Below are 141874 nucleotides of genomic sequence, written 5' to 3'. Positions count from 1 at the left end.
AACTCACTGACTGTCACAAGAACAGCATGAGGGGATCGCCTCCATGATCTAATCACTTCCAATGAAGTCCCTCCCCTGACATGTGGGGATTATAATTCAAGATAAGATTTGGGTGGGGAAACAGAGCCAGACCATATCAGGATGCAATGGAGTGGAGGGCTGATTGGGTTTCAAATGGGCAGGAAGCCCATGCTTGGGGAATTTTGAAATTTCTGCATTGCTGAGTGACCACTCCAATGTCCCCTGGCAGCCAGCTGCAGGATGAAAGATGGTTTGTTTAATGCCTCATCTGAGAACCTTAAAAGAAACAAGAACTCAGTTTAAATGACAGTAGCCAGGATCATATCAGATCCTCTCAAATCAGGATTGATAATCCTGGGATGAACACATTCATTCATTCAACAAATATTTATGAACACCTTTGGAGGGCCAGGCAGTGATCCAGGCCCTGCGCCAACCACTTTATTAAAGTGTAGCTGTTTTCAATGATTAAATCTGATCCGGGTCTTGGTAGAAAAGTGAGGACCATTTTATTACAGTGTTATATATATATATATATATATATATATATATATATATATATATATATTTTTTTTTAGGCTTTGTCCACAGAAACGCAACCCCTTCTTCCACCGCTTCACACAGTCATGCACATATATGTCTTCAGCCATCTGAGAATGAGCTCCCTTCTTCCTGTGCAGATATGATCAGCCCTAGCTGACTATGGAAAACAGGGCAGACATTTGGCAAGGAGCTCAAGGTAAAAGCCATCTATTTAGTCCCTGGGGCAGACGAAAGGCAGGGAGGAAGGAGCCAGGGTGGCTCTGAGGCTGTGCCCCTGGGGAGTGATGCTGACCTCAGTTTGGAGGCTGTCCTCCTGCTCCTACATCAGCAAATGTGTTTATTCCGTTTCCTCTCCAGGGCTGGCATCTTCCCTATGTGGAAAGTCCTTCTGACTCTCAGTCCGGAATGTGGGTGCTGGGGGGAGCTCAGGGAGCATAGAGGAAACTGAAAAAGTATTCTGGATGTAATTCATAACATTTTTCGGCCTTTGCAGAAGTGTGGCTTTGTGTCCTCTAAAATACACATGAATGAGGCGTAGAGAAAAATAGAACAATCATAAAAGGAATGTCTGATGCTGAGGGAGGAGAGGGTGGTGCAGGGAGATCGCCCTTCTGATGGCCATTGCTGCCATTTACCTAGGCCTTGCACATCATTAATTCCTTTTTCTGCTCTTCAGCCACAGCAACAATGACCAAGAATAAGTTAGAAAATGGGCCAAGAAAGTCCAGGCACAGAAGCAAGCCAGTGTCAAGGGACTCGCCATTGCCAGTAAGCCAATACCATCCCTCCAGCTCAGGCTGGAGTGGGCCCTCTTGTGTATGAGCCTGCTGTATGCATTGAGTGGGGGCGGGACAAGGTGCTTTCCTCTAAAACAGAGGTTCTGAAAGCATGGTCACTGGGCCAGCAGCCGTAGCTACACCTGAGGACTTGTTAGAAAGGAATGCAGAGGCCAGGTGCAGTGGCTCATGCCTGTAATCCCAGCACTTTGGGAGGCAGAGGTGGGTGGATCGCTTGAGGCAGGAGTTCGAGACCAGCCTGGCCAACATGGGCCAACAAGATGGGCCAACCCCATCTCTACTAAAACAACAACAACAAAAAATACAAAAATTAGCCACTGTTGTGATGCACGCCTGTAGTCCCAGCTACTCAGGAGCCTGAAGCACAAGAATCGCTAGAACCCAGGAGGCAGAGGTTGCAGTGAGCCAAGATCACGCCACTGCACTCCAGCCTGGGCAACAGAGTCAGACCCTGAAGAATGAAAGAATGAAAAGAAAAGAAAAGAAAGGAAAGGAAAGGAAAGGAAAGGGAGAGAGAGAGAAGGAAGAAAGAAAGAAAAAGAAGGAGAAAGAAAGAAAGAAAGAAAGAAAGAAAGAAAGAAAGAAAGAAAGAAAGAAAGAAAGAAAGAAAAGAAAGAAAGAAAGAAAGAGAAAGAAAGAAAAGAAATGGAGAATCTCAGGCCCTACTCCAGTCCTACTGAATCAGAAACCCCAGGGCAGGGCCCCATGCCATGTGTTTGAACAAGCTCCGGGGTTTCTGATGCACACCCAAGTATGAGCACCAACGCTCTCCATGGGCACCCTGCTTTCATCTCTTCACAGCCACCTATGCCAGGCCTCACAAATGTTTCCACACGGACTTTCCAGGGCAGAATACCCAGATCCCCAGGTTCAGCGAGTGGCCTGAGTCTCTGAACTCACCAGGGCCCTGCTGCTGCCCACGGGCTTCTCTCTTCACCAACGTTTACTGAAATTCCATGGAAATGAAGAACACAGAGCAGCGGAGACAATCGGAACCCAAGATGTGCCCCTCTAGAGACCAGATGGGCCCACCTTCCATAGAACCATGATGCTTTCTCTAAGAGACTGGTAGGAGAGCTTTGCAAGCTAAACCGAGGTCAGAGAAAAGACAGATGGCCTGATTGCATGGTAAGATCAAAGTTAGGTGACTTGAGGGTATGAATCTCCTGTAATTTGGAAAGAATTACCTCTGGCACAAGAGCTACCCCTAAAATATTTTAGGTCTTCAGGCACAGCAAAAGGGGGAGAAGCAAATTGCAGCCGGAGTAGATATTCTGACAGCTTTCCACCGTCCTCCATCATGAGGAGTTGATGTCGCCTTCCATCTACACTAATGAAGCTTCTGTACAAAGAGAGACTGGTGAAGACTCAAACCCCACAGCAGAGTCTGTGGAAGTTTATAAGGAGCGGGAAAATGTGAACTTGCTAACTTTTGGGGAAGTGCAGACTTCAATGGAATGAATTTCTTTTTTGGTTGGGTTTTTTTTTTTTTTTTTTTTTTTGAGACAGAGCCTCACTCTGTCACCCAGGCTGGAGTGCAGTGGTGTGATCTCAGCTCACTGCAACCTCTGCCTTCTGGGTTCAAGCAATTCTTGTGCCTCAGCCTCCTGAGTAGCTGGGACTACAAGCACCTGTCACCATGCCCAGCTAATTTTTTTGTATTTCTAGTAGAGACGGAGTTTTAACATGCTGGCTAGGCTGGTCTCAAACTCCTGACCTCAAGTGATCTGCCTGCCTTGGCCTCCCAAAGTGCTGGGATTACAGGTGTGAGCCACCACGCCGGGCCTGGAATGAGTTTCTAAAAGACAGAAGGGAGAGTGATTGGGGGTGTCATGAGGTACAGAGGGGTTCCATGTGGGCCACTCCCCTCCGGGTCATGTAATATCCACCAAGGAGGCATCTTCACAGTCTGGGCAGTGAGACTCACACTTGATATTCTAGCTCAGTTCCAGAGAATGAGTTATCCCAGATTTGGATGAACAATGCCATGGTTGTTACCACTACTGTCTGCTACTGTTACAACTGCTTGGCTGGGAGGCATGGGAGAGAAGTCAAGCAAGACACCAAGATTTCTGCCTCTGAGTTGTTGGTTGGAAACACATGAGCAAGAGGATGAAGAGTTTTGGGGGAGGAAGAGGGATGCACTCAGCTGAGTTTCAGGAATCTGTGGGTTGCCCAGGTGAGAGGTCCAGAGGCCTAGGCATAAGGTTTGGAGGTCAGAGAGGGTCTGGGTTAAAGACTCACAGAGATGGCTGTGAGTCACTAGCAGTAGGTGGCTACTAGCAGAGTCACGGGATGTGGAGTAGAAAAGGAGAGGACCAGAGCCCAGGGACACCAATGGTTAGGTGGTGTGCATGATGAGGATGCTGGGAGGAAGCATGAGAAGCAGCCAGCATGGGGGCGGGAGATGCAGGAGAGGCATGATGGGCACTAAGTGGGGAGAAACCTTCCACAAGGGGATGATCCAGGCTGTGTGAGCTGCAATGGGTTGGGATAGGTGTCCATGATCTATTGATTAGAAGGTCCCTGTTGATTTTGTCAACAGCAACTCCATTGTCATGGGGAATCTCCAAGCCAGTTTGCAGCAGGCTGAGCAGAGAATATTAAGTAAGAAAAGTAGAGACAATTTTAGGAAGGCTGACAATAGAAGGTGGACAAAAAAACAGTACAGTCAGGCCAGGTGCAGTGGCTTATGCCTGTAATCCTAGCACTTTGGGAGGCCGAGGCTGCACTCCAGCCTGGGCAACTGAGCAAGACTCTGTCTCAAAAACAAAAACAGCAACAAACAGGACAGTGCAAGAGGGAGCCAAGGGGTGGAGGGTTGTTTGGTTATTAATATGGAGACATAAACAAATTTGCTTGGGGAGGAAGAAAAAGAAACAGAGAGAGAGGGGGGGAAAGGAGAATGAGGAGAATGGATCCAGATTACAGCTCAAGGGGCTGCCCTTAGTCAAGAAGGGGGACTGTCTTTCCACTGAATTCTCTGTAGGCCAGACAGGAAGTGAAAATAGGAAGGATAAATAGATGGGAGAACTGAAGGTGCCAAAGCCCTGCATGGCTCCATGAAGTGCAAGTCCAGCTTCAGGTGGAATAAGGCCAGAGAGCAAAGTGTGGGCATTTCAGAGGTGGGGTGCCTCCTGGTGGGGGCGGGCCCCTGGGTGTGAGTGCAGGTGACTGATATGGCCTGGAGGTGATGGCCTCCGAAGGGGAAGAAGTCAAGGGACTGACGGTATGGGCAGGAGATGGCGGTCCCTGAGGACGCGGACATTGCCCAGTGTGGCAGTGGTGTGAGTGGAGGCTGAGGGGAAGTGCTCTAGGTTACAACCTCAACCTGGAAGGATGAGGGAGAGGGACCTGGGGAGAAATTCACGGCAAACAGGGGAAGGGTGGGTGTGGAGCCTCACAGAAAGAGTTCAAGAAACAGTCTGGGAAGGGGCCTCAGAGAGCCAGGTAAAAGCCCACACCCCACCCACTTCCTGGCCCTGAGTGTTGGAGAAAGAGCAGCCTCTGCTCAGAAGGACACAGGGAGCAGGGCCCTTGAGGGCAGCTGGGTTCCAGCAGAGACGAAGGTGGCAAGAGCAGAGGGGGCAGAGGCTGAGGAGGTGGGGAATGGACCGTGGACCCAGGGATCAAGGGGCTGGGAAGGGGTTGGAAGGGGCAGGGCAGTGGGAGGTTGGGTCTGGGAGGAATCATAGAGGAGTCTAGGGGTGAAGGAGGCAGAGGATCAGAAACTGAAGGCCTTGTGTTTGGGGCCATGTCCCAGGCCAGTGTTGTGATCACATTCCCTGAGTTATGCCCAGTACATCACCAAAGTCAAGCCTCTGTTGATGACTGTTTCTTGTTGCCTTTGATAACTTCTTCTCTTGAATAAAGCCCACCCACCCTAATTAACTCAGGTCCCACCTTCTCTGAGAGTCTTTCTTGAGCATTGCTGACCCTTGAACTCTTACTATATTCTTTCTCATTTTAATCTCCAAATAACCTTGCATTTTTATTTTACAGTTTTATGTATATGGAGTCATAAATAAAATTGGTGGGTCTCCTAAACTTTTTTTTTTTTTTTTTTTTTTTTGAGACAGAGCCTAGCTCTGTCACCCAGGCTGGAGTGCAGTGGTGTGATCTTGGCTCACTGCAACCTCTGCTCCCCCAGCTCAAGTGATTCTCGTGCCTCAGCCTACCCAGTAGTTGGGATTACAAGTGCCCGCCACTACACCCAGCTAATTTTTATATTTTTAGTAGAAACAGGGTTTTGTCATGTTGGCCAGGCTGGTCTGGAACTCCTGACCTCAGGTGATCCACCTGCCTCGGCCTCCTAAAGTGCTGGGATTACAGGCGTAAGCCGCCGCACCCAGCCTAAACTTTTTTGATTATACACCAATCAAAGATTTGTCACATATGTTTTATGTGGCTATTACTATAGCAATATATTATGTATATTATAAAATGTATAAAAAGTATAAATTTAAAATTATGAGATGGCAGCAAATACCTCTAAATAAACATTATGATCTATTCTGCCCTCTGCCCAAGAAATGGTCCTGTGTTCCCACCAGGGTGCACACGCTCCCCTTTGAGACTGCTGAGCTGTGGTATGAGTTGCCGGAGTGTGCTGGTCTCTCACACATCCTCTGTATCTCCTTTGTGAACAAGAATTGTGTTGTGTGCATAGCAGGTGATCAATAAATATTTGTGAGAGGGACAAGTAAACAAGTTACCCAGGAATGTTTTGGAATAGAGGTATAAACAAAAGGTCTCTGAAAAGGAATTTGGAGGAAAGAGACTTTATTCCAGGGAACAGTTTGCAAACTGGGGAGACACAGACTAAAGTGTAAAATAAAGGTGCACTCCAGAGAACAAATGAAGAGTTTGGTATTTATTTATTTATTTACTTTTGAGATGAGGTCTCACTCTGTCACCCAGTTTGGAGTGCAGTGGCTCACTGCAGGTTTGAACTCCTGGGCTCAAGCAATCCTCCTGCCTCAGCCTCCCAAGTAGCTAGGACTACAAGCACGTGCAACCATGGTCTTTTTTCTTTTTCTTTTTTTTAGTTTTTTTTGAGATGTAGTCTCACTGTGTTGCCCAGACTGGTCTTGAACTCCTGGCCTCAAGTGATCCTCCTAGCTCAGCCTCCCAAAGTACTGGGATTACAGGTGGGAGCCACAATGCCCCTCTGGGTTTGGCTTTTATAGAGAAAGTGCTTGCCCAGGTTCCCAATCAGGTCTAGTTATGCAAGTGAAGGATTCAAACTTACTTAGTTCTGATTGGTCAACATAGCTGAGTTCTGTTTGGTCAATACAACTGAGCCCTGATTGGTTGATACAACTGAGATCCTAAAGTCCCAGAGTTACACAGAGATGTGGGTTTTCAGGAAACTGAGAGTAGTATGACCTCTAGTCAGCAAATGGTCACTTAGCTCTATTTAAAATTTAGGCCCTGTTAGCCACTTGGAATCCATCTTGAAGAACTGGCTCTTCCAGGTTCACATTTGTTCACATTCCCCCATTTTGATCAAAACCTGTTGGCAGACATGCTGATGATTGAATAGGTTGGTTCAATCATCAGTGATGGTTCAACCAATCATTGTGGCACTGGAGTGGTTGGCTACGTGCTCCAGGTTCATCTAGTCTTGTTCAGGAATTCTAATGGCAGGACAGTGACCAACTGAGCAATTAGAGCCACTTATAAGAGGCACTCAGGTACCTGCCAAATTTGACTAAAGCATCTTGGGTTAAGTTTGTTCTGGTCTGGATGGAGCAAGTTTAAAGTCTCATGGTGTCAAGTTAGCACAATCCTAGTGGAGGTTAAAACAGGCTAGAACAATTTTAAAGAGGAGCCAAATGCTTAGCCCAAATATGAAGAAGATCATTAGGGTGGAAAGCAGAAGGGATTCTATACCAGGGCAAAGCCAGTTGAAAAATATCTGGAAATTGGAAATCTAGTCCAGTAAGTCCAGCCAGAAGGCTTTCTGAAGATGTCCCTTTTAGAGATTTAACCAGATTTAGGCTCTTAGATGTTTCCAATTCAACATAACTGGAAGTATTTATCCAGGTACTGCAAGAAGTGTTAGTGACAGCACAAACACCACCCAGTGTGGTGAGGTGATAGTCTAAAGCAATGTGGTTATCTAAGACCACATAAGCAAGGGAATCTGAGGGACCTCTGTTTTGTCCTTATGGTTCAGGCAGCAGGGCAAGCAATTCTGTTAATAGTGTGGGAAAGGATTCTGACCATATATATTCATTCCAAGCAGGGCCTAGTTCAAGCCAAGCCCATCTAGTTTCTTCACTAGGGTTAATCTCCCCATCACTCCCAGGTAAATGAGAGTGTCCTTGAGAGTATCCACACAACTATTATCTTCATGATCTGAAGGGTTATCATTGGTGTTGGATTGTGCCCAAAGACTCTTAGCTAGCTCTTGGAGAGCAGGGTGGCAGGTAGCATTGGTGAGGCTAACTGAAAAGATGGAAATTTGGGTAAAAGCCATTTATGTGGCAAAATCTCCTGATGAGGATAATTTCAGCATTATTTCCCCTTTTGGGAAGAAGGAAATACGAGCCTGGTAACTTTCTTAGAAGTCTTTTCCAGGAAGTGCATGGGGACCAACAGGACAAGCAAAAGGCAATGACTGCCAGTGAGGGGTCTAGTTGGAAGGGGATAGGTAGAGATTTAGGGACCATCATAGCCTGATTGGCCACCTTGACCATCTGGATGAATTCAGAACTCTGGGGAGGAGGGCTCATTGAAAGCATATCAGGGTTAAGGATGGATGGACAAGATAGCTCCAGTGTTGACCATAGCTCTGATTAGTTTGTTTCCAATTTTAATATCCAATTCTCCTGGTTGGTTAATTTTGAGTAGGGAAAAATGTCCCTTGAATGTCCTTGAAGCATCTCTAGTTTTGCATGAGAGAAGAGAGCCAGGGGCTTTATCAACATTTAGTCATAGCCAACTATTGGAGGAAATTAGAAGAATTCAGGATCTAGTCCAGTCTACAACTTAAAAACAATGGACTGGCCTACAATCTAATAAGAGATATGCTTTAGTGTTTTTTTTCCCCAGAAACATAACTTTTTCTCTCCACACTGATCATATAGAAATCTCAGATTTAAAAAAAAATCTTAAGGCTAAGAAGCCAGACCAAGGGAGGCTTTAGATTTTGCTTACAATCTTCAGGTTCTTAAAGTGACAATTTTTACGCATTCACTGTAAGGCCAGACACTCTTGAAGCCAGGCATTTTATGCATATTCTTAAATATGACATTTCCACCAAAACCTTTATAATATAACCAAGGTTTCCAAATTTATCTTGCATATAAAGAAAGAGCAGATTTTTATTGAACTTACATAAATACAAATAAGAATACTCACAAATAATTTCTGAATTTTGGAGGAATCAAGTAGGTATAAAAATCAAATGCTTCCACTTTTGCTCATGAAAAGATATTTCACTAAATTATTGCAAACTATAAATCCTTTATGAAAGAAAATTTCCCTGAATCTGAAAAATAGAGCACATAAATAAAGAACTAACCATTCTTGTCTCCTTATGTAAGCACTAGGGAAAAAAATCAACTTTATCAATTATCAACTACTTAATTTCATGTAATTAATTTTGCTGTTGTTTTGCTCAATTTTGATTAGCAGTTCCAGGAAAAGCAATTTTGGACTATAAATGGTTGCAAATGCTTCCAGAGAAAAATTGAAAACAATAACTGTGGGTAACAAAAACCTAGAACAGCCAAGCTCAAACATCTGACAGAAGTCCACAGTGGACAAGGAAATTTAGTTATATTTGTGTATATAAAAATTTAACATAATAGCCTAATCATGACTGATAGTACATGTCATGACATATCAGAGTTTTAGAACTCTCACACAATTTTGGAACATATTTTAATACCACATGTATACAAATATAACTTAAAGGAAGTTGAACATCATTTCTTAATTGATAATGCTTCCCCTATGATTTCTCAATAAGCCTAATCATTTAATCTTTATGCAAGATGAGAGATACATTCTTTGAGGCTCTCCAGGAGCCCACGTGGAAAATCCCAAAGTTAATTTTAGGCCAAAAAGATTTAATTTTGGATTTTGATGCAGGGGAAATCTACCAAAGATGTCAAAAAGTCTAAGGTACTTGATTGAACAGAATCATAGGTCACTGCTAAATAATAGTTATTCATTTAACTAGAGCGGTAATCAAAAGACTTCAAAAGCACTACAGAAAGTTACATGGATGTAAAAACCTTAATCCTTTTAAAGTTCAATTTTCCTAAATATCAAAAACTCAATAAAGATAACATGAAACACAGGAAATTATCTTGGTAAAGCATAGAATCTTTGTTTCCTAGGCCAGTTACCTAAAAGGCAAAGAAAAAAGAAAACCGCCTGTAGTGTGATTGCTTTTATTTATACAATGTTCCTTTAGATAACTTGTAAGTTAAGCCTAACAAAAAGAGGACTTGAATTTAATCAGGCACAGGATAAGTTCATCCAGGGTTATGAATGTACTTTATGTTATAGAGAAATGTAAGCAAGAAAACTGGCACCTTGCACAGGAGAATGTCTGGCTTTTAGTAATGACATAGGAAATTTCCTGGTTACATGAAACAATTAAGACTTATCAGGAAAAGTCAAAAGTACAGAATCAGGCCGGGCATGGCAGCTCATGCCTATAATCGCAGCACTTTGGAAGGCCAAGGCAGGTGGATCACCTGAGGTCAGGAGTTCAAGACCAGCCTCTCCAACATGGTGAAACTCCATCTCTACTAACAGTACAAAAATTAGCTAGGCATGGTGGCAGGCACCTGTAATACCAGCTACTCAGGAGGCTGAGGCATGAGAATTGCTTGAACCTGGGAGGCAGAGGTTGCAGTGAGCCAAGATCACACCACTGCATTCCAGCCTGGGCAGCAGAGCGAGTCTGCATCTCAAAAAAAAGTACAGAATCAAGTTGTACTGTAGGAAACACTGCTTTCCTAGACCTTCAAGATAAACACTTATACAAAAATTAGCTGGGCATGGTGGCATATGCCTATAATGCCAGCTACTCAGGAGGCTGAGGCAGGAGAATCACTTGAACTCAGGAGGTGAAGGTTGCAGTGAGCCAAGATTGCGCCACTGCACTCCAGCCTGGGTGACAGAGCAAGTCTCTGTCTCAAAAAAAAAAAAAAGATGAACACTTTAGTGACAAATTGTAATGGCTGTGCTAAAACCAGGGAAAAAGTTACAGGACTTGGCAAAAATGTTGAAGGAGAGGGTAATCAACCCAGCCAAGCAAAAAGATAGACCTTTTCAAGGGTAGAAAGGAGAGTTGCATTTCCAACCTGAAACTAGGGAAATTTGATAGAGCTCAGGAAGAAATGTGGCAGAAATAGAAACTGTTTGTAGTTTAGAGGATTACTGCTAAGAAACTGATTTCAGAACCAAAAATCAAAACTTCTTACAATTTTATTAAAAGCAAATCAACATTTTATGAAACACCTCATTGTTCTAACATAGGGGACCAACATTTTAAGTTCTGTATTAGTGTGTTTTTAACATCAAAGTTCGATCTCTAGAAAGGCTCATACACAAGTTCCTTCCAATTGTAACTCACTTGATCACACAGAAAATTCCTTTTATAAATTGTCTTTTCACAACATTATCATGATTCACTTAGATCATTAACAACATGCTTGGACTTTCTGGTTTGTCCCATACTTCCTCTTTCATGAATAATCAGTCATTTAATCTAGAATGGAAATTTACCACCCAAGATTTTTTCTCACATAAATTATTTTCTTTTCTTTTCTTTTCTTTTTCTTTTTCTTTTTTCTTTTCTTGTCTTTTCTCTTTCTTACCAAATATACATCTTACCCTCCTTATACGCTTGCACACAGAATAGTCTTTCTCATCAATAGTGGTTTAATCACATACATTAATTACAATGTTAACTCTTGGTGACCCTAATTTTCGGTAAAAACCTAGAAAGCAAGCAGCTTTTAACTATCAATCATGTACCAACAATCCAAGAATATACATTTTACAATTTCCAGGAACACATGCTTTCTAACAGAACCGACTCTTTAATATGGAACAGGATATTTTTACTAGAAGATCCACTTACGTTTCTCAGAAATAAGAAGCCAAAAGTATATGAACCTAAACCCATAATATTCAGCAGTAAATGTCTCAGCATTACATCTTATCTGAAAATGATCTAGACATTCAATGTATATCCATCATTTAATTTAGCTTAGCAAACCCTAAGGATATCATTACTAAAGACATTTGAGAAATCTTCTTAAGTAAACATATAAAACATAACCATTATCCACAATTCATTTATGAACTTTTATTTCATTTATATCCATCCAATTCATTCGCTTTTAAAAATTATATTTGGAAAACTTCATGACACACTAGACAAATCTAGCTACCATCTTAAGCTAAATTTTTTCATCAGCAAAATTTACATTATTGCATGCCAGGCAAGTATCATAAAAGCAAGAACCCTAAAGTTAAATACATGCATATTTTTCTAATAACTCAGAAGACATAGTGATTCCCACCAAACCAACAATATTAGACTAGTCCCACCCACCAAAAGACTACTAAGTTACATGAACTTGAAAAGCATTTGGGCTTATTTGCTTAATTTACGAGTACCCATTCATTTATAAACCAATTTGGTGGCATAGACAATATACAAACAGATATGTTTACACATATATACACAAAAATACAAAAAGGCGCAAAGATTTTACAGCTTAATTTTAAAACTCACTAGTTTAAAAGGACAGTTGGATTCAAAACTGTGTTTCTGTAAATGTAATAGGCTGAAATTTATCTGTCCCCCGTGGCCAAAGCCTTTACCGAATTTCAGATAAAACAGCGTATAAATTTGTATCTCAAGCACAGAGAGAATTTAAGTTTTCTCAAGAAGGAGTTTGGGTGTGCTAGAGGAGGATTAAAATGCATGCCAAGGTGACATAAATCATAGGAATTTATCACACAATGTTACAAAGAAACATGCAGATGAGCCTAGAGAAAATGTAGGAACCTTTTCAAGATAACCAGCTGAAAGAGTGAAAGAGGAAGGAGGGAGTGAACAATAGACCAGAGACGGTGAAAAAGGTGCAGAAGTCAGGCAGAGGTGGGCAAGGGGGCTAGTGGAATAAGGGTCTTTCAAAGGTGTTTTAACAGTTTTAATTTCAATCTTGCAAGCACTATCTCTTTCTGTTTCATTAAGGCACTCATTCAGTTGGGAATTATTTCTCTAAGGGAGGCAATGGTAGCCTCTTGATTCAATTTAGAACTTTCGAAGGGCCAACTGAGAATTAGGCTTCCTTTCCATTTTCTCTGGGAGGCTCAGTATTTTCTTTGTTCCAATTGTGCACGCAAATAGGCAAGTTTGGAGTTTCAAAGGAGCCCCCATTTTTGCCAACAAAGTTTAAGATTACCCTAAGTAGTTTTTGTCCAAAGACTTAGCCTATTACAATTCCATGGACCATAATTTTTGCTCATAAGGCCAGCAGGAGAAAAGCAGTGCCGGAAGGTGGCTGATCAGCAGGGGAATCTTAAAATGTGGGTTATCCACTGCACTGGCCTGATGAAAATGTCCCTTCCAATGCCCTTAGTGTGACCCTCCCCACGAAACCTTACAGACGAGCCAAGTTCGACTGGGAAGAATCCCCCCAAAGGCAGAGTCAACTGGGATGGCAGATCCACCATCTCCCCAAGGTGCTGGGTAGTCCCACCTCCATCCTGAGTACCTTCTTAGCCACCAGGGCCTGATCCCAGCAGGGACAGTAGCTCCTTGAGACCCAGCAGGAAGACAAGGTCTGTATTCAGAAGTCCCAGGTGCCAGGTCACAATGACCTCTCACAGTGGGGGTGCCAGGTCACACTAACCTTTCACAGGGACCTGGGAGCCCTTAATAACCAAGGCTTAGTTCCTGTTCTTTGAAACATAGATTACAACAACCGGACCCACTTCCCATGGTAGCTGCAGGGGTTAAGTGAGATGCTGGCTCTGAGGCTGCTGTGTGAATTGCCCGGTGTTGTTGAAAACTTGGTTTATTGGATTCAATAGAACTCTTCAGATGCCAGCAACAGGAAATCCAGTTCAACAAAACTTAAACTATAAAAAGAATTTATTGGCTCACAGAACTGCAAAGACCAGATGCAATGCCCATTGAGACTTAGAGCCTGAAGGATGTGGCCATGGGCCCCGATGACCTCTGGCCCACACTCCTGTTCCTTCGGTGGCCACATCCTGGGGCAGATTCTCCCCACTGCTCCCTAGACCTTGACACTGAGGGAGGAGGCCCTCTGCCCTGACCCTGGCCCTAGGAGAGAGCACACTGTCCTGGTCGCTCCAGCAGGGGGCCCAAGTGGTCAGGCCTAGGCCCCATGCCCTCCTGCCCCAGTGAGTGTCAGCTTACCTAGGCCTCAGAACCTGAGAGTAGGGAGGGCTGGGACCCTGAAGGAAGGTCAGGGAACTTTTACGAGAAGAGGGATAGACTTGGAGAGGAGTAAACAGCAGAGGTCTACCTTGCTGACCATCATTCCTACTACTGTCGCTGGAGAGAGGTTCCTAGAGCCGGTGAGGCCAGGAGCCCCTGCGTGCATTTAGTCTCCACACCCTGGTGTGAGAGAGCCATAGGCTTACTGTCCTCAGGTCAGAGTCCTCCCTGGTCACTCTCCTCGGCCTCCTAGCCTGCTGCCTGCACAGGGAAGCAATGAGCATTCTCTTCCTGAGTGCCCTGCAATGGAGCCACACCTCCAGGCACTCCCTCCCTGTGACCATGAACAGGGAGGAGGCCTGACTTCTAGTGACCTCACCAGGTGACTCAGAGCACCATATTGGGCCCAGGGTGTGTTGCAGACCAGGGCCCAGGTAAAGGGTCTCATTGAGCTTTTATTGGCCCTGATGTTTACAGCAGAGAAGGGAGAACTGACGCTGCGTGGGAGAGACAGGCTGGCCTAGGGCAGGGGCTCAAGCACAGGAAGAGGCTGTGGTCCAGGACCCAGGAGCCGCTGCCCACCCCCAGTGCTCTTGGCACTTTCTTTGTTCAATTGGGAAATAAGGTATGCACTACATGCATCTCCCATCAGCCCCTCGCGCAGGAGTGGTGGGGAGAGGCAAGCTCTTCTGACAGATCAGCCCTGCTGTGTCTCCGGTGGTGGCATCCTGCTATCTGCACTTGTGTTTGTACTTGGTCCCTGCCCTGAAGGCTCACAATCTACCTGATATGGGGTCAGTCCAAACAGTGCAGAGAGGGCGTGTGCATGGCAATGCAGGGCACCCGCTCCCTTTCCCAGGTGAGAGAAAAACAGGGCTCAATATGTATTCCTTGGGCTCTGTGGAGGTGCAGGAAGGCAGGAAATCGGGAGCCTGGGGCCTTTCAATAAATGAGGAAGCCACAGACCTGGGCAAATAAAGAGAGGGGAGAGAAAGGGCCCTAGAAGCAAGACTGAGGAAAAAAGAGATCCCTCCCAGAAGTGAGGTCAGGGCAGGTGGGAGCATGGGCCCAGACCAGGGGCTGGACCCAGAGCAGGGTACACGAGCCCCAGAGTGATCATACAAGTGATACAGGCATTGTGGGGAATCCAGAAAACAAATAAGGATGTGCAGGGAACCTCTTCATTAGAGCTTCCACGGGCTGACCCTGCTATGAGCAAGGTGAGGACACAAGGAGAGCACTTCTCACCAGGAAATGCCAAGACAGCATTAAGGAAGCCTGCCTGCCAAGTGTGTGTGTGTGTATGCGTGTGCATGTGCATGCGTATGCCTGTGTGCGTGTGCGCCTGTGTGTGCGCGTGTGCCTGTGTGTATTGCCTGTGTGTATGTGCATGTGTACCTGTGTGTGTGCCTGTGTATGTGCGTGCATGTGCCTGTGTGTGTGTGCTCACGCCTGTGTGTGCATGTGTGTGTGCATGTGCATGTTTGTGCCTGTGTGTATGTGTGCATGTGTGTGCCTATGTGTGCCTGTGTGTGTGCGTGTGTGTGTGTGTGTGTGTGTGTGTGTGTGTGTGTGTGTGTCCTGCTGCAGCCTCTTGACAGCTCCCAGGGTTTAGGCTCCAAAGGCAGAGGGAGGGAGTTCCAGGGCTGGCACTGGGACTCCCAGCTTGTCTCAGATGTGCATAGCAGGAAAGTTTCAGGGAGGAGATGGGAGAGCAGGGTCCTGAGCCTCTTCCCATGAGCTGTATATACTATACTAACTGTAGAGCCACCCAGGCCCCAGAGAAAGCAGGGCCTCCTGTAGAGAAAAGTGAGGAACAACTGGGGAGGGAACAGGGGACCATGAGGGAAGCACTGCTAAATTCAGAAGAAAAATATGATAGTAATAATGGTGGCCATTATTGAGGGCTGTGAGACCAATTCACTCCTCACAAACACCTCTGTGAATTAAGCACTGCACAGAGAAGAAGTTAGGTGACTTGCCTGAGGTCACATAGCTAATAAGCCGACAGTGCTGGGATAGACCAAGAGAACAGCCTGGCTTTGGACCTAAAATCCAACACTTCGGTTATGCCGGTGAGGAATCCAGTTCTTGCTGGGAAGGCACCCACATAAGGTCTCTGGCCTATAACCCTGGGTGCTGAGTTCCTTCTCCAGAACTGGGGGTGGGGGGGGTGCTGGGTCAAGGCAGCCACACTCCACTGCATCCTTGGGTGAGCCCCAGGTTGGCCAGGGTGGTGAAGGCGACGAGGCTCTCAGAGCTCATGAGGTTTGTCTGGACTGCTGGAGACAAGGAAGCCCCGGGGAGTGCCCAAGGTCTGTGGGGAGGGAGTGGGGTGGAGCTCTACAGCTGGTATTGTCATGCCATTCTCCTTGGAGTGCTCCCCTTGCTCTATACAGGCCAGGAGAGGTGTCACTGTAAGGAAGAAGGGGCCTAAGGGATGGAAATGCAGCATGAGGAAATAGTTTCAATGCCATAGAGAAAAATATCTAGAAGTGTTCACACCCATGGGGCTTAGTAATTATACCACTGTCAGTCAGTCCTAAGGCAAAGAACTATTTGCAAAATGTTATCCATCAAGTCACTATTTGTGAAGGATGAAAGTTAGAGGCAGCCTTAACTTTCAACACCAGCAGAGGGTTTAAATCTTTTAATAATTCCTGGTTGCCCATGGCTGCCCATGTAGCCATTCAAGAGATGGTGAAGAGCTCCTCTCAACACAGAACAATGTTTACTGTAAAAGGTAGGATACTAATGGCATACCATGATTTTTCTTGGTAAAAACATGTTTATGGGAAAAACTGGAAAAAGTAGAAAATTCAGTAAAATTTAAGTAGTGGTATGGAATGATAGGTGAATGAAACAAATATTCTATCTCCCCCAGTAGAGTCAAAACACAGTTATTTTTGAAAGAGTATAATATAAAAATTAGCAGGCAGTTTAAAAACAAGCATCAAGGCAGAGAGACAAAGTCTGGTTCTCTATTTGTTCGGCAACATCAAGATGGCAGGATCCTCTGGGTCACCAGCCCGGCACAGGACTGAGGACATTATAGGTGCTCACTGAACATGTGTTGCACTATACATGCAGGTTCCAGAAGCAGAGATGGAATCCCTGCTCCCCAAGAGTGGCTGGTTATCACACAGCAGTGCTGATGAGTAGGCACACGGGCTGTGATAAACACCCCTTGGGGGAGGGTATGACCTGAATCTAGTTGGTTGGTCTGCAGACGGGGCCAGGCTGGGGCTCCCTCCCCCAGGGAGGAGGCTGCTGAGGGACCAGACAGGGAAGGGGTGCACGGTGAGGCCTATTGGGGTTTCTCATGTTCCCCCAAAAGCACAGAATGTCTTCTACTGGGTGAGACCAGGAAGTGGAACAGACAGCCAGACCAGGCTTTGAGCGAGTCATTCATGGAAGACAATGGAAACCCCATCGTCGTGTGCCAGGCGCTGTGCACAGAGGGTAGACCCCAGGGAAAATGCAGAGCAGCTGGGGTCCCAGGAGGACACTCTGGTGCTGTGGTGCCCCTCCCTTGCCACACTGCATTTTCTCAGGTGGGGGCAGGAGGGCAAAGTCTGCCTCATGTCCTGAGCGGGAAGAGGGGGTGGGAGGTAGAATGGCACGCAGTATGTGCCGTGGAAAGCCATGCTGGAGGAATGGAATGTGCAGTCAGCAAGAGCAGAAAAGAGGTTCTCGGGGCTGGATCTAGTGAGGGCCCACCAGTGACCCCAGTCTGTGCTCAGGCCTTCATTTAGGGAGAACTCACCAGGCTGGGTGTGGCCTCGATTCCTGAGATGGCATCCCTGGGAAGAAAAAGGGAGGGCTTTCCAAGGGGGCAGGGATGGGCAAGGCACTAAAGTAGGCTTCTGACCCTGAAGGGTCATGCTGTGGGTGGGCGGTGGACTTGGTCAGCCCACATGTTGTGGCTCAGTCCCTTTGAGCAAGAGTTTCCCAGCAGCTTGGATTCTGTACCTGGGCTGCCTGGGCTTTAATCCTGGCTCTGTCACTTACTACACATGTGGCCTGACCAAGTTATTTTACCTCTCTATGCCTCAGTTTCTAATCTTAATCTTCTCAGTCCTACTAGTTCTTAGGGCCCCGCTTGACAATCTCCTCCTCCAGGAAGTCTTCCTGCTGCCCAAGGTGAATTAGGGCCCCTCTTCCATGCTCCCATAGCAGCTATGCGCAACAGCTTTCTTCCTACATCACAGCCACGTTTTCTCTTTTTGTTTTCCATTCTGAGACCGTAGAGTTTTTGAGGTCAGGAGATGTTCTTGTGGCTAATTGTTTTGTTTTTTAGGTTTTTTTTTTTTTTTTTTGTATTTTCTCAGTGCTAGGAAGTATTTGCTGAAATTCACGTAAAATGGAACTAATGAAAATAACCTTCCTCATTTGGTGGTTTTGAGGATTAAAAGAATCAACCTTGGCAGGGCGCGGTGACTCACGCCCGCAATCCCAGTGCTTTGAGAGGTCGAGGAGGGTGGAACCCTTGAGGTCAGGAGTTTGAGACAAGCCTGGCCAACATGGTGAAACCCCATCTCTACTAAAAATACAAAAAAATTAGCCGGGTGTGGTGGCAGGCGCCTGTAATCCCAGCTACTTGGGAGGCTGAGGCAGGAGAATCTTTTGAACCTAGGAGGTGGAGGTTCCAGGGAGCCGATATGGCACCACTACACTCCAGCCTGGGCAACAGAGCGAGACTCCATCTCAAAAACAAAACAAAACAAAACAAAAAAGAATCAACCTTGTATTAGAACCTGGCACAGACTGTTGGCACTGTTAAAATATAAAATAGTGGTCAGGGTGACTTGCAGAGGAACAGGCTGCCCCACCAGTGACAGTGACAAAGCAGTGGAGCACTTGCTGCAAACATGGCCTCTGACTCAGGAGAGGCAGTCACTGTTGAGAGTTAATCCATGATCACACTTGGGTATCTAAATTGCCAAGGAAGCTTCATCAGCTGCTGCAGGAGTGGGCAGTGTGGCCCACCAAGTTCATGGCCAGCCAGTGGTGAGAAGAGACAAGGCTGAGACCCAGAGACAACCCAGAGGCCTTCAGGGGGCAGAAGGAGCGGGGTTTGGGCAGAGAGAACAATGGCATGGAGGTCTAGGAGCAATGAGGCCTTTTCCAGTCACGAGGGCCCTTTTAGAATTTATTTCTGCTTAATAGCACTTAATAAACATTTTTGAGCAATGGGATATGTTAGGTCAAATGGGGGATATAAAGAGAGTTGACACAGAACCTTTGCCCTTGAAGAGCCCACAGCTGAGTTGAAGGAAGAGACCTAGAGCACAGTTTACTAACATCAAACCACCAACCCCCACAGCAAGAGCAGCTTCCCAGCATTGAGACCTCACTATGCTCCAGGCATTCCATGCATCATCTCATATGCACTTCATAACAGCTCATCACGAAGAGAAGTCACCGCAGATCCAATGGGTTAAGCAAGCTATCGAAGGTAGTCAGCAATTTTGTCTGACTACAAGTTCGTGTAATAATAATGTGAACCACTCCTTGAAGAGTAGAATCCAAGCATTGTGAGGCTGGCAGTGCAGGCAGGGGAATAGCATGAGCAAAAACCAGAGGTGGGAATGAATTTAACTGCCCCAGGAGGAGGCCCAAGACAGCTGGAGACAATTCAGGCAGACAGGAGAGCCCGTAGCTGCTCAGCTGCTCCCTGTCTTTTTCCTTCCCTCCGCAACCTTGAGAAAGTTGTCGATGGGTTCTATTTGCATTTTCTCCTATCCAGTTCCTCCTGCCCACATCACCCACTGCAGACACTCTTGCCAAGTTCCTCAATGCCAGCGTTGCCAGCCTGGTGGCCACTCCTCAGGCCTTCTCTTGCCTCCCCAGCAGCCTGGCCATGTGCCCGCCCTCCTCCATTTTGAAAGAGTACCCTCAGCTCTATCAACACCTCCTCCCCTGGTTTACTTTCCTCCACTCTGGCTCCGTCCCTTGTGCCACCTTGATATTGCTGTGGCCCATCCTGGACCTACTTCTCATCAACACAGTCTCCCTAGGAGACTCATCCCTTCTTGAGGCTTAACCACCACCTCCACGTGGGATTTCCAAGCCCATATCTCTAGCCCAGTGTCCACCCTGAGTGCTGGACCCATATACCCATCTGACTCCTGAAGATCTTTACTTGGGTATAGTCTGGGAAATTTGAATTTCAAATGTGACCAGGATACTCACTGGCTTCCTTCAATAGTGACTGCTCCTTCTGGGCCCCCTCTGTCAGGAGTGGGCATCACCAACGCTAGTTGCCCAAGCCAGATCCTGGGAGTCATCACTAACATCTCTCCTCTCACTGATATGTGGGTGCCACCTCGCTTTGACATTTCTTAAGCTTTTCTCTCCTTCCTACCACCATCCCACTGCTGCCATGCCAGCTTTTATCATAGCTCCTGGGATTCCTTCCACAGACTACCTAATTCCACTCTGGCTGCCAGAGAGGTCCATGTGAAATGCAAATTAGCCCAGGTCACCCTTGGTTAGAAGCCTTTAACGGCTCCCCATTGTGCTGGGGAGAAAACCTAAACTCCCAGCCTCTTTGCTTCACACACACATACCCACTGCGCTTGGTCTTGAGCTCCAGCCAGACTGAAACCATGGAGTAGGTTTACCCTCTTTACCCTAATCCTCTCAATCCTACTAGTTCTTAGGGCTCAGCTTGACAGTCGCCTCCTCCTAGAAGTCTTCCTGCTGTCCAAGGTGCATTAGGGCTCCACTTCTATGCTCCCATAGCAGCTGTGCACAATAGCTTTCTTCCTACATCACAGCCACACTTTCTCTTCTTGTTTCCCACCCTGAGACCATAGAGTCTTTGAGGTCAGGAGATGTTCTTGTGGTTTAGCTTTTTTTAAAATTTATTTATTTATTTATTTATTTATTTATTTATTTATTTATTTATTTGAGACAGAGTCTTGCTCTGTAGCCCAGGCTGGAGTGCACTGGCACGACCTTGGCTCACTGCAGCCTCTGCCTCCCAGGTTCAAGCAATTCTCCTGCTTCAGCCTCCCAAGCAGCTGGGACTACAGACACCTGCCACCATGCCTGGCTAATTTTGTATTTTTAGTAGAGAAGGGGTTTCACCATGTTGGCCGGGATGGTCTCAATCTCCTGACCTCAAGTGATCCGCCCGCCTCAGCCTCCTCAAGTGCTGGGATTAGAGGCATGAGCCACCGTGCCCAGCCTATTTTTTGTATTTTTTCAGTGCTAGGAAATATTTACTGAAATTTAAGGATGGAAAGTCTGGGAGACCGACTCTAGGAGTGCTCTTGAAAGGAAATGGGTTACTCCATGTGTAGGTGTTGAAAATGTAAAACACAATATTATTTCTCCCTTTTTCCCTAATAAAACCCCAATTTTGTTCAGAGGACAGCAATAGTGTTAATTACACTTCTTAGCATCCTTTGCAGGGGGTAGCTATGTGACCCAGGTTTGGCCAAGAAGACTTAAGTAAAAGCAACTGTGCACGCAAGGGAGAGATTTGCTCCCTTGATGTAAGCATGGCCCCTTCCTGTTTCCTGTCTTCCACATCTTTCCTGGAATTAGGAGAGGAGGCTGGAGATGGAGCAGCCATCTTGTGACAATGAGCCAGCCACAGGGATGGGAACCACAGGCTAAGGAATCTTGAAGGGCCTAGGTCATGACCCCTGGACTACCTACTAGCAGACTTCTAATTATTGAGAGACAAATAAATCTCATTTAAGTCATTTTGGTTGGCTCTCCATTACATTTAGCTGAACTCCACCCAGTAAAGGTCAATGAAGGAAGATAAGCATCTGTGAGCATTTCTGAATAGGCTTTTCCTTTGGAGATGATGCTGGCGCTGACGGGAGGCAGAGGGCCAGGTTAATGGAACAGGACTAGGTGAGGGCTGGAGAGGCTGATCCTCCCAGGGGTTCTACCAGAGGATCACAGTGAGGCCTCAGGGTTTGAGAAAGAAGCTCCAGGCATGGTAGCCCTAAGGTGTCTGTGACCTTGGCCTGGGGGTTTTCTGGTCCCTGTTTGGTTCAACTTGCAAAATGGGGCTGTTGGACTAGACAACTTATCAGAAGGCATAGTGCTTCAAGTCTGGGCTTAGGAGTCAGACAAGGCTGAATTCAGGGTCCAGCTCCACCACTTGCTAGCTGTGTGGCTTTCAGACAGCTTTCTTAGCCGACTGCTCTAGCATCCTTGTTTGTGGAGTCCAGACTCCATCAGTACCTATACCTGTAGGGCTAACGTTGGGGCTTCATGAAATCATGCATGTGGGTGCTCAGCAGAGGGCCTGGTATGCCCAGCACACACCAAGTGCTCCATGCTGGTACCTGTCCTTGTGTGCCATGTTCTCCCAGTGGACAGATGGGACCTGGAATTCATGCCTCCTCTGGGGCTGGGGCTGGGGCTGCTACAGTGCTGTGGAAAGCCTGTCAGGATGTACCTCGCTCTGTGGCTGAGTGAAGAGGCCAGAGGCTGCCCACTGTTCAACATCTTTGGAATGCTGCCGTGTCCAGGGAACTTGGGTCGCAGGTGGATAGAAGCCCCCAAGCCCAGGCCAGGCCAGACCAGGCCCAGAAAGGTATCAGGTCTTGGGTAGAATAAGAAGCCTATGTGGTCTATCTATCCTGTGGCCTTTGTCTTAGCCAAAGCCTCCTGGATATTGACGGCATCTTTTCCTGGGTTTGGGGTGGGCTTGGAGAGGTTCCCTCTGCACGGGACTACAGAAGTGAGGGAGCTGGAAAAATGCCTCCAGAGCTGGATTCCTCACTGCAGCTGCTTTTGGAAGAACCTTCTTATCCTTCCCTTGAGAAGCCTCACTGTCTCTTCTCGGCGCTTGGAATCCTGTTAGTAGAAAATCTTGGGGAAAAAATAAACCCACTATTCATTCCAGCACTGAGAAGGAGGTCAGTGGGGTGCGTCCTGTTTGTCCACACCCCCCCCACCCCCTCTACCCCTCCCCCCAGCACCCCAGGCCAGACCCAGCCATGCTGACACTTGACAGCCCCTGCAGTTTACCTTGGCTCAGGTCCAGAGACTTCGGGCCCAGCCCCCACCTTTTCACCTTGTTACCCAGCCCCCTCTCCAGCGCAAAGAGCAGTTTAAATATAAATCAGTCCTCAACACAAACAGAGCTGCAGCGAGTCTCAGAGCCATCACCGGAACTGAGGGCCCAGGTTTTCTGCGAGTGCAAACAAGCAGAGACTGGCTCCGTAAATCTCCCCAAGAACGTCGGGAGGGGTGCTGGGGCTCCCCTCCACCCCCGGCTCACGTTGGCCCCTCCAGCGCCCGCCTCGGGCACCCTCATATCCCAGCCTTCCTGCCCCCCAGCCCTGCCAACCTCTTTCTCCATCCCCTCCACTCACCCACCTTCGCTTCGCCCACCCTCTCTTCGCCAGTCCCCAGGAACCTCCACCCCCTTGCAACCTCCTGCCCCCGCACAGCCCTCACCTCCCCTCCCCGGGCCCGCCACCTCCTTCCCTCCCTCTCCGCCTCCCGGCAGGCGGGATCTTCTCGGGGCAGTCAAGCCTCGCGGGTCGCTGCGGCGTCACACCTGTCTGAGGGGGCGGCGGCGGCGGCGGCGGCGGGGCGGGGGCTCGTAGCGCCTTTGACACCCGAGGAAAAGAGGGAGGAGGGAGAGCGCGTTTCATCATCGGCGGCGGCCACTTATAAAAACTTCTAGGCGCGCACTCGCTGGCTCAGTCTCCGCTCCGCGAATCTCCTCCGGCCACTGCCGCCGCGGTCGCCTCTCACCCGCCCGGCCGCTCCAGCCCGAGGCGCCCCGACCCCGCGCCACTCCGCGCCCGGCCAGCCGCCCGCAGCCATGGGGCTCCTGCCCAAGCTCGGCGCGTCCCAGGGCAGCGACACCTCTACTAGCCGAGCCGGCCGCTGTGCCCGCTCGGTCTTCGGCAACATTAAGGTGAGCGGAGTCCGCGGGGTCTTCCGGGCCGGAGCCGCGCCTGGCGCACCTTCGGCTGGGCACCCGCTTCTGTCTGCCGGAGCCAGGAGGCTCCGGGAGCCCCGGGCTCCCTCCTGTGCCGCGCTCCGATCTCATCCCCGGGCGACGCGTGCTGGGCGTGTGTGTGCGAGTGTGTGTGTGAGCGTGTGTGTGTGTGAGCGTGTGTGTGTGCGTGCGAGTGTGTGTGTGTGTGTTCACACGCCTTCATCGGACTAAGTAATGGGACAGTGGAAGTACCTGCTTACCGCTTACTCGGACAACTCCAGGCAGAGTTATAAGCGAGAGAATTGTCCTCGATGATTGAAAAAGATCATCTCGAGGAACGCTTTTTCGGCCTCCAGCGGGCGGTTACTTCGTCAATGGGATGGGCTTGGAGGTGCCAGGGGGACCCCCCGCGCTTTGGGGGACAGACTGTGTCTCGTCCGAGCCCCCTCGTCCTGGGGTGGGTGGCCTAAGGGATGTTCTCCTTCCCCAGGCTTTCTTCTCCCGCCAACGGGGGCGGGGGGCTCTGCTACCTGGCTGTGCCGCTCGCAGTTATGTTTAGAATTCCCTCTCAGCGGGCGGCTTCCCCAGGCTGGCAACCAACCCGCGTGCTCAGATTGGCTTCCCTGGTCTGGAAATGGCCCCAGGAAGGTCACAGCTCTCACGGTTCAGTAAGGTCTAAGCAGGTCCACTCACCAGGCAAGTTATGGGGAGCGGGTGAGAAGATAGGGTGTTGGCAGCTGTTAGGATGAGAGCACCTTTCCCATGGGGTCGGAAATGCTTTCCACTCCCTCACAGGTCCAGGAGGACCTGGAATGGTTCAATCCGCACTCGGGCTCTTTTGCCCGTTCTGCCTAGGCAGAAGTAACAATGGAAGATACCTCCTGAGAGGCCAAAGCTGCTGCGGTGAGGATGTGGGAGACTGCAGAGACTGCATCAAGGCCCCTTCTGGTCAGGGTGGGATCATGGTGTAGAGAGGTTGTTTCCCACAAACATACAGTCAGATGGGACTGAGTAAAGCCTCCGGTGGTGCAATTAAGGGGAAGCCAGATTACACAAAGGGATGATGGGGGTGTCCGTGGACTGGTTATATGTGTCCAACAGAAAGGGATCTGGAGGTCAGAGTGGATCTCACCTGCATACTTACTCAGCTGGGATCTCCACTCCTGCTTCTGCTCTTTCCGCACCGCAATAAATACAGGCTGAATTGATTTTGTAGTTGTATATGGATAAGCAACAGAAATTTTGAGATAGCTTAAAATAATCTCCAAATCTCCTCATTTTTGGCCAGACCTGGATGGAAATGTTGTGCGCAGTTTTGGTTCCACCATTTTGGAGAAATTTCATCAGGAATTTTGGAACCTTTGGTATTTATAAATTAGGAATTGAGATGAAAGGGTAGGGACTAGGATTAGATGGTGTAAAGAAAGGGGCCTCTGCAGGAACCAGGGTGGGGCAACCTCACTTCATTTTCACCAAGAAGGGCAGGAGGGACGGGTGTCCAGAACAGATTCCTGACAGTGAGGGTACAGCTGAATGAGACTGATCCGTTTAGACCCACCCTGGTTCCCTAAAATAAATGTTTATGGCAGCAATTTATTTGGAGATCTATATAAATAAGATGATTTCTCATGTGTTGATGATTTAACCACACGTACCTGAGGGCTGGGCTCAGGCCAATTGGCCTCCTAAAGGAGTTAAGTACTCATACTGGCTAAGAGTTTTTCTTGACTCTAAAAATGAGATTCTGTTAGTCATCACCTCCTTTGATCCATACTAATTGCAAGACCAGAGTTTGGAGGACTTCCATTTAACTCCACTTATCAGCCTGAAACCAGGTACGAGGTTGGATAGCTTAAGGTAAATCTTGAATCTCAAATTCCATCAGTTAAAGTCACTTGCACCTTTCCCTCCTGGGGCAATAACTGGGAGCTCTGCTATTTGAAGGGATATTTCCTCCCAATGAGAGTGCTTGTAATAGCCCTGCCACTTTGCAGTGGGGGATGGGTTGCACATATCTTGGGACATGTATGACATGGTGGTGTAGCAGGACGAGCCACAGACAAAACTCCTCAGACACTGAGTTAAAGAAGGAAGGGGTTTATTCAGCCGGGGGCATCAGCAAGACTGCTGTCTCAAGAGCTGAGCTCCCCGAGTGAGCAATTCCTGTCCTTTTTAAGGGCTCACAACTCTAAGGGGGTGCACCTGAGAGGGTCGTGATCGATTGAGCAAACAGTGGGTACGTGACTGGGGGCTGCATGCACCAGTAATTAGATCGGAACAAAACAGAATAGGGATTTTCACAGTGCTTTTCTGTACAATGTCTGTAATCTATAGATAACATAACCGATTAGGTCAGGGGTCGATCTTTAACTACCAGCGCTAGGGTGCGGCTCCGGGCTGTCTGCTTGTGGATTTCATTTCTGCCTTTTAGTTTTTACTTTTTCTTTCTTTGGAGGCAGAAATTGGGCATAAGACAATATGAGGGGTGGTCTCCTCCCTTATTCCCCTCCTTTGAGATTCTCACTCAATAGTGGGAGTTCTCACTTTCATTTTTACTACCTGTGTCTTCTTGCAAGACAGATCGATAGTGATTCATATAGTACACTTGTGCTGAACCTTTTTGGTGAACTAAGGTAGCGATGAAGCTTTTTATCATTTGAAGAAGTATAGGTAGCAAACAAGGGAGCAGTAAGCAGGTTCCTATTACTATTATAACTCTTATTATTAGAGTTTTAAATTCTCTTAGCGCTGGGAACCATTTTCTAAACATGGCCCCAGGATCAAATCCATGCCACACTTGCACAGGCACATGTGCCAGTTTTGTCATATCTCTTAACTGTGTCTTCAACTACTTGCCCTTGATTATCTATATGTAGGCAGCAATTAGAAAGGTTAAATTTCCTACAGACCTCTCCTTCAGCTGCTAGCAAGTAGTCAAGAGCTAATCTATTTTGATAGGTAGCATTTCTCATCTGAGTTTCTTGCTGGGCCAGAATAGTCAAGGCTCTGCCGGTTTTATTAGTGATTATTTTTAAGACAGCTTGTAACCGTATGATTCAGTTGATCACGTAAATGGGGGTCTGGTATCCTCACAAGCCGTCTTGTGCCTAGCAGGCCTATAATATTGTATGATTTTCTCAGGGGGCCATTTATCATTTTTTCAATTTCCTATAGCTATGCTTCTCTTTTCGCGGGAAGCATAGACAGGGAAGCCCAGGAGTTCGCCTGTTTTTATGGGCAGTAGGAAAAAGATGGTTTAATAGTGCCAATAACAAAACTACCTGCCTACTGGTCAGGTAATTTGGCGTAAGCTCTATGCCTACGTATCTAGTATAATCCAGTGGGGGCTGTCTAGTCCCGGTGGGACTCCGGGTGGGTCCACACGGTTTGCAACTTTGGGAATTTACTAAATGGATTTCTCTCTGTGTGATTAGAACTCCACCAAATGACTGTTTTTGTGATACCATTATAAGTTTCTGTCCTAGACAAAGAAGTCGTCCTATGGGGTGAGTAAATTCTTTTCCTTCTCTAGCTATGCAATATTGTCCAATAATTGAGGCTTTTAGGACCTAGAAATTATCAGGGTGATTCTTCTGAGCTGGGAATTCATCAGGAACTGGGTCTGTAGGTACTAATTCTCGGGCTTCCCATGGTCATTGATCTCTTATTACAGTTCCTCCACATACATAACATGAAGTGACATTGAGAGAACATGCTCAGCTAATTGCAAAAACAAATTTCTTGTTTTTCCTGGAATTTCTGGTACTGGCACATTTAGTTCATCATAGAAAGTTTGAAACACTGGCTTAGGAGAGCGTTTGTAAACTTCTCTTCAAACCAAGATATTTACTCGAGGATCCAGTCCAGCCCCATTGATTCCTAAGGTCACACGCTCCTCTTTTTTCCAGCGAGGATCAAGGGGATTGGTTATTACTAGCTCTAAGGGGTTACATTGTCCCTTAGTACAGGAAGGGCCATTTTTTCCTTTCTGAAGGTGGACTGGATCTTTTTCATTTTTTTTTTATCGAAGTGGCCTAAATGACACAAGACCAGTATTTACATTTCTTTCCACACAGTCTTAATTTATGACAGATGTACTTATTTTCTGCTATATAGCCTCTTTTCTAATTAAGAGAACCACAGCTTATTCCTAACTTATTACTATTAATGACAGCACAGGCATCAAATTTTAAGATGACTCGTTTGGGCACCCCTTTTTCTTCTGTTTTGGCTAGCACTTTACTCATATCATTTGTGAGCCCTCACCAGTCCTCAGTCCTCAATCTAATTTTAAAAACTGTGGTCATGGGAGGCTCAGATGGGTCATAACACACATCAGGTTGGTCATTTCCTGGGCTACATACCTTGTATAGAATTATATTATACAACAAGTTCTTTTTAGAGTTCCAGTACGCTTATAATAACCATAAAATAATAGGACCGTAGCAACCTTTTGTCCTACCTCAGTGACTTGATGTATACACTGGGAATAGTCCTCAGTCTGAGGAAGGTCAGTTGAAGTCCTTATTGTAAAAATGCAAATTTTAAGGAAAATGAGTCCCGCAATGAGTTTTCTCATGCTTCGGCCGTGCATGGACCAGTCAGCTTCCGGGTGTGACTAGAGCAGGGCTTGTCGTCTTCTTCAGAGTCACTTTGCAGGGGTTGGCAAAGCTGCTCCCGTCCACATACTGCTCACAGTCTACTGATGTTTAAGGATGGTCTCGGAGGTTGGGCCTGTTAGAATAAACTGAGTCCAACACCTCTACACAGTTATGTTCAACTGGGCTCTCTGATACTGGGAGCAAGGTGGTGGGGTTTAGGGTGTTGCAAACTTCAATGGTTATGTGGGGATTTTCACATAGCAAGCTTTGGTACTTGGTTAATCTAGCATTTGTTAACTAATGATGTCCTTTGGTAGTCATTAAAGTTACCACAGCATGGGGAGCGTTTATATTCAGGTTTTGCCTAAGGGTTAGTTTATCTGCTTCTTGTGCTAACAGGACAAGAAGGCCCTTGTTGCTGCTAGGGCCCTTAAACCTGGGGGCCAGGCTTTGGAAACCCCGTCTAGTTGTTTTGAGAGACAGGCCACTGGCCTTGGCCAGAGCCCCACAGTCTGGGTTAAAACTCCAACTGCCATTTTTTCTCTTTCTGACACATAGAGTGTAAAGAGTTTTGCCAGGTCATGTAGCCTCAGGTCTGGGGCCAACATGAGTTTTTCTTTTAACTCATGAAAAGCTCGTTGCTGTTGGTTGTAATAGATGTAGTTTATCTAATCTACATTTTTGTTAACTGTCACCCACAAAAATATTGACTCAAATCCTGCAGCTATTTGATTTCAAGCTTTAAATTGATATGGTATTCGTCATGGGACTCCAATTGTGTCTAAACAGACATGAGAGTCGAAAGACCTATAAGGGGCTTCTCTCGCTTTACGATGTCTTATTTTTCTCCTTCTGGTTGATGAAATGCCAGGGTGAAAGGGATAGCCAATTGGACTAAAGTACAAGTGCCACTCCATTTATTCAGCAGAGTGCCCAGTAAAGGTCCACCACAATACCACCACACATCTGCTCGGGGATGAACAAGGGCTGACTGATTGATAAGCTCTTGAAAATTCTTAAGCTAACTGCATCCTTTCAGGTCTCCAAGGAACACTAAGTTTCCTCCCTGTCATGAGAGACATGAAGTGACTTAGTGTTGGGAAACGGAGGCTGGATGGCCTTTGGGGGCTGACCCGCAGGGTGCCAGACTTTGGGATATAGCAGAGAGAGCTTGGCATGACTTATTACTCCAGGCTGTAGAATCCTGGAAAAGAGCCATGCAGCCTACACCTGGTCAACTGGAGGACCACCTTAGTGGAAAGGGGACAGTCTGGGCCTCTGACCTGCCATGTGCACAAGCATAACAATTGCTTTTGTTTAACGTGCAGATGGAATATTTGATCCATTTTAACCAAGCATTTGCATCTTGGTATCCTGTCTCAAATTGCTAAAGTTTGTTTTAAGTCTTTAACTTCCATGATCCTCTAGTAAAATGAATGTATGATTTTAGGAAATTACAAAAACTGGTTGGGGCAGTCCATCCTTGCTCTTTAGTGGTCCACAGAACATTGGACCAACTATGGCATGAAAGCTCTACATCGGGGGGCAAGACTTCTGGTTGGCACTGGGGTCTTTATTGAAATCTCCCCAGATTAAATGGTCCTACTTTACTAATGCCCAGTCTGAGGAGAGTCAGGAGGGACAGAAGTACTTTTCTAAAGCAGAAAGCTGTCTTTGACTTGGCAAGTCCTCACAGGGTATAGCAAGGCAAGCATTAAATGCAATAGTTTGAGGAGAAATTGACTTGGTTATGTTAATAACTAGATGGTCAGCAATAGAATGAGGAAAGAAGAAAGAGTAATAGAATAGATTAAAAGAGTTAAATTTTTCTTAGCTTTAGTTTGATAGGGTTTTCCCCTGGGACTATGGCCCACAATTCTGGAGGGGGTGGCGCTTTCTTGACTCGGGTGTAATGAGTCCATTCTTTTGTTTGTTTGTTTGTTTGTTTGTTTGTTTGTTTTGCTGTATGAACAGCAGTCTTGTTGGTTAGCAGCACAAGGTAGGGTCCTTCCCAGGCTGGCTTGAGTTTTTCTTCTTTCCACCCTTTGATGAGAACGTGATCTTCAGGCTGGTGCTGGTTTACTGGAAATTCTAGGGGTGGTACATGTGCTAAAAGACTTAGTTTTTGAGAGAAAGGAAAGTGGAAGATAAACCAAGTATATAATTTTTAAGACATCGACCTTTTGTTTTAACTGTGGGGACCTGGACAGTGGACTTTATAGTCCTTAGTGCCTTTTTACTGAGAAATTTCCTTTAGCACCTATTTTTATTAGTTTTTAAACCAAAGAAAGCCAAATACCATTTTGCATTTAACAGTGCTTCTCATATGATTTTTACACCAGATAAGCTAAATTTTACCTTTATATTAGTGTGTTATTAATGTTAAACCTAATTTTAATAAAACCTTCTAGACATATTTATCTAATTTTTAATGTTTGACCATAAGGTAAGATTTTATAGACTCTTTTTAACCTTTTATAATTTTTGCTAAAGAGCAGGTTGGTGCTTTAAGAAAAACCTGTTATGCTTTTACTTTAATGTCCAGTTCACAGAAAAACTGGATGATACTTCTTTAACTTTAGCTAATATGTTTACACACAGAATTTTCTTTATAATTAACGTTTTAAAACTTGCTTAAACCTTCAAAACAATAATTTTTTTTAACTTTTTAATGTAGGTAAAAATGTACATTCTTATGCCTCCTTATAATCTTTTTACCAAAGGTATATTTTACTTTTCTTATACACCTTGCATACAAACTGTTTTTTAATAGTTTTAAATTCAGGAGGCCTAGTTACTTTTAAATTACACCACATTTTTTGCATAAATTCTTTTTTATAACTTTTTTCTTTCATGACTTTCGCAGATAATTCTTCGACATGCCTCAACTTTTTGACTTATTACAAATATTTCTTTCTTTAAACAACTAGTTAATTTATTTCAGGACAAGAATTTACCATATAATACTCTTTTTACATAAATTCCGCCCCTCCTCTTTTTTTCTTTTTTTTTTTTTCCTTTAGGATACTTCTGAACTGGTGAGGTGTGCTCACAATGAGGTTTCCTCTAAAAGTTTTTTTTTTACTTTTTTTTTTTTGTTAGCAAAGCAGTTGCAGCTACAGATTGAATGCATTTGGGCCATCTGCGGGTTACTGGGTTAAGGATTTTTTATAGGAAGGCCTCAGTGCTTTCAGGATACGCCCTTGTTTACACTGACAACAAAGTGGTATTGGAGTGTGATAGGTTACAGAGAATACCTTCAATTATCAATTATAGGTTTTAAATTTACCTTGGCTTTTATAGGGTACACTTTTTTTTTCTTAACTACTTGTATATCTCTCTCTTTCTTTCTCTCTTTGACTTTGTCTCTCTCTCTTTGACTTTCCTTTTGCCTCTGTCTCTTCTTCTCTTTCACTGCCTTTCTCTTTCTCTCTCTCTCTCCTTGACTCCCTCTTTGTCTGTCTCTTCCTCTCTCTTTGCCTCTTTTCTTCTCTCTTTCCTTTCTCTCTCTCTGCTGGTCTTTCCTTGCCTCTGCCAGCCACTTATGCTGCTGTTCTCTCAACCACTGTGTGTTGGGGGCGGGGGGTCTAAAACCAGCTGTAACCAAGTGTCTATGTACAGGAACTGGTCTGCATTCCCTGGCTTACAGGTTACCTTGGGCCACACCTTTGAAACAAGGGACCTGTCCAGGCTTCCTTCTAATGGCCAACTTACCTCTAATGCTGGCCAGTCTATCTTACACAAAGTTTTAAGTTTTCCTAGTGTCACAGTACTCCATAGTCTCCTTTAAATTCTTTTTTGAAATTTTTCAACATAGTTCCTAGTAGGGTGGGCTTATTTGTGCCTGACCTATGCTTCTTCGAGACAAAACACGCTCATACCACATGCACACCACAAACCAAAGAACAGGTAAAAAGGGCACGCACACACTTTTGCAGTTTGCACCAAAGCAAAATCAAAACCAAAATCAGAGTATCCAGAAATCCAAGCCAGGTCAAAACCAAAACCAAAGTATCAAGCAATCCAAGTCAAGTCAAAAACAAAAACCAAAGTGCCGGTACAGGCATGCCGTGGGTGATGAGGCCACGCTTCCACTCAAATGGAGTGGGCAAGTTCCCAAGACCAATCCTGTCAAGCAATTCAAATCAAGTCAAAACCAAACCAAAGTGCCGATAAAGGCACACCATGGGTGATCAGGCCAAGCTTCCACTCAAATGGAGTGGGCAAGTTCTCACGACCAGTCCTGTCAAGCAATTCAAACCAAGTCAAAACCAAAACCAAAGTGCCGATAAAGGCACACCATGCGTGATCAGGCCAAGCTTCCACTCAAATGGAGTGGGCAAGTTCTCAAGACCAGTCCTGTCAAGCAATTCAAACCAAGTCAAAACCAAAACCAAAACCAAAGTGCCGATAAAGGCACGCCATGGGTGATCAGGCCACGCTTCCACTCAAACGGAGTGGGCAAGTTTTAAAGACTAGTCTTACTAAGTTTTAGATGTCCAGACCGGTGAAAACCTTCCTGGTGTTCAGCCACTGCGTTGCTCCTCTATGGGGGCCTGCCACACACTGCCCTGGCAAGGCGTCCCACTGGGGCAAATGCCTACCCCTGAGCGCTCTCAGGATCTGCGTTGCTTGGGCTAGTTGGAGTCCCCCGCCGAGATGTTGCACAGGGCAGGCTTAAGCCGCCTAAGGAGCTGCCTCGACCATCCGCCAATCACCTCGCTTCCCGGTCAGGGAACCAAGAAATGTAGCAGAATGAGCCGCAGACAAAACTCCTCAGACACCGAGTTGAAGAAGGAAGGGGTTTATTTGGCTGGGGGCATCGGCAAGACTCCTGTCTTAAGAGCCGAGCTCGCTAAGTGAGCAATTCCTGTCCTTTTTAAGGGCTCACAACTCTAAGGGGGTGCACATGAGCGGGTCATGATCCATTGAGCAAGCAGGGGGTGCGTGACTGGGGGCTGCATGCACCGGTAATTAGATCGGAACAAAACAGGATAGGGATTTTCACAGTGCTTTTCTATACAATGTCTGTAATCTACAGATAACATAACCGATTAGGTCAGGGGTCGATCTTTAACGACCAGGCCTAGGGTATGGTGCCGGGCTGTCTGCTTGTGGATTTCATTTCTGCCTTTTAGTTTTTACTTTTTCTTTCTTTGGAGGCAGAAATTGGGCATAAGACAATATGAGGGGTGGTCTCCTCCCTTAGTGGGAACAGCGGAAACTCAACCAGAGGGTCTGTCATTTGTCTAGGTTCCTTGTTGCTGGACAGACTAACCAATCCACTTTGGACATTCCTGCAAAAACCCACATACCATATAGTTTAGGGGAAGCGGATAAAGCCAGAAGACTCAGATTTAAGGTCCCATCCCAGCCACCTGCTAATGGGATGATGCAGGGAAGCATTTCTCACCTTTTCAGGGCCTCAGCGTCCTTACCTGCAAGAGCTGGTAATTGACCAATATCCAGCTCATGGGGCTCAAAAAGGATTATGTGGAATGAGGCATAGGAAAAAGGCTTTGTAAACCATGCTGTGCTGTCAGGATCAGTACCCATCTGAGATCAATTCTTGCTTCAACAAATAGGATTTGTTCACATTCAAACATTTAGGAACAATTGTTCCACCAATTCCGTGAGGCATAGTTATTAGTTAAGAAAAACCACATTTAATAATAATAATGATGATTAAAATAATAGTAATAGTGGCTAACAGTATTTGAGCTGTATGAATGTACCAGGAACTATGGAAGTACTTTATCTATATTTAATCCTCATTACAACCCTATCAGGTGGATACTATTATTGTCCTCATTAATAATGAGGAAAACAAGGCATTGTGAAATTGTTCACATAACCAGAAAGGGGTGGACTATAGAGGAACCAGGTATGTGAGACTTCAGAGTCAAAGACCCAAACCCCTGTTCAAGCTGGCCCTCACCATCAACACTATGCTGTTTAACACTGGTTTAGCAGGGGTGTGCTTATTCCCAGTGGCCAGTGGTTTCTCTGGGCCCTGTTGACACATACATCCCAGCTGTGACCAAGGGGAGCAGCAGTGGCTTCAGGTGGATGCTCCCAGTGGCTAACGGGCTGATACCCTTTCCCTCTTCATAACTCTCATCTCCAGAATGTGGCAGCTTTCAGGTGGGTTTTATGTGCCTGCTCCTGCAGTAGTAAACCAGATTTAATCTAGAGTCTCTGTTGCCTCTAGCTTACAGGAATCTTAAGAAGCAGAGATCTGCTCCACAATCACTGTTCAGCATTTGGTGTCCAGAATGCTAAATTAAACAGGTTCATTTAGTAATCCTGAGGGTGGGGGTGGGAGGCAGCTTTTGCAGCTGACTTATCCTGGCGGCTTCAGGAAGTTCTGTTTCTCCTTAAAATAAAACTTGCCCTTGGGACCAAACTGAGGTTATCTTATAGAAGGAGTGGTTGATGACTGCTGCCAAATTTCAGGAAATCACACACCCAGAGCTCCAGTAGTGAAGTAATGTATATCCAATCAGTGAGGGAACATCCCGGTGGAGACTGAGGGCTGGAGAATAGTGGGAAGAAGGGAAAGGCAAACCTCACAGCTTGGCTTCGGTGGCCCTGGTGACTTCTGGCCTGGGAGGACCAAAAAATGGGGGGAGAATTACTTTGTCTTGGCCTATGTCCATCACTTCCTGAGGCTTCTGACCCCCAGCAATGGGGAGGCATCTTGGGCTTGCTTAACTAATCAGTTTCCAGAGCAAAGTGCTCTATCCCAGCAACCAGATTCATGCTCAGGAAAACACTCTCAAGAAAATCCCCTGAACCCAAGAATTCCTTTACCCACCCAGTGAGTTAAGATATGCCCACTCCTCCCCAGGGGTGGTGTTTCTCTAACATTGAAGACAACATTGTTCTGTTCCTAAGCATCTGCCTCCTGAGAGGCCTGCTTCCCCTGCTTGTAGGGAGAAAGGAAGAGAGAACAACGGGAACGGGTAGGATCAGGTGGGCCATGGGTCGCTCAGACCTCCTCTTCCTGGATGATGCTGAAAGCCCTCCTTAGCTTTCAGTTTGTCTTCTGGTGGTACTCACATGGAACAAATGGAAGAGTGTTGTATGTTTCGCAGTATAGATAGCTCATTTCACCTCACCTCTTTCTGATCACTGTCTTTTGTTGTGACAGTGACTACCTGTTTTTTCCATTCTGAGAGATCCAGAAGTGATGTTGGAACGTTGAGATGTGCACGTGGCTTCCCTTTGCCTTCTTTTGTCTTGCTTGTGTAATAGACCAGGGTGTATGCAGAGGAATGGAGGGGGTCCCCTGGCCTCGCCCCTCTTCATTCTCCCTCTTCTCAACCCCCACTTAGTTTTATCCTGCTCCATGTCTTTAACCAGCCCCAGCACTCACTTCAAGCCCCTTTCTGCCTGTGGCGGCGCTGGCCTTCAGACCATTTATGTGCCAGAGCCTGAGAGCCAGTGATGGTGGAACTAAGCAGCCAGGGATACTCCCAGGGCAAATGAGCCCATCAGGAAGCCTGCACAGGGCCAGGCTAGTTTGGCCCCTGTTCTGAAGTTAAGTTCACTAACATGTGCTTGGCCATCCCATTCTGTTTCTGTTGAGGAAGGACATGAAGACACAGCTGTGTGAATCTGCACCTGTCTGTATCCTGGAGGATCAACGTGGATGGTTATCACTGCGGAATCTGGGGCCTCATGAGCCACCATAGAGAAAGTCAGCTGAGTTCCTAGTGCCAGACAAAATGATTGATTTAGAATTGAAAAAAAACTTTTTATTTTATAGCAATTACAGATTCATAGGAAAAATAGTGCTTACAGGTCCTGTGTAGCCTTCACCTAGTTTCTGCCAGTGGTTGCATCTTATATAATTTCAGTATAATATCAAAAGCAGAACATTGACATTGCTATCAAGTGTGTGTATAGTTCTGTGCCATTGCATCACACATGAAGATTTGTGTAACCACCGCCCCACCACTTCAAGATACAGAACTATTCCATCACCACGAGGATTTCTCCTGTGCTGACCCGTTTATAGTCACGTCCCCTTGCTTCCGTGACTACCATCTCTAACCCCTGGTAACCACTAATCTGTCCTCCACCTGTATAATCTTGTCACTTTGACAATGTTATATAAATGGAATCATACAATCTGTGACCTTTTGAGATTGGCTTTTTTCATTCAGCATTATGCCCTTGAGATCCATCCAAGTTGTTTTGTGTATCAATAGTTTGTTCCTTTTTATTGCTGAGTAATATTCCATGGTATGACCGTACCATAATTTGTTTAAACGTTCACTTATTGAAGGACATTTGGGTTGTTTCCAGTTGGGGGCTATTACAAATAAATCTGTTATGAACAATTGTGTAAAGGTTTTGTGTGGACATTTTCATTTCTCTAGGGTAAATGCTCAAGTGTGTTTGCTGGGTTATATGTTAGTTGCATGGTGAGATATTTTTTAAAAAACTGCTGAACTGTTTTCTGGAGTGATCACACCAGTTTACATTTTCACCAGCCATATGTGAGAGACCCAGTTGCTGTGACACCTCATCAGTATTTGGTATTGTTACAAATTTTTATTTTAGCGATTCTAATAGATATGAATAGTGACACCTCATCATGGTCTTGTTTTGCATTTCCCTAATGGCTCGTAATATTGAACATCTTTTCATGTGTTTATTTACTGTTTGTATTTCCTCTTCATTGGAATGTTTTTTCCTATATTTTGCCCATCTTCTAATTGTAATCTTTTTTTTTTAACAGTTGCATTTTGAGAGTTCTTTATATATGTTAGGCACAAGTCTCTTGTGGGGTATGCAGTCTGAAATGATTTTCTTCTAGACTATAGCTTATTTTTTCATCCTCTTAACAAGGTATTTTACAGAGAAAATGTTTAATTTTGATGAATTTTAATTTATCAATTTTCAATTTTCTGGATCCTGCTTTTGGTGTCATGTCTAAGAACTCTTCACCAAACCTTAGTTTCCGAATGATTTCTTCTATATTTCATTCTAAAAGTTTTCTCATTTACATTTAAACTTATTTTCTATTTTGAGTTAATTGAATGGATGTAAGGTTTAGGTTAAGGTGTTTTTTTTGTTTGTTTTGTTTTGTTTTGTTTTTTTACCTATTGCTATCCAGTTGTTTCTCCACCATTTTTTTGAAAAGACTATCCTTTATTGAGTTGCCATTGCACCTTTGTCAAAGATCAGTTGGCTGTACTTGTGTGGATCTATTCTGGGTTTTTTATTTTGTTTCGTTGTTTCTGCTGATACCAGTCTGTCTTCATTACTGAAGCTAGAGCAAGTCTTTATTTTTATTTGATGAGCCCATCCATCTTTATTTTCTTTAAAAATTTATTATTTTTGATTGACAAGTTTTTGATTGGCATAATTGTATACATTATGGAGTACAATGTGACGTTTTAATCTGTGCAATGTGGCGTGATTAAATCAAGCTAATTAATGTATCTTGACCTCGCTTATCTATCATTTTTTATGGTGAGACATTGGAAATTTACTATTGTTTTGAAATATATATTACATTATTGTTGACTATAGTCACTCTGCTATGCAACAGATCTCAAAATCTATTCCTCCCATCTCTCTGAAACTTTGTACCTTGGATCAACCACTCCCCATTTCCCCCCTCCCACCCCACCCCCAGCCTCTGTAACCATCATTCTACTTTTTACTTCTATGAGTTCAGCTTTATTAGATTCTGCATTTAAGTCAGATCATGAGGTATTTGTCTTTCTGTGCCTGTCTTATTTCACTTAGCATAATGTCCTCTAGATTTATCCATGTTGCAGCAACTGACAAGATTTCCCCCTTTTAAAAGGCTGAATAATATTCCATATGTATACATGCCACATTTTTCCTTACCTATTCATCCACTGATGGATGCTGAGGTTGATTCCATATCTTCGCTATTGTGAATAATGTAGAGCAAGTCCTGAAGTTGGATAAAAGCTTGGTTTTATTGGGCAATGGTATGTGTTTATCTTATGGATACCAAATTTTATTACCTGTTCAGTTTTTCTTCTATTCTGGCTTTTAGGAAGATTTAAGGACAGGTTTAACGCTTGCTTTTGGTAAGTGAGGGGATCTTATGTATTTATGTGCTCCAGCTTTTCTTCTGCCCTTAGCTGATTGGTATGTTTTTTCCCTTGAAGTTGATTTTCAAGTCTATGTTCCTAAATTTTTTCTAATCTTAATGACAGCCCTGCAAGAGAGGTATCAACGTCTCCATGTCACAGTTGAGGAAACCAAGGCTCATCCAATGCCACATATCCAGTAACTGGCAAAGCAGGGATTCCCACCTGGTCATCTCACTCTTCTTCTTCCCGTGACCACGGAACATCTCTCAGCTCTGGATTCTCTCATCCACCAGCATTTGGGCCTGAGCTCAGTGATCTCTGAGGTCCTTTCAGACTCTCAGATTCTTATCTCATGATGTTAAGTTGCTGATTGAGATGAGACTAGGAGCAGGGCCAGTTAGGTCTGGACTCTTCTAGGAGACCTGTTATGAAACCTGGCGAAAGCACCCGCATTGTCTTTGAGTAATCCCCAGCCCTTTCAGTTGAGAGGACCTTAATTCCCTGGGTGTGTCTTACTGTTTGGGATGGATTAAATTTGCCCAGGGGTGGAGATGAAACCCAGGCAGGAAGTCTGAGACTGCACTGAGGGGTTGAAGGATGGGATGATACTCTGCAGCCAGCAGCTCTCTTCCTGAGCCTGTCTTTCCAGCCTCTTTGCCCTGCTGAAGGGAAAAGCTATGGAGGCTCACATGGATACACTGGAGGCTCAGGCACAGCCAGAGCAGTAACCCCAGGACTTGTGACCTTCGGAACACTCAGTCTGGTCAGCATTTGGCACTGTCTCCCACCCCCGAACAGGGCAGACCCCTACCTTCAGAAATGTGGCAAACTACTGGAATCCTGTAGGAACCTGAGAGTCCTGATGACAAGTTTCATTTTGTTTACCCAAACATCAGTCATACTTGTTTATGTCTAAAAACTGCTCCATCCAACACCCTTGAGAAATGCTGGCCTAGAGCACAGACAGCCTCAGTTAAAATGCCTGTGTTATCAGAGAGGGCTACCTTGAGCTACTGTTTATCAAACTGCCCCACCAAGAGGCCCTGAATTCTAGAAGGGAATGAAGAAGTTTCCATGTAGGGGTAGGACAAGGTGCGTGAGGGGAGATGTCTGGGGATGTGGCCTGACTCCTGAGTATTACATTTCTTTGATATATTTTTATACTTTAATCTTAAAATCAAATGAATGATATATTGTCCTCCACAATCTATGTGTTTCCAAATAATATGTCATATTTCTCTCCAAACCTTGGAGTAACATTGATGCTCTAGGAAGATGTGTGTGTCTAACTTGGCTCTCCCAGATATGGACTCCCAGGTGGAGTGAATTGAGTTTGGGAAATACAACACAGGCAGACCTCACATTGGAACTAGTTTATCTGGTTGACTTACCCACCCAGCTTGTCAGGTGCAGAGGGAATGGTACCTAGACAATTTAAGTGGGACAAGTGTGTGAGGTGTGGACATCAGAAAATTCCTGGGCCGGGCCCCATGGGACACCGTCAGACAGAACCAGCTAGAGAGCACAATGAGGCCCTGTTGGTGGGGGGCAAAGGGACAGCAGTGGAAGGGAAGGGTGGGGAGAAAGCAGGCTTCCAGAGTCACACTCCTGCTGCTCGTTTGGCTGCCAAAGAGATTGCAGAATAGGATTAAACTGATCTGTTTCTCAAACTGTTTTATAAGTCATTCTTCACTTGTGCCACAGGCCCTTTTGAAAACTTCCTCCTGTAACTTTGATTTACAGTGTATTTGGGGTATGTGTCTGGGAGCTGAGACTGATATGGAGCTAGGACCTCACTCACTCAGTGAGCATTTATTGAGTGTCTACTGTAAACATCTATTGAGTGTCTACTTTGTAAGCATTTATTGAATATCTACTGGGTGAAGCTCTTTACTAGGTGTTGCTGTTTATACTTGGCTCCCTGAAAGTCTCCCAAGTTTCCAAGAAAAAATTGCCTATAAGTTCCCTGCCTCCCAAGGTGACCAAATGTCTTCATTTGCCCAGGACTGAGGGGGTTAAGACACCAGACTTTCAGTTTTGAAACTGGGAAAGTTGTGGGCAAATTGGAACGAGTTGGTCACCTCACTGCCTCCCTTGCTATGACATTTTACAAGAACAAACATGCACCTTCTGACTGTGGTGCAGGGGAAGTGCCGAGGAGAGTCAGGGATGGTGTCCAAGAGTGGAAATGAACCTTAGGGACCTATGGGGAGAAGAAATGGGGGCTCCCAGAGAGCAGGCAAGTGACAGCCAGGATGGCAGTTGCTGGGCTTCTGCACAGCGGTGGAGCTCATTTCCCTCTCTGGTTTCTATGTAGAAGTCCTCCCACCTAGCTTCCCACCTTCATTACTGGCCATGATTTTTTACAGTGTTTTTCAACATCTTATTGTATAGAATCTATATAAATGTTGATAAAGCTGAGCTATTGAAAGATGGTGCTTCCTGGCTTATGGAATTATTGACTTTCAGACTAGACAGTGATGAGAAAGCTCATCTGCTCAAAGACGCAGGAATCCTCTTGATGTCCTTGCCTCTGCTTGCAGAGTTCTGATGGGGAGCTCACTGTAGCACAAGGCAGACCCAGAACATTGTAGCACCCCAGGCATGTACCAGGTTTCTCCTGTGTGGAGCTGAAATCTTTACCTGCCCTTCCATGTGTGTTCCCCAGAGTGAAGCTTGAAGCTAGCAGAACCCATTACTTCCTGGTCACTTGCTTCACTGTTTCTAGTACAATACTGTCTCCCCTCTCCCAGAAGCCCCTCTAACTGTGGACTGCTCAGCAGGGTTGAAATAGAAAACCAGGTAGTCAGTGCCACCCTCCTCTGAAAGCCAAACTAGGCTCTGAAGGTGGGCGTTGCTGGGACATGTGTGGCCCCCAACTCCTGATGTCCCAGATCACAAAGGTTTCATTGCTGGTTCTGGTCACTGACAGGAGCCTGGTCACCACTCATGTGAGTGTCTCAGGCTTTGTGGCAGCAGCTGGAAAGTGGCCCAGCAGAGACCCTCCCATGATGCCCCCTGCACTAGGCCTTGCAAGTTTGTGATGCCCTCATCAGCCCCCAGATCTGTGCCCACGTCATCTCTCACACTCCTCCTTCTTACCCCCGCCTCCCTCTGTTCTCACACCCCAGCTCTCACTGCTCAGCAACTTTGGAAGCTTTCATGGAGTATCCTAGACAGGTCATTGACTTCACCCTCCAGCCTCTAAAAGGACAACATCTCTCTGGAGGAAGTAGAAAAGGGGCTCACTGGAGACAACATTCCCTGGCTTCATTGCCAGAGGGCTAACAGAGACCCCTCACACAGGGCATCTCACCCAGTGCTAGTGGGAACGGGTCTTATGGGTCCCAGCCTGTGCTCCAGGGCTGCACCCCGCAGGGTGGTATGTGGCAGGTCCAAGTTAATGAAGAACCAGCCTTGTATATGGCAACTACTCCACCTCTGGAACGTGTCCCTGACTTGGAAAGTGAACTCACAGGGCTGTGGTTGCCAATTTCATTTTCAAATTGCCCTTGATATCAGGACGCTGCCTTCCGCACAGCTGAGATCGTCCTCACAGCAGCTCAAGCCTCCTTCTTCTTCAGTCCTCAGAGTCCCAGGACTCCCACATCATGGGCCCACTGAATCCATGTGTAAATTTAATGTGTAGGCTGGGCACAGTGGCTCACGCCTGTAATTCCAGCACTTTGGGAGACCAAGGTGGGCGGATCACAAGGTCAGGAGTTCAAGACCAGCCTAGCCAATATGGTGAAACCCCGTCTCTACTAAAGATACAAAAATTAGCTGGGCATGGTGGTGCACACCTGTAATCCCAGCTACTTGGGAGGCTGAGGCAGGAGAGCTGCTTGAACCCAGGAGGCGGAGGTTGCAGTGAGCCGAGATCGCGCCATTGCACTCCAGCCTGGGCAACAGCAGAGCGAGACTCCATCTCAAAAACAAAAAACAAACAAACAAAAAAAACAGACAAAATTTAATGTGTAAATGTGTAAAATTTATAAGGACTGGGGTTGGGCATTAGTCAAGCCTGTTTTGATTGCCTTAAAATCACAAATATTTAGAATTCCCACCTGATATGGTTTGACTCTGTGTCCCCACCCAGATCTCATCATGAATTGTAAGCCCCACATGTCCGAGGAGGGACCTGGTGGGAGGTGATTGGATCATGGGGGCAGTTTCCCCCATGCTGTTTTTGTGATAGTGAGTGAGTTCTCAGGAGATCTGGTGCTTTTTTTTTTTTTTTTTTTTGGACAGAGTCTCACTCTGTCACCAGGCTGGAGTGCAGTGCTGTGATCTCAGCTCACTGCAACCTCTGCCTCCCAGGTTCAAGCGATTCTTCTGCCTCAGCCCCTTGAGTAGCTGGAATTACAGGTGCGTGCCACCATGCCCAGCTAATTTTTGCGTTTTTTTAGTAGAGACAGGGTTTAACCATGTTGGTCAGGCTGGTCTTGAAGTCCTGACCTTGTGATCCGCCCACCTTGGCCTCCCAAAGTGCTGGGATTACAGGCGTGAGCCACCGCGCCCGGCCGAGATCTGATGCTTTTGAGGTGTTTGGCAGTTTCCCCTTTGCACTCTCACTCTTGCTCTCTCTCCCTCTCTCTCTCTCCTGCTGCCTTATGAAGATATGCCTTGCCTCCCCTTCACCATCCGCCATGATTGTAAGTTTCCTGAGGCCTCCCCAGTCATGTGGAACTTTGAGTCAATTAAACCCCTTTTGTTTATAAATTACCAAGCCTCAGGTAGTATCTTTATAGCAGTGTGAAATGGACTAATACACCACCCTTAGCACCAACACATTTTTAGCAGCAATTATAATTTTCTGAGCTACTATCACAAATATGGGCACATTTCATTAGGACACACATGTGGTAAAACATAGGGTGGTGTATGGATATTTAGTTGTGAATGCAAATACACTTGAGGCCTCTTCCTGGGAGCACCCATTATGTACCAAATTTACTGAGATAATATGGACAAGGGTAGGTCCTTTCAGAAACACTGACCAAACCCTCCCTGCCATACTGTGAGGTATGCATTGCCCACATTTTATAGTGGAGGACATTGGGAGGCAGCCCATGGGAATTGCCACATTCCACAGTGACAGATCTGGAATTGGGGCTCTCTGGGAGTCCCCGTCTTAAGATTTTTTCTCTATGTACTTCACCACAAACCACAGACTGTTGAGCCAGACTTTGCTATTTGATTGCTTTATAACAATGGACACACCAGAACTGCCTATTTATATCTGTTGTTGTATTTTCCCAAGCCAAATTCATCAGTGGTGGTCCTGAAGGTCTTCATTCCTCAGTTTCCTCTTTCTTTGCGCATTCCCTAACCCATGGTTGTAAGCCTAGACGCACACTCCAGCTGTATGGCACATGAGCATTTACGCCCTTCATGGGCGTGGGGCAGTCAAGTGGCTTAAACTCTTGATTTCTAAGTGAAAGAATAAATGGAAACCCAGTCAGCTGCATAATGCTTTATCATATGACTCACCTTCTCAGAAACTTACAGTGAGGAGGTGACTTGTATATCCAGCAATCAGAGAGTCAATAAATAAATCATGGGACATCCATCTATAAAATACATGCAAATCATTTTTTAAAAAGTCTTATGGAAAATAGTTGAAATTTGGGGGAAGAGTTCATTCTCTAATGTTAAGTAAAGAAGGCAGGATGGATAAGCACATGTAGAGATGATCCAAATTTGTCAAAATCACAGTATACAGAGAAGGAAGACTTGAAGGGCACGTACCTATACTGTGTGTGAAACCTATAAATGGTTTTGTTTTTTGTCTTTGTGAATTTCAGTGTTTTCCATTTTCTACAGTAAACATGTCCTGTATTTATGCTTAGAAAAATCTATCCATTAAAAAGCCCTACAGTCTGTGGTCATGCCCCAGCTTCCTTTGGCAGGCATACCAAGACATCTCATTGTGGTATGTAAAATGTGATGTACGATGGAAGTGGCTCTTCTCCGATTACCTGAGGGTGGACCAAGGATGCAGCTGGGATTGCAGCCAAGAGGATGGGGTTGTCTAGAAGGACTGACCCCTGCAGTGCCATCACTGTTCCCACTGCATTTTTCCATCTGTTGTCACAGTTGAGTCATGGCTTTCCAGAAATTGAGGCAAAGTCAGATAACAATACTTGAAGTCTTAAAGGGAGGCAAGAATGTGGAGCCTTTTCCTTTCTGGGAAGATCAAGAAGTGATTCTGTCCAGGAATCTGCTCTCTCTGCTCTTCTGGTGCCCACTCCCAGGGGCTGGCTCAGAGTGTAGGAATTCAGCCCTAAGGTTTGGCCAAACATCCTGGAGAAGCAAATGTATCTGATTGGCTCCTTGCCATGTAGGAAGAGTAGGCCTGAGGGTGAGGTGGTGAGGACAGAAGCCAGGATGGGATCTGCTAGGTGCTAACTAGGGGTCTGTTCCTGAGCCTGGGGTTTTCTGCCTGGGAGGATGTAGAGAACATTCTTGGGTGGGTTTTCACCCAGTTGTTGGTGAGAGTTTATTGACCATCCACTGTTTGAAAGGTAAAACTCTACTAGTGTAAACAGCAGGGGTTTCTGAATTTTGAGGCCAAGACTGGTGTTGGGATGGATGCTGGAGACCCATTTATTCATTCATTTATTCTTATTGACCTCCTGTCATCAACCACTGGAGATCCGATAATGAATAAAACAGAGTGGACTATGCCCATATGAGTGAGATAGACAGTGGACAGAGCACAAATAAATACAAAGTCACAAAGCATATCATATGATAGCAAAAAGGATTTGGTTTTGTGAGAGAGAATGGGGTAGAGACATTACTGGATTATATTTAATGCATCTGGGGTCATGGACTGAATTTTAACAAGTCACCTTCACGGTTCTCATACAGAACCTCCGTATGGGGAGCACGACTGTGAATCAGACAAGGTCCCTATCTTCCTTCTAAAGGCTGTGGTTAGGTGGGGTAAGATGAACCATAAGCAGCTATTGTGAATTATGGTTTCCATCAACATGACAGGTTCACATGGAATCCCTCCTACTACAAACACCACATAAAATAGAACAGCACCAGAGATTTAAATACATGGCAGAACTTGCAAGAAAGAAAGTGAAATCTTTAGGTGAAAGAAATGAAGAATGAATTGAACACAGGAACAATGAGGACATCAGTTGACCCTGCACAAGGAATAAGGAGGAAATATGTGTGGTGTGATTAGACCAGTAAAGAGATGCTAAAGGAACTCCTAATGGATGCTGGAATTTAGTACTCACACAGGTACTCAAAGATGATAGGGGAGTTGAAACTGAGACCCATTCATAAAGCTAGGTGCCTTGGTGAAAAGGGAACTAATAAAACCCTGCCCACTACTCCAGGGTCAGCAGGGGTTTGTCTCTAACAAGATCTCTGGGTAAAAAAATTTCTCTGAGAAACTAAAACCCCAAGGCTATATCACATAGAATCAGAAACAGAATTTATGCCATCCATATGGTATAGTGATGCTTACTTTATGCCCTATATAGAAATTAACTTCAAATGAATAAAAGATCTAAATGTAAGACCTAAAACTATAAAACTCTTAGAGGAAAACACAGGGAAAGCTTTATACCATTGGATTTGGCAAGGATTTCTTGGATATGATACTGAAAGTACAGGCAACAAAAGTTAAAATAGATAAATTGTATTACATCAAAATTTAAAACTTCTGTGCATCAAGTGACACAATCAAGAGAATGAGAAGGCAATCTACAGAATGGGAGAAAATGTCTGCAAATCATATATCTGATGAAAGATGAATATCCAGAATATATAAAGAGTTCTTAGAACTCAACAACAACAAACCGAATTTAAAAATTGGCAAAGGACTTGAATAGACATTTCTCTAAAAATGATACACAAGTGGCCAAAAGGCACATGAAAAGATGCTCAACATTGCAAATCATTAGAGAAATACAAATCAAAACCACAATGTGACATCACACCCATTAGGATGGCTACTATAAAAAAACAAAACAACAGAATATAACAAGTGTTTTTGAGGATGGAGAGAAATTGGAACCCTTGTGCACTATTGGTGGGAATGTAAAATGATGCAGCTGCTATGGAAAACAGTATGGCAGTTCCTGAACAAATTAAAAGTAGAGTCATAATATGATCTAGCAGTTTTGCTTCTGGGTATATATCCAAAAACATTGAAAGCAGGGTCTCAAAGAGATATTTGTGCAGTTATGTTTCTAGCAGCACCATTCACGATAGCCAAAACGTGGAAATAACCCAGATGTCCATCAATAGATAAATGGATAAACAAAATGTGTATATACATACAATAGAATATTATTCAGCCTTAAAAAGAAAGGAAATTCTGACACATGCTACAATACAGATGAAACTTGATGACATTACTCTAAATGAAATAAGCCAGTCACAGAACGACAAAATACTGTATGATTCCATTTACATGAGATACCTAGAATAGTAAAATTCATAGAGACAGAAAACAGAATGGTGGTTGCTAGGAGCTAGGGGTAAGGGGAAATGGGGAGTTATTGTTCAAGGGGTATAGAGTCTCAGTTTTGCAAGACGAAAAGAGTTCTAGAGATGGATGACGGTGATGGTCGCGCAACACGTGAATGTACTTAATGCCACTGAACTTGAGATAGGCTAGGCAGTGGTGGCTCATGCCTGTAATCCCAGCACTTTGGGAGGCTGAGGCAGGAAGATTGCTTAAGCCCAGAATTTTGAGACCAGCCTGGGCAACAAAGTGAGACCTCATCTCCACAAAAAATTTAAAAAAATAGAAATAAAAAAATTAGCCAGGCATGGTAGCATGTGCCAGCTGAGGTGGGAGGATTGCTTGAGCCTCGGAGGTCAAGGATGCTTTTAGCCATGATTGCACCACTGCACTCCAGCCCAGGCAAGACTCTGTCTCAAAAAATAGTATTAATAAAAAAGGGTAAGATGGCAAGTTTTATGTTACACACATTTTATCACAATTTTTAAAATATGTGGGTAATCATTAAGACAAAAGACATTGAATATACCTTCTAAGACAAAAGAGAGTAAAGAATAAAGAAACCTAATTAAATAATAAAAGCCTAGAAAAGGAAGGGGAAATGGTTAAAAATAAAATAAAATAAAACAGCCAAAAATAAACTTCATGGTAAATAGGAACACAATATAAATATAATCAGGTTGATACAAATCTAGATTTATCAAAAATTATAATACATGGGCCGGGCACGGTAGCTCACGCCTGTAATCCTAGCACTTTGGGAGGCCGAGGCCGGTGGATCACGTGGTCAGGAGATTGAGACCATCCTGGCTAACATGGTGAAACCCTGTCTCTACTAAAAATACAAAAAATTAGCCGGGCGTGGTGGCAGGCGCCTGTAGTCCCAGCTACTCGGGAGGCTGAGACAGGAGAATGGCGTGAACCCGGGAAGCGGAGGTTGCAGTGAGCCGAGATTGCGCCACTGCACTCCAGCCTGGGCAGCAGAGCAAGACTCCGTCTAAAAAAAAAAAAAAAAAAATTATAACACATGAAAATGGACTACTCATTATTTCAAAGCTACAGCATCTCAGATTGGATAAAAAATAGAGATAAAATCTAGTTACATGCTCTTTAAAAGAGACATCTAAAACAATATGACACAGAAAGATTGAAAATCAAGAAACAGAAGAAGATGTAATAGAAGAATGCCAGCTAAAGAAAGATGATTTATCTACTTTAATAACAGATAAGAATGTTTAAAATAAGAGTGTTTAAAGCAAAAAGAATGCCAGAATGTGAGATGTTTGTAATGTCTAAAACTGACGAGGGACGAATATACAGAATGCACAAGGAATCTTGATAATCTACAAGAAACCTAATAGGAAATGTGTGAAGGATTTGGACAGGTGGACTGGCATGCCAGCTGGGCTCGCCCTACCCTCTATACTTTTCTCTGAATGTCATGGTCATTGTTTTCCACTGTAAACCTCTGTCTTCTCCATGGCTGAGTCATGCTTGGCAACTAGAAAGTGCCTGTTTTCCTTCACTGGAAAGCCCCCAATTTGACAAATTTTCTGTTAGTCTCCTATTGCTGCTGTAACAAATTATCACCACGGAGTGGCTTAAAACAACACAAATTTATTGTCTAATGGTTCTGGAGTTTGGAAGTCCTTGATTTCTTAAGGTGTTGGTAGGGCTGTGTTCCTTCTGGAGGCTTTAGTGGAGGATCTCTGTTTCCTGGCCTTTTTCACTTTCTAGAGTCACCCACATTCCTTGGCTTGTGGCCCCTTCCTCCATCCTCAAAACTAGCATGTCACCATCTGAATCACTCTCCTTTTCACCTTTTTTTGTTTTGGACCCTTGCCTCCTTATTTTAAGAATCCTTGTGGCTGGGCGTGGTGGCTCACACCTGTAATCCCAACACTTTAGGAGGCTGAGGCGGGTGGTTCACCTGAGGTCAGGAGTTCAAGACCAGCCTGGCCAACATGGCGAAACCCTGTCTCTACTAAAAATACAAAATTAGCCAGGCATGGTGGGGCACGACTGTAGTCCCAGCTACTCAGGATGCTGAGGCAGGAGAATTGCCTGAACCTGCGAGGCGGAGGTTGCAGTGAGCTGAGATCATGCCATTGCACTCCAGCCTGGGCGACAAGAGCAAAACTCCGTCTAAAACAAAAACAAAACAAAAAAAACTCTTGTGATTAATTTAAGACCACCCAGCTAATCCAGGATAATTTCCCAATAAAATCCTTAATCACATATACAAAATCCCTTTTCTCATGTAAGGCATTTATTTACAGGTTCTGGGGATTAGGATGTAGACATTTGGGGAGGCCATTATTTTGTCTAACACATGGTTCAACCAAACCAGAGACAGTAGAAGATACACACACACACACACACACACACACACACACACACACACACGAAGAGATTCATTACAAAATTTGGCTTACATAATTTGAGGAGCTGGCTAAGCAGCTTCAAAATTCACAGGGCAGGCAGTCAGGAAGGGATGATCCCAGGCAGGCTGGAACTCACAAGCACAAAAGCTGCTGTACACAGGGAGAATTTCTCTCTCTTTTTTTCCCTCTCTCTCCTTCTGTCTGTCTCTCAACCTCTGCTTTAAAGGCCTTCCAACTGATTGAGTCTGGCCCACCCAAATTATCTAGGATAATCTCCCTTACCCAGTGTCAACTGATTATGTATTTTAATTACATCTGCAAACTCCCTTCACAGCAACACCCAGATTGGTATTTGAATAACTGCAGACTGTGGCCTAGCCGAGTTGCCACATCAAAAACACTGCCATGGGGGCCAAGGGCAGTGACACTCAAGACAGGTATAGGACAGAATGTGGCAGCAGCAGGCCAAGGGCTCCAGGAATGGTGAGCATCATTGAGCAATAGGAAACCCCAAATGGAGGATGCAGGGAGCAGAGGTATTTTGTTGAAGTCACTGATGAGAGGAGGAAGGCATGCTTGGGGTAAGCTTCTGCAAGGAGACCTGGAATGGGGCATTCTGTCCATGCCTTCCCACAGTTTGAAAATCCCATGAGGGCTCTGCTTCTCTCCTATACACAAATTCTGCCAGAGCCATAAAGATCAGACGCCCAGCGTATCACCAGTGTGTAGATGTCCGTTCCTTATGTGGCTTACCAGTATGTGTCCTGTGACCTACTGCTAAGGTCACAGGCCCCTGGGCTGCAGACGTGAATCCACCCATGTGCTGGAAAGGTAGGTGAGCTCATGTCTGCTTCTCCTAGGGCTGCAACTGGTAGGTGTCAAGTGTTTGCTTAGCTAATCTTTCCTCATCTAAAGATGCTTATTGATGATTTCATTCAGGAGTCTTGAAACCTACAGGTAGAAGTCCCAGACAAAACAAACCAGGTGTAGATGATGAAACCACATTCCCTTGCACTTGCCTTTGAGAACTCCAGGTGAGGGAAGCGGAATGTTCAAAGTAGTTGGGAAGCGGATCAGTCCTGGAATGCTCCTGGCCCACACCGACAGTGCTGCCAGACCCTCCGTGTGGAGTTCCCATGCCCAGGTGGGCAGATGGCCAAGGGGAGTACAGAGAAATAAAGGAATTGAATCAATTTTACCCCAGAGAAAGACTTTTTTTTTTAGCTGCGCTGTTTTATGCAATAGATTTGCACAAGAGGTTTAGCCTTGTTTCCAAGAAAGAGTTATCAACAAGGAAAGATTTAGGTTAGAGCTCAGGAAGACCTACTTGGGTCTAAGGTGGTTGTTCTTAAAGTACGGTGCCTGGAGTAGCAGTGTTATCATCACATGAGAGTTTATTATAAATGCAAATTCTTGGGCCCCATCCCAGACCTACTGAATGAAAAACTGGAGGTGGGGCCCAGAAAACTGCTCCAACAAGCCCTCTAGGTAATTACAATATACCCTAAAGTTCAAGAACATCTGCTCTGAGGCAAACACATCTCAGGGCAGTGATTCATATGCAGCACTCACTGAGGCGGCTGTGATATTCTGGTGGCCAAGTTATTCATTAAAGTGATTTGTGGGAAGTAATGGATATTCAACTCAAATGGTTGCCAGGGAACATGAGCTTCTAAATGTAGGAGCTGTCATTGATGGGAGGAACTTCAGGAGCATCTTAGGTTTGCCAGGGAAGGCCTCCCAGAGCTTTCTGCTGTGGCCTGGGGCAAAAACTGAGGGCTGTGAACCTCAGTCCCTGAGAACCCCTGGGCCAGGAGGCAGGAGGGTGCTGAGGACGGAGCCTTCTCAGCAAGGAGAGACCACCACATATTGGAATTTGGAGAGTCTGTAGGAGTGCTCACAGCACACAGGCTTGCTGTGCTAGGCTGAGTTCCATTTCTGTCTTTTTGCCCCCAGATAGTTTGGAAATGGCAAACGTTTTGGGAGGCTGGAGTCAGGAGTGTTCTCACTAATGATGTTTACAGGTTCAAGTTAAATACTGTAGGTAAGCAAGGAATTTGAGAAACTGGCTGGTGGGGGTCCCCTTTGTGGCTACTCTTGCCCTTATTTTCCATGCCTTAACTAAACATTTCATGGTGCAGAGAAGACCTGGATGTCCTGAGTGACCAATCCCTTTCACGAGGGTGGCGATCGCTGTGGTCTACTCGCCTTGTTCCCTGGGGTCATGGCGGTGGGGTGGAAGAGAGGAAGTTCTTGTTGCTGTCATCTAAACACGGTTTTCTGATAGGAGAGGAGCAAGCATGCCTCTCTTGATCTCCTGCCTTGACCTCTGCATGTAACAGTTTCCTTTCCTCTCTCACATCAGCCTGGAACCTGGGGGAGCTTTTCTGAGAAGGGATTTGGGTATTTTCTGTAGCATTGACTGAAGCCCCTCACTCTCACCTTTCATTCCGTTTCTCCCACCTTTCCTTACCCAGACCCTGCAGATGTTTCTCACCCTCTTTCCCTGTCTTTGCTGATCTGAGGAGTAGAGAGAGGGGGAAGGCAAACAGAGGGGAAAGGGAGGAGAAAATGCCTTGGGAGACACAGGGAAAAGTCAAAGAGGTGAGGTCACAGAAGGAGCAGCCAGCCCTCTGTTGAGAAAAGTCCAGTCCGGTGCAGCCTCCAGTGATAAAGCAGACTCCTCCCATCTAAAGACTAGACAAGGCTGGGCGTGGTGGCTCACATCTGTAATCCCAGCACTTTGGGAGGCTGACGGGGGTGGATTACCTGAGGCCAGGAGTTTGAGACCAGCCTGGCCAACATGGTGAGACCCCACCTCTACTGAAAATACAAAAATTAGTTGGGCACGGTGGCGTGGGTCTGTAGTCCCAGCTACTTGGGATGCTGAGGCAGGAGAATCCCTTGAATGCAGAGGTTGCAGTGAGTTGAGATCGTGCCATTGCACTCCAGCCTGGAAGACAGAGTGAGACTCTGTCTCAGAAAAAAAAAAAAAGACCAAAGACTCTGTGTGGACCCACCCACCAACAGCCCCCATGGGGCTCCAGATCCTTGCTTTCTCAGAAGCCAGGGATCAGATGTATTAGAACATATGCCAAGTGATGAGGCCTTTGTCCTCCTGCTTTCTTGCTAATTTAGCAAGAGAAGTTCTGTTAGGAACAGGTATCCTTGCGGCTGTATTTCAGGCAAGCCCTCCATCTTAGCAAGGGAAATGTGCAGATGTGCAGAGTTTAACAAGGCACAAAGCTCTGGTCTCAGGGAGCAGAAGCAAAAGGTAGCAGACATAATAAGACAAGACATTTACCTTACCTACAGTCTGGCTCAGGGAGCTCCAACATTGTGTAAAGCCCAAGGGGAGTTTATTTCAAAATCCCAAATGTTGCGACTGGGTTGCCATTTTAAATTGGGGATTGGTCTTGGATTGATTCCATGTGCACCAGAAGGGACCTTACCTTTTCTTCCAGGGTGTGAGGTTGAATAGTTGACAGAAGTGAGGCTGCCTTTTCCTAGAGTTAGTTTCCCTAGAGTTAGAGTTTCCGTAGGCTAAAACCCAGTGATCTATTCCTAATGCTCCTGCCAGTTAGCTCCCTGCACCGCCTTCCCCAGGTGTGTGACTCAAGTTGTCACAATCTGTTTACGAGGCTGGAGAGAACTGGTCTTATTGCCCTAGGTGGTCAGAAGGTGCCTAGCTTCTCCCTCAACACCTCCCATCGGCCCTTTTCCCTTTGCTGTATGCACCCCCATCCCTACCTCCCTGACCCCTCTCCTCAGTGACCTCCTCTCTGTGGAATTGAAGAGAGGACCACTCAGACCCGTGTCCCTGGCCTGACTGCATCTGCATGTGCTCCCACACTCCCAGTGCCTCCCTGGACATCTCTACTTGGTCTCCCAGCCCCACAGCCTCAAGCTGCCTCCCTGCACTCGTCCGGCTCCCCCTGGCATCTTGAGCTCCTTGCTTCCCTGATGTCACCCTCCCTTCTCTTGGACTCAGATATGCACTCGTCATCCCCCACATCTCCTAATCATCGGCCATTGCCTCCCCTCAGTGTCTCTCCCTCTGCTGTCCCCTGGCCACTGCCACCGCCTGACTGGAGGGTTTTGTTTTGTTTTGTTTTGTTTTTGCCTTGTCCCAAGATCTTGCGTGGCCTCCGTGCCTCTAGCCTGTTACAGATTCCTCTTTCTAAAGTGTTTGACATGCATTATCTCTGCTCAGAAGTCTTCGGTGATGGCCAGATAGAGATAAAATTCCGTAGCTTCTCTCAGGTACCAACCCTTTTTCTGACTTGGTTTTCTCTTCTCACCTACCTGGAACTCTCTCAGACTAACTCAATCTTTTTCAGACCTCTAATCACCCTTACATTTTTCCTCTCCTCATCTTGTCTCCTAGGACTAGGGATGACCCCTTTTTTCCTACCCACTTTCTGAAATTCTCCTCATCTTCAAAACCTCAGCTCCAGCCTCACTTTTCCAGGGATCTCTCCTCATCTTCCTGTGTTCTGAGCCCCTCTGACACCACTACTTGTACCTCTCCTTGGCATCTGCCATATCACCCTGAGAGTAGCTGTCACTGTTTTGTGCATGTGCCTCATCTTAGTAATAGTATGCCCCTGGGGGGCTGGGGGAGGCAGCCCTGCTCGGCCCTTGGTCTCCCATGAATGTGCTTGGTCTAGAATAATAATCAATAAATACTTGCTTACCATATAATTTCAAATGTTCCTTCTGGGCAAAATTAGCAATAATACACCCACCCATACTCACACACAGCCCCTGATAAAATCTCTCCAAGCTGGCAGGCCAGGGGAATTGTAAACTGTGTGCATCATTGCCAGAGGAAAGCACCATTTCAGTCATCACAGGGAGACCCAGCATCCATTTCCTGATAAGTCTTGAACAGTGTGTGTTTTGAACTGCGATCTTCAGGAGTGTATCTCCATGTAAGCCATGCCTGGCCTGGAATCACAGGTGTGATGGTAGAGAGAGGCTCACAGGTCCCTGGGGGAGCCTGTAAGCCGAGGAGTAACCTAGAGAAGGGATCAGGAAAGGCATCCTGGCGAGGCGGTGTTCCAACAGAGCTGCCAATGGAGTCAGAGCTAGGCAGGCAAGAAGGCCAGAGAGGGGGCAAGAGAGTGCTCTAGGCAGAGAGTTAGAATACGCAAGGAGTCAGGATCCAGATATGGAGGTATGGCAAAACGTCAGTGTGACAGCTGCCACCACCTTCCTGAGCCGGCCATGCCAGGGGAAGAGGCCTCTTCCAGGGATGTGTGCTGGGAGGCACAGGTTTAGAATGAGTCTGGAAAAGCAAATCAACATGGAGCTTTGTCCTTTATAGGATCTGGAAGAATCGGTGAATTCACTGGTCGGTGGAGAAATGTCTGTAGACCCACTCTGGTGGTTGCAAGAATTTGCCATCAGCAGAGAAGGCAGGGCGCCATTCTGCACGACAGCTTCGAGAGGAAGGAGAGGAAAAGGTTTGACTTACGGGGAAAAGGAAGGCCCCTTCAGTTTGTGTGGGCTTCCTGTAGCTACGTGGCTCACACAGAGGACAGGTCTGTGCATTTGAGGAAGATGCTCATGGGACATGAACAGTCAGAACCCTCCAGGTGTGGACAAAAGGCCAGTGTGGACAGGAGCGCCTGGGAATGAGAAAAGAGGATGCCCAGGCAGGGGAGTGGAGCCCAAAGGCAAGACAGGTCAAGGGGTGGGAGCAGGGGGAGGCAGGACATGGGCGGCAGACACAGGAGGCCTGGCTGTCCCCACATCTGTCTCCAGCAAACACTAACTGAGTAACAGACGAATTAAGGAAATAGTGAGCAAATTTGGAGGGACTTGAAGAATTTAAAAATAAAGTGACTGCTTCCTAAGTCACCTGAGAGCCAGAAAAGGATAAGCAGACTCTCCCCAGAGCTGGAGGAGGAAATGTGTGGTGGGCCTAGGAAAGATGAAATGGGAAGCCTGCGCTGGAAGGGACAGGATTCTGCCATGGAACCAAGGGGATCCCATGGCATGTCTCCTGCTGCAGCTGTGCACCTCCTGGAGCCTGCCTGTATAGAGCAGGAGGCGGCTCTTGCTGAAGGCAGGTTTTCTGATGAGCGATCCCTGGCATAAGACAGCCAGCACCTCCCCGGCACCGTGAGCAAGGCTGTGAGCTAGGGCTTTACAATGTCTCCAAACACTCCTAGACAGTCACTACTGTTATCACCACCTCACATGTGAGAATACTGAAGCTTAACATAAATAGTGTAACTTGCCCGTCATTTTACAGTCTGTAATACTGGGCAAAGTCAAGAATCAAATTCAGGTCTCTCAACAAAGCTCATGCCCTTACCCTTGCCTTCAGGCCAAACCTCTGGCCCGGGTATTCATTTCTTAGAGCTGCCATTTAAAAAATACCACAAACTTGGTGGCTTAAAACAACAGAGATGTATTCTCTCACAGTTCTGGAGACTCAAAGTGCAAGGCAAGGTGTTGGCAGAGTTGGTTCCTTCTGAGGGGGAACCCATTCCAGGACTCTCTCCTTGCTTCTAGCAGTTGTTGGAAACTTGTGGTGTTCCTTGGCTTGCAGACACCCTACTCCAGCTTCTGCCTCGATTGTCAAATGGTATTCTTCCCTGTGTGTCTTTGTATCCAAATTTCCTCTTTTTGTAAGAATGCCAGGCAATGGATTAGAGCCCACTTGATTTCAGCATGGTCTCATGTTAACTTGATTACATCTGTGAAAACCCTATTATTTCCAAATAATGTCACGGTCATGAGCACCGGGGGTTAAACCCACCACATATCTTTATGAGAGGCATGATTTGACCTGTGATACCTAGCAAGGAGACTGGGGGCAGAGAATGTCCTCAGCATTTTGCTTTGAGTTGCAGAGGCAGAGGGAGTAGGGTGGCACCAGCCGTGGGGATCATAGCAAAGAGTGCTGGGGGCTGCTTTTGGGGCTGGAGGTGAGAGGCACTCTGGGGAGGGAAGTGGAGATCCCCAGGGTGTGTTGAGGATGGACATATCCAGGAGATGCGGCCCTTCAGGTCTGTGTCTTTGGTACTTTGTTCTTGATCATTGGTAAGCCAAGACAGTCGGTTATGTGACCCTCTTATGATCCACAGGAGGTCAAGTGGAATCTGGAATTGTGCTCAGAGCTTAGCACTTAGGGAGGACTTTCTCTGGAAGTATCCCATAGGACAGAGAGATTTGAATGTTGGACAAAGCCTTCTCCTACTGCCATCCTTCTACCTGCCACCAGAAAAACTGGGACGAGTGACCACAGAAGTGTGCTTTTTTCCCATGTGGAGGGAACCTACTGTGTTGCACACTGGGTTTTTATTTTGTTTATTTGACCACTTTATCCTGGCTGCCAAAGACTTGCTGTATATGGGACGCAGTTTTCAGGGGGCTGCTCATCACTTTTGGAATGATGAGGTCTTGGAAGACAGCCTGTGGTCATGAATCCCAGATCTCTCGGCAGGCAGGGGAATGCCAGGGTGACCAGACTGGGGTGTGGAAATGTTCCCATGCCAGAAGGTGTGTCTGTCAGCAGCAGGCTGTTGCAGGGGAGCCGCCGCCTCTGCCAGTGTCGTGAGGTTCAGCGGGAGGCTAAGCTAGCCTGTCTGTAGCATGTGTGACTCCGGAATGCCGTAGCCTCAGGAGCAACTCCACTGTCAGAGCAGAGCACTGGGGAGAGCCGACAGGCGTCCATGCACGTCCGTCCTACCTTCTGCTCTCATGGGGTGGGCAGCCTGCCCGCCCTGCTTCTAAGCATCTGTTGTTTTGGGTCTGATTACAGACTCTTGAAGCTTTGTTCTTAGACCCCCACTGTGGCTTTGAAAAGGCCGAGTGTGTTGTGGTTTGTTGGGAGGTCTTCTCAGAGTGGCTGCTGCCAAAGGTGGTGGGTGGGCCTAGGCCACCCCCAGGCAGAGGTTCCCCCAGATGAGGGCTCCTTCCCCATCCTGCCAGGGCACTAACTTCTTCTTGATGAAACCTCCTCGGGCTGTTCACCACCAGCCCCAAGGACGCCCTCTCCTCCTCACTGCAAAGAGGAGTGAGTCTCCAGTCTCTTGCCTGCTACAGAAAAACCTTGAAAAGGCCAAGAGTCAAAACTGGCTCCAATTCTCCAAATGGAGATGGTTGTATTGGGAGCTCTGGTATGGAGCTGGCCCTAAAATGTCGACAAGGGCTTGCTGAATAACTTACTATTCCTGCAGAAATTTGGGGGGAGATAAATGGATACAATAGAAGGAAAATACCTGTTTCTACAATGAATTTATAACCCAATTTGTTAATTTTATATTCACTCACTTATGGCGTATGAGTGCCTAGGTAACCAGTGGGGTCATTCGCTGACATTTATTCTTTTCTTCTGAAATCATTCGTCATTGTTTGTGGAGAAGATTACTCCCTGCTTCTTTGGTCATTTCCCTCCTCTGCCTTGCTGGCACCACAGGTGTGTCCTGGGTGACAGAATTGATGTGGGGCCCTAAACACTCATGGTGGTTGTAATTGCAATCTGGGCTCAGTGCCCTGAAGGAACAATAGAGACCAGGTAACAGGAGGGACATTCTTTACTACCAGGAAGATGGATAAGTAGAAGCTCACCCCAGGCAGTGGGGATGGCCCCCACCCACAAAGACTCTGAGACAAAACATCACCTGAGGAGGGCCATGCATTTTCCACTCAGCTACAGATTTCTACTGCTTATTTTCAAGCAATGATGTAAGTAGCTTGGTACGGAGAGGCAGCCACGGTGGTGGGGAGCTCAGTGACAGGGGGAGGAGTAGGGGTGCTTTGCCTGAATTTTGATCTGAGGTGGGGGGAATCCATTGGAGGGTTTTTACAGGGCTGTGACAGGCTCTGATCTCCATTTTTGAAGATCATGCTGACACACTATATGATTCTATTTATATAAAGTACAAAACAGGCAAACTCATCTTTGCTGTTAGAAGTCAAAAGACTGGCTCCCCTGGAGGTGTGTGGTGACTGAGAGGGGCTCTAGGGGTTTCTGGGAAGCTGATGATGATCTCTTTCTTCATCTGGGTACCAGTCCCTCGGGTGCACCTAGCTTGTGAAATGTTTCAAGCTGTACTCTTATGATTTATGCATTTTTAAAAGATGAGTGTTATATATCAGTAAAGTTCTTGAAAGATTACTCTGGCAGTTGGTTAAAGAATAGATCAGAAGAAAAGAGTAGGAAACGGGTAGGAAGTCATGATAGTTGGCCAGATGAGAGCTGACTGGGACCTGGACTGGAGGTGGCCAAGCAGGTGGAGCGTGCAGAGTGGACTTGGAGCTTGGTTTGGAGTTGGAAGAAGCGGGGCAAGAACTGGAATGGGGAGGAGACAGTGTGAGGTCCCAACAATGGTTGGGGGCATGGATTTGAGGAACTGAGGGGAAGTCAGAGTTGAAATGTGTAAGATGCAGTTTGATACGAGGCCTGGCAGACTTCAGTGTGAAGCCCAGCTTCCCCCCAAGGGTGCATGAGCAGGGCACCCATGGGAGACATGGCGGAAGATGGGCACAGGACTAATGACAGAACCCAGACACCATCAACATCATGTGGGGAGAAGGAAGAGGGCTGCCACAAGGATTTCAAAGAAGGAACAGTCAGAGAGAGAGAGCTAGAACACAGGGACAGCAAGTGACATCACAAATGGCAAGGGGAACCCTGCAGAAGGTAGGTAAAGCCATTGTTGGAGGGCCCACTGGACATGGCACTGAGGTAACTGGCAGTCTTGGTAAAAACAATTCGGTAGCACATTCCCGCTCACCCCAGGCAGCATGGTGGAGCAAGGTGATGGATTTGGCATCAGTAGCCTGCTACTATTTGCCAACTCTGCCCTGAGCCTCAGTGCCTCAACTGTAAACAAAAGGGATCACATGTACCTCTCAGGGCTGATATGAGGATTAACTTTATTCAGCGAATATTTATTAAACATTTATTATATCTCAGATAGTCCGCCAGACACAGAAAATACAGAGTGACCAAGAGTGACAAGTGGGGAGACAGAAATAAGTAAATCAATGAGTTGATGGGAAGAAAATAAATGCCCCCCATGCTTCCCTGCAGCCACCACCCAGCCTTCTTGGACTGCAGGGTCCCTCCTTTCCTGACTGGATTCCTTGGGGTCAGCTCCTAAGATCCTAGCTCTTCTGATACCATGTCCCCAAGCCCCACTTTCTCACTCTGAAAAACTAGCTTCTCTTTCCTTGAAGGCAGGAAGAGAAGGGCTTAATCTTCAAACTCTTCCAGGATGCAAGAAAAAATATTGACATCCCATCCTATTATTAGAACAAAGAGTAGGAAGAATATAAAATAGTGAAGTTTCCATATTGATGTTTGAATAATATCTAATAGGTCTGAATGTCCTATACCTGCCATAAATGGATGCAAAGCAGGTTCTTTTCAACCTAACAAATTACTGCCAAGTTCCCAGAAAGACAAGATGGCACTTGATGAAAATGTTTCTGGCTTAAAAAAAAAATTAATTGGAGAATTTCTAAAGAAGAAATTGGACACATATTTACATAAATATCCGTGATAATTATGTTTTCAAGTGTTTTTTTTTCTGGGAAACCAGGCTTCCAGCTGACCTGGAAAATTCATCTTGTCTCACATGTTTATGTTTCATCTCTTCCAGAATTTTTTTTCAATCTGTGGTATCTAAAGCCCAGACCCTTGGCCCCCTGCCATGGGGCAATCTTTCACTTGTGAGCTTCCCTTTCACCTTCTTTCACAGACCTCACCACTCCAGCTATCCACATGCTCCATTCCTACTCCTGAGCTTTGAACAGGGCACCATTAGAAAAGAAACACAACACAAAACAACGGAAGCAGGATATTTCCCTTACCCCTTCACGGGCGGGAACTGGAGTGCACGGGAACTGGACCTAGCTGGTCGCTTCGGCACTGGCAAGGATGAATTCCACTCACTCAAGTCCACTGTGTTCTACTCCCTGGGGAGGGGGAGCACAGGTCAGCGGGTGCAAGAGCTCTGGGGCTAGTACTTTTGGACTCCAGCAGGAGCAAAACTCCTTGTGGGCCCCACGGCAGCATCTGGAGGTGGGGTGCCCATGACCCCTGAAGCCCCAGAAGGAATGTTACAGTGCCCTTTTAGCCCATCTGTGGACGGCTTAAGTGTTAACAGCTCAGTGCAGGGTCAGTGTGACAGCACTCATGACAGCACCCACACTCATGACAGCACCCACACTCATGACATCTGAACTCTTGTCTGGCGTCCAAGAGTAATAAGGTTGCACGAACGGATTGAAGATGGCAAATGCAGGGGATTTAACAGCCAATGAAAGTGGCTCAGCTGGAAGGGGAGCTGAAAAGGGAACAGGAAGGTAATATTCCCTGGAGTCCAGCTGTCCCTGGACAGACACCTCTCTGAAGCTACACTGTCAAACTGTTCCTCTGAAGTCAAGATGCTTCTCTCCAACATCCAACTGTAGTCTCTGATGTCCAGCTGTTTCTCCTCCCTCTGCTGGCAGAGCCTGGGGTTTTTATGGGCTCAGGATGGGGGTGCAGGGCGGGCCATGGGTGGTTATGGAAAAGGCAACATTCAAGCCGGAAAACAGGAATGTAAGTTCTCACTTTGGGCCACAGTTCCAGGCTTGAGGGTGGGGCCCTCGCCAGGGACCTGCCCTCTTCTGCCTGCCTGGAATTTTTCTGCCTCCTGTCCCTATCACAGCCACAATACAAAGCTTTTTAGGATGACTGGTGTTATTAGGAGCTAAGAATTTTTTCTACCTCCCTTTCTTGTGCTCTATCTTCCTTCAAACAATGCCTCTGCAGTAGAAATCTGTTTCTTTTTCAGATTGTCCTGACCTTTGTCCTTTCAAGGGCCCCCAGGAGCCTGTCTTATCAAAGGCTTTTTTAAGCTTATAATAACACAAGGTGCAAAAATACAAAATAACAACAAACACTACAGAATTATGCAGTTTGGGATTTCCAGTGTCCATTTAAATTGTATCTTATATGATGACCTTCAAGTGATTTTTGCTGAAGTTGAGCGTACTAAACTAAAAAAGTGGTCAAGAGATCCTGGGCAAGTCCGATTCGGTCAGGACTTTGCTCAGAGAGTTCCCCTAACCAGGGTTCCCCAGGCAGTGTTAAAGGTGGAAAGAGAATCCACCTTGCAGTTTGCTTCTCTGTGCCTGTTGTGGTTTCCTGTGGCCTCCACTGAGGACAGATGTGCCAGTCCTCCCAGAAGCTGTTCTCATAGGCCTCAGAGGGTGCCTTTGCTCAGTCATATTGGGGAACTCTGCCAAACAGTAAGGTCAACTTTGTGGGCAGTAAAGGCTGGCAAAGGGAATCTGGAGAGAAGAAAGCGGAAGAGTTACACTGAGCAGTGAGAGATCTGTTGGAGGCCTGGCTCCTCCGGCCCCCTGCAGCCTCCCCTCCCAGGCAGGGTCTCAGGCCCAGCTCCACAGCCTAGCCACTCCCCTCTTAAGGAACAAGGAAGCTGTGATGGAAATCTATGTGTTTCTTCCTAGATTGTTCTGATTTTTATATCTCCAGTGACCCACAGGACCATGTCTTATCAAAGGCTTTTTCTAATTCATAATAAAATGAATAATACTAAAGATACCTTTTGTCATTGCTATGAGGAATATCACCAACTTTGACCCCAGGCTGGCTATTTTAAATCTCTGAACTTTATCTTGTGCAGGCATTCTTCCTGCGTGGGAAAATATTGGATTTCCTGAATCACTTCTTGAAAGAGTCATTCCCCTTTGGGGCATTGGGCCATGGTTTAGATTCACAGCCACACCCTGCAGAAGGGACAGGAGGGGTGAGCAGGCCAACGGCTGATGGAGGGCTTTTATTCTAGAATGCACTGGACTCTTGCTTTGCTTCCTTCATTTTAGGGGTTGGGGACAGGGAGAAGGATGCTACTCCCTGCTTCAGCTCCGAGGATCTTTCAGATGCACCTCAGAGGAGCCAACCTAGAAGCCTGCCCACCTTCAGATGCCTGCAGTTTTGTTTTTTGCTTGTTTTTTTTTGTTTTGTTTTTTTGAGATGGAGTCTTGCTCTGTCACCCAGGCTGGAGTGCTGTGGTGCGATCTTGGCTCACTGCAGTCTCTGCCTCCCAGGTTTAAGCGATTCTCCTGCCTCAGCTTCCTGAGTAGCTGGTATTACAGGCCTTTGCCCCCACACCTGGCTAATTTTTGTATTTTTAGTAGAGATGGGGTTTTACCATGTTGGCGAGGCTGGTCTTGAACTCCCGACCTCAGGTGATCTGCCCGCTTCAGCCTCTCAAAGTGCTGGGATTACAGCAGTGAGCCACTATGCTTGGCCAGATGCCTGCATGTCTGATGACACTGGGAAGCAGCCAGGAGTCACCCTTCTGAGTTCACTTCTTTATCCTTATTGGCCTCTTAAGCCCCAAGCCTCACCTCCCAGGTGAGGAGAACTGCCAGCCAGGACCAAGAATGAGTTGTGTGAAGGCAGACAGTGCGATGGAGAAGTGGAGATGGGCATACACCCAGAGCCAGCACCACTCTCAGGCCACCTGCCATCTGTTGGAGACACACCAGGCATTTTGGAAGACTTAGTCAAGTAAAGGTGGTATCGGGACTCATGAGTGTAGTGGGAGGAGAGGAAGGGTTCGGTATATTTTTTGGTTTGACAGCCTAGTCCACTGACAAGTACATATTTCTTGAAGCCTTTCTTTTTCCCATTGAAAAACGGGACAGAATGATTTGTCTGCTAGGTTTAGCACCAGGAAATAGATTGGTTTATGATTCAAGATTGCTGACTGAACACATTTGTCTCCCCTCCTCTCTGACACTTTCATTATAATGAAACTAATGAAGAAAAAGGAGAAAAATCAATGACAAAAAACTGAAGAAGGAGGGAGACTATGAGTGGATGAAAGATTTCAATAATTTCAGCAGGGTGGACAGTGGTTGGGAAGTGTTGATGGATAAAATAGAATGGAGGAAGACAGATGGTCAACTGCGTGCACGGGGCCTGCAGTAGCGGGGAGCCCGCGGGCTTGGCACAGCCCGGAGAGGCAACAGATTTAGAATTGGCGAACGTGGCAGAAGGAGAAGTGAGATTAAGGGATTAAGATAGAACAGCCCTTTACCCCACGGAAAACACAAGAAACCTTCTCTCCTAGAATTAACGGGAACTATCACACAGTGTGAAGGTTTGTGCCCAGGAGGGAAGCCCTGCTCCTCTGGCTCCCAGTTTGCTTCCCACAAAGTGATCTGATAATAAAAATACTGATAGAACTATTAAAAGTTGGGAGGAGTAGGGAGAAGGGGGCTTTGCAATTATAACTGTGCTAAATCCTCTTCTGTAGTAACAGGCACCATAAAATGGTAAGTCAAGAAACTGCAGAACAAGTGTATTATTTTGAGATGTGTGGATGTCATCAACAGAAAAACTAAAAACTAAAAGCAGAGGGGGTTATTCCCAACCTGCGGTACTGGTGGTGGGCTGACTTGAGTGTAGAGTTGGGCTTTGTCATTCTAAGCCCTTCCACACTACTTGATATTTTAAACACATGCACATGTTACACTGATTCAAAAAAATAAAATAAAATGTGGAAAGAATTGCAAATTGATTTTAATTCCATAGGTGGGTTCCAGTTAACTGTGGAATGGGAGGACTGGATGCCTGTCCAGTGTTGCTCAAATCCAGGGGGGTTGTCAGTGTGGTTGTGCAGTTATGCTTCTTCCCAAGAGAGGGAAGTCTCAGAGGGGTGTTACCACTGGAGGGTCTTGACTATGAGTTGTCCAGGTCCTTGGCATTTTGAACAAAGAACTGAACAAAATGCAGAAACAAAGTACCAAAGGAATGAAACACAGGAATGAAGCAGTGAAAACAGGAATTTATTAAAGCAAGAAAGAACTCCGCAGGGTGGGAGTGGGCCCTAGCAAGCAGCTCAAAGGCCCAGTTATAAAGTTTTCTGGGCTGTAAGTAACCATTTGAGGTTCTTCCCTTTATCTGGATGAAGGATTTGGCTTGTGGCTAATTAAAGGCTGAGGTGAATTGGCGCCATATGCAGATAAAGGGAAGGTCCCTGCAGGGCCCGCCGGCCAATCTAAGGCACTCTCCTTTTCCATCTGAGACGTGGTGGAAGGGGGAGGGTTGCAAGGAGAGTAGCCTTTGATCCTTTGTTACTCAGAGTGGGAAGATGGGGTTTTCCCTTTTGCTTTAGCTTTAGGAAGTTTGTGTTAATTGGCATTAGATTCCCTGCCCCCAGACCTTGATGTTTTCTCTTTTAGGAAGTTAGCACAAACCGGCCTTAAGTTCCTTGTCTCCAGACTCTGTTCTCCTGTCTCACGTGTTCCCACCTGTCTGGTATGCAGTCAGCTCGGCCTAGAGAGCAGAAGAGCAGAATGTCCCCTGAGGCCAAATTGACTTTCAGAGGTTGGGAGGGACTAAAGCCAGCAGCACATGGCTGTCCCCTCCCTCTTTCAGAGAACAGCAGCATGGTCCTCAGTACCCCGAACTCTCCCTCCCTGCATCCTGTTGTCGACAAAAAGAGTCAAACTCTGGCTCCGAATACATCTCTTCAAATATTTTACAAATGTGAGTGACCATGGCCTGTGACACAGCCCTCAGTAAGTCCTGAGAACATGTGCCATGGTGGTCGGGGTGCAGCTGGTTTTATACATTTTAGGGAGACATGAGACTTCGATCAAATACATTCAAGAAATACATTGGTTTGGTCCAGAAAGGCGGCACAACTTGCAGTGGGGGCTTCCAGCCTATAGTTTAGGTTCAAAAATTTTCTGATTGACAGTTGGTTGGGTTTATCTAAAGACCTGGGATCAATAGAAAGGAAAGTCTGGGTAAAGTTAAAATAAAGGATTATGGAGACCCAAGTTCTTATTTGCAGAGGAAGCCTTCAAGTAGTAGGCTTCAGAGGGAATAGGTTGTAAAATGTTTCTTATCAGGCTTACAGACTGTGTCAATGTTAATGCTGGAGAGGTATAATGAGGCATGTCACCTTATTATACTCCCACTTCCTGTCATGGCCTGAAACAGTCTCTCAGGTTAAATTTTAAGAGTGCCCTGACCAGGAGGAAGTCCATTCAGATGCTTGGGGCAGTGAGGGGGAATACTTAGAATTTTCTTTTTGGTTTACACTCAGTGAGGGTGAGAATAAGGTTTTTCTGTGCTGTTCTTTTCTTCTCCCTTTTCCTCCCTCCTTTCTTCCTTCCTTTAGAAGAACTGTTTCATTCAGATTGCCCTGTCAGAGTCCTGTTTGGGAAAGCAGATAGCTGCCATTTAGGGATAGAATCAGTTATTTCAAACTGAGAGGTCACCGGCTGTGTGTCTCAGTCCAGCCACATCTCCTGCCCTGAATGGTTTTCCTCCAACTCCTGGACTCTTCCAGTACATTGAATCACCTCAGAGAAGTTGCATCCTAGTGGATATCGATGAAAAGAGTCAAACTCTAAGATATTTGAAGAGATTTATTCTGAGCCAAATATGAGTGACCATGGCCCGTGACAGGGCCTGAGAACATGTTCCCAAGGTGGTCAGGGCGCAGCTTGGTTTTGTACATTTTAGGGAGACAGGAGACTTCAATCAAATACATTTAAGAAATACATTGGTTTGGTCCAGAAAGGCGAGACAACTTGAAGTGGGGTGGGGGGAGGACTTCCAGTTTATAGGTAGATTTAAAATTTTCTGATTGACATTGGTTGAGTTTATCTAAAGACCTGGGAACAATAGAAAGGAAATGTCTGGGTTGCGATAAGAGGTTGTGGAGACCAGGGTTTTATCAGACAGATGAAGCCTCCAGGTAGCCGGCTGGCTTCAGAGAGAATCGATTCTACATGTTTCTTATCAGACTTCAGGTCTGTGTTGATGTTAATGCCAGAGAGGTATAATGAGGTCTGTCTGACCCCCACTTCCTGTCGAGACCTGAACCAGTCTTTCAGGTTAAATTTTAAGAGTACTCTGGCTGAGGAGGAAGTCCATTCACAATGGGGATGGGTGGGGGTGGCGGGGCGGGGGCGGGGGGGGGGGCTTTGAATTTTATTTTTGGTTTACATGGACATAAGACATCAGTTGAAATTTTCTAGTCTTCCTTCCCTGGGGTTTGTGTGGAAAACATCAGAGTGGGTTGACAGCACAGTCAGTCATTAAATAGGTAATAACCCTATGGGGATCACATTTCAGACCTTCCGCTGGTGTTCCTATAACCACGGTTAGATGCCACTGTGACCTAACAATGGTTAGATCGTAGTTCCGATGTTTAGTTTGGAAAAGAGAGGCATGAACATGTAGATCAAAAAAAGCCATGTCTAGACTGTTCTTTGATGCTTTCTCCTTCATCCTGAGCTGTGGGAGCCTCCCTCCTTGTCCTGTGGCTTATCCACCATGGTCATCTCACTTATGTCACTGAAGCGTGGCTTGGGCCAAGTCCCCCACACCCCCAAATTTACCTTGCATCTCAGTAGCTTTTTAGCCTTTCTTAGCTCTTTGACACGGGTGGTAAAAAGTTCTCTCTTTATTAAAGAACTTCGTGGCCACTCCAGTTTCCCCGCTTCCTTCCTCTTTATATGTTTGTTAGGATTGGAGAATGAATGAGGCCGTCATGAGCATGGCCTTGACAGTTAGAAGCCTGAGTGCCTCCTGCCCTCCCTGCCCTGCAAGAATGTTGCTCGTCCTCTGTGGGGTTTCTCTGCCAGCTTCCTTCTATAAGATGTGTCTCAAGTGATGTGTTTACCTTAACACACACGCACAGCCCTTGTCAACCTAGATGTTTAGATTAGCACACACACACAAACCTAGATATTTGCCTGGGTTTTGAACCTGTCAAAATAGGACTCTTGAATAAACAAAGTTATTCCAATGACATTGCCAACGCTCATGATTGAAAAAACAAAAAACAAAAAACAAAAAACTGTTTGTCAAATTCCCTTCAAAGCCCCAGAACATTATTTTGAATACCTCATGGTTGCAAATCTTTTTTCAAATGAATTTCTTCTTTAGCCAACTTTATTGAGGTATCTAGTTTACATATAATAAAATGCACACACTTTAAATATTTGTTGAGTTTTGACAAATGTATAAACCTGTATAAATACCACCACAAAATTAAAAAGTAGAATATTTCCACCACGGTAGAAAGTCCCTTCATACATGGCTGCAAATCTTATTTCAGTTTGGGTTTAGCCAAGTAAGTAAGTAGGGCAGCTGAACTGACAAATGCTGTTTTGTGCCTTGTAAGTTGTGTGGCTTGTAGATTGATCAGAAGCAGCACCAAAGGGGCAAATGTATAAATGATTGCAGACAGACCACTGGAACAAGTCTGCAGCCTCCCAGAATGACTACTGTGGTGGATGTATATTCTGGAGCTTGGACTTATCAGTTAGAGTACTTTATAGACATATTGTTCATTTGACAAAGATTGAGCCCCAATTTTGAACTGGGCATCATTTCATGCACTGTGGATTTGTTCTAAAAAACACACATTGTATTTCCACCATGAAGTCTATATTCTGGTGGGAGGAAATGTCAATAAATGAGAAATCAAACGCATGATGTAATTTGGGGAAGCAATACATGCCGAGAAAAGAAAAAAAGTCGAGTGAGGAGATAGAAAATGATGGTATATACCATTTTAAAGAAGATAATGCAGCCCGTGTAATTCATCTTCATTTTCTTTTCCTTTTGTGAAGAAATTGCAAGACTCAAATTCTACCAAAGGTGTTTTATAAAAGGCACATGTTATCTTTCCATAAAGTGTATTCTGGAGAGTGCTAGCATCTATTATAAAGTAGTGGTGATGTGTGTGTGGATGCGGAGTTACATAGTTAAAGAAGCATGGGAAGGTTGACTTAAACAACTTAACTAAGTCTTTACTACGGAACTCAGAACCTTTAATATGCAAATGTGATTGCACATATTCGTGAGGGAGGATTGTAGTACGTTATGTTTTCCAATTTGTTTTCTCCAGGGAGTTGTTTGGCCTAGAGCATCTTAAGCAAGTGATGTTCTGGTAACACATTGTGGGAAATTCTATTCTAGGGTTCTCAGACTACCGGAGAACTGAAAGCAACCGGGAAGTTAAATTACTCAGAGGGCAAGAGGAGGGAGTGGAGGTAGCTTCAAGTTACTGAATATCCCTCCAGGATGTGGAGCACTCACCAGGCAAGGTGTGGGACGGGCAGGTGGCAGGGGCCTGCAACATTCTGTGGTGCAAGCCTCACAACTCAGGTGTTATCATAGTTTTCACTTGCTAATGGGAAAACCTGCTGCTCAAGGAGACCCAGTTGGTAGCCAAAGGTCACACCATGGCTTACAAAGTCAAGACCTGAACCTAGGCCTGTTTGACTCCAAAACTCAAATCATCAAAAACTATAACACTATATTGCCTAAATAATGGGGAAGGGTAGGTTGCAACCCAACTAGCAAACCTTTTCCTCCCACCAATACATCTCCATGTACTCTTGAACCTGTGTCCTCCTCAAGGGATGGGCTTGTGTTTTATCTGCACGGTGTCAAGTGTTGCTTGCTCTGTCACATGCTGGCCATATAGGAGGTACTTGGTAAGTTCGAGCAGCCGAGGTCATGGTCCCATCACATAAGCTTAGTATGTGGGGCCAGATGGCTGTGACCCTGAGTGGCCCTGACAGAACCATCCATCGACTTCCTTCCCTTTTCCCTGCCTTTTCTCCCTGCCTTTTCTACCTTGCAGCCATCAATCTGATCCCTCTCCATATCCACTGGAACCAAGGGGTCCAGATATATACAAACACCTCTGCCAGGGCCCCCATGAGGCACCCAGACCTGACAGGGCTTGCAGGGGCCAATAGCTGGTGGCGAGATTGGCTCTGTGAAGGGGTGGGGGATGTGGAAAGGAGCCAGCTCTGGCTAGAGTCTTTCACCCAGTAGCACGGGGGAGAAAGTGGGGGAATTTCTGTACTTAGAGGCATGTCTTTCAGGAAAAGATCTGAGACAAATTTCCTCTCCCACCATCCCCATCTTCCTCTCATGAGACAACTGGAGAAGTTGGTGATGATTAGTCACTCCTGTTAATTCATTACTAATTTGGATGGAGGGAGACTGGTTTTTCTAAGCCTCAAGCTCAGAAACTCAAGTGCTCCATAACTGAACTCTCAGTCCTTGATCTCCTTATGCTCTCCTCCTTCTGGATCCCCCGTTTCCATGCATGCATGCCTTTGACCTCTTCCTGGCCCTCAGGCTGGAAACAGCCCCGTCTCTTCTTTCACGTTGAATCGGTGACAGCGGTGTCAAGCCAGCCTTTGCAAGAGCCTCTAATTTGGTGCCTCTCCAGACCCACTACCCCAGCCAGCCCTCGTCTCTCCCAAAGCTGTATGACAGCCCTCATTCCTCTGCTAGATGCTACTCTTGCCACCAGCCATGTGCCAATCCTTCAGATGCTTCTGTACAGGAGTCAGCACAGGGTGCTGGGATTTTTAGAAGCAACCTTGAACTAGACACACAACTGATCTCCATGCTGGGCCCCACACTGCTCCTGAAGGGCAGGGGAAGTTATCCAGACAAAGAAGGGGAAGACTGTGAGCAAAGGCACTGACATAGGGCCTTCAGGGAACTCTGAGAGTGTGACCTTGATGTGTTTGAAGGACAAGGTGGCAGCAGGTGCTGCAGCTGTCTAATGCTGCATACCAGAACAATCCAAAACTTGGTGCTTAAAACAATGGCCACATTTAGGTTGCTGACAAATCTGACAAATCTTCAATCTGCACAGGGCTCATTGGGGTAGCTCATTTCTGCTTCACTTGGCATCGAGGGCTGGGACTGGAATCATCTGAAAGCTGGCTCAGTAACATGTCTGGTGGTTGATGCTGGCTGAGGACCAAAATCTGAACCGAGTTATCCGTGGAACATTAACATGTGGCCTCGCCATGAGTAAGGAAGACTGGGCTTCCTTATGATGTAATGTCGGGGTACTAAGGGTCTCAAGGGAGAAAGAGCCAGCCAGATTCTTTGTCCACTTTTAGGATCCAGCCTCGGAAGTCACATAGCGTCACTTCTCTTCATTAGAAGCAAGGAGCTAAGATTGGCCCATATTCAGAGGGAGAGAACACAGAACCCACCCCTTGATAGAGTGTCATTGTAAGAGGTGTATGTGGATGGGAGAGATTGGTGTGGCCATCTTTGCAAAATATGATCAGTCTCAGCAGAAAATATGGAGGCAGGCTGGGTCCAGGACTGTAGCATCTTGGCTATCACCCCTCACAAACCAACACAGCTGTTTGGCTAACAGCAGTGTTGGTTTTTACCTTATAGAAAATGGGACGCCAGTGAGAGAGGCCAATTCAGGCGTGACCTGCTCGTGTTTGTGCTTGAGAAAGCTCCCCCTGGGGTGGTGTGGTGGAAGATTTGAGAGGAGCAAGCAGGGGACCTGTGAGAGGCTGTTGCAGTGATCTGAGGAGGGATGGTGAGGGCCTGAGCCAAGGCTTACACCAGTAGAAGAGGCAGGGCTCCAATGTGGGAGACACCAAGAAGAGACCATGGGGCTGAGGGATGGGGCAAACACCAGAGGGTGAGGAGGAGGGACATCAAGAAGGATTATTGGTTTCTGGCTTGGGAAACTGAGTGAAGGTGATGGGGAATGAAGGAAAAATGGGAGCAGTTTATGGGGGAAGATGATGAGTCCTATTTGGGAAGTGATTAGTTTGAGGGGCCTAGGAGTGTCCAGGTGGATACGTCTAGCAGACAGTGGAGTGGACCTGCTTGCAAAACTCTGGCGAAAGTTCTGGGTACAGAACTGAGATTGGAGGCCATCATCCTATGGCAAATGGGATTGCCTATGAGCAGGTGCAGAATGGATCATGTCCAGAGAAGGGGTCTACAGGCAGGCTTTGGGGGCATTAGTCTTTAGGGAGTGGCTAGAGGAGGAAGATCTGGCAAGGCATCTGAAGTCAAATTGTCTCTTTCCCAGGTCTGGCCTGGACCAGGGAACAATCTGGGTTCAAGTGAGCTTTGGTGTCCTGTTTCCATGGAAAATGACAGAACGTTGACAAATCCCATCCCCATCACTGTCACAGTCTTGTGCTGCTTTCTTATAACCTATAACCTATAATGTGGCTCTTGTCTTTCCTTCAGCCTTATAGTGGCAATTCCTATGGATTAGGGAATTTCTATGACTGTTTTTCTTTTTCTTGTTTTGTTTTTTTTTTTTTTTTTTTTGAGACGGAGTCTCGCTCTGTCGCCCACGATGGAATGCAGTGGCACAATCTCAGCTCACTGCAACCTCCACCTCCCAGGTTCAAGCGATTCTCCTGCTTCAGCCTCTTGAGTAGCTGGGATTACAGGCATGTGCCACCACGCCTGGTTAATTTTTGTATTTTTAGTAGAGACGGGGTTTCACCACGTTGGTCAGGCTGGTCTCGAACTCCTGACCTCATGATCCGCCTGCTTCGAAGTCCCAAAGTGCTGGGATTACAGGCATGAGCCACCGCGCCCAGCCTTGCTTTTCTTTTTCTAATCTTTCACATCTTACCCTTTACAAGGATGGTCAGAGCCAGAAAGAGTCTTCTAGTCCGGTGACTGGAAACCACGTTGTCCCCCAGACTCTGCTGGTAGAAGTTTTCCAAATAAAGCATTTGAGGCTTCACTCCTGCTGATTTTGATTCAGTAGATCTGAGCTTGGGCCTAGCCTCTGTGTTTCAAAGGCACTCCCACCTCCCCATCCATGTGATTTTGAATCAAAGCTGAGTTATGAACCATTGACTTAGTCCAGTTACCTTGCAGTTGGGAAAACCCAGGGCACAGAAGGGGGAAAAGCACACACAAACCGAGATTGTTCCCTGGTCCAGGCCAGACCTAGGAACGAGGCAATTTGACCTCAGATGCCTCGCCAGATTCTCCTCCTCTGACCATTCCCTAAAGACTAATGCCCCCTAAACTCTAAACTCTGTCTCTAGACAGAGACAGGACCCTTTCTGGCTAAGCTTGCTCTGTTGAATAAGAGGCAGGTCCAGATCTGGTCCATGCCAAGCGTCAGGTGACTAGCATCTAAGCCCCAAAGTGCCTACTGCATACAGGGCATGGGTTGGGCACTTGGGTTACCCCTTGCTGGACTTCAGTTTCCCCATTTGTGAAAAGAGAGTGGGATGACATTATTACAAAATATTAAGAAGAATTTCAGAATACAAAAGAAAGCCCAGTGGAGCCTCTCTAGCATGGCAGGGGTGGAGTGCCACCATGCCCCCAGACAGGCAGGCTTCCTTCTACCACCTGGGAGGAGTGGGGTGGCCACACAGGTTCAGGTGGCAGTCAGGAGAGGTGTCTGGTTTTGTGGGTGTAAAGACCTCTCCAGACCTGGAGGCTGTGAGCATGGACACATGGATAGGCAGTGAGTTCTGGGCTCTGTCTGACATCCCAAGCTGGCCTCGCAAAGGTTCTGCCCTGGCAGGAAGGAAACCCCACAGCCTGGAACAAGGGCACCTATAGAGGAAGGCTCAGCTTCGGAAGGAAATGGAAATGAAGGTGGAGCCCCGGTTGCTCTCCTGTGATGGCAGCTGTTCATTCATGGAAAGAGCTTTGGAAGACTGTGAAATGGCACAGCACTCACCCTTCCCTGGAGGAAAACCTCACCCAGAGGGGCGCCTTCCAGGAGATGCTTGAGAATAGGACTCCTGGCTCAGAGCCTGTTCGGTGTCAGCGCAACAGCTGAGAACCTGGGGGAGCCCAGAGCTCAGCCTGGAGCCAACTAGGGACATCATGAAACCCTTCTCCTACCCTCCCTGATGTGTTATCTGTTCCCATCCACCATGGAACTCACATTTACTCAGTACCCCAGGACCAGGTACGAGGCCAGGTGAGATACAGAGATAAATGGCCTTGGCCCCTTCCCTGGGGCCTTGATCATCCATTGAGCAGGCAGCAAGCACAGTCAGTCACAGACATTCCTGAGAGGCCAAGATAGTCCTGGTAAGAGATGAGGACATGGATGGGAACATTCATTCAAACCAGGTGCTTTGGGGATTGCATCATGGTGCCTTACTGGAGGCATTAGAGGTGGGCCTCAGAGGACAGGTGTTGGGAATGGAAGACAGGTCAAGAGAGATGGATCCATGTGACCCGGGCTTGTTCATCTCCCAAGAGTGGTCTGAATTGGATGGGGAGTGGCCTTCAGCCCTCACAGGGCACAGGAGGAGGGCAGATGTGCAGCCTGTGGAGCACTGTGGTGCTGTTGGGGAATAATCCAAGATGCTCAGCTGAGCAGTTAGGCCCTTCCCTTGGGGGTGAGTCCCCAACCCTGTCATATCTTCAACACCCTGTGGTTTCACTGGGCCACATATCACAGCAGTGATAAGAATGCAGTAATAACAGGAATGGCTAGCACTTTAGGAGTGCTTCCTGTAGGGTGCAACACAATGTTGCAATGATGACGTTTCATCCTGGAGACCCTGGGAAGTAACTGCTCCTAGATAACAGGCGAGGAAACAGAGGTCAGCCTGCCGGGGCCCCTAACAGATGGCTGGGAGGGCGCCAGGGCTTGTCGTCCAGAAACCTCACGGGCCCATCACTCTTCCCCCAGGTGTTTGTGCTCTGCCAAGGCCTCCTGCAGCTCTGCCAACTCCTGTACAGCGCCTACTTCAAGAGCAGCCTCACCACCATTGAGAAGCGCTTTGGGCTCTCCAGTTCTTCATCGGGTCTCATTTCCAGCTTGAATGAGGTGAGCAGGAGGTTCTGGTCCATCAGACTCCACTTGTGCACCACGCTGACCACAAGATCCAGGAGAAGCAGAGGAACAGGGGGCTGAGATGTGCACATAGGTGCAATGCCTCTTTCTGCCGGGTAACAGCAAACGAAACAGCAAAGATCCAGTGGGCACAGTGAGAGCAGCTAGATTTCCTGAGGCCTGACTTGTGCCAGGTACTGAGCTGAAAGCCTCCCATGCCTGACCTGGGGGCCTCTTCATGGCAGCCTTGCCAGCAGGTACTATGTTCATGCCCACTTCACAGATAAGGATGCTGAGGCTCAGGAGTACAAGTGGCTTGCTCCAGGTATGCAGGGCTGTCCGCCTTCAAATTCTGTGCTTCTAATTTAGTTCTGTGCAATCTGCCAGCCTGTGGGGCCCCTGCCCCATACATAGTCTAGAGAGGATAAGCCCCAGGCATGCAGGTGGGTCAGCAGCCCTGGGCCCAGGCATCTCCTGTCTTATGAGGGCCACAAGAGCCAGAGCTCTTAATGGCCTTGACTCCCTGAAGAGATCAGAGCTCTATGGCCTCCGAGCATTTCCTGCCATCCCTCAGTGACTGCATATCAAAGTTAGAGGAAGACAAGATGGGCCGAGAAGCCAGAGGAGGTGGGAGGTCAGAGGGCAGGGCCTGCCAGGAGCCACTGGAAGCTGGGGAGAGAGAGTGAGCGGAGGCAGCAGAACCCCTTCATCCTGTCTCCATAGTCTGGAGACAGGGCTCCTGGGCTGGCTTCCATCTTCTCCCCAGGGCCACTCTTCCTGGATGGAGGCAGGCAGTGGTCCCTTCCCCAGAGCCGGGTTGCTCCTCTGGAGCATCATGAGGTCTTCCCTTGACTTAGTGAAATTCAAGTCAGTGCAGTCACTTAGAGCCCGGGCCCCTGTCCTGTGGCAGCTTCTGGCCAAAACAGAACTGTAAAAGAAGGCAGGTATCTCCTCTCCCCAGCCTTCTCCTGCTGGAATAAGGCTTTCCCTTTCACCCCTCCCCCTTCCTTGATGGTCCACATAGCAGTGACCCCAGGACCACTTTCCTGTGACAGTCCCTTCTACGGTCCTAGGAGGGAGGCACTCTTCACAGTCGTGTTTCTCAGACAAGGAACCCGGCATCAGAAAGCCTGAGTACTCCATCCAGGTCAGCCCCCTGTCATGTGCATGGTGCAGCCAGGGTCTGAGCCCAGGGCTGTCTGAGGGCTGCATGCCGAGGCCTCCTCTGTGGATTCCTAACTGTCTTCTCTACCGTTCCTCCAGTCTCTTGCTCACAAGCACTGCTCCAGCCAGTCTCAACCTCCACACACATCGCTGGAATCTTCATTGGTGCCCCTCACTTCATGGGCACCCCTCCATGGGCTCTTTCGCCACATATATGACATGCATGCACATATACACGCACAGTCCTGCAGCCTGTCTAAGTCATCCCTGCTGGCCTGAGACCTCCTCCTCTGAGCTTCCAGGCCTATGTGTGTGCCTTCCCTGCTTTCTGTGCCAGGTGTGTGTCTGTGTACTGGTCTGTGTGTGTGCCTGTGTCTCTGTCTGTCTGCTTGTATTGCTATCCTGAGCTTCCTGGTGATGCCTGGTGACTGGGTCTGCCTGACTGTGTGGTTGCCTCCTTTTCCAGGACAGCACCCTGGTGTCCCTGCCCTGCATTCACACAGAATGACCCTCATCGATGTTGACCTCTGACTTTGGTAATTCCCCTGGCACATGTTGTCCTCACTCATGATGGATATCAGGGAAAACAAATCTCCGACATTTGCGTCACCACGGTCTTGTTTCATGACCCTGGCAGGCATCCCTAATTACCCACCCCATCCCTTTCCTGCTGAGTTCATGCACAGCCTCAGAATCCTTCTCAACACAATATTCTAGGCCTTGCTACTAATCAAAGTCAGAGCTGGCATGTGAGGTGAATCTTCTCCTTCACCTCAGCCCAGGTGGTAGCCAAATCTGTGATCTCCCATGGTTAAATTTTCATTCATGTTGACCCTATGCTTGGAACAAAAATGTGGGCCCGGAAACAACTGGATTCCTCAATGGGCTGGGAGTAGCTAGCTAGGACTTGTAGCAGGATCTGCTTAAGACAGGAGGTTGATTAGGCAATGAAAGAGCTTAATATTTTCCCAGGGATGGAGTTCAATCAGAAATAAAAATAATTCACCCATTAAAATCTTTCCCAGTCTCAGATGAACTTTTCAAGAATCTGAATTCAGCTCATGCCTGTGGGCATGATTTGAAGCAAATATCATCAGATAGTTCACTCCTCTGACCTTATAACCCTCTGTGTGTGTGTATCTGTGTCTGTGTATGTCTGAGTATTTGTGTGCAACTCTGTATGTGTCTGTCTGTGTACAGTATATGCCTGAAGGCTAGGGGGGATGTGAGAAGAGAGCCCGGCCTGGTGCAAGGGGAAGGTGAGGCTGCCCGGGTGGTGGAGTGTGCGGTGAACCTCCAGGAAGCATGAACCTTCAGTCTGCAGCTTCCAGTCTCAGAGAGCCTTCTGGGGGCCCAGTAGGTGAGGTGAAGCCTTTGACAGGCTGGGCGTAAAAGGCCAGCACCAGCAGGAGGAACTTAGTTAAGAAGAGAAGACATGGAGCAACTTGGCTTGAAGCAGCAGCTTCTCTTGTCCACTACGAAAGGCTAGGGCTGAGCCCTAGAGGCTGCCTGCCCTTCACGCCACCCACCAGTTGTCCCTGCGGCCCTTTGGTTTGAGATGTTGAAGGGCAGGGGCATGTCATGATGGGCATTGTAACAGCTTTCAAAGAGTCTCACAGCAAGTCCATGGTAGTGTTTTAGGGGCTGCTCCAGGGCTGAGGAGACTGAGGTCTTGAGGCTCTCTTCTCAGCCGGAACAGCTGCATTTGGGGGGTTGTTTTATATTAGGGAAAAACAGTTTTTTCAAAGGGACTCTGTGGCTGAAGAAAAGTTTGAGAACAAGGTCTTAAGCCAACATTAGCTGTAACACCTGTGGAGGTTCAGCTTCCCACAGAGAAACAAGTGCAGGCCCCTGGAGAGTGCAGAAGAGCTTCTCCTCTGTCCCTCCTCCCTGAGATCCCCTTCGGGGCCCTCCACTGACCCTCACCCAGGCCTTCTAAAGTCAGCCACAGTCAGCACAGCTGATATGATCTGACATTTACAATCATTTTATGAAAAGCAATACGGAAACAAGAAGGAAATAAACGAAATCTGGGAAGCATAAGAATAAAGCTCTCTTTCCAGGTGTGGGTTTCAGGATGTCCTAGATCCACCTTTGGCAGGAGCTGCCTCTCACACACCTTCACATCCCCTTTCTCTGTAGATCATAAACCATCTCACTCTTGGCCATGCTGGAGGGGTCTCCTGGGCAACTATGTCCTCCTCTTGAAAAAGTCTACCATTTACTCATTCATTCATTTGTTCAACAATATTTAACGAGCACCAAGTATTAGGCACTGTTCTAGGTGCTGGGGAAACAGGAATGAACAGACAAAAATCTCTGCTCATATATCATTCTAAGGATAAATATAGTATTTATGGAAATAAAACATACTGTAGATCAGGTTATGATGAGTGCAATGAAGAGAGAGAGTCATGGATGGGAAAAGGTATACGGGGCCTCAGTGTTGGGGATGTAGGTGTATTTTAAATGACGAGGTCAGAGAAAGACCTTCTTGAGATGATTCAATCTGAGCAGAGGCCTGAATCTGGTTAAGAATGGAGTCCTGAGGACGTAAAGTCAGAAGGAGCAGCAAGAACAAAAGGGGCTGGGGGAATGCCTTTGTTCTTTGGTGTGGTCAAAGAACAGCTGGGGGCAGTATGGCTGGATGGAGGGAGGGAGAGGAGCAGAAGAGTGCAGACCTGAGAGGTGACCAGGGGGCAGGCTGTGTAGGACTCGGGAGGCTCTGGGACAGCCTTTGCCTTTTTCCACTGGAGGGTTTGAGCTGAGGGAACATGGTCTGATAGTTCAGCAGGACCCTTCTGGCTGCTGGGTGGAGAATGAACAGTAGCAGGACATGGGTGAAGGCAGGGTCCCGTTAGGAGGCTACCACAGTAATTCAGACAGGATTGGAGGTTGAGGAATCACTGGCTTCCAGGTGGCTATGGAAGGTCCTGCCAAGGGGATTTGCTGATCGATTAGATATGAGTGTGAGAGAAGTCAAGATGATGTTCGAATGTTTTGTGTGAGCCACTGGGAGGATGGAGGTGCCATTTACTGAGACAAGGAGGACCAGGACAGGGGACTGGGGTTTTGGAGGAAGGAAGAAGAGTGAGAGTTTAGATGAGCTGAGACTGTGGGACTTAGAAGCACACGCAGAGCATAAATAGCCATGGAACTGGACACACTTAGGGGCAGAGCTCTGGGCCCAATGTTGAGAGTCCAAGGAGATAAAGAGGAATAAGCCAAGAAGACCGAGAAGGAGCAGACAGGGGAAGGGAAGCAGGAGAGGATGGTGTCATGGGAATTCTGAAAGAAGTGTTTCAGGAAAAAAGAAATGGTCAACTGAGTCAAATGGAACTGAGCATTGACCAGTACATTTGCCAATGAGGAGGCCACTGGTGACCTTAGTGACAGCCATGTTCTGAGGCTCTAGCCTCTGTTTCCTGACATAGGAGTACCCGTTTCTCCACCCAGGAGGAAAGTGGGGTGTAACAAGGCAGGGCTATGGCTGCAGATTTACAGAGCTCCTCCAGTCCAGGTGAACTGTGCTCTGAGGAGAGGACCATCTTTGGTGGAGACGTGGTCAGAAGGCCTGGCAGCATCCCCTTACCATTGAAGACCTTACTCCCCATGCTGGAGCCTTCAGTTCCCTTCCCTGGTTCTGGGTGGGGCTCAGAGAGCACATCTTCCAGGGAGCACCAGGAGCATGGAGTTACCCATGTTTCCAGCTGGAAGGGTTTTAGGGGTGCTCTAGTTCTTATCCTTCATTTCACAGAATTGAAAACAGACCAAGGCAGGGGAAAGGGCAGGATAGTAGCAGAGCTGCTTGGGCAGAAACCCTCTTCTCCAAGAGGTGGCAGACAACTCTAGTTAAGCCTTGGTGTTTTAGAGTCAGGCAAGACTGGTTCAAGCCATGCCCTAACCTCATAGTGATGGGTATGTTACTTAATATTCTGAACCCCAGTTTTGTCAGATAAAATGAGAATTGTTTCATGATTAAATGAGATAAGCATGTTGCTTGCTTGTTATTCTGGCCACCAAGCCAAGGTCCTTGGGTCCTTTAATTTGTACCTAATTAAACTTGGGATTTTGCCTAAACTTTAGGTACAAACTCTCAAGCTTAATTAGGGAATGTGTTTTATTCCTAGGAGCCAGCCAGAATTGGAGGTTTCTTTGGCTTTTTCCCAAAAAGGTTTGGTTCTAAGATGGTTAAAGTTTAGGTTTTGAGTGTTTCATAATCTCCAGATACTTCCTTTGGTCTGGTCTAGGAGATGGAGACCCAGAAGGGTTTCTGATAACAGAGGGAAAACCAAAATTGCTTATGCTTGCCCCTTGTGAAGCTCTCTGGGAAAAGCTGACACTGTAACTCTGTCTGGGCCCCAGCTGACACTGGGCAGCCCCCTCCCTTTCCAGTTTTCCTGGATGAAGTGTGATCGGGTCTTCTCTGTGGGTGGGTGAGGACAGGGCCTCTTGTCTCACTCAGCCCTTCTGCTCTCTTCTCAGATCAGCAATGCCATCCTCATCATCTTTGTCAGCTACTTTGGCAGCCGGGTGCACCGTCCACGTCTGATTGGCATCGGAGGTCTCTTCCTGGCTGCAGGTGCCTTCATCCTCACCCTCCCACACTTCCTCTCCGAGCCCTACCAGTACACCTTGGCCAGCACTGGTGAGTGGCTTCCAACCCCTGCCTCAAGGGGTAAGGAATGGGTGAACATCTCACAAAGTTAGTGGGGATACTCCTAGGGCAGTGGATACCACTCCAGGAAGAGGGCATATGAAGCTCAGACTATACTGAAGTATGTAGAGCTATGGAGCAACTGAACTCTGGTTTGTTCAGGAAAGTGTGCAGTGCATGGCTCACCTCCTGCTGTGATTCCCTGTGCTTCATGCCAGGAATGACCCAAGCTCCACCTCCCTGGGGACACTGTGAGCAGTTTCTGCAATGGGGCTTGGCAGGAGGAGGATCAAAGCATTAAATCATGATGAAGTCTGTGGATTTTGTCCATGTTTAATCATAGCACTTCGTGACATTTGTACATTCTTCTGTCTTTAGGTGACAGTGCACTTGCACGATCTCATTTGATCATGTTTACTATGTTGAGTTTGCCGATCCATGAACATAGGATGCTCACTATTACCCTTATATTTAACATTGATGTATGACTTAACAACCACTGAAGTTCATTAATGTCTCTATTCTCCAAGAGAGCAAAATAAGGATCATAGATGCTTTTTTGCCCACCATCCTCTCTCATCTTCCACTTATGGTTGACCCATATTTTTGTTCTACCTCTCTTTAACCTCCCCACAGTGGTCATTATTATAAATTGTTACTATACTGTTATTTATAAATAAGTGAGTGGTTATTTATGTACTCACAAGTTTACTGGTTTCTTTGTTCACCATTGATTGCTTCTTGCATTTCACCCATGCTGTTGATTAATTTTTTTTTCCTGAAGGATATCCTTTAGTGTTACTTTCAGTAGGCCTATGAGTAAGAAAATCTCTAAGTCTTTGTCCGAAAATGCCTCTATTTTACCCTTGCTCTTGAATTATAGTTTAGCTACAAACAGGATTTTAAATCAATAGTTATTTCTTCTCAACACTTTGAAGGTACCATGCCTCTGTCTTCTGGTATTGGGACTCTTCCATTAGTCTAATTGTCATACCTTCTTAGGTATCCTGTTTTTTCTCTAGTTCTATTTAGTATTTGTTCTTTTCTTTTCTTTGTTGTTCTGTATGTCTACCATAAGGTATCTGAGTATGGCTTAATTTTCACTTATCTGTTAGAAAGTTCGATGTGCTATTTCTTTTGAAAATTAGAGTTTTTCTTTAATTTTGAAAAATTTTCTGCCAAAAACATTCCTGATATTGCACATCCCTGTTTTCTCCATCCTTTTTTTCTGGAACTCCTTTTACATATGGCTTCACATTTTCATTTCTGGCCTCCTTGTCTCTTAACCTCTCTTTCATAGTTTTCAGTGCTTTATGCTGCATCCTGGGTAATTTCCTTAAAGTATGACTTCCTGTTCACTTAGTCTCTCTCCAGCTTTGTTAATTGGTGTCAAACCCATTTTTTACATTATGAATTTGAATGGCACTACATATTTTGCTAATTCCTGAAGTTCTTATAATAGTTGTTCAAATCTCTCTGCTCTGTGACACTATTTTTTGGTGTTTCCTTATGATTTCTTTTGTGTTATTGATGTCTTCAGCTATTTTAAATATATTTATATTATACTCTTTTTCAGATCGTTCTAGTAGCTCAAGTTTTAAGCATGTTAATCCTCCCATTGTTTTATGTCTGCTTGCTCTTGTTCATGGTGGATTACCTCCTTGAGTTTGACCATGAGCCATTTGCAGTGGGCTTTTTTGCCCTGTGGAAATTGTATGTGGCCTGGGTAAGGAAATAGCCCTACAGAGTGGTTTGGCATTTACATTTACTCAGCACCCAGGACCGTCATTGCTTTGGAACTAATTTTATGTTAATGTGTTGACTTAGGATGAATTTGCACTTGTTTTAAGGACTGTGGAAAGTGGCTGTGGTTTTGTGATAGACATTTGTGAGAGGCCTAGTTCATAGATGCTCACCCTTAGTCCACTGTATTGGAGTTGAGGTTAAATGAGCCCCCAGGGAGGTGCTGAGGGAATAATCGATTTTGGTTTGCTTAGAAACCAGGCTATTTTTTCAATCAGATATGTAGACCAGGTTTGAGAGATGAACCACTTAGAATAATAGAGGGCAGCCCTTAAGATTGTCAGGCCAGTGATGGAGAGAACGAAGTGCCTGGAACAGGAAAAGAATAGGGCAAGAATGGGGGTGTCTAATGATGAAATATCTGCTGGGTTCTGGTCATGGAACTCTTTCCCCCACCTTTTTATAAATCTCCAGTGAACTGGTCATTTCTCATAAATGTATGGACTCTGTGGGGCTGAATCCTGCTTCAGGTGGGCAGAGGATGAGGAAAGATCCGAGCCCCAGGCTCCTGCCATACACTTTCTCCCCCTTGGTCTAATGAGAGCTTGAGGCCAGCTCTGAAGCGAGTCAGGAGTTGCTGGCCATCTTCTCAGAGAGCAGTGTGGCCAGCCTGGCTGCACTGTCTTCTTTCCAGAGCCACAATCCCTGCCCTTTCTCGTCACGTGAAGACTGGGATAATGAAATCAGCAAGGGAGCCTGGGGCACTGTGGCCAGGCCGAGGGGAGGGCCTCCTGCCAGGCGCCACACATCGTGGCCTGCTCAGCCTGGCAAGTCAGCTCCCATGGCCTGGGCCCACATGCCAGTGGCATTTGCCTCACACTGAGCAGCCACAGGAGACTGGTTAAGACAACTTCACTCTGTTCCTTGTTAGGAATAATCAGTCAGTTTGGGTTCAGCTAACCATGACCCTCTCAGCTCAGAAGGAAACACTGTGCTGTTCCAGCCTTGACCTCAGTGCTCTAAGACAAAATCTTCTGATAGAGGAAAGAGGGGCTGTGAAAAGACCACAGCTTGCCTCTCAAGGCTGCAGGGGCGCACCATAGGCCAGAAGAGTGGGCTGTTTTGTAGTTCTTGTTCATTGGTGCAAATTCTATATGCAACAATAGGGCACAGCAGTCTCCCTCAGTCTGGCTGGGATAGAAGCAGATGCTGGAAGTGCTCAGAGCTGAGCTACCTTCGGGCATCTTCCTGGTGCCAGGGGGTGGGATGAGAAGGACTTTGGCCCAGGAACCTCATCCATGCGATCTAGCTGGGGCTGCACACGGTGCCAGTGCACCACGTGAGTGTGCTATGCTAATATGTGCAAATAAAAATATTTATAAAGTCTTACTTCATGGGAATAGCTTAAAATGTGACTCCTACTTCAAATGTATTCTTATGGAAATTTTAGTTTTGAATCATGCAAGGTCGTCAGGAACAAATGCATTTCATTAAATGTACCACTCTGAGTGGGGGTGTGAACCTGAATGGTCTACTGGAACCAGGCAGTCCTCAGTCTGAATCTGAGCTATGGGACTCCCAAGTGGGCTCGAGCCACCTCCTCCCTGCTCTGAGTTTCAGTTCATCCCTGAGTGTCTATTTTATAGCCCTCGTAGGGCTGCAGGGGCTGAGAAGGTGCCTGTTCAGAATTTAGCCTGGTGGCTGTCACATGCAGTAATCACTAAGTGGTGGCTTTTGTCCCCACGGTGGTAGGGACAATACATGATGTTGTGTAAACTAGTAGACTTTCTGGATCCCAAAGGAGAAAGCACCTTACTTCCTGTGAAGAATGTGACAGCTTATGGGCTGGATGGCCTGGGGACATCTGAAGGCAGCTTCTTTCTGGTCTACATCATAGGTCCTCTGCTCTGTTCTGGAGCAGGGCGCCTCCCTTGGCATGGTCCCTGCTGCATCCTCACATGTGAGTCCTTAGGATTTCTGTTGGTGGAAGCTTAGGTTGCTGTTGTGCTCTCTTCCCAGATTCTTGTGTTGGTGTGGCCTGGTATGATGGGTAGACATGCACCCCACCCCACTCCATATGGACTTTAACATTTGAATCCTAGCTCAGTCACTTACCTGCCAAGTCTTCTTAGGCAAGCTACCTCACCTTTCTGAACTTTAGTTTCCTTACCTATAAAATGGGAGCAAGAATACCTTGACTTTCAGTGTGTTCTGAGAGTAAAAGTAAAATGAAATAAGCCAGGTATGCTGTAATCCCATCACTTCTGGAGGCTGAGGCAGGAAGATTGCTTGAGGCCAAGAGTTCGAGACCAGACTGGGCAACACAGTGAGACCCCATCTCTACAAAAAAAAAAAAGTTAGCCGGGCATTATGGCACATGCTTGTAGTCCCAGCTACTTGGGAGGCTGGGGTGGGAGGATCACTTGAGCCCAGAAGTTTGAGGCTTTAATGAGTTATGATCATGCTACTCCACTCCAGCCTGGGCAGCAATCAAGGCTCTGTCACCAGGCTGGAGTGAAGTGGTGCGATCTCGGCTCACTGCAACCTCTGCCTCCCAGGCTCAAGCAATTCCCCTGCCTCATCCTCCCGAGTAGCTGGGACTACAGGTGCCCACCACCAGGCCCAGATGATTTTTTGTATTTTAGTAGCTACGGGGTTTCACCATGTTGGCCAGGTTGATCTCGAACTCCTGACCTTGTGATCCACCCACCTCGGCCTCCCAAAGTGCTGGGATTATAGGCATGAGCCACTGCGCCTGACCTGCTCAGCATATTTCTATTTGCCTGCCCTTGTTGTGGTATTTGAAATCTGCTACTCAGACCTATTACTTGTGTTGATTACTGATTCCTTCCTCTTGGAGTAAAGCTGCTCCAGAAACGAACATGGGAAAGGAAGAGTAGCAATGTGTTTTAGGAAAAAAAAGTTAAAGAAGGGCTAAACATTTTGGGAATCACAGAGACCTTTAACAACTAATTGCTAATTTTTAAAAGGCCATGAAGACATTTATGGATATTTAGATTTTCTAAATGTCAGTGGGGTCCGGAAATGTACCCTGGCGCCTTTAGAGAAAAAACGAGCTATCCAGCCAAAGCCTCTAAGACCACGTCTGGAAGGCGCGGAGAGGTTTTCCTCTATGGGAAACTGGCCAACGTGAGACCAGTCCTCCCAGGAGATAAGAGAAGGGGCTTCGGAAACCAGTGTCTGGTAGGACTAGGTGTAACCTGTGAATGATCCTTCAGCCAAGTCCAGAGGGAAGTCTGCCCACATGCAGACAATGGATGCCGCAGGCAGGAAGCTTCCTGGAGGTTAAGGAGGGGCAGGGGAGCACTGTATTTTTGGAGCAGACAAGAAAAAGAAAGGGAAGAGTCACTTTCCAGTCCTTTATTCATGAAGTTGCCATCCCCAACCTGGGCTTGCATATCCCAAGGGTGTCCCTGGGAAAGAAGGCGGTGGGAAGGCACAGGGCCGGGGAGCCTCGGGATCCTGAGTGAACTGGTGAGGACAGGGAGCTCAGCCTTTCCACAGTGAACACCCACCTATGGTGTGAGATGGGTGTGCTAGGAAGCCCTGGAGGAATGAGAGGGGCACCCGTGGTTTGGGCAGCCTGAGTTTGTTTGTGGGTAATTGTGTATAGGTGTGTATGTGAGGGAGGCGTGTCTATGAGTAGGAAGCTAAGTAGGTGAGGAGGTGTGTGGGTGCGGAGGGGAGGTAGGTGTATGTGGAGATGTGGGGGGCATGTGGGGATGGGAAGGACTTGGGTAGGAGGCAGAGGAGAGTAAAGTATGTGGATGTGTGAGTGGAGTTGTGGGGTGAGGGTTGGGGTGTATGTGAAGGGGAAGGTGTGAGGGAAGAGGTGGTGTGGGGGAAATGTGTGGAGGTGGGGTGGGGTGCCTGTGATGGGGAAGTGTGTGTGCATGTGTTGGGGGGGTGTGGAGGTGAGGAGGGGTCCATGTCGGGGGAAGTGTGTTCACATGTGTGGGGGGTATGGAGGTGGGGTGGGGTACATGTCGGGGGAAGTGTGTGGGGGTGTGGAGGTGGGGTGGGGTGCCTGTGAGGGGGAAGCGTGTGTTCATGTGTGGGGGGTATGGAGGTGGGGTGGGGTGCCTGTGAAGGGAAGCATGTGGGGTGGTAGGTGATTGGAGGGTGGGGATGGGCAGATGTGCAAGGAAGGAGGAGAAAGGGTGTATGTATTGGTGGAGGGCGGGGTGGAGCATCCTAGTGGGAGTTGCACAACCTGGCCAGTGGATCTATTTAACTCAAAAAGAAAGAGAAAATAAACAACAGAGAAAATCACAAAACACATGGGTGTTATTAATTTGACTGAGAGAAATAGAGCCCTGAACGGATGAGCAGAACAAAACTTAATGAGATTTGATGTGGAACATTTTTTAAATGCGTGGTGTAGGAAAGAATAGAAATAAACATGGAGAAATGATAGAAAACACTAGACTGCGGTAGAGAAGGCCCGGGAAGGAGCGAAGCTGGAAACTGGTGGGAGAGCTCTGCGCTCCATGGTGATGGTGTGACAGCCTCTCTGAGGGCCTGAGCCTGAGCCGTGACATAAAAGTAGCTGACTCTCTGTCAGGCTTTTCTATCATCTGTTTTTGTGGGCAAGGCACAACTCCCCTTGGCTTACCTGGAAACTGGACCCCTTGTTCTGCGTCTCTAGCACAGGCCTGGTGGAGACCTAAGTGTGGACCCTCAGGCATGCCTGATCATTTCCCTTGCTCAGGAATGAAGCTGAGTGACAGGTCTGCTTGGGGGGAGGGTCCAGGAGGCAAGCTGCAGCCTGCTCCGCTGAGAGTCGCTTCTCCAGGAAGGCTGGCAGACTGTGTCTTGGGCCCACCTGTAGCAGGAGGATGGCCTCCTTGGGAGTTAGTATCCAGGGTAAAAAGGAAAGCGGGCTTCTGTTCCAGTGGCTTTGGGCATCCTGGGAACAGTGTTGAGAATGAGGGAAAGCCCCACAGAAAAAGGGAAATGTGGTTCAAAGAAACCATTGATCCTCCCTGCAAGATGCCTTGAGGTCCCCAAGCATCCCCAAGGGAGACAGGGAGGAACTTTCTGCTCTTGCTGCCACACTTAGTAGAGCTGTAGAGCTGGGACACTGACTGTGTGCACAGGCATCTCCTGTGGCCCTGAAGCCTTGAAATGGGAACCACTGGGCCCAACTGGGCAGCGTGCTACCCACCAGGAGGTTGGAAACAACAAGGAGAGTTTCTTTCTTTCAGGAACAAAAGGACTTTTCAGGATTGAGAGCTTGGACTGGACACAGTCAGAGAGGATGTGAGCCTCAGAAATCTAAAAGAGGGAAACAGCAAAGAGAAGTTAGCGTGACAGAGGACTGACCCACAAACCAGGACCTAAGGGGGCTGGCTGGTGCTCTGGAATGTTCTGGAGAGCTCCTTCCTGGCCTCTTCTTGGCCTGGGGCTGCAGTGCGGAGAGGTGTGAGCAGGGGACTCCATACTCCCCTCTCATCGTCTTGTGCTGGTGACACCTGCTCTTGTCTGTCTCATACATTGTGCTTCTCCAGAAGCATTGGTTGCAGAAGATTTGGTGGCTGATGTGTTTGAACACCATGGGACTAGACCAGGGGTCAACAGACATTTTCTGTAAAGGGCCAGGTAGTAAATATGTCAGACTTGTATACCATAAGGTCTGTGCTGAAATTATTCAACTTTGCTGTAGTGGCACAAAAGTTCCCCTTCCCAATAGATAAGCAAGTGGGCGTGGCTGTGTCCCCATAAAACTTATTGATAGATACAGGCTGGGAACTGAACGCAGCCCACGGGTTGTGGTTTGCCAATCTCTGGACCAGACAGTTCTCTCTGCCAGGCCCACTACTGCCCTCAGGCATCTGGAGCTGAAGCTCAAGAATGGGGACTGTAAGGCTGCCTGAATGTGGACAGTCATGGTTTGTGGGAGCAGGCCCCTCCCTCTCTCCCATGTCACTCGTTTTCCTAGATTTCCCTGAATTCTCTCTTCCTATACTCCACTCCATCAGTCCCAGGTCAGTCTTCTGGAACCAAGCAGAACCAGCCCATCAGTCCACAGTGGTGGAAACAGCCATCACATAGCCCAGAGCCTTTGCTTCCTGAGCTGCTGGTCTTTACACAAAATAAGGCTTCCAGCCCTTTGGGGGCCCAGTGCGGTGCTGTCAGGGTGGTCTCCCTGAGAAGAAGACAGAGGGAGGCTCACATCTGAATCTGAGGGTCCTCCTCACAGGCTGGAATTGTGAACTTGCGGTCAAAACACCAGAGACTTGTCCCCATACATTGTGCCAAGCTGACTAGCTGAATTCCTTGAAGCTACGGTCAAGCTTCATATTTTCTCCCTGTAGGAATCATTCTCCTTGGTTGGGGTCCCTCCTTATAGCCGTGGGTCTAATTTTGAGTTATCAGCCGTTGGACTGTCCAATCCTCCCAGCTTCGTGTCATCCATGTCATTCACACATTTGTAAGCAGTTTCCTTCTTTCTCCAAAGTCCGTGACAAGCGTTGAGTGGCATGCGCTCAGAGCAGCTTCTTTCTGGGTGACGCTGGCCCACGGGCACCCGAGCCGGGCATGCTTTGAGCCAGTTTTCCCTGAGGACTCCCCAGCCATGTGTCCTCATCTTGTCTAGCAGGATGTCATGACAGGCTTTGTCAAAAGGCTTCTTCCAATCAAGTAACACCATGTTATGGCTTCCTGCTGGGTCAGGAGCCCCATTAACAAAGGAAATGAGGTTGGTTTGGCAAGACTGGCTTTTGATGAGCTCATGTTGGCTCCGCTAACGGTTTTTTTTTCCCCCTTTAAAGAGCTTCTCATCAGCTTACTGAATAAATCTGTGAACAATAAATTCTATCTCACACCCATCAGGGTGGGGGAGTACTAATTAAGCTCACATTTCTTTGCATGTTAAAATTAAATGGCTCTGAGCTGCATCCTGCTCCCTCAGGTATGTCTTCCTTCCCTTCATCCACTAAAGAACCAGCTCTGATGATGAGCCGAGCCAGGTGCTGGTGCCAGACCATGTGCTGGGCCAGGGTGTGGGGGTGTGGGCAGCGGAAGAGAAAGCCCCTGGCCAGCAATATAGCACCCTGCCTTGTTGGGCATGCACAGTGAGCCTACCGTCTTGTGCCCAGCTCATTCATAGCACAGCCTCCTCAATACAAGTAGGCATTTTCCCTAGGGCCCCCTCTAGTGCCAAGGTGGCAGTATGGGAAGGGACATCCAGCCTCAGCCTCAGAACTAGTCTTGGAAACCCAGTCTTGAGAGAGAAGCAGAGCAGTTCCTCCTTCCACTGCCCTGAGCTTCTTTTCCTCCACAGATGTGAACTTCTCCAAGCACACTCACTTGTCCTGTAACTGCTTTATTATAATCCATCCATTGCTGGTGACCAGCATTGATCTTACTGGTATCTAGTTTCTGGACCCAGTTTCCAAGTTCTTAAAGGCCTGGGCAACATTGCCTGTCTCCAAGCTTCTCCCATTTCCCTTATCTATTTGAGTTTCTCACAGTTACTCATCTCTTTGGATGAAAATCGATCTCATCGTATAATCACTATGTCCCAGGTTATAATATACTCATTATTTTTAATTCTCATAAGAATATTGTAAGACAGGTATTATATCTGTTTTGAAGACGAGGACACTGAGGTTCATTCCGAGAGGCCTCTGACTATCAAGCAGTAGAGCCAAGATTGGAACCTCATCTGTCTGGCTTCAAGGTGTGAATTTCTTCCATTGCCCCACAATGTGCCCCAGACTGTCAACGTCAACTCATTTTTTCCTCTGGGGCAGAAGACTATGTTCTCCTAGTTTTCCAAGATGAAACTGAGTGCATTTGCCCATAGGAATCATTTTATAAATGGAGGCTTAGTTTAGCTGGAATAGAACACATGTTATTACTGGGGCATTATGGATTAACTAGGCTTTGTGGACTACACTGGAAACCCAATCATTTCTGATTTGCAAACAACCCAATTTACAATCGACTTTGGGATCTCAGATCATGAGTGAGTTTGGGACAGTCTGTTCCAAGCCTGCCAGTGGGTGTTGCCAGAGTTTCAGGAGGAACTGTAGAGTAGCTGAATTTAGGAGATGAGGAAATAAGTCCTTCAGAGTGGAACATTCTGAATGAGGTTCCAGGAGTCGTGCTGATAGTTTAAGGGCTTGGCACCTTGGCCATGATTCCAGATAACTCTCTGGAAACACCCCTGCCTTTCTCTGTTGTTCTCTTATGGATTGCTTCTGAAGTTTGGGGCTTGCTAACCTCTTCCCCATTTGACCCTACTCACCCACACACTCCCAGATGACAGCCATGTCTCCTTCTGAGCAGGGAGGGGATGGGTGGCTCTTAAGAGCCATGACTTGAAGGAGCCCTCCTCTTTCCTGGCAGAAGTCTCTCTCTTTGCTTTACTAGAATGATGAGAATGACTAGTCAAAGGAAAGCCCCTCTTGCCATGGCCTTCTCTTGTTGCTTGGTCGTTCTAGGGTCCCCTCCCTACCCCAGCTCTAGACCTTGGTGCAAAGCCCTCTTACTATTTATTCCCTTGACAGCTGGAAGGCTGGCCTCAGCCTGGCCATCCCGAGGGGTGGGACGGAGCGCTGAAACATGTGGCTTTGAACACCGGCATGGCTAGACCTTGGCCTGCCCCAGATCTACCCCATCTCTGGAGGTTCCTTTCTAGGGAAGTAGACCTTCCTGACAGAGACTCCTACATTTCTAAAGCTGCTGAGGGTCCAGAATTTAGAAATGAAATTCTGCATATTTAAATGGTGGAGTGAGTCAGAGGGTTGACTCACATGCTGGTGGGGTGGGGCTGGGGGAGCTGGAGGAGGGAAGAGGTCCGGCCTGTTTCTAGTTAACATTTCACAGCCCTGTGAAAACTAGACTGGCAAAGCCAGCCCTCTGGTGTTCTATGGGAAAAAATGTGCTCTGATGAACTTGAGCCTTCCAGAAGGTTGCCTGGGGGAAGATGAGAAACAGACTGATACCTGGCTAAGAAATAGACGCCCCTCCCTCCTCCAGACCCCTCCAAGATAGGGGCAGGTGGCTGTGTTTGGGCAGGCAGTCTCTGGAGGTTGTGGTAGCAGGAAAAGGCAGGCATGTTCCTGACCTTACTACAGGATTTGACTTGGTGGAAAGGTCAGAGTTAGCAACCTCTAACCTGCCATGCTTCTATAAGTTACGTGGAGTAGCTGTGTTCCAGCCTTTACTAGAGTGCTTGCGAAGCAATGAGAGGTTGCTGTTTCTTCCTAATGTGTGCCCGAGTTCCTGAAAAGGCTGGAGCTTTTGCTCCAGGGAGGAGAGGTGTGGAGTGGTGCAAAGAGACTCAAGTCCCCCATTCTGTCTGCCAGAGGCTGTCCATTATCAATGTCGCTAGATCAGAGGCTGCCCACGGGGTTGGTGCTCATACAAGGTCTTTTTCTTCCCCTTCTTCCTGCCCCTTGAACTCCTATCCCTGTCCTCCTATTTTTTTTTCTTTTTTAAAATGTGTGTCCTCTTATTTTTATAAGGGAAGAGCTTAATGTTCTAAATTCTAGAAGACTTGGCTGAGCGCAGTGGCTCACGCCTATAATCCCAGCACTTTGGGAGGCCGAGGAGGGTGGATCGTCTGAGGTCAGGAGTTCGAGACCAGCCTGGCCAACATGGTGAAACACTGTCTGTACTAAAAATACAAAAATTTGCTGGGCGTGGTAGCATGTGCCTGTAATCTCAGCTACTTGGGAGGCTGAGGCAGGAGAATCGCTTAAACCCGGGAGGCAGATGTTTCAGTGAGCCAAGATCATGCTATTGCACTCCAGCCTGGGCGACAGAGCGAGACTCTGTCTCAAAAAATAAAATAAAATAAAATAAAAATAAATTCTAGAAGACTCTATTCTGACCAGAGTGAGCTAGCCAGGGCCGCCCACTGCCAAGGGTGTCTCAGGCTTGATTGTCTGGGAAGCCCACACTACATCTGTCTCTGACATAAACACCTGTCCCCGCATAAGGCCGGTTCTGTTAGTGGGCCACAGCTTCTCTGATAGCACTGACCTCGGGGTTGCATTTAACTGCTGTTCCCTTTTTTATATGTGTCAGAACTTGATCTGGGATGTGGGATGGGTTTGGGCCCTATTGAGTTGGCATAAGGAAGAAAGTTCTTTGGAAGATCTTGAATCAATTTGGAATGTAGAATAGGCCAAGAGGAACTCAGTAGACTTGGATGTAATTGGGGCCCATTGATTATTTTTAAATACATATTTTAATAAAGGCAGTTTCTGACATGTAATCCGACATTTTTAAAGTTAGTGGTAGCAGTTAAACAATCCCCAGAAAGTTTCACCTCCTGAACACTGCATGAGATGAACTTCATGAGGATTTTTGTGGCCGTGGTGCAGCAGGCAACATGCCGTATGAAGACTTAATAAGTCATTCAATGTTTTTACCATCTTTGATGACCATTAAATACCTTGCAAAAAATGATTTTGCTAGTCAAGTCAGCAACAATGTTCAAATAAATATGTATTAAATAAATTAATGAGAATCAGTAGAATCAAGAACTAGCATTCAAAAAACCCACACATTTTCTGGCCCTTTCTTTTCCCGGTGATGTTTCTCATGTCATGCCCCTGCTATCCTACAGCAGCCTGGCCTTGTGTGTCTACGCACACACCCTCTGGGCTATGCATTCACCATCCTCGCAGCCACTAAGCCCTGCCCCTCATACTATGCATTGACTGCTTCTTGATGGAATCAACTCCCCTCCTTACCCGTCTCAGTTGACAGGGCCTTGCACATTACTCCTAAGTCCTCTAGTGTGTTCATTGCACTGACCCCTCATGATTTTCACCCTTCTGGAGTTTTCCTTAGGATACAATCCAGGCCCCTTCCCATCATGCACAAGTCCTCCAGGGGCAGCCAGGCCTCACCCTGGAGGACTTGTGTTTGAGCGCCAGCCTCACTGACCTTTATTCATGTTGTGGAATGTACCACCCCCGCATCTGAGCCCTTCCACACTCTCTTTCTCTCCTCCTCACCTCCCCACTTCCCCACCCTTATCTTCTATCTATGCCTGTCGATTCTTCTCAGTTCAGAGGCCACTTTCTCCAGAAACCTTCTCCAGAATGTCCTCTCCTACAACACTGGGTCTGCTGCCTCTCTCATATGCTCCCTGGCACCCTGTCCCAGCTTCACATGTCCTGTGCAATATTTTTAAATTGTGGCAAAATATATATAACATAAATTTTACTGTTTAACCACTTTTAAGTGTATAGTTCAGTGGCATTAAGGTACGTTCACAATGCTGTGCAACCATCATCATCATCCACACCTGGAACTTTTTCATCTTCTCAAACTAAAATTCTGTATCTGTTAAACACTAACTCTTCATTCCCATCTCCCCCAGTCCCTGGCAACCACCATTCTACTTTCTGTTTCTGTGAATTTGACTTCTTAGATCCCTCATCTCAGTGAAATCACACAGCATTTGTCTTTCCGTGTCTGGCATATTTCACTTAGCATAATGTCCTCAAGGCTCATCTGTGCTGTAGCATGTGTCAGGATTCTCTTCCTTTTTACAGCTGTATAATATTCCATTGCATATACCACATTTTGTTTACCCATTCATCTGTTGATTAATATTTGGGCTGTTTCTAACTTTTGGCTATCAGGAAGATAGTGCTCTGAATATGGGGGTACAAATATCTCTTTAAGTCCTTGCTTTCAATTTTTGGGGGTATATACTCAGAAGTGGAATTGCCAGATCATATGATGATTCTATCTTTATTAGTATTTATTTATTTATTTATTTATTTATTTATTTATTTTTGAGACGGAGTCTCGCTCTGTCACCCAGGCTGGAGTGCAGTGGCGCCATCTTGGCTCACTGCAAGCTCCGCTTCCTGGGTTCACGCCATTCTCCTGCCTCAGCCTCCCGAGTAGCTGGGACTACAAGTGCGAGCCACCATGCCCACCTAATTTTTTGTATTTTTAGTGGAGACAGGGTTTCACCGTGTTAGCCAGGATGGTCTTGATCTCCTGACCTTGTGATCTGCCCGCCTCAGCCTCCCAAAGTGCTGGGATTACAGGTATGAGCCACCGCACCCGGCCCATTAGTATTTATTTTTTTTTGAGACAAGATCTCACTCTGTCGCCCAGGCAGTGGCAGGATCTTGGCTCACTGCAGTCTCTGCCTCCTGGGTTCAAGCCAACCTCTCACCTCAGCCTCCCAAGTAGCTAGGACTACAGGCACGTACCACCATGCCCAGCTAATTTTTTGTATTTTTAGTAGAGACAGGGTTTTGCCATGTTACCCAGGCTGGTCTCGAACTCCTGGGCTTAAGCAATCTGCCCCTCTTGGCCTCCCAAAATATTGGGATTACAGGTGCGCGCCGTCACGCCCAGTGTTGATGATTCTATTTTTCAGTTTTTGAGGAACCACCCTTCTTCTTCCCACATTGGCTACACCACTTTACATTCTCACCAGCGATGCATAGGGTTCTAATTGCTCCACACCCTTGCCAACACTCGTTTTCTGTTTTTTTTTTTTTTGGTAATAGCCATCCTGATGGGTATGAAGTGATATCTCATTGTAGTTTTGATTTGATAAAGCAATATTACGGTTGCTTTTTTGATGCTCTGGGTACCACAGTGGACCACAGGGTTTGTTAGGCACAGTACCTGTGCCTCTCAGTCATGCCCACATCTCCCACCCAAGCAGAGTGCCCACCCACAGCCACTATCAACCAAATAACTGAGCGACTGAAGAATGAATGTAACTGGGTCCAGGTCCTTTTCAGGACTCCGCGTTCTCCTTTTCCCCTGTGACGCAGGTATCACTCATACTGCTGCTGAGGGGCAGCTGCTCAGACCTAGGCATCTAGGCATGGTCCTTCAGTGGCTGAACTGGGAACAGAGGCTGATTCTTTGCATCTCTTTCCAGGTATTGTGATTTGCTTTAAACCGTGCTCCCACATAACTTAGACTTGGTCCTGCCACCCCACGGCCTATGAGACAACGTGCCACAGAGAGCCACTGTCACACCGAGGGGAATGGCTCAGCCAAGCACACTTGTGAATGACAACAACCTGAGGTTTTAGGGAACTCAGACTTTGTTTATTTCTCCATACACAGTGTACCCAAGATTTGTCTGAATCTTCAGAAATAAATACCCACTTGGAAATGTAGCAGCAGCCCTTTTATTTATGGATGCAAAGTATATGTCCTTCAGAAATGCATCCGTTTGGTCAAAGTTGGCACAGAGAAGTTAGCAGAGAAGTGTGCGTGTTGATTTCTTTGAGTGACTGCACAGCTGTGTTGAGTCAGTTAGCCATGCCAGGTCAGGTGGGTTTGTATAAATGTTTGAACACTTCCCAAGCTGAGCAGCTGGCTTAGCTCTCTTTCCCCTACATGCCTATTTGGTCCTGAGAAGAGCATGGGGCCATGTTACCTGTCCCTCACTCCCTCCAAAGACCAGCATAGCCTGTGCATATAAACTCTTACCCACCTGGGGCAACAGCCCCGGGTGTCCTGTCTGGCTGCTGCACTGGGGGAGTGACCAGTGAGCCTAACACTCTGCCCACCAGATCCACCAGCAGCCTCTCACCCTCTGCTGTGCTTGGTCCTTCCCTGGAGTCCTCTGAGAGCTTTCAAAGTCAAAATCACCAACATAGAGAGCCACGAATTCAGGGTCATAGGAATCTGGGTCCCAGGCTCCCAGTCCAGGCCTTCCAACATCTGTTAGCCTTGCCCACTCAGAGCCACCCTGACCTCACCCTGGGATCTGCAGGAGTCAGCCAGCGCCACACCCAGTTCTGGGTGTTGGAAATGGTCCATTTGATAGATTCCTGAGTGGGAGGGTGGGCCAGACAGCCCCTGTGGTCTTTCAGCAGGAGCATTTTACAATTCTGTGCTTCAGGACCCTTGCAGCATCACTGAGCTGCACCAGCCTTCTTTCAAGATGGCAGACACAGCCTCTAGACCTGGTGTGGGACTGGCAGGGTCTGACTTCTCATGCTTGGGCATCTTTTTGGAACCATAGTCTTCTACCTCTTTAATGACACAGAGAATCTTTCTATCTAGCCACCTTATGGCCTCTACGCCAAGGGAAACTAAGGCTCAGAGACATTTAGAAACTTGCTCAAGAATACATAGGGATAAAACCAATTTTTATCTTACCTAGGGATAAAGCCAATTTCTTAACTCCCTGTACTGTGTTTATTTCATCTTATTGTCCCAGATTCTAGCACACATCCCAGCAGCCAGCCCCTTTCCTGAGAGGAAGTAGGTGTAAGGTCCCAGCCACCTACAGAGGTCAGAGAGCTCATATGTCTGAAGGTGGCTAGGGATGGAGGAAATCTTCCCATGCCATGTTCTTCCATCCCTGAAAAATGTGTGTTCTGTCTTTTCAAGCTGCCATCAGACTTGATTTCAGTTTGGACTTTGAGTCAGACACATGCAGGTTCGGATCCCAGCTCTACCCCCAAACCAGCTACTTAGGTATGGTCTTATGTAGTCTCCTGCTCACAGTAACCCCTGTGAGCAGGAGACCACATACATCACAACCTTGGCACAGGGCCTGGCCCTGTCAGTACATGGGTGTTTGACATTTCTGGTGCTAGGACTTGGATCTCTACGGTAGAGCCTGTAAATCAGAGAGAGGCCCAACACTCCACGGGGGAGAGGTGGTGGTGGGCTCTGGTGGGACTTAGGCTCACCTAGCTCAGGGCAGCACAAGTGAGAATTAAACTGAATCCCATCAGTGTTAAGTGAGCAAGATCGGTGACGTCAGCGATGGGTTGTGGTTGGTGGGGATGGGCAGAGACTCAGCTCCACTGTTGCAGGCCTAGAGCCTAGAGCAGAAAGAAGGGCAATGGGAATGGGACAAAGAAGAAATGGGAGAGACGTTGTTAAGCTTTGGATATATTTATTTACAAAAACCTTGAATTTAAAAACTTTGTTGCTTTATTTCAAAAGTATTTCTTTTAACACAAAAGAAATGTGTTCATTCCAGACAAATTACAAAATAAATGAGGCAAATAAAAAAAGATCAGCACAATCTCATCACCCAGAGAGAGCCATCATCTTCCAGAGGTTTTCTCTGCATATTCAAGTAGTCCACAAACGTTTTATAAATTAGGGAACATATTCTTCTCCAAGCTACTAGTTACTATTTTTTTATTCTAACAAGCTGTTCCAGCTGTCTTTCTGTGTAAAAAAAAGGCTATATTTTCACCCCAATTCTAAAAGGTTGCATATTATATCACCATGTGGTCGGGCCACTCTATTTGAATTCTGCATTGAAAGGCAGGATAATGAACATGGAGTGGGAAGAGGGAGGTACAGAGGGACCCTGACTACAGTCCCTGGCTGCTTGCCAGGATGCTTCCTTCCACGGACACAACTATTGAAGGTCTAGATGACCCTGACCAAACAGACGCCTTGGCTTCCTTTCCTTTTCCTGGGACAGGCTTCCCTGACTGATGGGGGAGCTCCCATGACAGCAACTTTCTAATGTGTCCTGCATAGACACCACTGGAGAGGGCAGACAACAGTGGGGCCAGGCTGGACGAGGCGTGTGCGACTGGGGAGAGGGGAAAGGGCAATGAAGAGCACAGACCCCTCTCCCCAGCCCCACCATCCAGGGCAGCCCTGAGCCCAACAGCACCGGCAGAGTCCAGTGTGAGGAGCAGGGCTAGTCTACGGCGCTCGGTTTTCCTCTCTGTGGGACTTAGGCTCACCTAGCTCAGGGCAGCACAAGTGAGAATTAAACGGAATCCCATTAGTGTTAAGCGAGTGAGATTGGTGACGTCAGTGGTTTCCATTAGCCTGAATGAGACAGGGAAAGGGGATCTCATGGAAAGGAGCCCTCGAGAACCCCTAAGGCCTTGGAGAGCTGCCAATGCTGATTGCTTAGTGTGGGCCAAATTAAAAACAGAGGCATGGAAGCGGCAGCCCAGCCTGGCAAGGGCCACAGCCACAGGAACCATAGTGCCCACAGGCCTCACCCAGGGTGTCTGGGACCCTCACAGAAGGGCTTCGAGAAGCAGCCTCAGCTTCCCCATCTGTAATATGAGAGGCTGAACGAGAGGGTCTTAAAGCCCCTCCAGCATCAGAAGTTCTGGGAGCTTCCCCGGAACGGTAAGGATATTAAATGTCTTTGGCAGTAGGTCTTCCAGTGTGACTTGGAGCTGGGCTCACTAAGAAGCAAAGGCCCTGGGAGTCACAACCAGGGACTCAACCCACGTTGTAGGTGACACCAACCCGGTGCAACAGCATGACCTCTGTCCTGCTGAAGAGAACCCTGGGGGCCCAGAGCCCCAGGGCTGAGCACAGGGTGCTGGAGGCCGACGGGCCTGGGCTTTGACCCTGGACCCCCTCCCCCTTTTCCAGCTGGGTGCCCCTTTCCTCCACAGATGAAGGTACTGACTTCTCCGTGCTCAGCTCCCCACCAGTGCCCATGGAGGAGAAGGCATGGACACTCACGAGAGGAAGATTCCTCTCCACCTGAGAAATAGCAGCTCCTGGGGCCGGGGAGCCCACATTCCACCTCTCTTTCACACCTTTGTTTCTAGAGTCCCTCCTGCTGGCCAGACAGAAGGACGCGGTCCTCAGGAACCATGTCCCATTTGCTAGCACAGCCTCTGGCCAAAGTTGGTCCTTCCCCAAGGGGCCTGGGAGAAAGGCCGGGTTTGGAGGCCAGCCGGTGGAACCAGGAGACCAGGGTGGTGGAGACCAGCAAGCACTCTCGTTGCAGGGAACAACAGCCGCTTGCAGGCCGAGCTCTGCCAGAAGCATTGGCAGGACCTGCCTCCCAGTAAGTGCCACAGCACCACCCAGAACCCCCAGAAGGAGACCAGCAGCATGTGGGGCCTGATGGTGGTTGCCCAGCTGCTGGCTGGCATCGGGACAGTGCCTATTCAGCCATTTGGGATCTCCTATGTGGATGACTTCTCAGAGCCCAGCAACTCGCCCCTGTACATCTGTGAGTCACCGGCTTGAAGAGGGCTTTGGGGAGGGGTGAGGTCCTGATGTAGCACTTGATGAGGCCCTGGGGCACTAAACTGAGGTCCCACCCTCTTTGCTTACAACCCAGCAAATGAGTTCAGAGGCCTGGGGATCCGACAGACTTGGTTTGAATGTCAGCTCCATTACCTCCCAGCTGTGTGATCTGAGGCAAATGGCTGAACCCCAGGGCCCCAGGTTTCTCACCTCCAGGAGGAGGCTGATATTATCTGTGCGCTGGATGGCTGTGGGATACATGAGATGGCATATGTAACCACTTAGCTGGTGTTGGGCACTGGATGGACCCTAAACCAACAGCACCTACTGTTGCTCTCTGACTAGTCCTTCAGGCACAGGCCAGGACACACATATCTTCTCTGAGACATCCACTTAGGAGCAGGTTGGCCTCAAAGAAGCCCATGCAAAGCAGATAGCAGATGACCACGTGAATGCCCAAATCCTTCCCTTCGAACAAGCCACTTTGGGACGGGCGTGGTGGCTCATGCCTGTAATCCCAGCACTTTGGGAGGCCAAGGCAGGCGGATCACCTGAGGCCGGGAGTTCGAGACCAGCCTGATCAACATGGAGAAACCCCGTCTCTATTAAAAATAAAAAATTAGCTGGGCATGGTGGCGCATACCTGTGGTCCCAGCTACTTGGGATGCTGAGGCAGGAGAATCACTCGAACCCAGGAGGCAGAGGTTGCAGTGAGCCAAGATTGCACCATTGCTCTCCAGCATGGGCAACAAGAGTGAAACTCCATCTAAAAAAAAAAAAAAAAAAAAAAAAAAAGAACACACCACTTTGAGCATCCTCAGGGCCTATACTCCAGACCACACAGACCACCCCCACAGGCTCTGTGGCACCATGAGCTCCTCCGAGGGCCCCCAGCATCGTACCCACAGGGAGCATCACCTGGCATTTTTAAATGCCTTGGAGCCTGTTTCCTTCCTGGCAAGCAGGTCTCTTTGGAAGTTGGCTGGAGGAAGAAATAGCCTTGGTTCTATATGTCTTGGAATCTTGAGTGGTTCTGGCCTTGCTGGTGGGAGATGCCACAGGTGTGGGCTTATCAGGCTTGGGAACAGATGAAGTGATATCTCAAGACTCCCCCTCAGCTTGGGAGCCCAAGGCTGCCAAACTCTCTCCATTTATCTCAGTCTCCTTCCCCTTACTTCCTTTTCCAGCCATCTTATTTGCCATCTCTGTATTTGGACCGGCTTTCGGGTACCTGCTGGGCTCTGTCATGCTGCAGATCTTTGTGGACTATGGCAGGGTCAACACAGGTGAGTATGTGCAGAGGACACCCATTCCCATCCCCAGCTCAATAAAGCAGCCCCCAGCCCCCTCATCCAATCAGAACAGAGAATGAAGCTTCAGCTCCAGATGCGCTCTGCCACCTCCTCACTCGCTCACTCATCCCTGCAGTCCCTCGGAGAGCCAGGAGCAGACAGTGTGTGCCTCCTCTCTCAGGGCCCACGCTGGCCACTGTGAGGAACAAGCTGCTGAAGCAAACTCACTTTCTGCCCTTAAGAAGTTTGGAGACCCAGGGCAGGACCTCAGGTGTTGCCACCACAGCGCCCATCTTGGTGGCATTAAAAATATTTCTATGGGCTGGGTGCGGTGGCTCAAGCCTGTAATCCCAGCACTTTGGGAGGCTGAGGCGGGTGGATCACGAGGTCAGGAGATCAAGACCACCCTGGCTAACACGGTGAAACCCCGTCTCTACTAAAAATACAAAAAAATTAGCCGGGCGTGGTGGCAGATGCCTGTAGTCCCAGCTACTTAGGAGGCTGAGGCAGAAGAATGGCGTGAACCTGGGAGGCAGAGCTTGCAGTGAGCCGAGATCATGCCACTGCACTCCAGCCTGGGCGACAGAGTGAGACTCTGTCTGAAAGAAAAAAAAAAAATTCTATGGTTCTTTGATTCTAAGATGTTGCTGGTTCTTTAAGATTTAATAAGAGCTCTTTTGAGGAAAAAAAAGAAACATCATATAAAATATACACACGGATGATGACTCACATCCAGAGGGTATAACATGGTGTTTGACTGTGTGGGCGCTGGGACGGGACTGCCTGGGTCTCATCCTGGCTCCATCTCTTACTAGCCAAGTGATCTTAGGCAAGTAACTTTGTCTTTCTGTGCCTCAGCTTCCTCATCTGTAAAATGGAGCTAATGATAGTAAAATAAAGTTGTTTTAAAGATCAGAACAAGCCTAATGTATATTAAGAAGTCAACAGTATGAGTTCGTATTCTTCAACAAGTGGTATGGATGAGAATATATAGTCCCTAGACACCAGCATAAGTTCTGAGTTAACCATTCAGGGAGCCAGCCCCAGGATGAATGGAGCAAGGGCTTCCTGCCTTTGAGAGTGTGTCCCACACTACCCAGTCTCCCACAAGATGGGGAAGGTCAGCACCACAACAGAGGGACAGGCAAAGTGCTGTAGGGTGGAGAATGTGGGGAGTGTGTGGGTGGGATACGAAGTTCCAGCTCGGCTGAAGGGGTGGCTGAAAGGCAGGACTGAGCCAGACTCCAGGAAGAGCACTCCCACCACTGCCCTGCAAACAAGTCACGTCACAGATATCTGGCAGGTGCTAGTTGCAACCATGCTGCTAGAGCCTAGACTCCCGTCCCTAAGACTGTCAGACCACAGTGCCATCTGCATGGTGTCATTTGGCTGTACTTCCAATGAAAGTAGAAAGCCAGGGGGTGTCTTATGCCTCAGGATCAAGCCATCCCTGTCCTTTTGCTGGCACTCCCCGAATTGGTTCCTGGCTCTTGGTTGCCCAAAGAGACCAGCAACTGAGTGCCCAGTCCACTCAGGGCAGTGCCCAGGGAAGCTTGTCATGATTTGACTGAACCGTTCTGCCACCTTCTCCTTCCCTTTATGCCCGGATAGTTTCTTTACACAGAGAAACACAATGGCAGACTTTTACACGTGTGCAAGAGAATTGCCAAGAGAAAGCTGCTCCTTTGGAAGCCAGGCAGTTCACACAGTTGATGGTTGTTTCTTTAGGCTTCTAAGGATTATGGGGCCTCCTTTGTTAGGGATCCATAAAGTTGGGAGGCAGTAGTTTAATGGTTAAGAGGGCAGGTTTGCATACCAGGGAGACACAGGCTTGAAATTGACCAATGAAATGGCACTTACTAGCCTTTACCTGAGGCAAGGGACTTAACCCCTTCTATCCTCAGTTTCTTGACTGGTGAGAGGTGGGCAGACTTGCTAGAGAACCCAGTGGAAAACAGATGGAAAGCACGTGGTCTAGAGTCTGGCCCATGGTGTGCCCTTGTGAGTGAGAGTCAGCTCCCTTCTTCACTACTTCTGCCAAGGGCTGGGAGTTGAATAAGGAGGTGAAGGTACTGCTCCCTCCTGCCCGGGGATTTTCTGATGCTGTGCTTCATGTGCAGTGGCCTTGGTCCTCTGGGAAGACCAATAGCTGGGAGAGGGAATGTTGTTTTGACCAAGAATCTAGCTCATGGCTTGCCTCTTCTGCATCCTGGGAAGAAAATCAGTGAAACTCCCCCTGATCAGAGGTTCTGTTTCCAGTAAGGTGAGATCATGCATTCAACAAACATTTGCACTCTTCGTTTTCTCTTCAGCTGCAGTTAACTTGGTCCCGGGTGACCCCCGATGGATTGGAGCCTGGTGGCTAGGCCTGCTCATTTCTTCAGCTTTATTGGTTCTCACCTCTTTCCCCTTTTTTTTCTTCCCTCGAGCAATGCCCATAGGAGCAAAGGTAAGGTTCCAAGAGCCCATGACTCTACCTGATGGAGTTGAAGAAAGGGATGTGGGGGTAGAAAATAAATAGAGCTAAAAAGCTGCAGCATGTTAAGCAAATTCAGGGTGAAATCTAAACAAATTTCATGATGCAGGACTTCCCAGAGGCTTTAAGAGGTGAGGGTGTTGGTGAATTTCCAAAAGGTGGTATCTCCTATGTGTTCCCGTACCATGTTAGCATGTCAAGGATCAGGAGACCTCCAGGGAACAGTTTGGGAAACACTGAGCTTATCTAAATTGAGCTAAAGAATTAAGAGCCAATAAAGGCCAAGTCTGCGACCTGGTACAGTCAACTTTTACATTTAATAGGGCCTATCAGTGTTCAGTGTTTGAACCTGAAAAACTGAGTAGGAAGGGATTCCTAGCATTGAACAGTGTTGAGGGTGGCTGAAATTGGAGCATATTTTGAGCAGAGGACCTTCCAAGCATCTTCCAGTCACGCCTGCTGGGGAAAGGAATCAGGGAAGGATGAGAACGGAGAGCAAGGAAGAGAAGTCTGGGTAGGGGCTTGATGTTCAGCTGAAGGGTCTAAAGATTGTTCTAATTCCATGAAGTTCTAGAGCACTGCAGTGACTGGGTGGCCACTTGGGTGGCAATATGGCAGCTAGGTTGAGTTTAGGGGGTAGGGAAGGAATGGAGGCTGGAGATCTGAAGAGGCCAGTGCAGAGACCAGGTGAGAGATGGGGAATGCAGCAATGGTTGTCGGAGAGCTGGGACAGGGCAAAGATAAGGATAGACATTCCTAGGGTGGATGCCCAGAAGGACTCAGCAGTGAGCTGGCTTGGAGGAGAAGAAGGAGCTAAAGTTTATGCCTAGGCTTCAAGTCCCAAAATAGAGCTCAATGTTTGACAATGAGGTATATAAAATCTAGGCCCAGCCGGGGGGAGAGGGGCAGGGGTGGGAGGACCTCAGCTTGTCTTGGGGAAGAATTTCAGACGTTGGCTACACATCATGCAGGTGCTGGGGTCAGGCAGACCTGGGTTTGAATGAAGCTCTGCTACTTATAAACCAGCTGAGTTGGCCAGGTGTATAATCTCACACTTTAGGAGGCCAAGGCAGGAGGATTGCTTGAGCCCAGGTTGAGATTGGTGGGTAGGGAAGGAATGAAGTTCAAGACCACCCTGGGCAACATAGCGAGACCCCATCTCTAAAAAAAAAATTATTTTAAAAACTTAGCTCAGCATGGTGTTGAGTGCATGTAGTCCCACCTACTTGGGAGGCTGAGGTGGGAGAATCACTTGAGCCCAGGAGTTCGAGGCTGCAGTGAGCTATGACTGCACCACTGCACACCAGCTTGGGTGACAGAGTGAGACCCTGTCTCTAAAAAAATAAAAATAAAAAATAAAAAACAATGAACTAGCTGAGTGAGCTTCGCCAAGTTTCTTTGTTCCTAAGCTTCCTCTTCTTTACAGTGCTCCAGCTAATTAGAGTAGCAGTATGGGAAAGCGTTGTGAGGAATGAGACAAAGCATATGAATACTGGGCACAGGTCCAGCAGGGAGTAAGCACTCAGTGAATGGGAGAGCCTATTCCTGGAGATGAGTTCCCAGCAGGATCCTAATGCTGTCAGAGCCCAGGGGCCTTGCATCTGAAAGGTAGTTCAGAGCTGCAGGGCCTTAGGCTGGAGCTGACAAGGTCAGAAGAGGTAGGAAGGTTCCCTGGGGTAGTATACCCAAGAAAGTGCAGGTAAAGGTTTAGGACAGAGCCTTGAGCAGCACTCACCTTTAGGCTCAGGAGGAAGCAAGAATCCCAGAGAGGAGATAGAAAGGGGGAGGACGGTGGGGCTGGAAACAGATGGCATTCTAGACCAGAGTGTCCCAGAAGCCAGTATCCCCTGGAATCTGAGGGTAGGGGAGAAGCGTAGCCATGACAGATGGGGGTGAGGGGTGGGGTCCAGGAAGACACCTTTGGCAACAGTCATAGGAAAGTTAGATATGAAATGATATGCCCACAGGTATCGTGGGAGGCATTGGCATAGATGTGTTCTGATTGTCGGCCAAAACACCAGGCTCACGGAAATGCAGGTGCTGTTTGCTTCAGGAGAGCATTCTCTGGATGCCCTCCCATGCACACACGCCTGGAGGGGGCTCACCTCCACCCAGCCCTGAGCTTCTGAGGCCAGAGACTCAAGGGCTCAGGGAAGGGTGGCTACAGTGAGCCTGGGCCGTGAACACTCACCCCTTTTATTGCCTTCAGAGGGCTCCTGCCACAGCAGATGAAGCAAGGAAGTTGGAGGAGGCCAAGTCAAGAGGCTCCCTGGTGGATTTCATTAAACGTAACTGACCCTACAGCCCTGGGTGGGCTGGCACAGTGCGGGGGAGGGGATAGTGGCCAGGGGGACCCCAGCCCCTGTGGTGTTGTGTGCGGTAAGGGACAGTAGGAGCAGAGGGCCTGTAACTGGCCCATCCCCTAGGTGTGCCTGCAGCCCAGGGGTTCTGCCAGAGCCTTGACAGCGGTCTGTTCACAGGGTTTCCATGCATCTTTCTGAGGCTCCTGATGAACTCACTCTTCGTCCTGGTGGTCCTGGCCCAGTGCACCTTCTCCTCCGTCATTGCTGGCCTCTCCACCTTCCTCAACAAGTTCCTGGAGAAGCAGTATGGCACCTCAGCAGCCTATGCCAACTTCCTCATTGGTGAGCCCAGAGGGTGCTGCAGGATCCGCAGGGCTTGCCTGGGCCAGGAGGCAGGCACTCCAGCCACCCATCCAGGGATGGGCGCAGGCCAGACCGGACATAGGCAGGGTCCGGAGGAGGACTGCCCAGGAGAAAGAATTTTAAGGACAGTTTTCCTGGTTGGCAATCTAGAAAGTTCTTGGCAGATTTCTGACTCCTGTCCTTCCAGTCAGGAGTGGGTGGAGGCTGGGGGCTGCCTTCCTCCCTGTAAAGGGGCTGGAAGTCTGACAGCTTCCCAAAGGCCCTGACATCATCAGGAACAACACAGGAAAGAGGGAAGGTTGAATTTGAGGTTAGACAAAATGCCTCCGGGATTTTCTCTTCTTCCCTAGGGACCTGAGTATATTTGCTTTGGTTAGACAATATATGGTCCAGAGATTCTCAACCCAGGCTGCACCAGAGGCTCCTCTGGAGAGCTTTACAAAACACAGATGCCCAGCCCTATCCCAGGTTAACGAAACCAGAATCTCTGGAGGTGGCACCCAGCAGTAGTATTTTTTCAACTGTGTTGAGAACTACAGATGTGGTCCCACCAAGTACCCTAGGAAATCACTGGGCCCAACCCAACCCACAGGTGAGTTTAACCATATGGAGTTGGCAAGGTGATCAGTGCATGAGATTGGAGGGTGACTCCCGTGCACCCCCTGGCTGGTCCTTGGCTGTGGCTTTACCCCTCTGGCCTTCCATCTCTGACTGGTACATAGGGGTCATCACTCTTGTGTTGCTAACCCCATGCGGTCCCATGCAAAGAGGCCCCAAGGAATGAAATGTGCTTAATAAATGCATATTCAACCCACATCTCTTAAGCTGCAAGAACCCCACTTCTGTATTTTTTGTGTAGGCAAGGCAATCCTGTCTCAAGATATTTCTCTAGATGTGCCTGGCAAGCAGTAAATGCTCAATTAATGTCAGCTACTTCGATTACAATTTAACATACCAAATGTTCCTTCCTGAAGCCATGCTTCCTTCTCAGTGATCCAGCTCAGTGTTTGTAGCCCACATGCAGTCCCAGGCCTGTGCACCTGGATCACCTCCTTCTTTCCACTTATAGGTGCTGTGAACCTCCCTGCTGCAGCCTTGGGGATGCTGTTTGGAGGAATCCTCATGAAGCGCTTTGTTTTCTCTCTACAAGCCATTCCCCGCATAGCTACCACCATCATCACCATCTCCATGATCCTTTGTGTTCCTTTGTTCTTCATGGGATGCTCCACCCCAACTGTGGCCGAAGTCTACCCCCCTAGGTAATGGGAATAAGGGGTAGAGAGATCCCCTTTAATAAGGCCAGGGCTTAGATCTGGCTGTTATACATCTTCCTTCCTGCTTCCTTAACTCTATTCTTTGCTGTACACTTTTTTTTTTTTTTGAGACAGAGTCTCGCTCCGTCACCCAGGCTGTAGTGCAGTGGCGTGATCTTGGCTCACTGCAAACTCCACCTCCCAGGTTCAAGTGATTCTCCCAGGTTCAAGCAATTCTCATGCCTCAGCCTCTCGAGTAGCTGGGATTACAGGTGTGTACCACCACACCCGGCTAATTTTTGTATTTTTAGTTGAGGCGGGGTTTCACCATTTTGGCCAGGCTGGTCATAAACTCCTGACCTCAAGTGATCTGCCTGCCACAGCCTCCCAAAATGCTGAAATTACAGGTGTGAGCCACCCCGCCCGGCCCACTTTTGATCTGATCTCTCACGTGGCAACTTAGAAAATCAGGTCTTGAATGGTCTGCTCCATTATAAGAAGAGATCAAAGGCTCTTACTGGGCCACCAGCAATCAGGGTTAGAGTTCTGTTTTCTTAAGAAGCACCAAAAACTAATTTGTTTGATTTCAGGATGAATTTGTAGGGCTGTGAGCCACAGGAACCAGGAAATAAGCTATGTTTAGCATCAGCTCTGTGCTGGCTAGAATTTCAGTTTCATTGAGCTGCTGAAGAGAGATGAAAGGAGACTTGAAAAGATCTGGAGAAGAATAATGAGAGTGATGGCAGACTTGAAAAATTAGGGCAGGTGAGGAGAAGGTCAGGTAAAGTCTGCCTGTTGGTTTGCAGACAGCAATATGGGTCACAGTGTTAACTTTGGCTTTATGTTCAGGAAGAGCTTCAGAGCCCTGTGAGGGGAAGGATGCCAACCAAGGGGCATTTTATTTTATTTTTCCTGGGTGCCACCTGTCAACAAGCTTTTTTTTAAGACTTTGCCTAATGAAGTTGCAACATTTGGAGATGCTGTACCTTTCAGCCCTGGTATTTTCTCTGTTTTTTTTTTTTTTTCTTTGAAATGACCTCCTCTGTCTTTGGTGGGTGAAGGAGAGAAGGGGTTTGGGGGAAGGGAGGGTTGCTCGGGGTAGGGAGCTCACCCCTAGTCTGTACGGCACTTCTGCAGGCTGACTGTGGATTGAGGAAAGCCGAGAAGCCTTTGGGCCTTTTGGCAGCGTCCACTGGGAGTTTAGCACATGGCTTTGTCCTCAGACAGGCCTGGACTGTATACCAGTGTTCCTTACTAGTTGGGGGAAGTTGCTTACCTTATCTAAGCTTTGGTTTTCTAATCCACAACAGGCAAATAATTCACTGTAGACTCGTTGTGATGATTGTGCATGTAAAGCCCCCGGGCACAGTGCCTGGCACGAGATGAACTCTCATTCGTATAATTATACTAGTGAAATATCTGGACAGTGGTTTGTCAGCCCCTTTCCCAACCCTCCCCGAAGAAGGTCATGAATATCAGATACCGGGGAACAGTGGGAACAGTGAGATCAACCAGTGAAATCCCTCTGGTTGAAGCTCAAGGGGATGGAGTAACTCTGGGCAAGGTCTACATTAAGCCAGGAGACAGACAGCAAACTAAATCCTGGATTGCCTCAGCGGTCCCAGCCACTGTTTTTCGGCTGAAGAAGAGGGAAGGCGAATATTGTCTGTGACCTGCCCATTGCAGCTGCCCTTTCTGGGTGGTTGGTTGTCTTGACGCCTACTGTGGCAAGGGATTCACCAGCCAGGCCTTCCCAGAGCATAATTAGTGGATTTGGGCTCCCAGTGGCAGAAGAAATGGAGAGATGCCGTGACCACTAAACAGTGGCAAATTCACTGTTGGCTCCACCAGGCATAATTCAGATCCCAGGGTGGCACTGGCCCAAAAGAAATAAAGATGCACAGACACACTCACCAGGCCAGGAACTCACACTGGGCTGGAGTGTAGGGTTTTTCTTTGGTCTTGCTTTGTTTGATTCCCCGTTTCCTCTTTTGCTGGCAGCACATCAAGTTCTATACATCCGCAGTCTCCTGCCTGCCGCAGGGACTGCTCGTGCCCAGATTCTATCTTCCACCCGGTCTGTGGAGACAATGGAATCGAGTACCTCTCCCCTTGCCATGCCGGCTGCAGCAACATCAACATGAGCTCTGCAACCTCCAAGCAACTGGTAAGGGCAGCCAGGGTCCAGAGGCAAGAGGAGCCCCACAGGATCTCGGAGCTCAGCGCATGCCCTCAAAGACTGTTTCTCGGCTCCAGGATAGGCAGGGCTCCACACACACACTCATTACCAGCATCCTGGCCTCCTCTGAGCCACATCCAACCTCTCTCTACCTCCCTACCCTGGGGTCATGACCAGATGCTGACAGCCCACAGTCAATTAAAGACTGGCCGATGTCCAACAAATTCACATTCTTGAGGCCTAACTGCTCAGAGCAGAAACCAGTCAAAGCACTCCTTCAGCTGAGGCCTTTGAGCCCCATCCTGAGAGATCCTCATGGGCATCTCTGGGTCCTGCAGGCTGGCCGTGGCCCAGATAAATCGAGGGCATTAGGCTTCTGTGACATGGACCTGGAAGGGTAGAGCCAGAAGCAGTAGCTGAGGGCACTTGGTTCAACCCCTCAGCTCCCAGGTGTGGCCACATGGCTGGCCTGAAATCATGCAGCTATTTCGGGCTGACCTGGCACTTGAACCCAGGGCTCTGCCTCAGTCTGGGGCACTTCTATTCAAAGCCATGTATCTTCTGGCCACCAGCTTTCCACTTGGGCAACCTCCATTCACTAGACTCACTTGGCAAAGTACAGTCCTTTTTTCTGTGGCTCCACACCTCCTAGGATCAGCCAGCAGCAAACTGACTTGAGTCATTTGTTTAGTTATTCAATAAACAGAACACTGGGCACAGCCGTGAGTGCTGAGGATGTGATGGTGAACCCATCAGACAAGGTCCCTGTTCTCATGGAGGGTGCATTCTATCAAATCAACACACAGGATAATTCTAGAAAGTAACCCATGCCATGGAAGGACTTAATAGGATGGAGAGTTCCCAGGGGCCTCCGGGAGAGGGTGACATTAGAAGTGAACAACCAGAAGAACAGAATTCTATGCACACCAGGAGCAATGCATTCCAGATAAAGGGAGCAGCAAGTACAAGTCCCAAGGGCATGAATGTACTGGGCATGCTGTAGGAAAGAAGAGAAAAGGCCGGGCTTGGTGCTGTAGGAGGAGTGTCACACCCAGCTGGCCAGGGAGCAGGCAGGAGCCAGAGCCAGGCAGGCCAGGCTTAGGAACTGCTGAGCAATGAGAAGACTGTGCAGTTAGTGTAAGCTAGGAACATGCCTTATTCCCTTAAGCCCATATGGAGGGGATGGGCAAGCCTAGTGCCTACTTACCAACCTCCTCTGAAAGGACAGGGCAAGGCTGCTGCCACTGCCACCTCTGCGGGCGAAGGAGCGTGGCTCCCAGGCAGAGGAAGGACAAGGAACTTGGACAAGATGCTCTTTAAGTTGCCTTCCAGTTGTGGTGGCTTCTGTGGTTTTCTTATCTTTGTTAACTTACCTCTGAGTCACCTACTTCCAGAAATAATCTTGGCAAGTTTCCCGTAACAGCATACATACCTCAAGACAAAAACCCATTAGCAAAATATCAAGAAAAAAAATCAGTAAATTATAAAGAAAAAAAATCTCTAAAAAATCCAGACTGAGGAAAGTAACAGCAATATTTTATATAACTAACTTTGGAGTTTCCTAGGGGCCAAGTGAAGAGGGTGCATAGTTACCACTGTCGGCAGAAGGAAACATACTAGTCCCTTAGTTCCAATATTAGTCTTGTAACTGCTTGGACACTGAAATTGTCACAGGCTGGGCCATCTGACAAGGGCAGCGAAGGAAGGTGAAGACCACCAGACAAGGGCAGTGGCCACCAAAGTGAGTTGGACAACAGTATTGAGCCATATGGACTTGCAGACTTGAGACAGGGGCCTCCTTCTCTGGAGTCCCTTCTAGGCAGGAGTTCCTTTCAGGCAGGGAACTCCAGCAAAGGCCTGACAGAATCAGAACCCAGGGAATTCCACTGTGTTCCCACTGCCCTCCTACTGTTTATGCCTCCCTCTGCAATAAACACACAAACAGCAAAAACAACAATCTGCAAAACCACCACTGCTGGGCACAAGCCCTCCTGGGCCCCTGGCTCCAAGCTGGGGGTTGGGGGCCTAACCTGGCAGTGTTCCTGGGCATCCAGAGGCAGATATGACTTCTGGAGGAGCCCAGCCCAGCCCAGAAGATGGTTTCTGTTGCCCAAACAGTGACAGAGGTGGGACCCCTGGGGCAGCTTGAAACCCTCACCTGGCCCCAGGCTCACCCAGCTTCCCTGGGAACCAGACCCAGAGGACACAAGGGTTGAAACCTCAGTCTCCAACAAGAGCTGGTGCAGACGTCTGAAGTGTGTGAAAGTGAAATAATAACAAATTTCCCCCTTTTTCCCTCCCCTTCCTCTTGAAGATCTATTTGAACTGCAGCTGTGTGACCGGGGGATCCGCTTCAGCAAAGACAGGATCGTGCCCTGTCCCCTGTGCCCACTTCCTGCTCCCGGCCATCTTCCTCATCTCCTTCGTGTCCCTGATAGCCTGCATCTCCCACAACCCCCTCTACATGATGGTTCTGCGGTGAGTGGCAAACCTCTGTGAGTCTGGGGCGTGGCTTCTCCTTCCCCACATCTCCCTTTGACTTTGCGCCTAGTTGCCTGTTTCTCATCTCTCCCCCCTTTTGTGGCCCTCAGAGTCCTTTAAATGACAATGTGCAAGGTTCTTTTGCTGAGGGGAAATAATACTAATGGCAACAGTGCTGGGAGCCCTGCCCAGGGAGGCTCTGTGCTGAGCTCCTCATTGCAGGGCCTCATTCAGTCCCACAGCGTCCATGTGACACAGGCCCTGTTGGCGCCTCCACTCTGCACATTGGAGGTTAAATCACAAGCCTAGGCTGGGCGCGGTGGCTCGTGCCTGTGACCCCAGCACTTTGGGAGGCCAAGGAGGGCAGATCACCTGAGGTCAGGAGTTCAAGACCAGCCTGGCCAACATGGCAAAACTCCGTCTCTTCTAAAAATACAAAAATTAGCTGGGCGTGGTGGCCAGTGCCTGTAATCCCAGCTTCTTGGGAGGCTGAGGCAGAAGAATCACTTGAACCCAGGAGGCGGAGGTTGCAGTGAGCCAAGATTGTGCCACTGCACTCCAGCCTGGGTGACAGAGTGAGACTCCGTCTCAAAAATAATAATAATTAAAAAAAAAATCACTAGCCTAGTATGGCAGAGCCAGTGAATGGCTGAGCCATGTGTTGAAGCCAGGCTGCCTGGCTCCACACCATGGAAATGCCTGTAGGTTTGCTTATTTTTAAATCCTAAAAGAAATGAGAAGAGCAAAGAGAATTTAGTTGGATGCATAAAACCAAGGCAGGAAAACGTGGAAAGTTTCAGAGTCAGAGTGAGGGCTATGGAAAAGGATGAAAATGAGAAAATCCTGGTATGATTGGCTCCAGGACCAAGTTCCCAGGTCAGGAAGGGAGCCGCTGGCCAGAGCTGGAGGGGAGGAGCGGGGTGTCCCGTTACAGCTGGCAGCTGGCAATGAATGCTTCTGAGGTTTTCACTGGGAATGACCCGCTCTTCACCTCACTGGCTGCAAGGAGAAAACAACATTTGTACCAAATTCACCTAACCCACCCCCACTGCCCTCCCTCCTGTCCTCACTCACCTCGCAAGCAGAGAGGGCAAAAACACAGGATTTGGACTCCCGGTGCCAGGATTAAAGTCCCTGCTCTGCCACATACTGGCTGTGTTAGGGTGTTGCCTAACCTCATTGAGCCTCAGTCTCCTTATTCATGAAATGATGATGATGATATCGAACTCAAAGGGTTGGTGTCAGGATTATATGGTAAATTGCTTTGTAAATATAAGGTGTTCTACATATTGGTTAATTATCACTATTAATCAAATAATAATAATAATAATTCACAGCTAGCTAGGTGTCTGTGACCTATTTTCCCCAGAAGGCTAGGAGAAAAGGAAGGAGCAGATGCAGCCACTTGTTGGGATCTGGGATTTTACCCTATTTATAAGTGAGCTATCAAGTTAGTGTGAAAGCTATCAAATCAAACTACTATTTCAAGGATGCTGGCAGAAGATGTGAGACTCCTGGGTCAAAGACAAAATACTTTATTACAGCACAGAAAGCAGCACAAAACTTAGGGTGTGTCAGTTATCCTTGACCCCCAAATCCTACAGGGGTGACACAGAGAGGCCCAGGTGTACACTTTGCAAGAACACTGAGCATAGAAGAGCCACCACTTCTATGGTGAGCAGTGAGCACCGCTGCTCCTGGTCTTGGAGGAAACGTTAACTCATGCCTCAGAGTTGCTCATTGCAACTACAACCCGGAGAAACGGCACAGGAAAACAGTAGTCAGGACCTTGCATTCTGAGCTTACTCAGCAAGAAGGTGCAGGGATGCTTGGAACCCACGGCGTGTTGCCTCCTTTGACACCACTGTCACCCCCTTCTCTACCGCTCCCCATCCTGCGCATTCAAAGCACTGACAGCTTCACCTGAGACTCTTCAGCGGGCTTCCCTTCTTGCACCTTGGGTCAGATGGACCACAGTGGACCCTCCAGCCCTGACATAAAACTACATGAGGCCATGATGAGGAGAGGGCACAGAGTAGGAAAATCTCCCTGGCAAGTCGCTATGCAGCAGGAAGAAGGGCAATCCCTGTCAAATCACCTCCCAGAGGACTCCTGTCAAACCCTAGGTACAAGGAGGTCGTGAAGAACAGAGCATCATTTCAACCACAGGATGGGCTTCTCTAGAAAATCTCTCCTTTCTAGGTCGAGTTGGGGTAGGGGGTGGAGAGGAGGCCCCAGGATCCCACAACGATTTAAAGATAAATCCTACTGGGAAAGATGACAGAATTGATGCTATTTAGTGTGAAGAAGGAGAGGCTTAAAGATGACTTTGTAGGCCGGGTGTGGTGGCTCACACCTGTAATCCCAGCACTTTGGGAGGCCAAGGTGGGTGGACCACCTGAGGTCAGGCGTTCAAGACCAGCCTGGCCAACATGGCGAAACCTTGTCTCTACTAAAATTACAAAAGTTAGCCGGGCATGGTGATGGGCGCCTGTAGTCCCAGCTACTTGGGAGGCTGAGGCAGGAGAATTGGTTGAACCTGGGAAGTGGAGGTTGCAGTGAGCCAAGACTGAGCCACTGCACTCCAGCCTGGGTGACAGAATGAGACTCTGTCTCCGAAAAAAAAAAAAAAAAAAAAAGATGACTTTGTAGGTGACCCAAGCATTATTTATATGAGTCCTGGCCCCCAATTAGCCATGGGAACACAAGCTGGAAGTGAAGGCTAGCTGAAAACGTGGAAGGAGAAAGAGAGGTCAGAAGGTCAGCTTTCATTCAGGGCCACATGGGACAGAGACTAGAAGGGGCCCAAGATCTCAATCAAAAGCCAAATTGGGGTGGCCAAGTCCCGTTTCATTGAGAATCTAGGGGAGTCTGCCCAGGGCAAGGGCCAAGACAAGGCAGGTATCTATTATGAACTGGACCACTGGAGGGATCTGTAGACACAACAGGATTTGAGACACTTTGCATTGTGGGGGTCCCAAGGGGTGCCTCTTCCCCTGCCCCAATGAGTATTTGTCTCACTGGGCCATCCCTCAGGGGGACTGGGCAAAGGTCCCTTTCCAGTTTGCTAGCAGAACTGTGATGGTGGTGGTGAAACAAACCACAGGTAGAGGCCTGGGGATTACTTCTGAGCTCCCTTCCTCACTGTCCCCTAGCACTGAAGGCTCTTCCTGACAAGCACCCACCGGGAGTGTGTGTGCTCAGAGCACAGAGAGTCCTGGAGTCAAGTCACTCATCAGGTGCCTCTGCTGGCCAGCTGCTGGCTCCCCACCTTGTGTGGAGGTGTCCTCCCTCTCTCCACTCCCCAGCTGGGATGGCAGGGCCGTCCCCTGCTCTCTCTGAATCTCCTTCCTCAGCCAAACACATTTTCCTCTCTTGAAGGAAGATGGTTAGGGGCAGGACCAGCTACCTAATTTGCAGGACCTATTGCAAATGAAAATGTAAAGCCCCTGGCTCAGAAATTAAGAATTTCCAGACAGCTGCAGCAGAGCATTAAGCCAAACATGGGACCTTTCTGAGGGTGGAGTTGTATGCACACACCCACAGAGCTAGCCTGGGGTAGGGAATTCTTTTAGCTGTGCACAGAAGCCTGCAGCCCAAGGGCCCTAATTACACTTTGCAGCAGGGCTGTCTTTTACTGTTATAAGACATTCTGTGGGAGTTGTTCAGACCTGCTGCTATCAACACACCCACAGCATCCTTCTCTCCACTCCTAGCCTCTACTGCCCTCTGCTTCTTGAAGGGGGCTCTGGGCAGCCCTGAAAATCACACAGACTGGTGGTTCTCAGTGATGCATCAGAATCTCCTGGAGGTAAAATACAGATTGCTGGGCCCCATCCCCAGACTTTCCGACTCAGTAAGTCTGGGGTGGGCCTGAAAATCTGCATATCTAACAAGTTCCCAGGGGATGCTGATGATCCAGGGACCACGCTTTGAGGCCACTGATGTAAAGAACTAGAGCATTCAGCCCAGGTGAACCCGGTCACCAGAGGGCTCGTCAGGCCACATCAGGGCTGGTTCTGACCTGCTCTGAGGCTGGCTGCCCCTTACCCAAGGGATCGTGCAGCCCTGAATCCTCCCACTGCTGATTTCCTGTCTGTCTTTTCAGTGTGGTGAACCAGGAGGAAAAGTCATTTGCCATCGGGGTGCAGTTCTTGTTGATGCGCTTGCTGGGTAAGTGTCTAAGACCCCTCTTCCCAAGAAGTGGCCCCAGGCGATGGGGCATCTGAAGGCTATGGGTGCAGGGTAGCGATGGAGGAAGCACCATCTCATCTCCATGGCGAAGAGAAGCTGTGCATAATCAACAGCAGATGCCAAAATCCATGTGGACGGTTTCCCAGATTGCTTGAGGTTAGGAAAGACTCCATCTATGGCATTCATTCCTAACTAAGTTATGTAAGAAAAATGAAAAGTGAACACAGCTGAGAATACCTAATAGAGTGTTAAAGGCAGGTATTTTTAAATCCTTCTCACAAAACTCACTGTAGGAACAAAACTTTGCATTCCTGCCAAGCCAGAGCAGCGGCTGAGCCCAGCCCTGGCTTCCTTTCCATTTTACAAAATTCACTCCTCCTAAAACTATTTAGCAAAAGTTTCTTCCCTGTGGGGTCCTCTGCTGGTGAGTCCTGCCTGCCCTCAAGCAGTCCAGAGCCCACCAGAGGAATGGAGCTGTGCACAAGTGATCAGCAGTGCCCCAGGGGAGAGCGAGCTGCTTGAGGCAGCAGGAGTGCTCTCCCGGGGTGCCTGGGCTGAGGGCTGGGGGCACAATGCAGGCCCATTCCTGAACTGCTCACACTGGCTGTTCCTTCTTGACATATCTGTGCACTAGACTTAACACAAGGCAGCAATAGAGAGATCCTTGTAATGACAGGCACACAGTAGTAAAGGGACCTAATTGAACTGAGGATGTGTTAATTAAGGGTGCAAACTACAGAGGGGAATATGGAGACTCCAGCAAGAGGAACTTCAGTTACTATAAGGTGTCGTTTCTGACTATAAATCCTGAAATAATGTATAGCCCACTGTGCCTCATTACCCAGGGGCCAGGTCAACACCGCGCCCTGCAGTGGCTTCCATCCCCATTTTGAGATGTATTGGTGATGTCTCTACTGGGGCCAGGTGAGCGGGAGCCCTTGCTGAGCCCAATCCAGTCCCAGGCTGGGAGAAGTGTTTGGATGATGGGAATGAACCAGCTTTTTCAGTGGGATTTCTTGTTCCTCTAGTCCCTGCAGAGCCCCTTCAGACCCTGCTCCTGCTGCCTGCATTATAAACACAGAGGAAGCAGGGCGGCAGGATCTACCTGTCCTCCCAGCAGAGGCTCTGCTGTCATCAGAGCTCCTTATTTTCATTTATAACTTAACTTTCTCTAACACTTCTGCTGGGAAAGAGACCTCACATTCCTCTCAGCCCATCCAGCACCTAGGATAGGCTCTAAAGAGCCCTTTCCTGCTTCCTCCAGCAACCTTGAAAATGACCTTGAAAACAAGGACTCTCTCGGACTCTCTCGCACTGCTTGAAGCACTCGCTGCTTTTGCTTTTCCATTTGAGCTCAGATAACTCAATGTGGGACCACAATGAGAAAACCCAGGCCTGGAGGGGTTCCATTTATCACCCAAGAACACAATCCACTCTTGGGTAAAAAAAAGGACTTCCTATTACAGGTTTTAAATTACACATTGGGATTGGGTTGACAATGTTTCCGGACTTTGCTTCTACATAAGGAAGTGTCATATATCACTCTGGCCAGTTTTCATCCCCCTGTTCACCTGGAGACTTGAGAGTGAGCAGGATCTGAGTAGAGAGGCTTCTTCTTAGAGTTTCCCACTTGTGGGCAGTGCCACAAGTGGAGCATTGTCTGTCTTTCTTCTGGAAGCAGCTGCTCACAGGGCCCTAAACAAAGTCTGGGAGGCTGTTGTCAGCACTGTGGTGCTGAGAATGGGATGGGCCAGCCTTGGTGTAAATCCTGGACAAGCCCTCCGCAGTCCAGTAACTGCCTAGAGCTGTAGCTAGTGGTACGCTACCCACAGGTAGTGTGGCATCCGGAATATTAGACAGCCAGGAAGGCATAGCCCCTGCCAAGCCAAATCTTAACACTCAGCTGCTGGGAAGTTCGGGGTCCCAGAGCAGAAGCTTTGAGCAGCCAGGTATTGGGAGGTCTGCAGAGGGGTGTTGTCTAATCCAATAGGGCAGCTTGGTGTGGTGGAAGTACATGGGATTCGAACCTCCATAAACCAGGGTTCCAAGTCTGGCCTTGACTTCTCTTGGCTGTGTTACAGTGTCCCAGCCAAGAACCCCTTCCTCTTCACTAAAAAGTGGGCACCCACACCTCGGGGCCAGTGTGAGGACCTGAGAAGTCGATGCCTGGAGAGCCTCCTGCCACACAGTGGAGGCCCGTGTATCTCCACTCTGAGCTGATCTCAGGAGAACTATGTTGGATGTCTGAGCCGGCATCAAGGTGATCCCTGTGACTTACTCTGACTTGAAAGAATGGCCCAGGTCCCTTTTGTCTTCTAAGCCTTCTGGTGAAAGAGAAATTCAGGCTTCACTGAAAGCTATTCTGCTTTCCAGAGTCACTGTGAGTCCTATGGGTACGGCAGAGCCGTTCTCATGTATGTGAACTGTGTCGGGGACTTGGCTCCCACACCCCTGCTGGACACCTCTGCCTGCAGTTCCACCTGACCAGGGCTTTCTGAACCCTCTTCCAGCCTGGCTGCCATCTCCAGCCCTCTATGGCCTCACCATTGACCACTCCTGCATCCGGTGGAACTCGCTGTGCTTGGGGAGGCGAGGGGCCTGCGCCTACTATGACAACGATGCTCTCCGAGACAGGTGAGGGCCCATCATGTATGTGTGTCCCAGAGCCAGGCCCTGGGCTTGAGATGACAGTAGTCATATGCCCAGTGGCTACTGTGGGGGCTGTCAGGCTTCCAAGGAAGAGAACATGAAGGGCCACCTCTGCGGCCCTGCCATGGACAGGGAGCAGGGGCTACTATAACAGGCATTTCAGGGCTCACAGGGAGATGTCCAGGGACTTCCATGACCCGAAAGCCCTTGGAAGGGGCAGCAGACCCAGGGACTTCCCTGACCCGAAAGCCTTTGGAAGGGGCAGCAGCAGAAAGAAGGGGCGGGGATGGCTGGAGCCCAAGGAAGAGGCCATGGCTGTGGAAAAATTGGGGGCAGCCTCCTGCTGCTCAGAGACAGAGGGGGGCCACATCATGGCTCCTGGCAGAGGTCCAGGGCAGGGGGACCAACCTGCCTCAATGGGCCAAGTCCAGCTGCAGTGCTATTGGGTTCTGCACCCCTTCCAGCCACCTCACCTGCTGCCGTTGTCATATGGCCCAGAAACCACAGGAAGGTGGGCTTGAGGGGACTGGGCAGGGGCTGGAAATGGTATGGGAGTGGCAGAGAAGACCACAAAAGGGACAGGCCAAGAGGGCAGTGAGAAGATGCCTCTCTCCTTCTGGCTCTGCTTGGAGGTCAGGACCGTCTGGGGGTGGCTGGGGCAGCTGGGTCACCTCTGGCCCTCTGGAAAGAGCCAGTGGAGGGATGATGAGCCCTGGATTAAGAGTCCCATGCCTACTCCCTGCCTGCTTCCCTACAGCTTTGTTCCCTTTTGGGTCAAAGAAATGAGGAAAGTGATCCTCACCTGGATGGTGCCCACACCTTCCGCGGGCCAGCGTGGGAATGATGTGGTTCTTCCCAGTGGTCCTGGCCCTGGGATGTGGGCTGCAGAGCCCCCTCCCTCACCAGTCCTGCCTCCTCCTGCCCACAGGTACCTGGGCCTGCAGATGGGCTACAAGGCGCTGGGCATGCTGCTGCTTTGCTTCATCAGCTGGAGGGTGAAGAAGAACAAGGAGTACAACGTGCAGAAGGCGGCAGGCCTCATCTGACCCCACCCTGGGCCACTGCCCTGCTCCAGAGAGTGGACCTTGACTCTTCCACACCTGCCTATACTCACTAATGTTAACACGTCATTTCCTTTTTGTATTTTTAAACAAGAAAGAAAACCCCAGTCCTCATTTGCCTTCCCTACCTCTTCCTCCCAGAGTCCTCCCCACAGTTCCTAAGGGCCACTGTGTACCCGGGCTGTGTGGGCCAGAACTGGGGGGCTGAGTCTTCCCTGGCCCCTTGGAAGAGGCCCCCAGATGCCCAGGCTCACTTCAGTGTTGAGTCCTCCATTGAGGATGCCCACTGAGGCAGCCAGGCCCCTCACCAGCCCTGGGGGGAATCCTAAACAGAGAGAGAAAAAGGGTATCTGCCCTTCTTGCCAGGCAGCTCCACTCTCCCGCTGACTGCCCACACCCTGCAGAGTGGCAGGGGTGAAAGGAAGAAGGAAGTGGCTGAGTTATTAATAGCCAGAGCCACTGGGAGACTGGGGAGACTGGCTGTAACCCCCTTCACACCTGGGTTTGGCATCAGCACAGACTACGGGAGGGGCTGGCTCCCTCCCCCTCAGACCCTCACTTCCTGTACCTAGAGGCCATTCTGGATGCTGCCATGTTGGGAAGTACAGTCTCTGCCCATTACCTGCATGCAGGCACCAGAGCAGGGACTGAGAAACCCCAAGGATGGGTCATCTAAGTGCTGTCCATATGAACCCTGGACTTTCTGTCCTTAGATCCTCACATGTTATCCCTGTCTTTCTGGGGTACGTTTCAAACTGAGGAAGCTACAACACAGTGAAGACCCAAGGAAGGCCTATGAAAAGGTCCTGATGCCCAACCTCCCACCCCTTCAATGTGGGGACGAGACCCCCTCATCTCAGAGTAATGGGAAGAACCTCCCACATCTCCCTGGCAGCAGATGAGGTGGCTTCACATGCACTTCCCTGTCTGGACTTCAGCCCGTATTCCGAGGAGTAGAGAGGCAGAAGAGATGTCAGCAAAGCAAGTGATGAAGCAGAGTGGATGTCCACTGTCACCAAGCTGGATGGCAAGCTGCGGCCCACAAAACAGCCAGTCAGGTTGGCTTTCCTGGTTTCAGACATGCTCATACCATTCCCATTTTCTCAGCCTCTTCTCACTGCCTCCAGAGAGGTGGGTGCCTGGGTTGAGAGACACAGCTGCTACGTGATAGATGTTGAGAGACAGAAGCCAACGAAGGAGGTCATTCATCAACAAATATATTTATTGGAGACCGACTTTGTGCAAAGCAATGCTAATCAGGGTTCTCCATGGAGCTTCCCTCAGCTCTTACCTCACCTCCCTCCATTTACATTAGGGCCTTCTCCCAGGGTGTGCTCGGTGGGCAGTGTGGGACTGGGGGTGTGGGAGTTGGTGAGAGCAGGAGGAGAGGTGGGGACAGCAAGAAGCCACAGATTGGCATGAAGGATCCTGACCTGACTATCCATGCCATCCATGGCCCCCAGACTGACTCTGCACCTGGCCCTTTGCCAGACAGCTCTGTCTCCCCATGTCCTCTGGAACAGCTGGGCATGGGTCATGGCCATTCATGACCCTTAAGTGCCACCCTTCTTGGAAGACCCCCTCCAGAAGCATACTGGAAGCCACCTCTGGAAAAGCCTCATATGGTGATATGCCAAAATATTTATGTCAATGTCCAAACAAAGTCCAATGCCATGAGACTGAAGTCTTTGTGGAAACCACTGTTACAGACAAGCTTATTTCCAAAGCCACCTCATTTCCAAACATCTCACTCAGGAAGGGAGGCTCAATGTAACCTCAGGGGCCAGTTTTAGCATTTGAAATGGTTCTGCTTGGAAAATGATGCCCTGCAACTAACCCTGGTCTTTCCCATGGCAATTTAACCACATTTGGAAGGCACTGCCTTCAGCTGAGTTTATGAACAATGAATGCCAACCTTCAGGTTCTAGAAGATTGGTTGCACTCCCAAACCTTTATTCTATTATATTACTATTAAAATATTCTAATTTTGCTATTGAGGTAACTTGGTCATGAATTTATGTTGTCATATACATCTGTCAGAGAACAGACAGCACCTGCACTTTTTAATTTTATTTTATTTTTATTTGTATTTTATTTTTGAGATGGAGTCTTGCTCTGTCACCCAGGCTGGAGTGCAGTGGCACAATCTTGGCTCACTGCAACCTCTGCCTCCTTGGTTCAAGCGATTCTCCTGCCTCAGCCTCCAGAGTAACTGGGATTACAGGCCTGCGCCACCACACCTGGCTAATTTTTGTACTTTTAGTAGAGACAGGGTTTCACCATGTTGGCCAGGCTGGTCTCAAACTCCTGACCTCAAGTGATCCTCCCGCCTCAGCCTCCCAAAGTGTTGGGATTACAGGCATGAGCCACTGCGCCCTGCCGGCACCTGCATCTTGTAAACAGAGGAAGTGCTCATGACATAGACCCCAGGGGCCCATGGCCATGGAGATTAGAGGTAATGCAACTGTCAACCCATTAGCCTGGTATCAGGCAAGTACCAGACACTGCTTATTCCTTCAGTGAAGTTCTGCTGGGCTCTGAGAAGGCCGCATCACTGCTCTTGGGTTTATATCCAGAAGCGGAGCTGGACGCAAACAGCTATGTCCATGGCACAAAACAGAATTAATATCATAATCAAATTGATCACATGGTCACAACCAGTACTACTACTCCCAAGAAAATCTTTCTTTTCAGCTGTCAGCAGGGAATATAATAGTGTCACTTTCATTTCACTTCTAGAGCAAAGCTTAACAAACTTTCTTGAGTGTGTGACACTCACAGAGGATGCAAATTCCCAACACCCTCCACCCAGCCCCAGCGTCTACTTCTGTGGGTCTAATGGGGACCCAGGAATGGCTCTTTTAACGGCCCCCTCATGAGATTGATGTGGGTAGTTCCCAAATCCTGTGAGGTGGGCTGTCAGTGCAATAGAGCCTGGGGTATGCCCATTTGTGCTTAGGCCACTGAGAAATTTACAGGCTCGATAGGCCTTTGGTATGTTCAAAGGTGAGTGAAGGATAACAAGGTGAAGAGATGCCTGTGAATCTGATTTTTTGGATGGCTGCAACTAAGAGTCAATGGGCATGAAAAACAATCCAAGAGCTCACATTTATATGAGGCCCTTATCAGTACTGAGAGAGACATTCTCACTTCACAAGCTTGGATGTGCAAAAAGAAAAAAATCACTTATTTCTTTAAATCAGTTATTGATTTCAAACCCCCCATCCTACTGTCTGGCTGGAAATTCAATATCAACCATGCTTGGGTCTGGCTCCTAGAGCCATCTGAAGGTCCTTGGATGCCTACGCATTCAAGGGTGCCATTGTGGGTCTTTGGTCCCTTTCCCATTTGAGGCTGTTTAATGGCCCTGCTTCTCACCTGAGCCTGGAAACCCTACAAAGCCGAGACCCCAGGGTTAGGCCCACCTCCCTGTGCACACTCGCGGCTATGCCCTCTCCCGGCCCCAGTCCTAGGAAGCCCACTCCTCTGCACCACTCCCTCTCCCTACAGAATCCCGCTCCTCAAGGGCTGAACAAAAAAGCCGGAAAAGGAAGAGTGTGCAGGAACCTTTTTTATTCAATCCTTCTTTTACCCTTCTTGGAAAAAGCGCAAATACAGTGATAACTAAATACCGTATCTCTATCAATTATCCTTTGGCCCAAAGCCCTTTGGGGTGATCCTCCATGATGGATGCCCCATGTAAAGGTGAGGAATCTGATCCCGAGGAAGCAACCATTGTGGCCAATTTCACATAGATAATAGCTGGCCAGGTCTAGACTCAAACCAGGCTGTCCACTTCTCTCTGGTCCAGCCCAATTGCCCCAGCTGAGTCATTCTGAAGAGTCAGCATGGACTAAAATGGTGGGGAGGCCCCTCTTTTCCCACTGATGTTCACTGGCCCATGGGAGGGAAGTGGGGGAATCTCTTGAGGGCCATTAAGGTGGGTAACAAAGGCAAAAGAACCAGGTAACAGTTCATTTACTTACCTTCTATTCAACTAGCAACAACATCACAACTATTCATTAAACAGGGCCAATTTATCCCTATAGCACCATGAGTTAAAGAGAGTTGTGGAGAAAAGAGACAAAGAGGGAAGGGTTTTGAGAAGAAAAGGCCCTGAGAATCCTGCACACAGACCTTCAAGGGAACAGCTCCATCTGGTGACTGCTTAGCAGATTCTTGCTCAAGAAACAAAGCCATATTGTGATTTTATTCAACCACTCTCAAAGATGGAGAGATACAGTTAAGCTGGAGGCTGAAGCCAGTCAGTATCAAATTGATACTAAAATATTATATTGCAGCAAATCCAGAAGAAATACATCCTATCTTTCGCAACCACAGGAAGTAAATACCTGGAAGAAAGGTCCATCTCCTGCCAGTAGCACCAGACACCAGATTCATTATAACCTTTCATCAGAGATTAAATATGGAAACAGATCCTGGAAAAGCCCTTGGCAAATCATAAATGAGAGGAAGTTTTTCTCCATGGCATACCCTGGCCATTCCTCCACTCTCCAGCCACATCATGTCTCCAGCCCTGCTACAACTTGACAGCAATAATAATAACTAAAATGTGCACAGATCTTTACAGTTTACCAAGCCATTAACCCATTTAAAACACTTCTTTAATCAGTAAATCAGTGGGGAAAGGCTTGGCTATGCTGTGGTAACAAACCTCTCGAATCTTAGTCACTTGACACAACAAAAGATGGTATCTCGCTCACAGAACCTGTGGTGATCTGGGTGACTCTCAGGTCAGTGGCTCAGTAGTGCCCCTCTGCCTGCTCAGGGCCTGGAGGATTGGCCTGAGAGCCCCCCCAACCAGTGTCTCAGTAACTCAGACTGTTTGGAACCTGAGGTACCTCCATTTCATTATAAGCTGCCATGATGGATGGGGCAGGGGAAGAAAGTCCTGGAAGATCCCGCACTGCTAAGCAATGCTTTGTCCCAAAGTAACGCTCTTCACTCTGCTCCCAGCCTAGCTGCCGCAAGAGCGGAACAGAATATTCTGTGTGCTCAGGAGAAGAAAAGAGCAGATATGGTTGAGCACTAAAACCCTCTACTGTGGGTAGTGAACCTAGGTGGACACAGTTGCTCACCGGGACACTTAAACCAGCTTTGCGGGGCTGTCGGGGTTGGGAAGCACAGTCTGGAAAGATTTCCCAATGGAGGAAGCACCAATTGTGGGTCCCTGAAGCTGAGGGGATGATGCCCAGGCAAGGCCGAGGCAGTCTGCAGAGGGCTGGGGAGGTGGGAAAGACGATTTTGCTCAGAGGAGGCAGAGATGGGGTGGTGGCTGAGAGAGATGCAGGGTCAAGGAAAGGATGGCTTCAGAGAGGAGAGATTTGCTGGGGCAAAAGGCCACAGGATGGGGAGGCTGCGGGGTCCAAGAGGACAGCTGATGGAGCGAGACCCTGCAGGCAAGGAGGAGATGGGGTGACTCATGGCAGAATCGCACCAGAGTTCCCACAGCCCTGTGCGGCCACTATGACTAGTCCCATCCTGTACATGGAGAAAACGAGGCTCCTTCCAGTTGTCCCTCACGCCTCCCTTGATTTATGTACTACCTGATGTGTATAAGGACAGGTGGTGACAAACACATGGTCCCTACCCTTCAAGGACATATAATCCAGAGCTAAGACAAGACCTTAACACAGGGCAAAGTACTATGCTCTGAGTTCATTTGATGAGCGATGGGAGAACGGGCTTGATCCTAGCCATGCGGGAGAGACTGGAATTCAAGAGAGTCAAATGTGCTGGGAAAGACTTTCTGGGCAAAAGGAATAAGCAAAGGTGTGCAAAGGTAAGGAAGCAGGAAACCTTTGCACATCTTGAGAACTCGCCGGCCAGAGGCCTGTGAAGGAGCGCAGTGGTCAGGCAGGAGAGGCAGTCGGATGCAGGCTGAGACCATCCTGGAGGGTCTTGAGGCTGGCTTACCCCAGGCTGTGAGTAGTGGGCTCAGCCTAGTCCCGGCTCCTGGGTTAGTGCTCACGTGTCTCTCTGCCCCCTCAGGGCCTGGAGGAATGGCCTTAGAGCCCCCACCAACCACGCTCAGGAAGGCATTCCTAGCTCAGAGTACCCTCCTGGAGTCTACACTGGAAGGGGCTCCTGAGTGGGCCGCGCCACACCCCGAGGAGCAGAGGCGCAGTCCTCCCGCGTGCTCCCAGCACACTCCACCCCTACCCAGCACACCCACGGGGCCCCCACCTTGCTCACCTGGGGGGAACCACCCACTCTGCGCCCTCTCAGGGAGAGGTGGTGGCCGCTGCTCTATCCCCTCCCTCTCTTCCTCTTCCACCTTCTCTCTCTTCTCATCTGGGTGCTGGAACCCAAGGGTGAAACTGAGAGTCAGAAAGTCTCAGTCTCAAGGCAGAGCGGGGCAACTAATTTAAAACGGCTTCTACTCCGGCCCCCAGTGTGACTAATCTCCTTCTCTTCGCTCCACAGGTCTATAAATGGGCCACAGTAGGCACCCCTTTTTAAATCTGTAAAATCCCCAAATCCATTAAAAGTGACTTCAGAGGTCCCAGATAGGGACCAACATTTGTTTAAACCTTTTCCTCATTACATCTCATGACCGCCAGCTTACAAAAGAGAGACTGGGGGTTCTGGATGAGACGTATGCAATCCCTGAGTCCACCTTGGAAAGGACAGAGGCAGGTGTCACACCGTTCCTCTTTGACCCGAATCGCTTGAATCCCAGAGTTTCAACAGCTCAGGTGGGTTGAAGGCTCAGAATGTACCAGACATCCGAAGCGCTTTACATACATTTGCTCCTTGAATCTTCACGACAGCCCTGTGAGATGCAATAATCATGCCATTCCACAGACGAGGAAACGGGCCCAGGGGACTGCGGTCTCGGCTCCTTTCCTCTGGCTTTCTCAGAAAAGGCGCGGAGGCCCCCGCCGGGTGGGCGAGGCGGGGTGGGCGGCCCCTTGCGCCCTGGAGTCGCATTCCGCCACCAGGGGGCGCCGCCCCTCCGCCGCGGCCCGGGGAAGCCACCCGCGGAGGCGCCACGCCCAGCCCGCCCACGGGACGCCCCCGCGGCCCCACAGCCAGCCGGGCGGGACTCCACCACCCGGCTCAGCGCGCCTCCGATAGCCCGCTTCCCCGCCGGGGCGCCCTCGGGCCTGCGGGGCTCCCCGCGCCCACCGCACGCACGCACGCACGCCTTCCCCTACTCGGAGGGCCCGGCGGCTGAGCCCACCGGCGCCTGCTCACGGGACACAGCCTCGAGAAAACTTCCTCTCTGACTGCCCGCGATAAAGCACCGTTTAGTCTATTTATGTTTTCTGCACGAAAGTGTATTAAACACGTTAGAGAACAAGAGGAGTAGAGAGTAAGGTGCCACGAGGCACCGAGAGGGCCCGCGGGAACACACGGCTTCCTCAGGCTCTCTGACCGGCCGTGAGCAGGGTGGTCCCCGGCCGCATTGTGGGGCCATTCGCACCCAGAAGCTGTCAGCCTCCCCACTGCGTCACTGGCACCATCTGGGAACCATTATTCAGCCACTGCAGGGGGCTAGGTAGCCTCTGCTTCCTCCTTCCAATTCCCAAAACCTTCACCACAGCACCTCCTGGGGCCTGGCCCCGAGATAGGCTTGCATGTCGGAAAGAAACTGTTGTCAGCATTCCAGGCACTGTCCACCCCGGGAAAGGGGCAGGTACCCATCCCGTCACAGACTCAGGTACCCGGGCAAGCCGGGCACCAGGCCTATAGAGGTGAACAAGACAAACAGAAGGCAGACAGACAACCAAGAAAGCATCCAAACTGTGGCTGCAATTGGCTGATCAATTACAGGTGCAATAGTGCCATGAAGGAGAAGTGCAAACAGACAGACAGATGCCTGCATGGAAATGCAGGGGGAAGCCGGTGTATGTGGTGGATTAACAAAGGTGAAAGAGGCCCGTTCCCTAGGGATTGGAGATCTGGAGCAGAGATGAGCTCTAACTGTGCCTGGAAGGATAGGGTAAGTTTGTTGACAGGGGCCTTAGAGAAGGTGTTCTGGGCGGAGGGGACTGCAGGAGTGAAGACTCAGAGATGAGAAAACTGGACCATGTTTGCCTGGAGGGCAGGGTGTAAGTAGCGCCCCCAGTTGCAAGGTGCCTCAGGCAGAGCGTGGTGAGTGGTGGATTCTAGAGGGAGAGAGTGTATCATGTACATCTCCTTTAGTAACTAACAGGGTGCTGCTGGTGGATGATGGGGCGTCGCTGACAGAATTTTAACAGAGGCAAGATGCAACCAGATTTCAGGGTGTAAAAGGCCACTGGGGCTACATGTGTACTTGGAAGAGGGAACCTGGCTGGCAAAGGTCCTTAGGAGGGAGGCCTACTTGTCATTATGGCCACTGGGATACTAGAGTAGGAGACGTCAGAGCCGAGGGCAGGACCAGCAAGCAGCAGGAGCATCCCAGGCACCCACAGGCTCCTGGCAGCCAGGATGAGCCAGCGCAGAATGCAGGGTTAGCAAAAGGCCATGCGGGAGCCCATCCCAGCACCAGAACTTGCCTTGTTATAAAACAGGCATTGGAAACTGGCTGAGCCTGGGCCCAGCACAAGAGTTCTAGTTGGCCTACAAGATATTTGCATGTCTTTAAGTTAGCTCCAAACACTGGGAGAGTTTGACTGGGGTTTTCTCTTGAAAAACCCTGGTGCAGCATTCCAGCCCAAAAACAATGGATTGGAGCTGAGTAGAGGGCAGTCCTTCAGATGGACCCTGTCCTCTCAGGGTGGCTGCGGTTCCCACATCATCTGCCTGGCCCTTGTAGGTATTTAAAACTTTCACACACACACACACACACACACACACACACACACTCAAAAAAGTCAAGTTAAAACACCAGAAATCCAGGTGGATGTTGGAAAAGACAAGCCCAGAAGGAAAGAAAGGCTGTTTGAGAAATAATGACCAGGGAAGATTGGCCGTGCTTGAGGATGGATGGGCAGAAGATGTGAGGAACAAGTGGTGATCGCCAGGTGACTGCTTGTGGCCTGCTAGAGAATCAAATCCAACATTGAGCTCCTCGTCCTCCCCAAACCTCCTTTCACTGACTTTCCTGTCTCAGTTAATGGCATTCCAACCTTAGGTGATTAGACCAAAAACTTGGAGACAATAGAAAATAAGCTTTAAAAAGACTTTTTAAAATCTGCTTTACTGACATATAGTTTATGAACAATGAAAAGTATTAATTTTAAGCCTACTTGCTGTTCAATGAGTTTTGACAAATGTATACAACCACACAACCACCATTTTAATCGAGATATAGAACATTTCCATGACCACCAGAAAATTTCTTGATACTTCCTTCCAGACAATACTATCCCCACCTCCTCACTCCACCCTCCTTCCTTGTGCAAGCAACCAATAAGCCTTATTTCACTATAGATTAGCTTAACCTGTTCTAGAATTTTATATAATCGGGGTCATATAATACATTATGTATCTAGTTTTTCTTGCTTAGCATGTTTTTGAAATTCATTCGTGTGGCTATGTGTATAAGTAGTTCAGTCCTTTTCATTGCTTGGTAGTATTTCATTGGATAAATAGATCATAATTTGTTTTTCTGTTCATTTATTTTTTGGCATTTAGGCAAAATATGTTTTTCTGTTCATTTGTTTTTTGGCATTTGTTTATAATGTTTTTACTATTGTGAATAAAACTGCTTAAAAATTAAGCAGTGCACATTTGTGCACAAGTCTTTCTGTGGACCTATGTTTTCTTTTCTCTTGGGGAAATACTTAGGAGCAAAACTTGCTGGATCACAGGGTATGTGTACATTTAACTTTGTAAGAAACTGCCTATTTCCAAAGTCATGCCATTTAATGCTTCCCACTGGTATGGGAGAAGTCAGTTGCTCCGTATCATTTTGAAAACTTGGCATCATTAGTGTTTTTAAATCATTGTCTTGAGGTTTAACTTACATGCAATAGTATCCATATATTTTTATTTTTATTTATTTTTTGAGACAGAGTCTCGCTCTGGTGCCCAGGCTGGAGTGCAGTAGTGCAATCTCAGTTCACTGAAACCTCAGCCTCCTGGGTTCAAGCAATTCTCATGCCTCAGCCTCCCGAGTAGCTGGGATTACAGATGCACACCACCACACCTGGCTCATTTTTATATTTTTAGTAGAGATGGGATTTTGCCATGTTGGCCAGGCTGGTCTTGAGCTCCTGACCTCAAGTGATCCACCCACCTCAGCCTCCCAAAGTGCTGGGATTACAGGCATGAGCCCACCGCACCCAGCCAATATATTTGTAGAATAAGGTAAATTTGTTCTGATAAATGTGTACATCCATGTGACTTCCATATCCAAATTAAGATATAGAACATTTCCATCTCCCAAATAAGTTCTCTCCTGCTCCATTATGGTCTCCTCATTACCATACCTCTTCCCTGCAGGGAACCTCTGATCTGCTGTCTATCACAGTAGATTAATTTTGCCTGTTCCGGAATTTAATGTAAGTGGAATCTTAAGTATGTCCTCTCACCATAATGCCTTCGAGTGAGATTCATCCATGTTATTGTATGAATCAGTAGTTTATTCCTTCCCCCACATGCAAAATGAATTTTAACTTTAAAAATCGTTTTTAAATCTTTACATTATCAACATCTTTAATAGTCACGAAATCATTATTTCAAATGGCCTAAGCCCATCAGTTTGTGTTTCAAATGATTTTACTACATCTTAAATATCTAATAAAATATGTAGTTTTAAAAGTCACATATTTGTAGAATGAACCTAGTAAAGGCTTATCATGAAGACTGCCTGTTGAATATTCCTGTTTTCCATTATATCCATAAGTAGCTTCTTAAGTAGGATCAGATTATGACAATCAGATCATCTAAGTTTCTATGAAGGCAAAAATTTAGTGTCTGATTTTTCAGTTTTCACATAAAAATGCTGATAAGACTATCTGAAAAAGTGAAAATACTATCTTAACTATCCTATGCTTGGTTAATTTTCCACAAGATATTTTTAATTGAATTTTTTGAGATATTTGTAGATTTGCATGCAGTTGTAAGAAATAATATAGACAGTGGCCGGGCACAGTGGCTCACGCCTGTAATCCCAGCACTTTGAGAGGCTGAGGCTGGCAGTTCACCTGAGGTCAGGAGTTCGAGGCCAGCCTGGCTAACATGGTGAAAGCCTGTCTCTACTAAAATACAAAAATTAGCTGGGTGTGGTGGTGGGCACCTGTATTCCCAGCTACTTGGGAGGCTGAGGCAGGAGAATCGCTTGAACCCGGGACGGCGGAGGTTACAGTGAGCCAAGATTGCACCACTGCACTCCACCCTGGGCGACAAGAGCAAGACTCCATCTCAAAAAAAAAAAAAAGAAAAAGAAAAAAAAATACAGAGAGATCCCTTGTACACTTTGCTTAATTACCCCCAGTTGTAACATTTTACAACACTATAACATTGCAGCCAGAATATCGACATTGATACAATCCATTTATTTTAGATTTCTTCAGCTTTACTTGTACTCATTGGTGTGTGCATATATGTGTGTGTGTCTATAGCTCTACACAATTCTATCACCTGTGTAGCTGCATGTATCCACCACCACAGTGGAGATACTGAACACTTCCATCACCATAAAAATCTCTCCTGTTGCCTTTTTTTTTTTTTTTTTTTTTTTTTTGAGACAGAGTTTCACTCTGTCACCCAGGCTGGAGTGCAGTGGCGCAGTCTCAGCTCACTGCAACTTCTGCCCCCGAGTTCAATTCTCCTGCCTCAGCCTCCTGAGTAGCTGGGATTACAGGCACCTGCCACTGCACCTGGCTAATGTTTGTGTGTTTGGTAGAGACAGGGTTTCACCACATTGGCCAGGCTTGTCTCAAACTCCTGACCTCAAGTAATCTGTCCACCTCGGCTTTCCAAAGTGCTGGGATTACAGGCGTGAGCCACTGCACCCAGCCTCCTGTTGCCCTTTTATAAACACACTCACCTCCTTTCCTCCTGCCCCCTCCTACCCCATCTCTAGCCCCTGGCAATCACACTAATCTATCCTTCATTTCTAAAATGTAACTAATCTATCTTTCATTTCTAAAATCTATCCTTTGTTTCTAAAATTCATTTCTAGAAGGTATATTCTAGAATGTATACACACACACAACATGGATGTATCTCACCCAGAAGGCTTAATGTGAGAGGACATATTTAAGATTCCACTTACATTAAATTCTAGAACAGGCAAAACTAATCTACAGTGATAGACATCAGATCAGTGGTTCCCTGGGGAGTAGAGGTATGGTAATGAGGATACCATATAGTATATATAATGATACACATAATATATGGTATATATAATCATATGGTATGTATTTTTTCACTCAATATCAATATAATTCATTGGACAGTCATTCAAGTTGTTGCATGTATCAGTAGTTTGCTCTTTTGTATTACTGAGTAGTATTCCATGGTATGGATGTACCACAATTTGTTTAACCATTCACTTCTTTTCTTTATATATATACTTTAAGTTCTGGGGTACATGTGCAGAATGTGGAGGTTTGTTACATAGCTGTACATGTGCCATAGTGGTTTGCTGCACCCATCAACCCATCATCTACATTAGGTATTTCTCCTAATGCTATCCCTCCCCTAACCCCCGTAACCCCCTGACAGGCCCCAGAGTGTGATGATCCCCTCCCTGTGTCCATGTGTTCTCATTGTTCAACTTCCACTTATGAGTGAGAACATGTGGTGTTGGGTTTTCTGTTCTTATGTTAGTTTGCTGAGAATGATGTTAACCATTCTTTTCTTGAAGGACATCTGGCTGATTTGAGTTTGAGGCTAATAATGAATAAAATATACTATGAATATTTGTATGTAGGTATTTGTGGGAAGAAAAGTTTTTATTTATCAGGGATAAATATCCAAGAGTGTAACTGCTGAGTCATACGATAATTGCATGTTTAATATTTTAAGGAATTGCTATTGTTTTACAGAGTGGCAATATCATTTTACATTCTCACCAGTAATGCATGAGTGATCCAGTTTCTCTGTATTCTTGTCAGCATTTGATATTGTCACCCTTTTAGTTTAGTGATTCTGATAGGTATGTAGTAACATTTCATTGTGGTTTTAATTTGCATTGCCCTGATGGTGTTGAGCATCTTTCATGTGCTTATTTACCATCTGTATATCCTCTTTGGTAAAATGTCTGTTTACATCTTTTGCCCATTTTCTAATTACATTGTTTTTTAACTGTTGTGTTTTGAGAGTTCTTTATGCTCTGTAAATATTAGTCCTTTGTTAGATGTGTGATTGGCAAATTCTTTCTCCCAGTCTCTAGTTCATTTTTTCCATCCTCTTCACCTGAACTTTCACAAAGCAAAAAGTTTCATTTTTATGAGATTTGATTTATTAATTTTTCCTCTTATGAATTCTAGTTTTGGTGCCAAGTTCATATTACTCAGTAGTTTTCCATTGTATAAATACCATATATCTACATGTTTCGGCCTTTGACTTGTTGATGGACATTTGGGTTGCTTCCAGTTTGGGGGCCATTATGAACATTTGTGTTACTGTCCTTTTATATACATATGTTCTCATTTCTCTTGGGTAAATACCTAGATGTGGAAGTGCTGGATCATATGGCGAGTATATATTTGACTTTATAAGAAATATTAAACTATTTACCAAAGTTATAGAGTTGGATTACTACTTACCATTTTTGGCCTTCTTCATTACTTTCCATAGATCCAAGTTTCTACCTGGAATCCTTTACCTTTAGCCTGAAGAACATCCCTTAGAATTTCTTGTACCACAGTTCTCATGGTGACAAATTGTCTCAGCTTTTGTTAACCTGAAAATGACTTTATTTAACTTATTTTTGACAGATGTTGTTTACTGGATATAAATATAAAGATCTGGGTTGGCAGTTTTTCTCTTTTGCACTTTAAAAATGTCATGTCATTGTCTTCTAGATTCCATTATTTACGCTGAGAAGTTAGCAGTCCATTTGTGCCATTGATCTCTGTATGCAGTGTGTCTTGTTATGTTTTGTTTTCTAGCAGCTTTCAATATTTTCTCTTTATCTTTGGTTTTCAACCATTTGACATGATGTCCCTAAGTGTGCTTTTATTTATATTTATATTTACTTATATTTATCTTTTATTTATATTTATCTCTATATATTTATATTTTTAGTTCACTGGGCTATTTTATCTTGCTTGGGATTCACTGAGTTATTTTTCAATTGAGAAAATTTCAGCCTTATATCTTGAAATATTTTTTCTAGCCCATATTTGTCTCATCTCCTTCTAGAACTGTGATTAACCATATTGGACCATTTGATACATTCCACAGGTCTTGTCCATTTTCCTTCATTTTTTTTCCCTCTGTGGTCCTCAGATTGGATAATTTCTATTGCTCTGTCTTAAGTTTATTTAGCTTTCTTCTGCCATCTTCTGTTAACCCACTCTTATGACCATCCAGTGATTTTTTTAATTTCAGTTTTTATATTTTTCACTTACAGAAATACAATTTGATCCTTTTTTAATAACTTCCATTTCACTGCTGAGACTCCTGAACTATTCACTCATTAAAATAATATTCTCATTTAGTTGTTTGAATATATTTTCCTTTAATTCCTTATTTTTAATTTATAATTCCTTATTTATAATAGCTACTTTAAATTTTCTGTCTGCTAAATCCAACATCTGGGCCATCTCATGCTCAATTTCACTTGATTACTTTTATTTCTGGACTTTAGGTCATGTTTTCGTTTTCCTTTGCTATTCTAGTTATTTTTTAGTATCTGTTGGATATTATGAATGACATCCTGTAGAGACTCCAGATTCTGCTATCATCATCTAAAGAATGGTGATTTTTGTTCTAGTAGATAGTTCACTTATTAGCTGACCACCTTGAACTTATGTAGGCTTGGTTTTATATACTTTGTCAGGAAAAATCTATAAAAATCCCAGATATTTGTGAAGCCCTTCTAATTTATTGGGTCTCAACCTCCAAATTCTGTTTCCTCTAAGGATCTCATTAGGGCTTGATTTTAGGCATTTGCAAGGCAGGTCTAGAGTGTACTTTGTTCTAGGACATGTTCCTACTCCTCCTCTAATAGCACAGGGGTGTGAAGGCTTGCTGCCCCATCCCAATGTTTTCAGGCTTTTGGTTTGTATAAGGTAGGAGATGAAGGAAATAGGTGGTGTTTCAGCCATAGCCAATCACCTTCTGCATGTCTGCACCACCCAAGGAAGGCTTCTCTGATCTCTTGTTCTGCCACGTCTTTCTAATAAGCACCCAGGGAAGAACCATGGAGAATCTTGTGAGTGTGTGCAAATTCGTATCTGGAACTCTCAGTTATTCCCGATTGATATGTTAGACCAAACTCAGCTTTTAGGACTTTATGAAAATATTAGCTGATTTCTTTCCACCCACTTAGATGGTGGCCTCCTCTTCTTCCTGTGTTTCACTAAAGGTAAAATAGTTTTTGTGTTTCTGGGTTGCCATGCAACCTCAACTCTCTGATGGATTTATGAAAAGTTATGCCTTTGCAGGCTGCCTGAGCTTGTTGTTGTTAAGAATGGGAACAACATTCACGTGCAGCTTTCTACCTCCCAGCAGAAGTGGAACACCTCAGTAATGTCCCCTTATAGAAAGACATTACATTGTACAAGTAGCACTAACCATAAAAAAAATTGATAAATTAAACTACATTAAAAGTAAGTACTTATTTTCATTGAAAACGCCATTAAAAGAGTGAAACAGCAAGCCATGGAGAAGAAAAGAAATTACCAACTTATACAGCAGACAAAAGATTTGTACCAGAATCTGTACACAAAACTTCTACATGTAAACAATAAACAGATATACCCAATAGAGAAATGGGCAAAAGACTTAAACAGATACTTCACAAAAGAGGATATCTCCAGCAAATATATTAAAATGTACTTAATATCATTAGTCATCAAGGCAATGAAAATTAAAGCCACAATATGAATCTACAATACCCCCACCAAAATGACTAAAGTTAAAAAGACTGATGATACTAAGTGTTGGCAAGAATACGGAACAATAGGAGCTCTCATACATTGCTGGTGGAAGTGTAAACTCGTGTATTCATTTTGAAGACATTTTGGCATTTTCTACTAAAGTTGAATACTTGCATATCATCTAACCCAGAAATTACACTCCTAGGCACATACTCAACAGAAATGCACTGCACACGTGCACCAAGAGACGTTTAAGATGTGTCCTAACAGCATTATTCATAGTAGCCCCAAACTGGAGACAATACCACACATATACACAAACATATCCAATATACATACACCAATAAACATAAATGAACCACAGTAATCACAACATCATGGATGAACAGTACAAACATTTCATTGAGTGAAAAACTAAAACACAAAAGAACACATAACCAATAATTTCAAAAACAGGCAAAACTAGACTATCATATTGTAAGTTATAAAAGTGGTTAAATTTGGGAAGGAGAGAAATTTAGTAATGGGGAGGGGCATGAGGGAGGTTTCTATGACTGTGGCAACGTTCTACTTCTTGAATTCATGGTGGGAAATTGTTTTGTCATAATTCATTGAATTGTACATTTATACTTAATATACTTCTGTGTATTATATTCTACAGTATAAAATGTTACAGGCTGGGTGCAATGGCTCACGCCTGTAATCCCAGCACTTTGGGAGGCCGAGGCGGTTGGATCACCTGTGGTCAGGAGTTCGAGACCAGCCTGACCAATATGGTGAAACCCCATCTCTACTAAATATACACAAAAAATTAGCCGGACATGGTGGCGCACGCCTGTAGTCCCAGCTCTTCAGGAGGCTGAGACAGGAGAATTGCTTGAACCTGAGAGGTGGAGGTTGCAGTGAGCCGAGATCACAGCACTGCACTCCAGCCTGGGTGAGAGAATGAGACTCCATCTCAAAAAATAATAATAATAATAAATACAATGTTACAATGCCATGCACGTATTTCAGTTGGGCACTATTGCAATTGCACCATCATCCCAGGGATAAAACATAGAATCATTCTTAAAGTAAAACTCATACCTAATATTTGATTTCCTAAAGGTTGATTTAATTAGAGGTTTTGGGTAAATTTTAGATTAAAATCAATACTCACAGTTTAATTATACGATCGCATGCTACTACCTTTTTAAATAAATGGTTTTGTATTAAAATGTCCTCAAATAGAAAGCATTTCCAATTGTCAAACTTTTACTGATTTACCTTTACATTTCTGAAGTTGTTTTGAATGATGTCTGAGATAATCATATTAAGGTAAGATATTATCATGCAGGTAAGAGATTACCTGCCCTGCAACTTATTTTAGCCAGAGATGGCTTCAAGCCAAAAGTCTGATTTTTTTAAACTTAAAAAAAGAGAAGTGACTTTCTCAGTCTGCACTGTCTGATAGGAGAGAAAACAAATTATGTGGGAAAAAACTATCAGTTTAAACACTTAACATAAATTGTAATAACACTTTAGTCTTTACTGTTTGAAATTCATCTGGAACTTAAAATGCTATAATTAATAGCTTTTTACCCCAAAATACCTTCAAATGTTTGTTGTCTCTTATCAGAGCACAATATTTACTTTTTTTTTTTCTGAGACGGAGTTTCGCTCTTGTTGCCCAGGCTGGAGTGCCATGGCATGATCTCAGCCAACCGCAACCTCCGCCTCCCAGGGTTCAAGTGATTCTCCTGCCTCAGCCTCCCAAGTAGCTGGGATTACAGGCATGTGCCCCCACAGCCAGCTAATTTTGTATTTTTAGTAGAGACGAGGTTTCTCCATGTTGGTCAGGCTGGTCTCGAACTCCTGACCTCAGGTGATCCACCCACCTCGGCCTCCCAAAGTGCTGGGATTACAGGCATGAGCCACCGCGCCCAGCCTCTTACTTGTTAAACGAAAGCTTAATTATTATCCCACAGTTTAATTTTATACTCACAAGGTACCTATTTTGAAGAATAAAGTTTTTGTTTTTTGATCAAGTCCAGTCTTCAATCCATGATTTTCTTAAAGAAACTCATTTAATATGCTTACATACATTTCAGAGTTTAAAAACCACAGTTTCACTCAGCATTCTATGAGATTACAAAGATCAGCCCATTAGAGCTACAGGAACACATGGAGGGCAGGGGAAGGAACAAAATGTTTATCAGCCCCGGCTGTTAAGGCAATGTGTCAGGAATCTACAAATAAGTGCTTATCTGAACACCCCTGTAATATTATTCCACGTCTTTGTGTTGACAACCTCCTATGGCCATGATTCATGTGTGCTGAGCAGGAGGGAATTCCTAGGGACACACCCTCCCTTCTCCTCCCCGCTCACTGCACTTGGGTGTCCAAGGGGAACATCATTCATCCTTCAACAATGGAACAGAGGGACTTAACCCCAGTGCAGTTGGAGAGGCCAGGAGACCCTGTCTACTCATCCAGTGCTGCCAGGACCGGTCAAGTACGGGGGTTTCTGGGATGCCAAGCAGAAAGCACACATCTAAACAGAGGGCTCTACATGCCTACATACTCACACACAGCAAGCACCCACTTTTCTCTGGGTGCGATTTAAATATGAATTACATTCCACATGAATGCCCCATGTGCAGTGAGGAGAAGAAAAGACACTTTGGTGAGAACCGACTCCTAGTGAAGCAGGTAGAAGCCAGAAGCGTGAAAGCCCCACAGGGGTTGGGTGGGTCAATACACCCACTTCTGCCTGCCTGGCCTCTCCCAAGGTCCAAGAGAGCAAACACACTCAGACTAGGCAGCATGGGTGTATTCTCCAACTGAAGCTTTACCCTCTGGCCACAGAGACCTTCAGGAGGAAGGCCAGGGTGCCTGGATAGCTCCGGGGAGAGCTAGAGCCTCTGCCTTGGTCTGCGGCAGTCATGGAAACCTCTTTCTCAGGTGGGGGCTGCACAATCCAGGGTAGAGCAAATGCACACATCCTCATCTTTCAGATTGAAACCTGAATTTCTATGATGTGAAACAGCTGCCTCTGGAGGAGACAGAAATGTGTCTAACTCTTTCTTAATCTTACCATCTTGCTACTGCTGTGCTAGGCTAAATCATGGCCCCTGAGGATATGACCATCTTCTAATCCCAGAACCTGTGAATGTTACTTTATATGGCAAAGACTTTGCAGATGTAATTAAGTTGAGGATCTTAAAATAAGGAGATTATCCTGGATTACCTGGGTGGGCCCTAAATACAATCACAAGTGTCCTCCCAAGAGGGAAGTGGAGGGAGATGAGATAGGAATACCCGGAGAAGGGGAAGAGACTGCGGGGGCAGAGATGGAAGTGATGCAGGCACACACAAGGAAGGCCAGCAGGACCTGGAGTGGGCAAGAAGCAATTCCCCCCGAGGGCTTCCAGAGGGCACGTGGCCCTGCCGACACCTTAATCTCCGCCAGTGATACTAATTTCGGATTTCTGGCCTCCAGAACTGTGAGAGAATACATTTCTGTTAAGCTACAGAATTTGTTACAACAACCATAGGAAATTAATACACCACCTCTCAGCTAGAACACCTCCTCACTGACAGGGTTTCTAAGGCCTTAGGTTTCAACCTAACTGTCCTGCAGGTGGGCGTTTCCTTTCCATAGATCATTTAGGGATTACAAAACAAAATCGGCTTCCTACTAGCTTTAAGCTGGCAGGGCAGTTTGCTGGGATCCCAGCACACCTTCAGATAAAGCCCCGAGCCTGGCAGGCTGGGCACCCCGTCTCCCTACTCCCCAGTCTGATCTGACTCACAATTCTTTCAAGTGTTATAAAAGATTCTGTGTTTTCTTTAGAAATAAATCTATAAATTCTTCCAAAAATCCTTTTTAAGGAAGAAATCTTACGATTAAATTTCTTATTCCCAAAGACTCTACTTAGTTTATAAACTGTCAGATTAATTATAGCAAGACCAGAGGAGACATAGCCAGGGATTACTTGTCAAGTGAAGGATGAACACATTCAATTTCCTACCACAAATATAGTTTGCCACTCTAAGTGAACAGTCACAATTTTTTATAACAAGCATCTTAACAACTCCACTTTTCTCCAACAAATATAAAAAATAAAACAAGCATTGTAGTCTCCATGGCCTTGAGATTAAGGGTTACATTCCATAGGGAATTAACAATAAAGCCTAGAGTTAAACTGTACAAGGTTACCAGAGCATTCTTGCAAATAAACTACTTAAGGTTATGATGACAAGACTAGAATAAGCAGAACATTAATTTTTTTAAGTTTTCCCTTTTATGTAAAGAAAAATCAAGACGGGCTTTGTAAAAAGAATGCATGCTTATTATAAATTATTCAAGCACTGCATAGAGGTTAAAAAATTCAAATGCCACTGCTCATAAATAATTAGCATTTACATTAGCAGAGTATCATTCTAGACATCTTTTTAGTTCATATGTTCCAGAAACTCTAAATAGATATATTAAAATATTTTATAAATATGTGATTGTTTTATATGTTATTTATCATAAGTTATCAGATTTAATTTTATTTGTATTTAAAACTTGAAAAAGAAACCAAAAGGAATTTGAAAAAATTATAAAATTTCAAATAAATGTTTATTCGCCTTGAGAGTTTTTACAAAATAATCTTCTATATTTACAAAAAGAGATTTGGGGAAAAAAAACCATTGAGAGTGATCGTTTTTACATTCCATACTTCAGTTTAGGTATTAGCTTTTGATTCCCTGCTATGAAAGACAAGGACATTAGATACAAAGCATCCTTCCTTCTCTTCCCCCCATCTTCACATATTGTCATATTAACATTTTACATAAGCAGCATTTATATTTTATTTTGTAACTATAATTTGTAAAATGTTTTGCATTAATATTATTTCTTTTCTTCTTCTTTTTTATTCATACGAAGTCTCACTCTGTTGCCCAGGCTGGAGTGCAATGGCGTGATCTTGGCTCACTGCAACCTCTGCCTCTGTCTCCTAGGTTGGAGTGATTCTCCTGCCTCAGCCTCCCAAGTAGCTGGGATTACAGGCATGAGCCACCAAGCCCAGCTAATTTTTGTATTTTTAGTAGAGATGGGGTTTCACCATATTGTCCAGGCTGGTCTCAAACTTCTGACCTCAAGAGATCCGACTGCCTCAGACTCCCAGAGTGCTGGGATTACAGGCATAAGCCACCGTGCCCAGACTGTATTAATATTACTTCATAGTTAGATGTTTCCAAGTCTTACCACTAGACATTAGAACACAGCTCTCCACTTTTAAAATTTTTATTTACAAAAAGTTAATTTCAAATAAGCCCTGAACCACTCTCAGCTAATGATATTTATTCTTCGATGTTTTTATTCTGACAAGTACTTATTTTAAACAAAATTTTCCCTTTAGAGTTTTCACTGTGAGTTATGGCTATTTTCTTGAATATTTAAATTTTTTCCTAGGCTTAGAGAAATTAAAAGATCTTACCCAATGTCACACAGCTGATATCCGAAGTCAGGATGCAAATACAGGTCTAATTTCAGAGCTCATTCTGTTATCATCTATCCCATTATCCACTGCCACCACTCAGTTATGCAATTGCTCATTATCCATCATTTCCATCTGTCTAGTTCTGTAGCTATTCATCTGTTATATCCATCTATCCATCAAACATCCAGCGACCTACTTCATTACTCCATTCACACATATGATGCAAACTTACATATATTTACATGTAGCCATTCCTCTATCCAGACATTTCAGTATGGCATCTATCAATCCATCGATCATCCTTCTATCCACCTATCTATCCATTTATCTATATTAATTTACTCCATCCACCATTTATACATTCATACATAGATACATCCACTGATCCAGACATTCATCTATTCATCTACCCACCCATCAACTCACCCATTCACAGATCACTCCATTCCATCTCTGATCCATCATCTATCCTTTCTATTAATTCATCATACTCATCCAACCAGTTCATCAAATTATCTGATAACTCTGAAACCCAGATCTTTCATAGAATAGGGAATGGTTTCCGTCTGTCTCTTCTGATCTCATTCCATTTTCCAGCTATCAAGGGAAAACCACAGCATCTCATTAGCATGATAAGCAGGTTTGTGAACTCACATCCTAATTGTCTCTTACCTAAATAAAACTTCTTGCAACAGAGTATGGAACTTATGGTATCCTATTAAACAGTGGGCCCTCTGTAACAATCTCTCCAATAACTGGATTTTCTAATCTTACAGTAACCAGTTCCCTCTTCATTGAAGAGTAATCAGCAGAGATTATGACCTCACACTATGAAGCAGAAACATTGCCCATATTTGGACTCATGTAGACCTCCTCCACATTGGTCTCTTGATTTTATTGGGGGCACAACCTTCCATCAATCCACCCACTACGAAGCTCTCTGGCCATCCAGCCAGCACTGAATGTGACTTGCCAGATGGCATATAGTTTTGTTTGTTTGTTTGTTTGTTTGTTTGGGACAGGGTCTCACTTGCCACTTAGGCTGGAGTGCAGTGGCCCGATTACTGCTGACAGCAGCCTTGACCTTCTGGGCTCAAGAGATCCTCCAGATTCAGCCTCCCAAATAGCTGGGACTACAGGCGCACACTGCCATGCCTGAGTAATTTTTGTATTTTTTGTAGATAGGGGGTTTTGCCATGTTGCCCAGGCTGGTCTCCAACTCCTGGGCTCAAGAGATCCACCCACTTCAGCCTCTCAAAGTGCTGGGATTACAGGCATGAGCCACTGTGCCCAGCCTGCATGTAGTTTTAAATCTTCTCTCCCCACCCTCTCTGTAGGTTAAGCAGCCTGGAAGCACCACTTAAGTGGACCTCGGTAACAACTGGAGGTGAGAAAAGCTCAGTTTCTCACTCAGATGAGGGAATCACAGAGCCACTGTGACTGAATCAAGGCTATTTATGAAAAATACAAGTCAAAACAAATCAAGAGGAAAGTATATAGAAATAAACATAAACTTTAAAAACTCTCTTGCAGATTAATTTGCAAAGTAGGGATAGGGAACCTGTAATCAAACCTAGAGTTGAAAAAATAGAAAGGAGAAAGAGGAAGAGAGGAGACTAGGAATAAGAAGAATGAGGAGTTGAAAAACCAAAAGAAAGTAGGAGAAAGAGGGATACCAGTGCCTCACAAGATAGTGAACTAACCTTGTCTTCTGGTTGTCTC

General features: G+C 47.0%; 1 protein-coding gene and 1 long non-coding RNA gene across 2 annotated transcripts, besides 10 other annotated features; both read left to right on the top strand.

The window, feature by feature from the left end:
• Window positions 23003-23503: an enhancer, noted in NCBI's record as "H3K4me1 hESC enhancer chr3:133748764-133749264 (GRCh37/hg19 assembly coordinates)". NCBI's record gives its function as "activates a minimal SCP1, AML or CMV promoter by ChIP-STARR-seq in primed H9 embryonic stem cells {active_cell/tissue: H9 hESC(primed)}" and the evidence as "EXISTENCE:reporter gene assay evidence [ECO:0000049][PMID:30033119]".
• SLCO2A1 (solute carrier organic anion transporter family member 2A1) lies at window positions 23498-120722 on the top strand. Its single transcript, NM_005630.3, has 14 exons — window positions 23498-23716; window positions 73805-73942; window positions 79598-79760; window positions 98230-98457; window positions 99662-99760; window positions 102079-102215; window positions 104452-104530; window positions 104723-104887; window positions 105978-106167; window positions 108163-108328; window positions 110655-110818; window positions 114930-114994; window positions 117526-117649; window positions 118593-120722. The coding sequence occupies exons 1-14, from the start codon at window positions 23621-23623 to the stop codon at window positions 118708-118710; spliced, it is 1932 nt and encodes a 643-aa protein (NP_005621.2). The 5' UTR covers window positions 23498-23620; the 3' UTR covers window positions 118711-120722.
• Window positions 64139-64780: an enhancer, noted in NCBI's record as "NANOG-H3K27ac hESC enhancer chr3:133707487-133708128 (GRCh37/hg19 assembly coordinates)". NCBI's record gives its function as "activates a minimal SCP1, AML or CMV promoter by ChIP-STARR-seq in primed H9 embryonic stem cells {active_cell/tissue: H9 hESC(primed)}" and the evidence as "EXISTENCE:reporter gene assay evidence [ECO:0000049][PMID:30033119]".
• Window positions 64139-64798: a biological region, named in NCBI's record as "Sharpr-MPRA regulatory region 8475".
• Window positions 64504-64798: an enhancer, noted in NCBI's record as "tiled region #8475; K562 Activating non-DNase unmatched - State 21:Repr". NCBI's record gives its function as "activates a minimal TATA promoter and a strong SV40 promoter by Sharpr-MPRA in K562 cells {active_cell/tissue: K562}" and the evidence as "EXISTENCE:reporter gene assay evidence [ECO:0000049][PMID:27701403]".
• Window positions 96739-97268: an enhancer, noted in NCBI's record as "H3K4me1 hESC enhancer chr3:133674999-133675528 (GRCh37/hg19 assembly coordinates)". NCBI's record gives its function as "activates a minimal SCP1, AML or CMV promoter by ChIP-STARR-seq in naive H9 embryonic stem cells {active_cell/tissue: H9 hESC(naive)}" and the evidence as "EXISTENCE:reporter gene assay evidence [ECO:0000049][PMID:30033119]".
• Window positions 97269-97800: an enhancer, noted in NCBI's record as "H3K4me1 hESC enhancer chr3:133674467-133674998 (GRCh37/hg19 assembly coordinates)". NCBI's record gives its function as "activates a minimal SCP1, AML or CMV promoter by ChIP-STARR-seq in naive H9 embryonic stem cells {active_cell/tissue: H9 hESC(naive)}" and the evidence as "EXISTENCE:reporter gene assay evidence [ECO:0000049][PMID:30033119]".
• Window positions 103334-104302: an enhancer, noted in NCBI's record as "OCT4-NANOG-H3K4me1 hESC enhancer chr3:133667965-133668933 (GRCh37/hg19 assembly coordinates)". NCBI's record gives its function as "activates a minimal SCP1, AML or CMV promoter by ChIP-STARR-seq in naive H9 embryonic stem cells {active_cell/tissue: H9 hESC(naive)}" and the evidence as "EXISTENCE:reporter gene assay evidence [ECO:0000049][PMID:30033119]".
• Window positions 108044-108338: a silencer, noted in NCBI's record as "tiled region #14374; K562 Repressive non-DNase unmatched - State 21:Repr". NCBI's record gives its function as "represses a minimal TATA promoter and a strong SV40 promoter by Sharpr-MPRA in K562 cells {active_cell/tissue: K562}" and the evidence as "EXISTENCE:reporter gene assay evidence [ECO:0000049][PMID:27701403]".
• Window positions 110258-110846: an enhancer, noted in NCBI's record as "H3K4me1 hESC enhancer chr3:133661421-133662009 (GRCh37/hg19 assembly coordinates)". NCBI's record gives its function as "activates a minimal SCP1, AML or CMV promoter by ChIP-STARR-seq in naive H9 embryonic stem cells {active_cell/tissue: H9 hESC(naive)}" and the evidence as "EXISTENCE:reporter gene assay evidence [ECO:0000049][PMID:30033119]".
• Window positions 123611-125278, top strand: C3orf36 (chromosome 3 putative open reading frame 36). The gene has a single exon (NR_161373.1). It is a non-coding gene; the product is annotated as a chromosome 3 putative open reading frame 36 (long non-coding RNA).
• Window positions 125453-125982: a silencer, noted in NCBI's record as "silent region_14751". NCBI's record gives its function as "represses an Ori minimal core promoter by ATAC-STARR-seq in GM12878 lymphoblastoid cells {active_cell/tissue: GM12878}" and the evidence as "EXISTENCE:reporter gene assay evidence [ECO:0000049][PMID:35858748]".

The sequence above is a fragment of the Homo sapiens genome, chromosome 3 (assembly GCF_000001405.40).
Source record: "Homo sapiens chromosome 3, GRCh38.p14 Primary Assembly".
In the NCBI taxonomy this organism is placed as follows: domain Eukaryota; kingdom Metazoa; phylum Chordata; class Mammalia; order Primates; family Hominidae; genus Homo; species Homo sapiens.
Note: the sequence above shows the minus strand (reverse complement) of the source record. Positions and strands in the feature narration are given on the sequence as shown.

What these genes read in the sequence shown, in the direction of transcription:
- SLCO2A1 (NM_005630.3), top strand. Translation starts at nt 23,621, where the DNA reads ATGGGGCTCCTGCCCAAGCTCGGCGCGTCCCAGGGCAGCGACACCTCT. An exon ending in CTATGCCAACTTCCTCATTG is followed by an intron (nt 104,888 to 105,977) that starts GTGAGCCCAGAG and finishes TTCCACTTATAG; the next exon opens with GTGCTGTGAACCTCCCTGCT. An exon ending in CTCTACATGATGGTTCTGCG is followed by an intron (nt 110,819 to 114,929) that starts GTGAGTGGCAAA and finishes CTGTCTTTTCAG; the next exon opens with TGTGGTGAACCAGGAGGAAA.